We start from the raw sequence: 144,179 nt of genomic DNA on the forward strand, positions 1-144,179 counted from the left end.
TCAAAATGTTTAAAACCATGGGTAGAGAGAGACTGTCAACGAATACAGCAAAGAGCTGCTGTTTTTATGAGTGACTTCATGTTTAAGTTCTTACTCAGCACTGTCAACACTTTGTATTCAATACTTTTAGAAGTCATAAAATGCGCGTTGTTCCTATTTCCACTCAGCGCTACAACAAGCAGTAATGAATTGGGAAAGTGTATATATAGGCTTTCGTTGTCATTATTAGCAGATTTGGTATTTTTTAATATCAAGGAATATTTCACTCTCTCTATTCGTAGGAGTAACAACGTGAATTTGTGCATGAGGCAGAAATAATGCGGTGCGACTTGAGTTTCGCCATCAGCTGGAAGACGGTGTCCCTTTTTGGTCAGTGTCAGTGGAGGAAAGGGAGAGCGGAGGGATGTTGAGAGATGGACCCTCAGTCTGCTGCTCTCTCCCTCCGCTGAGACTGACCATCAGATGCAAGCACCATCAGCACAGTAAAATAAAAAGCAAATGAGTTAAATGTGTGCTCACTCAGCTGTTCATCACAAGTATTTTTTTTAAACTAAGCAAGTCAGTTAAGAACAAATTCTTATTTACAATGATGGCGGCTACCGGCCGCATAGTGGATCTGTTACCGGTGTGATCATATAGCCTACCTCAAATGTTGTAATATCGTTTAAAAAACAGTACCGAACAACAATGCATTGGCAGGTAAATTCAAGCAAAGCCAGTATGGGGTGAAAATGTATTGGGCCTATAGCTTACTGCACAAACCTCATTGCTACAGTACTGATTTTAATTGGTTAATTTTGCATAGGCTTACATTTTTTAAGTTGGGTTAATAAAAAAATCAGAGTGGTAGATCTCGGCATGCATTTTGACTCAGAAAGTGATCTTGACTCACAAAAGGTTGGTGACTAATGTTCTAGTGAGTCTGTCGAGATAATTCAAGTTAAAAGGTACACCAAATTTAAGTGGATGGCTTTTGATAAATGTACTGAAAACCCTATTGAATGAAACTCCACAAGAAAATTGGTCGCCACCGAGGGTTTTCAGCAGTTTAATATCATTTATTCAGTGAGCGTGGTTACGCATAAGGTCATTCTGAATACCAACTACTGAGAAGTAGGTAGGAAAGGTGTGTGTAGGAAAGCCATACATTTCCTAAGTCTGAATCAGGCCCTAAATTACTGGCTATTAGTTTTTTTTCACCTTTATTTAACCAGGTAGGCTAGTTAAGAACAAGTTCTCATTTGCAACTGCAACCTGGCCAAGATAAAGCAAAGCATGTCGACACAATCAATAATAGAGTAGAAAAATGTATATACAGCATGTGTAAATGAGGTAGGATAAGAGAGGTAAGGCAATAAATAGGCTATGATGGCAAATTAACTACAATATAGCAATTAAACACTGGAATGGTAGGATGTGCAGAAGATGAAACTGCAAGTTGAGATACTGGGATGCAAAGGAGTAAGATAAATAAATAAATACAGTATGGGGATGAGGTAGATTGGATGGGCTATTTACAGATGAGCTATGTACAGGTGCAGTGATCTGTGAGCTGCTCTGACAGCTGGTGCTTAAAGCTTGTGACGGAGGTAAGAGTCTCCAGCTTCAGTTATAACCTAACATATTAGGTTATAAGTTATATAACTTGTAAACTTGAGTGCTGACAAAAAAAACATTTTGGGACTACGTCAACAATGAACTATTGAAACAAATCCCAAAATATCGTTTTCAGGTGGAATTGTAAAACTACTCAAATGCATGTATTCATTGCCTCCTACTGCCCTGAGGAGGTATAACATTCTGGTCTCATGAGGTACTCAATACATTTACATTTCAGCAGTGGAGTAAAAGTAAAGACACCTAAATAGAAAATGACTCAAGTAAAAGCAAAAGTTACCCAGTAAAATACTACTTGGGTAAAAGTCTGAAAGTATCGGTGGTACAGTGGTGGATAAAGTATTCAATTGTCATATTTGAGTAAAAGTAAATGCTATACATCAAATTCCTTATCTTAAGAAGACCAGACTGCACAAGTGTTATTATTATTTACTGACGATTATTATTAGTTGTTTATTTTATTTTTACGGACAGCCAGGGGCACTATTTACAATTTCAGTATTTGTGTTTAGTGATTCCGCCAGATCAGAGGCAGTAGGGATGATGCGTTATTATTGATAAGTGCTTGAATTGGACCATAATTCCGTCCTGCCTGAGCATTCGAAATGTAACAAGTACTTTTTGGTGTCAGGAGAAATGTATGGGTGTAAAATGTACATATTTTCTTTAGGAATGTAGTGGAGTAAAGTTGTTAAAAAATATAAATAGTAAAGTACAGATACCCCAAAAAACGCCTTAAGTAGTACTTTTACTTAAGCACTTTACACCACTGAATTTCAGTCTTTAGGCAGGATCCACAGTTGGATGTCACTCACTGTAAAGACAGACTTGGAAATAACATACTGAAGTTAATACTGTGTGTGTGTGTGTGTGTGTTCAGGTGGGGGTTGGAGAGAGAGACATTGTCCTGTATTTGGGAGCGTTGCTTGAGATCCTTCAGTAAAGCTCATATCACCAGAACAAAACACACAAAGAGCAGGAAACAAGGCCCAGGGATATCCAGTGTCGCCGTTCCTCTATTGTTCGGGAGCATAGAAACCCAAACCCAAACCCCACCCTCCCCACCTCCCTCCAAAGTGTGATCTATATAATAAGATCCTGTTTACGCCTCGTCATCCCAGAACTCAGGCTATCAGAGAGAAGGAAGAAGACCACCAGTGGTCAGTCTGAAGGAATAAGAGGCAGACGAAGAAGAAGGAGAGGAGAGCCTCCATTGCAACCTTTCCGTGTTCGAGACTGTGCAGCATTGTCTAGACAGAAGCAGTTTGACTTGATCGAATCATTGACAAATAACCGTGTAGAGGCTAAATGTGTGCAGGGGTGTAAGTCGATCATCTGTACAACAGCAGCAGTAGATTCAGCGTACCAGCCGTAGTAACCAGCGGCACTAGTATACCTTGAACTTCGAACTTTGTATACTTCAGCCATGGCTTCCCAGGGCCTCCAGATTATGGGAGTAATGCTGGCCATGATTGGCTGGCTGGGGACCATCCTCACTTGTGCCATGCCCATGTGGAGGGTCACTGCCTTTGTCGGAGCCAACATCGTCACCGCTCAGGTCATCTGGGAAGGGTTATGGATGAACTGCGTGGTTCAGAGCACGGGCCAGATGCAGTGTAAGGTCTATGACTCCATGCTGGCCTTACCCCAGGACCTCCAGGCCGCCAGAGCTATGGTCATCGTGGCAGTGATCGTGGGCGTCTGCGGCGTCATGATGGCCATCGTCGGGGGGAAATGCACCAACTGCATGGAGGACGAGGCTGCCAAAGCAAAAGCCTGCATCATCGCCGGGATCGTCTTCATCATCTGTGGCCTCCTCATCTTCATCCCTGTGTCATGGTCAGCCAATACCCTGATCAGAGACTTCTATAACCCCTTGGTGATAGAGGCCCAGAGGAGGGAGCTGGGGGCGTCTCTGTACATCGGCTGGGGCTCCGCAGGGCTGCTGCTGTTGGGAGGGGGTCTGCTCTGCTGCAACTGCCCCCCCAAGGAGGGCAACATGGGCAGGCCATATGTGGCGGCTAAGTTCGCCCCCGTCCGGACCACATCCCCATCTATGAACTATGTGTGAGTGAGGAGTAGAGTCTCTGGTGGATATGGGGACATTCTACATTTTTTACATTTGACATTTTAGTCATTTAGCAGACGCTCTTATCCAGAGTGACTTACAGTTAATGCATTCATCTTAAGACCGCTTGGTGGTACAACCACATATCACAGGCATAGTATGTACACTTTTCCTCAATAAAGTAGCTATCAGCAAAGTCAGAGCTAGTAAGGGGAGGCGTTCAGGTGCTTTTGGAAGATGGGACTGGGGATATAGGAGCAGGATGGGGTGTTCAGTGTTACAGATGACATGTTGATGCTCTTATTGAGTTGTCCGATGCTCTTTTGCAGATGACACTAAGTTTTGTCTATTCTACATATTGCCAGCTCTATGTTCTAAGTATATATTATATCTTATGACATGATATGATGTTGGGTCTGCTCCGCTTGATATATTTCTATATTCTGAATGTTGCTAGGTGACTTTGAAGTTGTAATGTTTTTACATTGATGTCCTCCTGTGACAACATTTTTTTTTTTGCTCAAATTGAATGTTACATTCTGTCTGTATCCTATTATAAGAGTGCTTTCTTTTGTATGATTTTCAGTATGTGCATTTTTCCCCCTTCATTTCATAAATATTCACATTTTAAATAAAAGTAGATTTTAAAACGAAAATAAATGTGTTTGAATATAAATATTTAGTAGTTGTTGTTCTCTGTTCATTCGAGTTGCGCAAAGTAGACGCATAGACCTAGATTGATTGATTAAGAGGAATTTCTATTGGCAAGTGCATTTTTCGCCGTTAGGCTGTTCGACATTTTTAAATGGACTGTCCTCGTGGGGTGACAGTATTTTACAGAAAAAAAACCTGAATACAACAGATTTCGGCGACACCTCGAGACAATCCGTTTGAGCGCGCCTGGAAACACAATGACGAGGAATCCAGCTTTTTGTCAAATTGACGTCTGATTTGAATTTTCGCAGCAGGTTAGGAGAACTTACGCAGCAGGTTAGGAGAACTAACTTAGGTTAGGAAAATGAGGTTGTTAGGAAAAGGGTTAGGGTTAGCTCAAATGCAACAACAACAAACATCCACTGAAAAAAGATGGATCCTTTCTAGCCATGTCTGTTTAATGGCAACAGAGAGCGCGCCTCTTTTCACATAGAGTAGGCAACAGACCGCACATCTACCAGTTCCTTTTCAGGTGAAAATAAATGTCAAAATATATATATAAATATTCCCCCGCCCAGTTTACCTCAAGACGGGTTTCTGAAAAGGAATATTAACATAATTTCTGTGCTGAGCATCACTAATGATTCAGTTTTCAAAATTCGTTGAGAAAAATATATATTTAAAAATATATATTAAATAACAACTCTCTAAGAGCAAATAGTAAGAGCCTTTAGTTTTCTGAAGTGCTTCTGTTTTGCAATGTCCTTGCAGATTTTACGGAAAAGTAGGCTAATGTCCCAAAAGGGATAGAAATCTGGGAAAATCCCCCCCAAAACACGATGTTGTCTGTTTACAGTTCGAGCAAAACTCAGTCAAAATTCAAAACAGTATGAAATGATTATTCAATTATTATTCTGATGTAATCGATAACCATTCTAAATGCGCAAGCTAAACAAAAGACAAAATATAGTATATAAAGTAAACTAGGCTATAGGCTATAACAATACATAGGCAGAGGTTCCTACACTTTTTCACTCAGTCCCCCCTTCCAGCATTGGGGAACATCCCGCGCCCCCTGCGCGCTCGCCACGTGTATTTCTATGGGCACAAGCACAGTTCATGACACAAACTGTTCACACCCCTCTTGTTGGTGGATATAATTTTGCCGGTTTAAAGCTTATTACCTGCAGTTCTACACATTTTTTCATAGGGTGCAAAGAAAATGTTGCCATTTTAAAGCTAATATATATTTTGCCATGTCTAATGTGTATTCATTTGATATTTGAGTTACAAAAAATTACAACAATATCTATGGGCTTAAAACAGCCAAATTAAAAACGTTAGCTGAGATGAGCTGGTTGATGTGGACATTTCTGAAAAGCTATAAATAACTCTAAGCCAGGGCTGTCCAACCCTGTTCATGGAGAGCTACCGTCCTGTAGGTTTTCAATCCATCCTCCATCTAGCGCACCTTTTTTAAAGTTTTTTTTTAAACCTTTATTTAACTAGGCAAGTCAGTTAAGAACAAATTCTTATTTTCAATGACGGCCTAGGAACAGTGGGTTTAAAAGACATGTGACCAGATGCCTATCAGTATTCCCAGCCTGTTCAGGGGCATAACGACAGATTTGTACCTTGCAACCTTCCGGTTACTAGTCCAACACTCTAACCACTAGGCTACCCTGCCGCCCCGATTCTAATAGTTAGCTGGTTGAAAAGCTGAATCAGGTTAGTTACAACTGCGGTTGGAGGGAAAACCTACAGGAGGGTAATTCTCCAGGAACAGGGTTGGAGAGCCCTGCTCAAAGGTATGAATTGACTAACATGAGGAGGAACTGATTTCGAAATTGCACCTTGTGCATTCTACTAGTACGACTTTCACCCACAGTTTGAGAACTTATGGGCTAAAACACACATCTATTTTGAAACGCACGTTCCAAAAAAGAGTAGTCAAAGAAATTAGTAGCACAAACAATTCACAAAACGAAAAAAAAAATCCATATATATATATTTAATTTACAAACTCATAAATATTATATCCCCGACGCAGAGGACTTGGGCGCGATGTACTTCGCTCCATTATAGAAGGTCTCCCCTCGACCAGCACTGACAGCAAAGGAGCGCGCCCCCGATCAGGAGCGGTCCTGAGGCGCCCCATCCGAAGTACAGGGACGCGCCCAGCTCTCTCCTCTGTGAGTCGGGTACCAGGGAGTTGTAGAGCGCCCCAGCCACAAGGAAGAACACCCCGGCAGTGATGGCCACCCGGGCCTTGGCCGAGTGGTCCCCGACGCAGGTGGTGCATTTCCCCCTGACAACCGAGAGCAGGAGCCCGAACAGGGCCAAGAGGATGGCAGAGGGGTGAGTCGTAGACCTTACACTGCATATGGCCTGTGCTCTGCACCAAGCACGTCATCCACAGAGCCTCCCAGATGGTCTGCACCACCACAATGTTGTTTCCGATGAAGGCCGAGACTTTCCACATGGGGAGGATGCAGATGATGTTCCCCACCCAGCCCAGCACCGGGAAATCTGTAGCCCCAAAGATACCATCGTTGCCAGCTACTGCTACTCCTATATGGATCTCCCTCTTCTCCTCCAAAAAGCACACCGAGTGTGTGACCCCTAAAGCAGAATAAGGTTATATAGAGAGCCAACCGAGCCCCCTCCATCCCCGGGTGGGCTTTGGCTCCGTTACTAAGAGATCCACATATCTATCACGCTGTCCTGGAGTTCAGGAATGTTCTTCCCACACAGGAAGCCCCTCAATGTGCCCAGCTCTGTACAAAATCCTGGAAAAATAACCTACATAGGAATGTGTCTTGGGTCGTTGCCAAGAGATATGCACCACATTTAAATTTTATCATTTCACAGCTGAAAAATAGACCGCTCCAATCTGCAAAAGTAGGCTACTCAATTATGAAATAAACTTGTCGCAACGATTCTTGTGCAAAAGTTTATTTGTGCGGGTTTTGGCATCTAATGGCCTCTCCAGTTTTGCATTGGCTGTCCTACCCAATGCCACAGGTGGAGATGTGTGTGTGAAACAGAAGATAAGCGCTTCGTGGCTGCTTACAGGCCAATACACAGACTGGGTGTCATCTATGGCTGATTAGTTAACCAGCCACTATCTGAGCTTTTTTTTAAATTATTCAGCGAGCAGGGGAGAAGAAGAATTACACATTATAACTCAAATAATAAAATGTTACACAATATATTTTTATATTTGCACTATTGCAAATATATTTTTTTACATCCAAAACCATGAACGTGATTTTTTAAAACATTAAATAATTAGGACACTGTTATCACAAATGATGTTTTTTACTACCATGCACTATGATGGACACTAACTTTGGAGCCAGACCAGATGGTCGAAACTCAGCAAAGGCCTTTAACAGGATGCAGTAAAGCATGCTGTTGTTATCGAATAAAATATACCTTCCCAATTAAATGTGAAGTCAACTAAATAAAAACACAAAATAGGAAACAACCAAGAGCTCAAAAAAGTTAAATAGGCTGCTCACATTTAATTTGAGATCTAAAACAGCATTGCTTTGTAGGCTTATATATTACTTTTGAAAAGCTTTTCACCAGTCGCGTTAAATAGAAAATGAAGAAAGTAGGGAAGGAATGACAGAAAGAATGACGGTGTGAAGGAGACGTATTATATCAGGGACTTTTGCTGCGTTCAAATACTAGTCGGAACTAGGAAACTCGGAACTACAACCAAGTAAGCAAGTGGGACATTTTTGTTTACTCGTTCGAGTATCACTCGAACGCGACAATAGCCCACGTGCGAATTTGATTTCCGTTGTTGGATGTTAAAATTATAATTTATCACAGAAACGAACAGCTCACTTATGAGCATCCATTAGAATCCAACAGCCCATGCGTGGCGAACTTTCAATACTCTCCAAACTGACGCACAGGTTTTACGCACAGAAAGCTTAGCCATTCGGGTTATTTGGAGATCAGTGGATACAACTGCGTATAGTTAACATGCTGCACATGAACGGACTGGGACTAATAGACTGACAGCTGGTATCAATGACAGTAAATTGCGTAGTCTATGTTCAGCACTTTGTGGCGGAGAGGGGAACGATGCCTCATTCACGTGCTAGTCGGAACTAGGAAACTCGGACATTTCCGACTTGCTAGCTCAGGGGTGTCAAACTCATTCCACAGTGGGCCGAGTGACTGCAGGTTTTTGTTTTTTAACTTTCAATTACCAGGTGAGGGGAGTTACTTACTCATCAGTTACCTTAAGTCATCAATTAAGTGCAAGGGTGAAGGGAAAACCCGCAGACAGTCGGCCATCCGTGGAATGAGTTTGACACGTGTGCTAACTGGTTGAGCGCGGCACGTGTATAACTACAACCATTTCGGACATTTCTGAGTTTCCTAGACCGACTAGCGTGTGAACGCAGCATAACATATGGGTAGTTTGGGCACGCTTATTAGTTTGGTGTGTGTGTGTCGGCCAACAAACAGGTGCTTTCAATCGTCCCAATTAGTAACCATACCCTGGTAGGTGGGTATAAAGGTTGGAGTCTGTATCCTAACCAAAATAGCTAGCATTCCCACTGCTAAACACTAGTCCTGCCTGGTTTACGCGTGTTTGAGTAGATAGAACGCAATGGCCTCTGCTGGTCTCCAGATTCTGGGCATTGCCCTGGCTATCATTGGTTGGATCGGTGACATCATAATCTGCGCGCTCCCCATGTGGAAGGTGACTGCTTTCATCGGCAATAACATCGTAACCGCGCAGATCTTCTGGGAGGGCCTGTGGATGAACTGTGTGCTCCAGAGCACGGGCCAGATGCAGTGTAAGGTCTATGACTCCATGTTGGCATTACCTCAGGACCTCCAGGCCGCCAGGGCTCTGGTCGTCATCTCCATCCTCGTGGCCGTGATCGGCATTCTGCTCTCCATTGCTGGTGGGAAGTGCACAAACTGCATCAACGACGAGGCGGCCAAGTCCAAGGTGGCCATCGCATCCGGTGTGTTCTTCCAGGTCGCCGGCATCCTCTGTCTGATCCCGGTGTCTTGGTCCGCCAACACCGTCATCAGGGACTTCTACAACCCGCTTCTCACTGACTCGCAGAGGAGAGAGCTGGGCGCGTCGCTGTTCATCGGATGGGGCTCTGCTGGCCTGATGCTCATCGGGGGCGCACTTCTCTGCTACCAGTGCCCCCAACGCAAGGAGGGTGGGTACTCTGCCAAATATTCCGCCCCGCGCTCTGCCGCCAGTGGTGCGGCCTACGTCTGACAAGACGGAACCCTGAAGTTGTCTTAAATTGAGACTGTAGTAGAAATTATGCATGACTGTGAATCTCTTTGCTTAACTGCAGTGCACCATGGAAATTCGAGTGGGGATTAGAATTGTTTTTTTCATGACATGTTTTAACGATTTAATGCTTTAATAAATCATTGTACTTTATTCTCGTTGAATTCATGTTTTGGTTCAAGCAGGCTATGGTGTAGACTGGGGTTTAACTGTGTTCACGATCTCTTGCAGGTCAGTTCCAATATTGGGCTAAACTACTCATCTGCCCATGAGCAAGGCAATTAACCATAATTGCTCCAGGGTTTCCTTTAATGGCTTTTTCAATTCCATGTCCTACTTGTACATATAGTGAGCAGGACTCTCTAACCCCTCTTTACACTTCTGCTACTCTGCTCATCACATATGCAGTCACTTTAATGCACAGTCACTTTAACAATACATGTACATACTACCTCAATAACCCTGACTAACAGGTGTCTGTATATAGCCTTGCTATTCTTTTTTTGGTCTTTCTACTGTTTATCTATACTTACCTACACACATGCACCATTGGTTAGTGCCTGTAAGCATTTCACTAAGGTTTATACCTGGTGTCTTCGGCGCACTTGACAGACTCTGATTTGACCCCTGCATATTGAAGCATAAATATAAAACCATAGCGGTTCTCCATGGGGAGTCATTTGTCCAGAACCAACGGCTGACAATTATTAATTGAAATGAACTTCAATAGCCTAGAACACAAAATAAAGATTTTACTGAGTTACAAGGACAGTCAATTGGCACAATGACTTGGGCCCTAGTCTATGGATTTCACAACTGGGAATACTGATAGGCATCTGGTCACATGCCTTTTAAAGAGGGGCGTGGATCAGAACCAGTCAGTATTTGGTGTGACCATTTGTCTCGTGTGGCATTTCCTTCACGTGAAGTTGCTGGATATTGCAGAGAACTGGACCGCTGTCCGTACACGTCAATTAAGAGCATCTCAAACATGTTCAATGTGTGAGTATTGATGAATTGGGACATTTTCAGCTTCCAGGAACTGTGTACAGGTCCTTGCGACATGGGGCTGTGCATTATGCTGAAACATGAGGTGATGGCGGCCGATGAATGGCACGACAATGGGCCTCAGGATCCAGTCACAATATTTCTGCATTCAAATTGCCATCGATATGAAATTGTGTTCGTTGTCTAGCTTATACCTGCCCATTCCACCACCACCATGGGGCACTCTGTTCTAGTTAACATCTGTAAACCGCTCACCTACACAACACCATATGTGGTCGGCAGTTGTGAGGCCAGATGGATGTACTGAGTGGCCTTTTGTCTCAAGCACAAGGTGCACCTGTGTAATACTGTTTAATCAGATCCTTGATATGTCACACCTGTCAGGTGGATGGATTATCTTGGCAAAGTTGAAAGGCTCACTAACAGGGATGTAAACTAATTTCTGCACATTTTAGAGAAATAAGCTTTTCGTGCGTATGGAACATTTCTGGGTTCACCTCGTGAAATATGGGACCAACACTTTACATGTTGCATTTATATTTTTGTTCCGTGTATTTCCATGGTAACCACTGTCTACCCTCACACATTCCCATACTGGGGAATCAGGATAAGCCGGTAACCTGAGACACAAACTAGCTCAATCCCCTCCCTGTTCTATTTCCTTTCACAATGCCTCCAGTGTTACTGACACAAGGAAATGTGCTCTCATTCGACAAACACAGCAACCCTCTCACCGGCTGCCTTGGCTTAGATGCAACTTGTGGACTTGTAATCATTGTTAGTTTCAAAGAGGACAAAGGGGATACAATGGTCTGCTCTGCTCTGCTCTCACAGCTGCCTTGGATTAGCTGCAACGTTTGGATTCATGGACTTTTATAGATAGAATGGAGAATTTGACTTGTCCGCATCTGAACTATCAGGCCTTTTTCCAAGACCAGTCTCATTTTGTAGTGTAGGAAATACAAACTATGCGAAGTCAACCCCACATCAGATCCAACAAGCTAACGACAACGTGGCCATTACAATACTTCCAGAACCTCCTATTGGACACTTTCAACTATTCCGGGGAAGAACAATGAGCCGACAGATCCTTGCCTTTGTCCTGGCCTTCATTGGGTTCATGGGGACCATCGTGATCTGTGCCCTGCCCATGTGGAAGGTAACAGCCTTTGTCGGAGCCAACATTGTCACTGCCCAGGTGTTCTGGGAAGGGTTATGGATGAACTGTGTGATCCAGAGCACGGGCCACATGCAGTGTAAAGCCTACGACTCCCTCCTGGCCTTGCCCCAGAACCTGCAGGCTGCACCAACTTCCTCCATGACGACTGGCTGGCCAAGTCGAAGGTTGGCATTGCGGCAGGCGCGGTGTTCATTGCAGCGGGGGTGTTGTGTGTTATCCCCGTAAGCTGGTCCGCTCACACCATCATCCAGGGCTTCTACAACCCTCTGGCCACACAGGAGAGGAGAGGGGAGCTGGGGGCGTCCATCTACGTGGGGTGGGTGTCTGGAGCTCTGCTCATGATCGGAGGGGGGATGCTCTGCAGCACGTACAGGTGCTGAGGAGGGAGAGGATATCAAATGCTGGCCTTGTCCTGGATGGATGAGGGAAGGAATGGATAAGGGGAGGAAGGGAGGAGAGAGAGGGCTTAAAACATTGTATGTTTGAGGAAGAGAGAGGATAACACATTCTCTCCTCACTACCTTAAAGACATGCCTAAGTCTGGGATGATTTAGTCCACATTGCTCCCACCTAGATGATTTTCTTGTGTGGAGATGTATTAGGTGAGGCCTGTAGATTAACTGTGTAGTAACTGTATGGTGAAATTTACAGGACAGGTGCAGTGACTGCATCCCAAATGGGACCCTATACCCAAAATAGTGCACTACTTTTGAACTGAGCCCTATGGGCCCTGGTCAAAGGTAGCGCACTATATAGGACATAGGATTCCATTTTGGATGCAACCTCCTCCATCACCCCAGACAGGGGTTTGCAGCATCAGAGAGGCAGAATGTTCCATCATGGCTGTTTGTGGAGGACAGATAGAGGAGTAGTTCTGAGTGATGTTTTAACATGTTTCTTAATTGATTGTAAAAAAAATTTAAAAAGAAGGAAAAAAAGAATGCTTGACAATGAGAGACTGGTATCTGCTGGACAGCTCTTTTTTTCACCAGCATATTCTTTATCCCCTTACACTGTGTATAAGACAGTAGTTTTGGAATTGTTAGTTAGATTACTTGTTGGTTATTACTGCATTGTCGGAACTAGAAGCACAAGCATTTCGCTACACTCGCATTAACATCTGCTAACCATGTGTATGTGACAAATAACATTTGATTTGATTAGATTAGATTTAATCAGAGAGTTTTAAACAGAGTACACAGATACACTGTTATATGACTGAATCCCTGCAAAATCATGCAGGGTAAGGTGAGACGGTACCCCTGAGATACAGTATATTACTGTACAGTATATGTGACGGAGATCAGACTAGGTCAGGTTAGATCAGACTCAGGTTAGATCAGAATAGGTCAAATTAGATCAGACTAGGTCAGGATAGATCAGAATCAGGGTAGATCAGACTAGGTCCGACTCATGTTAGATTAGACTCATGTTAGGTTAGATCAGACTCAGGTTAGATCAGACTAGGTCAGACTCATGTTAGATTAGACTCATGTTAGGTTAGATCAGACTCAGGTTAGATCAGACTAGGCCAGGTTACATCCGAATCAGGTTAGATCAGACTAGGTCAGACTCAGGTTAGATCAGAATAGAACAGACGGGTTCAGGTTAGATCAGACTAGGTCAGGTTAGATCAGACTAGGTCAGGATAGATCAGGCTAGGTCAGGTTAGAACAGACTAGGTCAGGTTAGATCAGAAGTAATAAAATGCACTTTGTCTTTGATCAAAACCTAAATCTGATATAGATTATGTTAAGGAAACGAATGATTGTAATGATGAGTCGTGATGAACAACATTATCAATAAACTGCTTTCCTACATGACTGAGCATTTGTCTGATTGTATGAAGTGTAGACACAAAATGACACATTTAAGAAGGTACAATTTTAGTTTTTATTTATTTTGCGTAAATATTATGATATTTATATAAATTAAGGGCAGTGTTGACATTCAATGTCATAATTATACAGCACCAGTCAAGTTTGGACACACCTACTCATTCAAGGGTTTTTCTTTATTTATTTATTTTTTTACACTGTAGAATACTATTGAAGACAACTACTAAATAACACATATGGAATCATGTAGTAACCAAAAAAGTGTCAAACAAGTAAAATATATTTAATATTTGAGATTCTTCAAAATAGCCACCAAATAGTTGCCTTGATGACAGAAGCTAGCTTACTTTGGCTAACGTTAGCTACTAGCTGTGTAAAAGGCCAGGGGATTGTTTGAAAGAGAAACTCACATATACTACGAGAGATAGTCCTCCCTTATTTCTGCTTACCATCACCTGTTATAAAATGACAACAATGCCTTGCTAGCTGTCTTACTTTTCCACTGTTTCCAGAAGCACTGTTTCCTGAAGCACTGTTTCCTGAAGCATTCTGCCCTGTTCTGAAAGAACTCCCTGGGTTTACCGTTATGCTGTAGATGTTTGGTCAGGACGTGTCGTTATATTAATTTGTTCATTTGGATTGAATCATTACCTAGCAGTTCCCCGCACAAAACACATTGTGAGCGCACCTCGTTATTTCTCAAAGTTAGTATGAAAGAGAGACAAACTGATCGGTGTATTTGCGTTTCATGACAATAGAGCTTAGACAGAACTTGTTGCTAGCATGAGTCCATTTGATGACAGCGGTGAGTGATGGCGAGTGGGAATAACAAGTCAGTGGCTCACAGCACATTATCTGCTGCTGAACGACAGCGCTGCAGCGTGTGTCTTAGAGTGATTTTCAAGAAAACTGCATAAAAAAGATGCGGTTAACCCGCAAAGTACACAGGCATCTCCCTCTCGCATAGCTGCCAAACTGAGCAGAGACCGCTGCTAAGCAGAGAGCACCCTGAACAGAGACCGCTGCTAAGCAGAGAGCACCCTGAACAGAGACCGCAGTTGCACTTGGCCAAATCAATTCCAGTAATTAATGAAATAATTCTACATTTACACTGACACGTCGTGACCCACCATTAGCAGGTCAGCGACCCACCATTAGCAGGTCCGCGACCCACCATTAGCAGATCCGTGACCCACCATTAGCAGATCCGTGACCCACCATTAGCAGGTCCGCGACCCACCATTAGCAGGTCCGCGACCCACCATTAGCAGGTCAGCGACCCACCATTAGCAGGTCCGCGACCCACCATTAGCAGGTCCGCGACCCACCATTAGCAGGTCCGCGACCCACCATTAGCGGGTCCGTGACCCACCATTAGCAGGTCCGTGACCCACCATTAGCGGGTCCGCGAAGCACCATTAGCAGATCCGTGACCCACCATTAGCAGGTCCGCGACCCACCATTAGCAGATCCGTGACCCACCATTAGCAGGTCCGTGACCCACCATTAGCAGATCCGCGACCCACCATTAGCAGATCCGTGACCCACCATTAGCAGATCCGTGACCCACCATTAGCAGATCCGCGACCCACCATTAGCAGATCCGTGACCCACCATTAGCAGGTCCGCGACCCACCATTAGCAGATCCGTGACCCACCATTAGCAGGTCCGTGACCCACCATTAGCAGGTCCGTGACCCACCATTAGCAGATCCGTGACCCACCATTAGCAGATCCGCGACCCACCATTAGCAGGTCCGTGACCCACCATTAGCAGGTCCGTGACCCACCATTAGCAGATCCGTGACCCACCATTAGCAGATCCGCGACCCACCATTAGCAGGTACGTGACCCACCATTAGCAGATCCGTGACCCACCATTAGCAGATCCGCGACCCACCATTAGCAGATCCGTGACCCACCATTAGCAGATCCGTGACCCACCATTAGCAGATCCGCGACCCACCATTAGCAGATCCGTGACCCACCATTAGCAGATCCGTGACCCACCATTAGCAGATCCGTGACCCACCATTAGCAGGTCCGCGACCCACTTTAGAGTATTGAATGTCAAGCTGGATTCAACCACAAAGACCAGGTAGGTTTTTCAATGCCTCGCAAAGACGGACACTGATGCAAAAAATCTACACTAGAGTTGCTTACCAAGATTACTTTGTATTTTTCTGAGTAGCCTAGTTACAGTTTTGACTTAAATCGGCTTGAACATCTATGGCAAGACTTGGCAATGATCAACAACCAACTTGACAGAGCTTGAAGAATTAAAAAAATAATAATGGGCAAATATTGTACAATTCAGCTGTGCAAAGATCTTATAGACTCACCTCCAAAAATCTCACAGCTGTAATCACTGCCAAAGGGGTTTCTAAGATGTATTGCCTCAGGGGGGTCAATACTTATCTAATCAAGATATATATTAAGTGTTTTATTTTTCATTAATTTGTTATAAATGTTGGAATTGTTCTACCACTTTGACATGAGAGCACTTTGTGTAGATCATTGAGCAAAAATGACAAGTATCTCACTTTGTAATACAACAAAATATAGACAAATCTGTATGTATGTTCATATGTACATTAAGAACACCTCCTCTTTCCATGACAGACTTACAAGGTGAATCCAGGTGAAAGCTATGATCCGTTATTGATGTCACTTGTTAAATCCACTTAAATCTTAGTCCAGGGTTCCCTAACTGGCGGCCCATGTATATATATATATACTATATATAGTAAAACATTTAAATTTCATCTATTTCTGTAAGTCTTCACAAGGCTTTCACACACTGTTGCTGGTATTTTGGCCTATTCCTCCATGCAGATCTCCTCTAGAGCAGTGATGTTTTGGGGCTGTTGCTGGGCAACACGGACTTTCAACTCTCTCCAAAGATTTTCTATGGGGTTGAGATCTGGAGACTGGCCAGGCCACTCCAGGACCTTGAAATGCTTCTTACGAAGCCACTTCTTCGTTGCTGATGGAAGGAGGTTTTCACTCAAAATCTCACGATACATGGCCCCATTCATTCTTTCCTTTACACAGATCAGTCGTTCTGGTCCCTTTGCAGAAAAACAGCCCCCATGCTTCACAGTAGGTATGGTGGATGCAACTTTGGATGCAACTCAGCATTCTTTGTCCTCCAAACACGACAAGTTGAGTTTTTACCAAAAAGTTCTATTTTGGTTTCATCTGACCATATGACATCCCCCCCCACACACACACACACACACATAGGTGCGGACTCCCGGCCGCAAACCTGAACCTATAGGGGAGGGTCCGGGTGGGCATCTACTTCGGTGGCGGCCCACTTGACATATTTATTGATATATTACCTGTACGGTAGTGACACTTCTTAGATGAAGATTTACCAACTTCCTCTTTAATTTTATAGACCTTGGCACATACATGTCATCCTGCTAACTCCTCTGAAAGGGACACCCCTGTTCTGGAAAAGACCCAAGAGGTTTAACCAAAGCAACAGTACATAGTTGGCCATAACAGTTACAGGAATAACCAGCCGTGCATGTCTAATGGTGTCAAATGACCCAAAGCACATAACTAGTTTTGCCGAATCCTTCTGGAATAAATATTTGCCACATATGTACTGAAAAATTCACAATATAATCTCGTCACCTGGTGATATGTGTAGGGGTGTGGTTTAAGGCACATTAATTCTAAAGTATTTTAATGTGTTGGTGTGCAAATTCAATCTGGAGTGCCAGAGTACACCGAGATTGCCCTCGGGGCATTCGTAAATCGAGAGCGCTGTCAGATTGAGCGCTACTGCGAACGGAGAGGGCACACTGAACGGTCTGGCTGAAGAGTAGGTTTGATCCCAGCGTTCTGGCCTCACAGCGGTAGTCAAGCACCCAAGCTAACTGGCTAACTATTTCCAGACACAAATGAGAGAACACATCACTCTGACCATTTTACTCGCCCTAGCAGAGCTGATCAGGCTGTTTTTATGTTATCCAGAGCGTTGGTGACTAACTGCTGCTGGCAACAATTTAATTACACTTTTTTGCCAACATTTACTGGAACCGGCCATATTCAACAGGTGTTGAGCGTTAGTAAATTCATCAGTTGTTCTGTGCGCTGGCACGAGTGTGCCTGTGTGTTTCGGTAGTGATATCACAAGGTGGGACTGCCTTCTTTTGAGGGAAGATGCTTCAAAACAAACAAAACTACTAATTAGATCAGTGTCTTTCAATGTAAAACAACTCATTATGTTCTATAGAAATAATAGTGTTAATTACAAAAATCTGAAATTGTTTAATTTTCAAACATGAAGTTTCGGAATCAGTGATTGGGACAGAAATAGATGTATAAACAATAGGAGAGTTTCGGGTCAGGTGACATACCTTAGGAAACCAGTTTCACTTGGTTGACGAGAGAGAAAAACTCCACCCTATTCCGTCACTTTTCATGGTAAACCCTATAAGTCAGAGACGTAGAGTAGGTGAGTTCTTCATTGTCAACATCTACCCTGTTCAGACTATACTCTCCTGTCTCTCTCTCTCTCCCTCCGTCAACTCAATCCATCCATTCTACCAGGGCTCCATCAGGATGGTGTCAGCTGGGTTACAGATGCTGGGCACGGCCCTGGCGATCATCGGCTGGCTGGGAAGCATCATCATCTGTGCTCTGCCCTTGTGGAAGGTGACAGCTTTCATCGGAGCCAACATCATTACAGCCCAGACCATCTGGGAAGGGTTATGGATGAACTGTGTGACCCAGAGCACGGGACAGATGCAGTGTAAGGTATACGACTCCCTCCTGGCCTTACCTCAGGACCTGCAGGCCGCCAGGGCTCTGATCATAATCGCCATAATTGCCGGCGTGTTTGCCATCCTGCTTGGCATCGCCGGCGGGAAGTGCACCAACTTCGTGGATAACGAGAGGTCCAAGGCCAAGGTAGCCATCGCTAGCGGAGTCGTCTTCCTCATTGCTGCCCTTCTGGTTCTGGTCCCTGTCTGCTGGTCGGCCAACACCATCATCCGAGACTTCTACAACCCCCTTTTGGTCGAGGCCCAGAGGAGGGAGCTGGGAGCCTCACTCTACATCGGCTGGGGCTCCGCAGGGCTGATGATCCTGGGCGGGGCGCTCCTCTGCTGCTCCTGCCCCCCCAAAGATGAGAACCTCAATGTCAAGTACTCCAAGGCTGCTAGTTCCGTGGCTGGCAGCAGCAGGGCCTACGTCTAGAGGGTTAGACACACCACAGACCAGACCACCACAGACCAGCACCAAGGGATGAGGGGATGGATAGCCTGCCTGGGTGAGAGGACTGGGAGGTGGTGGTGTTGAAAACGGGACTCTCCAGGTTGTTCACTGTGCTGTTGTTACTGATGCTTTTCCCACAATCTTTGCATGAATGATGTTTCTCTCTCGTGTGAATTTTGCTGATGGAGTTTTTTGCTTTTACTGTCATGTTCGACTGTGGTACCAAAGTGAAATATAAGATGTATGAGTGGGTTGACAGTGTGTTGGCTAAAGTATGTATTTTTCTAGTTAGTGTAAAATGTGATGTCAGTTACTGTGCAACCCATTTAGTCAAGTGTAGAGGAATCCTTTTCTAAGGCCTCAAGTCTACAATCAAACATCGTAAAAACAGAATTCCACTCACTTTTGAACACACTGTTATTATTAATTTGAAAGCATGTTTTTGGACTCTTTCTAGAATTATATTTGTAAAACAACTGGCACGTTCATGAATCAGGGAAGGTTGGATTTAACTGTTTGGTTAACATTGTTTTCTGTTTTTGTATGTTTGTCTCATGGATTTGTTTTGTTTTTATCACTCAATACTACCATATATTATTATTATTATTCATATTATCCTATATTATCCACATCCTAAGACATATTTAAAACCGATATATTAAGTATTCTATTATTCCAAGTAAATGTTTTAATAAACAATTATATTTCAAAGTCAGACTATTATTGTTGGATCCTTTTTTAAACTTGACCTCATAAAGACTGTTTGTTTTCCTGAGGGGAACAGCACAATGTGCATGTATGTGTGTCACACACCGAAAGTGTGTGTAGTGTGACGCACCGAAAACAACTTGTTGGGCAGTGCTGCACTCAAATATTTGTGCATGAAGGAATCTGTGCAAACAGGTATGTTACTAAGAGATGTGACAATGTGTCCTACTTCAGAGGAAATGCTACAAATCAACACACAGAGAGAGGGGGAGATGAAGAAGAGGAAGAGGTAGAAACAGAGAGGGAGATGAAGAAGTAGAAACAGAGGGGGAGATGAAGAAGTAGAAACAGAGAGGGGGAGACTACTCAGTCAAGTAGGCATGCTAGTGATAGTGGTGGAGATGTATCCACTCAGTCAAGTAGGCCTACTAGTGATAGTGGTGGAACCAGCACCTCCACACGTGGAGATGTATCCACTCAGTCAAGTAGGCCTGCTAGTGGTAGTGGTGGAGATGTATCCACTCAGTCAAGTAGGCCTGCTAGTGGTAGTGGTGGAGATGTATCCACTCAGTCAAGTAGACCTACTCCGCGACCCACAGCAACACAGTCTTCTATGGACCAGTTTATGCAAAAGTCTATGTCTGTAGCAAAACAAGGCCAAATTGATATTGCATTGGCTAAAATGATTGCCACCAATTTCCAGCCATTTTCGATTGTGGAGGACAGACATTTTAGAAATTATAGCAATAAGTCTAAATCCAATGTACACAATTCCAAGCAGGAAAACCCTTTCAAAATCACTTATTCCACAACTGTACGAGAGCACACAGGCTTCAGTGGGGGAAAGAGTCCAAAAAGCTACTGCAGTTTGCCGTACCACTGACTGCTGGACATCAAGAATAACCACTTCTTACATGTCGGTTACATGTCACTTCATTGAAGATGGTTTGATGTCTAGCTGTCTTCTGGACTGCTTTGAGTTCAGCAACAGACACACCTCAGAGAACTTGGCAGAGGAACTGTTGAGAGTGGCCAGAGAATGGCAAGTAGATGGAAAAGTTGTCTGTTGTGTTACCGACAATGCAGCTAACATAACCAAAGCCATGAACATTTTAAAATGGACCCATCATCCATGTCCTGCCCACACAATCAACCTGATTGTAAGAGATGCTCTGAAGGTGATGAACCCGACTGTGGACAAAGTGAAAGCAGCTGTGGAATACTTCCACAGGAGCACAGTAGGTGCTGTAAAAAGTCTACACAAAACTAGATGGGGATGCCATCATCTCTACCCTGGCCGTTGTCAATGCACCTGTTGATGCTCTGACCCAAGAGGAATGGGAGGTGGTGGAGGAGGTGTGCAGAGTCCTGTTGATGCTCTGACCCTAGAGGAATGGGAGGTGGTGGAGGAGGTGTGCAGAGTCCTGGAACCCTTTGAGCAGGTCACTGTGGAGATCAGTGGAGAGCTGTACAGTAAGCAGTTATTGCTACATCATTATTTAATCCAGTATTATATATGTATATGAGCAGTGATGAGAATGTTGTATCAACAGATAAAACATGAACCTGAACTAATAAGTTACTGTTCTCTCTTTTCAGCTACAGTGGGGCAAAAAAGTATTTAATCAGCCACCAATTGTGCAAGTTCTCCCACTTAAAAAGATGAGAGAGGCCTGTAATTTTCATCATAGGTACACTTCAACAATGACAGACAAAATGAGAAGGAAAAAAATCTGAAAATCACATTGTAGGATTTTTAATGAATTTATTTTCAAATTATGGTGTAAAATAAGTATTTGGTCAATAACAAAAGTTTATCTCAATACTTTGTTATATACCCTTTGTTGAAAGTACAACGGTCATCTGTACAAACAATAGTACGCAAGTATAAACACCATGGGATCACACAGCCGTCATACCGCTCAGGAAGGAGACGCGTTCTGTCTCCTAGAGATGGACGTACTTTGGTGTGAAAAATGCAAATCAATCCCAGAACAACAGCAAAGGATCTTGTGAAGATGTTGGAGGAAACAGGTAGAAAAGTATCTTCACCCACAGTAAAACGAGTCCTATGTCGACATAACCTGAAAAGGCCGCTCAGCAAGAAGAAGCCACTGCTCCAAAACTGCCATAAAAAAGCCAGACTACGGTTTGCAACTGCTCATGGGGACAAAGATCGTACTTTTTGGAGAAATGCCCTCTGGTCTGATGATACAAAAATAGAACTGTTTGACCATAAGGACCATCGTTATGTTTGGAGGAAAAAGGGGGAGGCTTGCAATCCGAAGAACACCATCCCAACCGTGAAGCACGGGGGTTGCAGCATCATGTTGTGGGGGTGCTTTGCTGCAGGAGGGACTGGTGCACTTCACAAAATAGATGGCATCATGAAGAGGTAAATTATGTGGATATATTGAAGCAACATCTCAAGACATCAGTCAGGAAGTTAAAGCTTGGTTGCAAATGGGTCTTCCAAATGGACAATGACCCCAAGCATACTTCCAAAGTTGTTGCAAAATAGCTTAAGGAAAACAAAGTCAAGGTATTGGAGTGGCTATCACAAAGCCCTGATCTCAATCCTGTAGAAAATTGGTGGGCCGAACTGAAAAAGTGTGTGCAAGCAAGGAGGCCTACAAACCCGACTCAGTTACACCAGCTCTGTCAGGAGGAATGGGCCAAAATTCACCCAACTTATTGTGGGAAGCTTGTGAAATGCTACCCAAAACGTTTGACCCAAGTTAAACAATTTAAAGGCAATGCTACCAAACACTAATTGAGTGTATGTAAACTTCTGACCCACTGGGAATGTGATGAAAGAAAAAAAAGCTGAAATAAATCACTCTTAACTATTGTTCTGACATTTCACATTCTTAAAATAAAGTGGTGATCCTAACTGATTTAGGACAGGGAATTCTTACTAGGATTAAATGTCAGTAATTCTGAAATACTGAGTTTAAATGTATTTGGCTAAGGTGTATGTAAACTTCCAACTTCAACTGTAGATGGTAAATCGGAGAAGGCGCGCCCTGCTGGGCCCTCATAACCAAGAGGACTGATGGAATGGCCACTACCAAGTTTTCTGATGCGTATGACTGTCTAAAGGGTCTGGGAAATAAAGCCTCAGACAAAGACTGGTGCATTTTCTATGCTTTTAAAACAGCAAAATATCATCGCCATGTTAAATCAGAGGCTTCGTCAATAATTAAATTAAATTAAATTAACCAGCCACAATAGGGACGCCCCTCAGGGGAGACAATATCTTTAATACAGCAATACCCACAGATAAAAAGTAGATCAATCTTTTTGAAGGCCCTATTGTATTTGTTAAACAACAGGTTTTGTATTTTGACTAGTTGATGTCCCAGGGACAGTTGGTTCAGAACAGGTCAATGCAACCTGATTGTGGTAAGAACTATGGAAACAATGGATACACATTGAGAGATGTATATACCTCAGAGTCTACAGATCCCTTGTGTATGTGTGTGTATTTTAGATTGTACAATGCAGAGTGAAGGGTTTGAACGGATAAAGTGTCTGGTTTTATTTGTTGATTTAGCTTACTTTAATAGAAGTATAGGACATCCTTTGATAGTTTAAGCCATAATCTAATGCTTACCTTAACATTTTACAATAATTATAACTGAGTGATAAAAGGAGAGAATATGAGGGAAAATGTTGTTGTCTGAAGAGATAGCCTTGAATTGTACACAGCATCTCCTCTCACTCCATCTTGGTTCATGCAGGTGACTGTGACGACCTCCTCAGACCAATTGGCAGTACACCCAGAACATTGCTCTGGTAACCAATGGGAGTATCTCAGTTCCAAGGTCTCAGCTTTGAGAGAAGAAGCCTCTTCAGTCACATGAAAAGACCTCGGAAGATTGCAGCACATGCCATCAATGATCCAATTAGGACATTGTAGGGGCCATATCTTCAATGCAAACCAGCCCAAAGACTGCAGCAAGTGTGGTTCCCTAGGTTGTGTTGCAGCCGAAAACACACTCACCTTCTGCAGGAGCTCTGAACATACCCAAGAGAGACCAAGGAATTAAGTGCAACGTGGATAGAGCCACCAACTACTCCTTCAGAACCTGCCCAACTACTCCTTTAGAACCTGCCCAACCACTCCTTTAGAACCTGCCCAACCACTCCTTTAGAACCTGCCCAACCACTCCTTCAGAACCTGCCCAACCACTCCTTTAGAACCTTCCCAACTACTCATTTAGAACCTGCCCAACCACTCCTTTAGAACCTGCCCAACTACTCAGTCAGAACCTGCCCAACCACTCCTTTAGAACCTGCCCAACCACTCCTTTAGAACCTGCCCAACCACTCCTTTAGAACCTGCCCAACCACTCCTTTAGAACATGCCCAACCACTCCTTCAGAACCTGCCCAACCACTCCTTTAGAACCTGCCCAACCACTCCTTTAGAACCTGCCCAACCACTCCTTTAGAACATGCCCAACCACTCCTTCAGAACCTGCCCAACCACTCCTTTAGAACCTGCCCAACCACTCCTTCAGAACCTGCCCAACCACCCCTTCAGAACCTGCCCTACCACTCCTTTAGAACCTGCCCAACCACTCCTTTAGAACCTGCCCAACCACTCCTTTAGAACCTGCCCAACCACTCCTTTAGAACCTGCCCAACCACTCCTTTAGAACCTGCCCAACCACTCCTTTAGAACCTGCCAAACCACTCCCTCAGAACCTGCCCAACCACTCCTTCAGAACCTGCCCAACCACTCCTTTAGAACCTACCCAACCACTCCTTTAGATCCTGCCCAACCACTCCTTTAGGACCTGCCCAACCACTCCTTTAGAACCTGCCCAACCACTCCTTTAGAACCCACCCAACTACTCCTTTAGAACCTGCCCAACCACTCCTTTAGAACCTGCCCAACCAATCCTTTAGAACCTGCCCAACCACTCCTTTAGAACCTGCCCAACCACTCCTTCAGAACCTGCCCAACTACTCCTTTAGAACCTGCCCAACCACTCCTTTAGAACCTGCCCAACCACTCCTTTAGAACCCACCCAACTACTCCTTTAGAACTTGCCCAACCACTCCTTTAGAACCTGCCCAACTACTCCTTTAGAACCTGCCCAACCACTCCTTTAGAACCTGCCCAACCACTCCTTTAGAACCTGCCCAACCACTCCTTCAGAACCTGCCCAACTACTCCTTTAGAACCTGCCCAACCACTCCTTTAGAATTGCCCATCCACTCCTTTAGAACCTGCCCAACCACTCCTTTAGAACCTGCCCAACCACTCCTTTAGAACCTGCCCAACCACTCCTTCAGAACCTGCCCAACTACTCCTTTAGAACCTGCCCAACCACTCCTTTAGAACCTGCCCAACTACTCCTTTAGAACTTGCCCAATCACTCCTTTAGAACCTGCCCAACCACTCCTTCAGAACCTGCCCAACCACACCTTTAGAACCTGCCCAACCACTCCTTCAGAACCTGCCCAACCACTCCTTTAGAACCTGCCCAACTACTCCAAGCCAGCTAGCCCCGAATAGCAGCACAGTAGAAACTATTACACTCAACGGAACGACTTGATTAGTGTAGTGTCAACAACGCAGCCAATGCCAACTAGCCTACTTAGTCAACAACGCAGCCTCTGCCAGCTAGCCTACTTCAGCAGTACTGTATCATTTTAATCATTTTAGTCAATAAGATTCTTGCTACGTAAGCTTAACTCTCTGAACACTCGTGACGTGTAGTCCACTTGTCATTCCAATCTCCTTTGCATTAGCGTAGCCTCTTGTGTAGCCTGTCAACTATGTGTCTGTCTATCCCTGTTCTCTCCTCTCTGCACAGACCATACAAACGCTCCACACCGCGTGGCCGCGGCCACCCTAATCTGGTGGTCCCAGCGCGCACGACCCACGTGGAGTTCCAGGTCTCCGGTAGCCTCTGGAACTGCCGATCTGCGGCCAACAAGGCAGAGTTCATCTCCGCCTATGTCTCCCTCCAGTCCCTCGACTTCTTGGCACTGACGGAAACATGGATCACCACAGACAACACTGCTACTCCTACTGCTCTCTCTTCGTCTGCCCACGTGTTCTCGCACACCCCGAGAGCTTCTGGTCAGCGGGGTGGTGGCACCGGGATCCTCATCTCTCCCAAGTGGTCATTCTCTCTTTCTCCCCTTACCCATCTGTCTATCGCCTCCTTTGAATTCCATGCTGTCACAGTTACCAGCCCTTTCAAGCTTAACATCCTTATCATTTATCGCCCTCCAGGTTCCTCGGAGAGTTCATCAATGAGCTTGATGCCTTGATAAGCTCCTTTCCTGAGGACGGCTCACCTCTCACAGTTCTGGGCGACTTTAACCTCCCCACGCCTACCTTTGACTCATTCCTCTCTGCCTCCTTCTTTCCACTCCTCTCCTCTTTTGACCTCACCCTCTCACCTTCCCCCTACTCACAAGGCAGGAAATACGCTCGACCTCATCTTTACTAGATGCTGTTCTTCCACTAACCTCGTTGCAACTACCCTCCAAGTCTCCGACCACTACCTTGTATCCTTTTCCCTCTCGCTCTCATCCAACACTTCCCACACTGCCCCTACTCGGATGGTATCGCGCCGTCCCAACCTTCGCTCTCTCTCCCCCGCTACTCTCTCCTCTTCCATCCTATCATCTCTTCCCTCTGCTCAAACCTTCTCCAACCTATCTCCTGATTCTGCCTCCTCAACCCTCCTCTCCTCCCTTTCTGCATCCTTTGACTCTCTATGTCCCCTATCCTCCAGGCCGGCTCGGTCCTCCCCTCCCGCTCCGTGGCTCGACGACTCATTGCGAGCTCACAGAACAGGGCTCCGGGCAGCCGAGCGGAAATGGAGGAAAACTCGCCTCCCTGCGGACCTGACATCCTTTCACTCCCTCCTCTCTACATTTTCCTCTTCTCTCTCTGCTGCTAAAGCCACTTTCTACCACTCTAAATTCCAAGCATCTGCCTCTAACCCTAGGAAGCTCTTTGCAACCTTCTCCTCCCTCCTGAATCCTCCTCCCCCTCCCCTCCCCTCCTCCCTCTCTGCAGATGACTTCGTCAACCATTTTGAAAAGAAGGTCGACGACATCCGATCCTCGTTTGCTAAGTCAAACGACACCGCTGGTTCTGCTCACACTGCCCTACCCTGTGCTCTGACCTCTTTCTCCCCTCTCTCTCCAGATGAAATCTCGCGTCTTGTGACGGCCGGCCGCCCTACAACCTGCCCGCTTGACCCTATCCCCTCCTCTCTTCTCCAGACCATTTCCGGAGACCTCCTCCCTTACCTCACCTCGCTCATCAACTCATCCCTGACCGCTGGCTACGTCCCTTCCGTCTTCAAGAGAGCGAGAGTTGCACCCCTTCTGAAAAAACCTACACTCGATCCCTCCGATGTCAACAACTACAGACCAGTATCCCTTCTTTCTTTTCTCTCCAAAACTCTTGAACGTGCCGTCCTTGGTCAGCTCTCCCGCTATCTCTCTCAGAATGACCTTCTTGATCCAAATCAGTCAGGTTTCAAGACTAGTCATTCAACTGAGACTGCTCTTCTCTGTATCACGGAGGCGCTCCGCACTGCTAAAGCTAACTCTCTCTCCTCTGCTCTCATCCTTCTAGACCTATCGGCTGCCTTCGATACTGTGAACCATCAGATCCTCCTCTCCACCCTCTCCGAGTTGGGCATCTCCGGCGCGGCCCACGCTTGGATTGCGTCCTACCTGACAGGTCGCTCCTACCAGGTGGCGTGGCGAGAATCCGTCTCCACACCACGTGCTCTCACCACTGGTGTCCCCCAGGGCTCTGTTCTAGGCCCTCTCCTATTCTCGCTATACACCAAGTCACTTGGCTCTGTCATAACCTCACATGGTCTCTCCTATCATTGCTATGCAGACGACACACAATTAATCTTCTCCTTTCCCCCTTCTGATGACCAGGTGGCGAATCTCATCTCTGCATGTCTGGCAGACATATCCGTGTGGATGACGGATCACCACCTCAAGCTGAACCTCGGCAAGACGGAGCTGCTCTTCCTCCCGGGAAGGACTGCCCGTTCCATGATCTCGCCATCACGGTTGACAACTCCATTGTGTCCTCCTCCCAGAGCGCTAAGAACCTTGGCGTGATCCTGGACAACACCCTGTCGTTCTCAACTAACATCAAGGCGGTGGCCCGTTCCTGTAGGTTCATGCTCTACAACATCCGCAGAGTACGACCCTGCCTCACACAGGAAGCGGCGCAGGTCCTAATCCAGGCACTTGTCATCTCCCGTCTGGATTACTGCAACTCGCTGTTGGCTGGGCTCCCTGCCTGTGCCATTAAACCCCTACAACTCATCCAGAACGCCGCAGCCCGTCTGGTGTTCAACCTTCCCAAGTTCTCTCACGTCACCCCGCTCCTCCGCTCCCTCCACTGGCTTCCAGTTGAAGCTCGCATCCGCTACAAGACCATGGTGCTTGCCTACGGAGCTGTGAGGGGAACGGCACCTCAGTACCTCCAGGCTCTGATCAGGCCCTACACCCAAACAAGGGCACTGCGTTCATCCACCTCTGGCCTGCTCGCCTCCCTACCACTGAGGAAGTACAGTTCCCGCTCAGCCCAGTCAAAACTGTTCGCTGCTCTGGCCCCCCAATGGTGGAACAAACTCCCTCACGACGCCAGGACAGCGGAGTCAATCACCACCTTCCGGAGACACCTGAAACCCCACCTCTTTAAGGAATACCTAGGATAGGATAAAGTAATCCCTCTCACCCCCTCCCCTGAAAAGATTTAGATGCACTACTGTTCCACTGGAGGTCATAAGGTGAATGCACCAATTTGTAAGTCGCTCTGGATAAGAGCGTCTGCTAAATGACTTAAATGTAAATGTAAATGTACTCCTTCAGAACCTGCCCAACCACTCCTTTAGAACCTGCCCAACCACTCCTTCAGAACCTGCCCAATCACTTCTTTAGAACCTGCCCTACCACTCCTTTAGAACCTGCCCAACCACTCCTTCAGAACCTGCCCAACCACTCCTTTAGAACCTGCCCAACCACTCCTTTAGAACCTGCCCAACCACTCCGTTAGAACCTGCCCAACCACTCCTTTAGAACCTGCCCAACCACTCCTTTAGAACCTGCCCAACCACTCCTTCAGAACCTGCCCAACTACTCATTTAGAACCTGCCCAACCACTCCTTTAGAACCTGCCCAACTACTCCTTCAGAACCTGCCCAACCACTCCTTTAGAACCTGCCCAACCACTCCTTTAGAACCTGCCCAACCACTCCTTCAGAACCTGCCCAACCACTCCTTTAGAACCTGCCCAACCACTCCTTTAGAACCTGCCCAACCACTCCTTTAGAACCTGCCCAACCACTCCTTTAGAAACTGCCCAACCACTCCTTTAAAACCTGCCCAACTACTCCTTTAGAACCTGCCCAACCACTCCTTTAGAACCTGCCCAACCACTCCTTTCGAACCTGCCCAACCGCTCCTTTAGAACCTGCCCAACCCCTCCTTTCGAACCTGCCCAACTACTCCTTTAGAACCTGCCCAACCACTCCTTCAGAACCTGCCCAACCACTCCTTTAGAACCTGCCCACACACAGGACGCACTGGGAACCCTCTTAGGCCTTACTCCCCCCTATCTGAGATACTTACTGCAGCCCTCATCTTCCAAAACAACACCCGTTCCGCCACTCACATTCTGTTGAAGGTCCCCAAAGCACACACATCCCTGGGTCACTCCTCTTTTCAGTTCGCTGTAGCAAGCGACTGGAACGAGCTAGAAAAAAACACTCAAACTGGACCGTTTAATCTCCATCTCTTCATTCAAAGACTCAATCATGGACACTTTTACTGACAGTTGTGGCTGCTTCGCATGATGTATTGTTCTCTCTACCTTCTTGCCCTTTGTGTTGTTGTCTGTGCCCAATAATGTTTGTACCATGTTTTATGTTGCTACCATGCTGTGTTTTCATGTGTTGCTGCCATCCTATGCTGTCTTAGGTCTCTCTTTATGTAGTATTGTGGTGTCTCTCTTGTCTTGACGTATGTTTTGTCCTATATCTATATATATTATATATATATCCCAGCCCCTGTCCATGCCGGGTAGACTGTCATTGTAAGTAAGAATTTGTTCTTAACTGACTTGCCTAGTTAAATTAAATAAATCTAAAATATGCCAACAGAACAAGACAGCATGACCCCTACAGGCCAGACGCTCCACCTGAAAGCAACCAACCTCCTCCCCCACAACCACCAAGCCCCTCACCAGGATGAACCAGACCAACAGAGTGCGCCCGGAACTTCTGCTAACGACATACAGCCCAGACCCGCCAGCCTTGCAACAACCAGCGAAGGTCAAGCAGATTGGAGAGCTCACCCAACCCTCATCAGGAGACCTGCATGACTTTAACCATCCAGCCCAGCCACCTGAGATGGACCAGAGATAATCAACCCGCTAACAGCAGTCAGATGGTACTGAGACAAGACCACCTGCGACCTCTGCCCAGGAGCTTCTGGAAACTCTGATGTCAGACCTTCCTCCGACATCCTCTGATCTCTTTGATCAGGTGACAACTAAAACAAGCCCTCAGGGGTAGCTATTCTCTTCAGAGGTCGGTCCTTCACATTACAATGTTATTATATTTCTGACCGTTTGGAACATGTTTACCGGAATTTCGGGAAAACCAAGCAATTTATTGAAAGTAATTTTATAACCATAGTTGCACCATTGTTCTTACATAATATAACCATATACAATTCCAGCAGCACATCTTAGAGTGATTTACTGTGCCACAGTAATGGTGCGTAGGTGAAATCATTGGGGAAGCCAAGACAGGTGTAGGTCATGACAGGGTTAAAAAAAAAGCCATATTACAACCTCTGTGTTGTGATAATTGCATTGTTTGCTCTATAACCTGTTAGTTCATATGCCTTGACACCGTGATATATAGGTCTGAGGCCGAGACAATAAGAAGATACAGTGATATATAGGTCTGAGGCCGAGACAATAAGAAGATACAGTGATATATAGGTCTGAGGCCGAGACAATAAGAAGATACAGTGATATATAGGTCTTAGGCCGAGAAAATAAGAAGATACAGTGATATATAGGTCTGAGGCCGAGACAATAAGAAGATACAGTGATATATAGGTCTGAGGCAGAGACAATAAGAAGATACAGTGATATATAGGTCTGAGGCCGAGACAATAAGAAGATACAGTGATATATAGGCCTGAGGCCGAGACAATAAGAAGACACAGTGATATATAGGTCTGAGGCTGAGACAATAAGAAGACACAGTGATATATAGGTCTGAGGCCGAGACAATAAGAAGACACAGTGATATATAGGTCTGAGGCCGAGACAATAAGAAGACACAGTGATATATAGGTCTGAGGCCGAGACAATAAGAAGATACAGTGATATATAGGTCTGAGGCCGAGACAATAAGAAGACACAGTGATATATAGGCCTGAGGCCGAGACAATAAGAAGATACAGTGATATATAGGTCTGAGGCCGAGACAATAAGAAGACACAGTGATATATAGGTCTGAGGCCGAGACAATAAGAAGACACAGTGATATATAGGTCTGAGGCCGAGACAATAAGAAGATACAGTGATATATAGGTCTGAGGCAGAGACAATAAGAAGACACAGTGATATATAGGTCTGAGGCCGAGACAATAAGAAGATACAGTGATATATAGGTCTGAGGCCGAGACAATAAGAAGATACAGTGATATATAGGTCTGAGGCCGAGACAATAAGAAGACACAGTGATATATAGGTCTGAGGCCGAGACAATAAGAAGACACAGTGATATATAGGTCTGAGGCCGAGACAATAAGAAGACACAGTGATATATAGGTCTGAGGCCGAGACAATAAGAAGATACAGTGATATATAGGTCTGAGGCCGAGACAATAAGAAGATACAGTGATATATAGGTCTGAGGCAGAGACAATAAGAAGACACAGTGATATATAGGTCTGAGGCCGAGACAATAAGAAGACACAGTGATATATAGGTCTGAGGCAGAGACAATAAGAAGACACAGTGATATATAGGTCTGAGGCCGAGACAATAAGAAGATACAGTGATATATAGGTCTGAGGCAGAGACAATAAGAAGACACAGTGATATATAGGTCTGAGGCCGAGACAATAAGAAGATACAGTGATATATAGGTCTGAGGCCGAGACAATAAGAAGATACAGTGATATATAGGTCTGAGGCCGAGACAATAAGAAGACACAGTGATATATAGGTCTGAGGCCGAGACAATAAGAAGACACAGTGATATATAGGTCTGAGGCCGAGACAATAAGAAGACACAGTGATATATAGGTCTGAGGCCGAGACAATAAGAAGACACAGTGATATATGGGTCTGTGGCCGAGACAATAAGAAGACACAGTGATATATAGGTCTGAGGCCGAGACAATAAGAAGACACAGTGATATATAGGTCTGAGGCCGAGACAATAAGAAGATACAGTGATATATGGGTCTGAGGCCGAGACAATAAGAAGACACAGTGATATATAGGTCTGAGGCCGAGACAATAAGAAGATACAGTGATATATGGGTCTGAGGCCGAGACAATAAGAAGACACAGTGATATATAGGTCTGAGGCCGAGACAATAAGAAGACACAGTGATATATAGGTCTGAGGCCGAGACAATAAGAAGATACAGTGATATATAGGCCTGAGGCCGAGACCTTAAGAAGACACAGTGATATATAGGTCTGAGGCCGAGACAATAAGAAGACACAGTGATATATAGGTCTGAGGCCGAGACAATAAGAAGACACAGTGATATATAGGTCTGAGGCCGAGACAATAAGAAGACACAGTGATATATAGGTCTGAGGCCGAGACAATAAGAAGATACAGTGATATATAGGTCTGAGGCCGAGACAATAAGAAGACACAGTGATATATAGGCCTGAGGCCGAGACAATAAGAAGACACAGTGATATATAGGTCTGAGGCCGAGACAATAAGAAGACACAGTGATATATAGGTCTGAGGCCGAGACAATAAGAAGACACAGTGATATATAGGTCTGAGGCCGAGACAATAAGAAGATACAGTGATATATAGGTCTGAGGCAGAGACAATAAGAAGACACAGTGATATATAGGTCTGAGGCCGAGACAATAAGAAGACACAGTGATATATAGGTCTGAGGCCGAGACAATAAGAAGACACAGTGATATATAGGTCTGAGGCCGAGACAATAAGAATATACAGTGGCAGAATAAATTCAACCACACCTTTGTTTCATCACAAAACTGGAGAGCAACATCTGCCTGGTGAAGTCCACAAAGCATATTGCAGGTAACAAACAGTTAGATGGGCAATCAAGTTAAAGTAAAACTCTACCCAAAATACAGAAATCATCTACTATGCATTTAGCCTCAGATGATCCTAATGATTAAATACACATTATTTCTGTATTTTGAAAGTTACATATCATGAAAACTTGATTCTGACAAGCACAACATTTTGGTACTGTCAAACAATGGACTAATGAAACAAATACCAAAATATCGGTTTTGGGTGCAGTCCGCAAGTCGCAAAGAAAACAGGAGCTGCGTTAACATTTCAACATCATCAAATCACCTCTGTCTAATACAGTGACGACTAAAAGATTCCAAAAACAATTAGTACAATCAACGTCAGCTAAATATCATGTGGCTGTCCATGGAACTGATTTCTGTATGCGTTTGTGTGTGTGTGTGTGTGTGTGCGTAAGTAGAAAAAAAACGTGTGTCCCCCTACTTGTAGAGAAACGCCAATGCCATCCTTCTCTCATGTTGCTGAAACGGTCTATGACTCTGTCATACAGTACACACTTTGAGTTTTAGTTGTCCTAGGCTACCTGGCTAATTGATCGTAGTGTAATGAAAGAGGCGGGAAGAGTCAGCTCGTCTGTGGTGGTCGGCAAACCCTCATCCTTCTGGCCCGTAGCCTTCTGGCCCGTAGCCCAGCGTGGCATCGATTGTGCCACAAAAGTAGGCTGAAGTGGCAAAGTCAATATCAACTTTTATAAACACAATGTCGCATTTGATATTTGTGCTCATAAACATTATTTTGTGTTAATTCTATGAGGGGGAGGGTGTTCAATTTAATCGTTGCCCCCTTTTACATTTAGATCGTTCCATTGCATAACACTGGCAACTTCCTTTCAACTTCATTTCATGGGCAACAATTAGCCAGCTAGTTAACATTAGCCTACTACATCTAGCTACATATTGAACTTCCATCCTCTCAGGCCAGGGGCACAATGTATGGTTGGTTATAATCATTGGCCAGTACAGAGAATTAAGTAAAAAACCATTCAGGCCAATTTAGGAAAGGACCAATTTTTATCCCTGTCAATGATGTTTAGCTTGATGTGATTATGTGAAGTCAAATCTAAACTCTCTGTGCCACCCCCACAGCATCTGCAATGGATTAGTCCACTGAGACAGGCACTAATCAGACTGGTGTCTTGTGTACCATGAAAAATATATATATATTTGTGACTGCTTGACTAAATAAATCTCAGTTGGCCAAAATGGGGCCATCCCTGTAGAAGGGAGGGATGGATTTTCTGTTTGTCGACATTGGCAGTTTATTATTGTGGTGTTGAAAACACAAACCATGATATTGAAGTGCTCAAAGTCAGTATAATTTGTTTATTGGTTGTGTGGTGTATTGGCACAGAAACTCAAGAAACTGCCAAGATGGTGCCGACAGATAGGCAGCTCTGCTTCTTGCTCCAAAGCAACTTTGTCCTACAAGCATTTCGCCACACCGGCAATAACATCTACTAAACATGTGTATGTGACAAATAACATTTGGTTTGATTTGAAAAGCATGCTTTAGTGGCAAAGCCAATATCAACGTTTATAAACACAGGGTCACTACCGTTGTCATTTGTGCTCATTAACTTTATTTTGTGTTCAATGTATTTTACAGTAAACGGGGAGGGGCGTGTGATCATGTTTTACTTTGGGGGGGGGGGAGCATTTTTTTATTATGACACCTTGAGTTGGACCAGCCCCTCCCCCCTTACATTACACTCTACACAGCCTGCATTTCCATCTGTCCCTTGCACTGGCAACAAGCAGGATACTGTTTTCAGTGTCAACAACATAGATTTACCAGATAAGAGCACGCATGCACACACACACACACACGCACGCACGCACGCACGCCACACACACACACACACACACACGCACACACACACACGCATGCACACACGCACGCCACACACACGCACGCACACTTAAAGGTGCAATTTCCAGTTATGTGACAAAACAAGCAGCACATAGTGTAGAGAATAGTTGTACCATCTAAACATTGTATTTTCAGCTGTTTGAAGCTGGTGTGCAAAACTGAAAGTAAAAGATGCAAAAAATAAACTTAAGGGAAGCATAGAAATAGCGCACATAGAAACAGATCTATATAGCGCTTCTTAGACTTGCTTTCAATGAGAAAGAAATGTGAGTTAAAGATATGTCAATGTGAATTTGGTCAGGTCACCCAAAACGTTCCACAGTGCAGCTTTAAAAACAAGACATACTGTCTGAATCACCATCAGCAGCAGTCAGATTATTTGCACCATAACACTTTAAATTATAGTAATTCACAGCACCAGTCCCCATGGTCCTTTCTAATCTCATAACTGACAGCATGGAATCTGAAACACCCCTTGGCCACACAAAGCCTCCTTCACAACTCCACAAGAAAAGGGAAGGGTTTCTGAAGTCTGGGAGTGGGGGAGTATGGTTACAAACAGTTTTTTCTAGATGACGTTTTTTTGTTTGAACAAAAAGCTTTTTCTTTCAGACGATCCTGTTACACTAATCCCTCCGCCCCGTCACATCCCTCCTCTGCCTGTCACACTCTGCTCAATGTGTCCCTTCAAACACACATACATGTACACCACACATACACACACGCAACTGACACACATTCTGTCTGTCCCTCACATATTGTAATAATTGTTGTATCAAATTAAACCCAAACCAAAATCAGACCAAGATATTCATGAGGGCATCAACTAAGGAACATTGCCTGAATAAAGTACTATCTTAGTCTAAAGCATTTGTTAAACATCCATCAATGTCCACGACCCATAATGCTTTGCATCATGCCCCACCCTAATTGCCCAGAGAAGAACCTGGGGCGAGTTCAGCAGGATGCAACTTTTTGGAACGTTCAGATAGAAATTGGCTATGTAGAACAAACATGCCTCTCTGATATGTTGAATAACGTCGGCTCTATTCATGGAATTTCTATCTGCAACATTCGAGAAGGTGTTTCAACTGAACGTGGCCCTGCTGGGCTAGAAGATGATGTCACAGGCATATATCCCCCCCCCCCGAGGGAGGTGTGGTATATACACCTGCTCACTGTCACCCAGGTGGATACTCAGGAGAGAGCGAAGACAATACTGACGCCACCATTCACAGAGAGAGAGTTTGAGAAGAGGGAGGGGGGAGGGAGGAAGAGAGGACAGAAAGACTGATAGAGGAGGAGGGAGAAAAAGAGAAAAAATAGAGAGGTAGAGAGAGAGAGGTAAAGAGAGTCAGGTGTAGCAGAACAGGTATAGAGACACAGATACACCCAGAGGTAGGCAGGTAGGAACTGTACGCAGGAACATAGGCCTGTAACAGGTGGGCAAGGCAGCAATCTGGGATCTCTGTCATCTCTGGTGACCCACTATACATAAAAGAAGCTTACCGGAGGGAGAGAAGAGGCTGAAACTGAAGAAGGGTCAGCTGAAAAAAAAGACACTGCCAACCATTAAAGGACTGAAAGACTGGAGGAAACGGGAAGTGACTAAAGAGTGTTTCAGCTCAGGACTCACAGACCCTGAACAATCCAAAGGGATTGCCAATAGAGTAGATAGGGACTGTGAAAGACAGAGGCGTGCGAACGTCAGACTTTCTAAGGACTCTGACTGACAACAACCAGCAAGCAGCTAGAGAGACAGTGTGTTCTCTCCTCTGCCCCCTCTAACATGGTCTCTCTGGGGATCCAGATGCTGGGCAGCGCCCTGAGCCTGCTGGGCTGGGTGGGGGTCATCCTGACCTGCATCCTGCCCATGTGGAGGGTCACGGCCTTCATTGGAGCCACCATCATCACGTCTCAGACCATCTGGGAGGGGATCTGGATGAGCTGCGTGGTCGAGAGTACGGGCCAGATGCAGTGTAAACCATACGACTCCCTCCTGGCCCTGTCCTCCGACCTCCAAGCCGCCAGAGCGCTCACCGTCCTCGCCATCGCCACGGGCACCGCCGGGCTCCTACTGGCCTTCGTCGGGGGGAAGTGCACTCGGTTTCTGGATGAGCAAGGTGGCGGGGTCAAAGAACGGGTTGCCGTGACAGCGGGCGCGGTGTTGATCGCCACGGGGGTGCTGTGCCTGATCCCCACTTCGTGGGCTGCTGGGGCGGTGGTGCAGGGGTTCTACAGCTCCGCCACCGATGCTCAGCGGAGGGAGATCGGGGCGTGTCTATACATCGGCTGGGGGGCATCCATCCTTCTCATCCTGGGAGGGGGGCTGTTCATCAGCTCCTCCTGCCCCCTCAGGGCCCACGATGAGGATAAGAGCCCCTCTGTTCGCTACCTGGTGGTTCGCTCTTCCAACGGAGCCGCCTCCAGCCAGGCAGCAGCCTCCCAGCACAGCAGGGGACCGTCCACAAAGTCCCAGGCCAACGGCAAAATGGCCTTTACCAGGTCTCACAGCAGCCAGGCAGCATCTGCCAAGTCTCAGCCCTGGGGAGTGGTGAAACCCAGGCCTCCCTGGGAGGAGTACGGGCTAGGTATGGTAGAGCAGGACTACATGTCGGGGTCTGGGGGGAGTAAGGCACCGTCTACAAAGTCTCAGTTGAAAAGACTGGAGTCTCGGGAGAGTTTAGCAGACAAGTCTCAACCCAGTGAGGATGAATCCTTAAACCCAACTAAGACCTATCTCTGAGACCACACACACACACGCGTACACACACACACATACACACATACACACACACACACACACACACACAGAGAGCATGGTTTATGGAAAATATGGACATTACCTATGTTTACTTGTTTATTTGTTTTGTGTGTAAAAAGTGATATTAGACATGTGAATATTTGCTGAAGGATATAACTGGCACTGAAAGGTTTTCTTTTTATTAGTTGGGTTTGATATAACTGGCACTGAAAGGTTTTCTCTTTATTAGTTGGGTTTGTTTATGACATGTAAAAGCTGTTCCATGTGTTGTTGCTGTAATAATGTAAAGAAAAGTCTACTTCCCCTGATGTGAATATGTTTTCAGTCCCTTTAACAATGACCAGACATATACAGTAAGACTATTGATTAGTGTTTATATGCAGCTTCTTGGTTCTGCCGTTTGTTTTCGTAGCATCATTTTGACACATTTAAAAATACCATTTCCTTTTCATGTAGCTCTTTTAGGTGACAAAACTCTGAATGAGTTCAATATGAATTAGTATGTGACCAGCTACGCTATGGAAAGCCCCATCCAGGACAAACCAGTTTGACAGAGAGTGAGTTGAGGCTGAGCTCACACCAATGGTTTGCATTGTGTTACGGAGTGATAAAATGGGGTGTTCCGAATGGCACCCTATTGCCTATACAGTGCACTACTTTTGACCAGGGCTCATGGGGAATAGGTTGCAATTTTGGGATACACACCGTGATGTTCGTGAAGGATTCAAATGTGAGTTTCACCAGATCATGGACATGTGACGTCTGGGTTTTGTTTATTAAAATACGGATGGTTTCCTGTTTACCTTGAACAAGTATATCTCTACCATGAGGTGAGGATCAAATGTACTGTCAACCTACATGCTTCTAGCCTACTAAACCCAATGTAACAAACACAAGCTCTGTTTTGCCAAATTAGGATGACAATGCAGGTTTGAGCTCCCTCTGGTGTCTGGATGGGTTTGTACATGAACACAGTAAACACAGTAACTCTCATTGACTAAAGGGTATATATTAATGAGCAGGAGAAAACCCTCAGGCCCCAAGGACTGAATGTACAATATTAATAAATGTTTGGAACCACTTGTGGTGTCACCTTGTCCATTTCATGGTAAGGAAACAAGTAATTTAGTAATTTGGGTGAGCTACCCCTTCATTGACAAACATGAATTTGAGATAAGGCAAAACAGAAGGTTGTTTTTCACATAGAGTTTGGATTTCAGTGTCAAAAAGGTAGTGTTGCAAAATTCACTTTCTCAAAATTCCCAGGTTTTCCAGAGATCCTGGCTTTTTATTTATTAAATTTTTATTTCACCTTTATTTAACCAGGTAGGAAAGTTGAGAACAAGTTCTCATTTACAATTGCGACCTGGCTAGTGGATTCCTGGACTCAAGAGGGAATAAGCAGGAAACCGGGAACCCTCCAACCAGGATTTTTGGAAAACCTGGGCGTTTTAGGAAAGTTACCGGATTTTTGCAACCCTAGTCAGAAGGGGTAAAAAAAAACACTATATATTTTAAACCACCCCTACCCCTTTCAAATTGAACCTGTAAGAAGAAGGTATGATATGATATGTCCTCTATACAGTATCAAATGTATTCACTTATCTGATGTCGACTTTAAAGAATGTTGTTGTTGTGGTCTTTTGAGAGATGAGATAAATTTTTAGACATTAACAACGTAAAATTGGAAAGACACTAAACTACAAATTAATTCAAACGTAGTGCACCAGAGTAATGTTATGACATTCAGCTACTTTTTTATATTTTAACGAGAAATAAAGGACAGAAGAGATGACTTAAAGCAACACCATATGATTTAAATCTAATAACATCGATGATGTTGTTACATTTATGGATAAGAACCATCTGACAGATTGGGTAGATTTTAAACTGACAAAAAGTAGCAGCCACAAAATATTGGAATTGATGTAAGGAAATTTTAAAAAAGTACTCCATATTTGATAAATTATATATCAATATAAGAGACTAAAACACATAAAGCAGTCTAACTAATTGAAACTCAGAGAAAAGTAAATAGGGTTTTGGTGAAGTATTTTCAACTGACTTGCTGGTTAGTACATTAACTGGTTTACAAAGTAGTACAAATCTAATCTTTCTCAAAAACACATTCTGTACAAAGTTCTCCGGAGTTGTCTATTCCACAGGTCTTCCAAAAGCTCTGTGCTTTGACAATGTTGCCATCAACACGTGTGACTTCCCAGGTATGGTGGTCTTTGATGTCCGAAAACCAGACCAAAAAACAATCAGGTTCAGCCTCTGTACTCCACAGGCCATGGAGTGATCACGCTACATGACTTGGCAGGAAAGAGACGGAAGTGACACAGAATATACAGTATATAGTGAGTTTTACAATCCGTCCCCTTGGCGTGACATACTAAATAAGATAGTACGCCCATTCTGACGCAGCCCAGCTTAGGTAGTAATCAGGCCATGAGACAAGAATGTCAGATCTTCTGATGGTTTTCATCTGGACATTCAGAAGATCTTGATGTCTGCACGGTATATCTCTGTTGTACATCTCATCTAGACTCTTGGTAATTCTGTAATAACAATTGGTGATCAGGTGAACGAGCCATACTTGCAATGCCAAGAGTGTGCAAAGCTGTCATTAAGCCAAAGTGTGGCTACTTTGAAGAATCTCAAATATATTTTGATTTGTTTAACACTGTTTTGGTTACTACATGATTCCACATGTGTTATTTCATAGTTGTGAAGTCTTCACTATTTGTCTACAATGTAGAAAATAGTACATTTACATTTAAGTCATTTAGCAGACGCTCTTATCCAGAGCGACTTACAAATTGGTGCATTCACCTTATGACATCCAGTGGAGCAGCCACTTTACAATAGTGCATCTAAATCTTTTAAGGGGGGTGAGAAAGATTACTTTATCCTATCCTAGGTATTCCTTAAAGAGGTGGGGTTTCAGGTGTCTCCGGAAGGTGGTGATTGACTCCGCTGTCCTGGCGTCGTGAGGGAGTTTGTTCCACCATTGGGGGGCCAGAGCAGCGAACAGTTTTGACTGGGCTGAGCGGGAACTGTACTTCCTCAGTGGTAGGGAGGCGAGCAGGCCAGAGGTGGATGAACGCAGTGCCCTTGTTTGGGTGTAGGGCCTGATCAGAGCCTGGAGGTACTGAGGTGCCGTTCCCCTCACAGCTCCGTAGGCAAGCACCATGGTCTTGTAGCGGATGCGAGCTTCAACTGGAAGCCAGTGGAGAGAGCGGAGGAGCGGGGTGACGTGAGAGAACTTGGGAAGGTTGAACACCAGACGGGCTGCGGCGTTCTGGATGAGTTGTAGGGTTTAATGGCACAGACAGGGAGCCCAGCCAACAGCGAGTTGCAGTAATCCAGACGGGAGATGACAAGTGCCTGGATTAGGACCTGCGCCGCTTCCTGTGTGAGGCAGGGTCGTACTCTGCGGATGTTGTAGAGCATGAACCTACAGGAACGGGCCACCGCCTTGATGTTAGTTGAGAACGACAGGGTGTTGTCCAGGATCACGCCAAGGTTTTTAGCGCTCTGGGAGGAGGACACAGTGGAGTTGTCAACCGTGATGGCGAGATCATGGAACGGGCAGTCCTTCCCGGGAGGAAGAGCAGCTCCGTCTTGCCGAGGTTCAGCTTGAGGTGGTGATCCGTCATCCACACTGATATGTCTGCCAGACATGCAGAGATGCGATTCGCCACCTGGTCATCAGAAGGGGGAAAGGAGAAGATTAATTGTGTGTCGTCTGCATAGCAATGATAGGAGAGACCATGTGAGGTTATGACAGAGCCAAGTGACTTGGTGTATAGCGAGAATAGGAGAGGGCCTAGAACAGAGCCCTGGGGGACACCAGTGGTGAGAGCACGTGGTGAGGAGACGGATTCTCGCCACGCCACCTGGTAGGAGCGACCTGTCAGGTAGGACGCAATCCAAGCGTGGGCCGCGCCGGAGATGCCCAACTCGGAGAGGAGGATCTGATGGAGAGGAGGATCTGATGGTTCACAGTATCGAAGGCAGCCGATAGGTCTAGAAGGATGAGAGCAGAGGAGAGAGAGTTAGCTTTAGCAGTGCGGAGCGCCTCCGTGATACAGAGAAGAGCAGTCTCAGTTGAATGACTAGTCTTGAAACCTGACTGATTTGGATCAAGAAGGTCATTCTGAGAGAGATAGCGGGAGAGCTGGCCAAGGACGGCACGTTCAAGGGTTTTGGAGAGAAAAGAAAGAAGGGATACTGGTCTGTAGTTGTTGACATCGGAGGGATCGAGTGTAGGTTTTTTCAGAAGGGGTGCAACTCTCGCTCTCTTGAAGACGGAAGGGACGTAGCCAGCGGTCAGGGATGAGTTGATGAGCGAGGTGAGGTAAGGGAGAAGGTCTCCGGAAATGGTCTGGAGAAGAGAGGAGGGGATAGGGTCAAGCGGGCAGGTTGTTGGACGGCCGGCCGTCACAAGACGCGAGATTTTTAAAAATAAAGAAAAACCCTGGAATGAGTAGGTGTGTCCAAACTTTTGACTGGTACTGTATGTAAATACGGTATTTCTGAATTTTGTTTTTAATAAATAACCATCATTTTTAGAAAAAAAAAAAAAAGTTTAATATGTGTTGTGCTGTATTTTATTTGTTTCATATTGTATCTTAAAAGTGACTTTGGTCTCCATGGTGACTGAGAGTATCCTGCTATTGACACACTTGTTGAATTGTGCAACAGAAACTAACAACAGTAATTAAAGAGGCAGTCTAGACAGAACAGGAAGGCCGACAAAAGAGCATGTTTTTCAGTGGTTACAGCCTTGTTCCCCCTTTATTTTAACTTACACCTAGTGTATTTATGCAAATTAAGCAACATTTTCTTTATTTAAAAAAATAAAATAAAAAATACCTGATACCATTAGACAATACTGTACATGAGTGCATTCTAAGAAACATTTGTATTTGACAATACATTGAAAACCTGAATTCTCCGCTAAATCACTGAACTCAATTCATTATCTGTCCTAGCCCTTGATCGTGACTCTGAGGTCATTGGACGAAGGCGTCTTCTGTACGGGGGGAGTTCTGTTTAGATCACCGACACTCGGCCTGAACATTAACACGCATCGCTTGCGGTACGGTTGTGGAAGCATTAAGGACCTTATCTTTCATATCAGCGAGAAAAACATTTGAAAAAATCAAAAGGTTCAATTGATACACACCTTTATAGGGTTAGGGTTTAGTGTTCCCACACGGCCATATCTCCATGTTATAGCGAGTATTTATGGAAGGCAGAGGGATCACGTGTTTTATGTGCTATAATTTACTCAATGTCTGATGGATTTAAACAATTCTTCATACATTGTCCAACCGTTGTATTTCCTATAATTGTTTTTAAAACCTTTTAACAATTTTGATGACCGTTGCCAACGCAATGTTAACGAGAGAGAGAGACGTGAGTTTTCTTTTGATTTCTACCGCCATTTTCTTCAGCTGCATATCAGACAGACACAAAATCACAGACGTCATCACTCACTTCAAAGCTGCAATACAAGTTACTCAGCTAGTGGGAAGAAGATATGTTTGAATTGAGGTGTTGTCAATCACCCTCCTCCTGTCCTAACACAGTGAGTGTGGTTTTGCGTTTTACCAGTGATGCGACCATTCCGGGACCACAGGCCAAGTCCAGAACCATAGCTGTCTCCCCGTCACCATGGAAACAGGACAGGCATTTTGCAGACACTACTTGGCCGGTAAAAGTCCAGAAGTGCATGATCCTGTTATTGAATATACAGTCAACAGCCCACATGTAGTGTGTTTCGGTTATACACACAATTTCTTGTTTACAATTGACCTCGTCAGTCCAAGAGGTTCATTTTAAAAGCCATAGTGATCACAGTAAGCAGTCATCTATAAGAAGTCTGTACAATAAGAGTACATGAATTAGAATCATTTCACTACCTGATCATAGTTGTCTGCCCAGGTGTTGTAGAAGTTGACTGTATCCCCGACCTTAGCAATATTGCTAGCTGACAGAAGGGAGTCCGTCACATCTTCAAATGTTGTAGTTGGAGCTGCCATTCTACATCCTTCTCGGTCCTCTGACTGTCTGATTCGTCAGGAAGGATACGAACACGGTAGAAAGCTATTCAGTGGTTGTGCTTGGTCCAGAAGGAGAGGGATCGTTCCGGAAGTCTAGATGTTGAGGTGCAGCAGCTGCACAAAGGGTTTATGGGAGGCTGTTCACACTGCTTCCAGAAACCTTCAAGGGGTGTGGCCCCTTTGAATACTTCACCCACAATAGCCCACAGGGTTTGATCATGCCACAGGTTTCAACATGTTTGTTCAGGGAACTTCTGCCAATGTGTAGGTGGACTATTTTTGCGGTGGCACCTCGAATAGAGTTGCAATACACATTGAGTTCGAAGGATTGAGCTGGTAACAGGCAAGTTGAATTTAAACAACAATGAAGACACCACAATTAACATTCATGATATGAAAGTAGTCAATTGGGTGGGGATTGCTATGGGTTGGGAGTGATCAGCTAAGGATCAGAGCATTGTCTTGGTTTGTTATGGCTTTAAGCTATATCACTGCGATCTAGTGGCCACAATAAATGAATGACAAGATTTGGTTCAGGACTCCAGCACTGCAGGTGGTGGTAGATCATCAATATTAGCTTTATGCTTTTCTTCAAACACAAAATAAGAAGAAAATTAACTTATTTGAAATAGAGATGAGTCGTCTTTCTATCTATGTATGTGCTGTGGACCATTAGCTTCAAATAGCTGCATTAGCACCATTGGCTCCATTTCCTCCTGTCAACCAACATCCTTAGTGGCGTTGGCAGAAAGCAGATGTTACCTGTTTTCAGGGATATGGTATTTTCAAACTAACTTCCTTTTCCCCAGAAAAATACAGGTGACTTACTACGCCTGCTACATTAGGTTAGTCAACCTATGACAGAACCACATGCAGTTGTTGAGGTGCAGCACAGAGGTTTATGTGAGGTTCTCTGTAACTCCATTCTAACTCTTCACTTAATTTTATGTGCCTTGCACATCAGTGACATCCTGATATCCTGAGGCCAATTCATCTGCCGCCATCACCTCATGTTTCAGCAAGATAATGCACGGCCCCATTACGGAAGGATCTGCACACAATTCTTCCATGGCCTGCACACTCATCAGACACGTCACCCATTGAGCATGTTTGGGATGCTCTGGATTGACGTGTACGACAGCTTATTCCAGTTCCCGCCAATGTCCAGCAACTTCGCACAGCCATTGAAGAGGAGTGGGACAACATTCCACAGGCCACAAATCAACAGCCTGATCAACTCTATGTGAAGGAGATGTGTCATGCTGCATGAGGCAAATGGTGGTCACACCAGATACTGACTGGATTCCTGATCCACACCCCTACTTTTCTTTTTTAAAGGTATCTGTGACCAACAGATGCATATCTGTATTCCCAGTCATGTGAAATCCATAGATTAGGACCTAATGAATGTATTTCAATTGACTGATTTCCTTATTTCAAATGTAGCTCAGTGAGATCTTTGAAATTGTTGCATGTTGCGTTTTTTATATATTTTTTGTATACATTTACATTTGAGTTGTTTAGCAGACGCTCTTATCCAGAGCGACTAACAGGAGCAATTAGGGTTAAGTGCCTTGCTCAAGGGCACATCGACTTGGTTTATCACCAAGTTGGCTCTGGGATTCTAACCAGCGACATTTCGGTTACTGGCCCAACACTCTTCACCGCTAGGCTACCTGCTGCCCAGAATCCCACCCAGTTAACTAATTTAAAAATTGGCGGAAGCCCTCAATGGCAATGTCCATGCTAAAATGTGTTATATCCATGATCAGTCCTCTATTTATCTCTATGACAACAGGAACAACTCCGATAAAAAAAATGTATGGGAAAGTTGCGTAACAACCTAACCACTACAAAACGTATATTTGATCAAATAAGCCTCACGCAGCAAAATAGCAATTCCATTTTTTTGTAGACCAAATTTGAAACTCATTGACCTCATTTAGTGGGCTTATTGTCGTGGACAGACTTTAGCCGGAGTAAAACCTCTTGCTTCGCCAATTTCTCTCTGCCAACGGGAACTTATTCCAGTGTGTGGGTGGACTATTTCCACTTTGGCATCTCCAATTGCGTTACCAACAGTGAGGTGCAACACACATTGAGTGCTCCCTGTAATTCTCTCTCTCCCTCTCCCTCCCGGAGGACCTGAACACTAGGACCATGCGTCAAGAATACCTGGCCTGATTACTCCTGGCTGCCCCCGGTCCACCTGGTAGTGCTGCTGCTCCAGTTCCAACCCTGACCTGTTCACCGGACGTGCTACCTTGTCCCGGACCTGTTGTTTTCAACTCTCTCTACCGCACCTGCTGTCTCTAACTCTGAATGATCGGCTATGAAAGCCAACTGACATTTACACCTGAGGTGCTGACCTGTTGAACCCTCTACAACCACTGTGATTATTATTATTTGACCCTGCTGGTCATCTATGAACGTTTGAACATCTTGGCCATGTGCTGTTATAATCTCCACCCGGCACAGCCAGAAGAGGACTGGCCACCCCTCAGAGCCTGGTTCCTCTCTAAGTTTCTTCCTAGGTTCCTGCCTTTCTAGGGAGTTTTTCCTAGCCACCATTCTTCTACATTGCTTGCTGTTTGGGGTTTTAGGCTGGGTTTCTGTACAAGCACTTTGTGACATCAGCTGATGTAAAAAGGGCTTTATAAAAACATTTGATTTTATTTGGTTGAGTTTAAACACCAATAAAGACAATTGACATACATGATGATTACAACAGCTCAAGGCTCATAAATTACTACCTTATGAAAAAAAAAAATGGAAAAAAACAGACAGTATACGATTACCAATAGTTCAAGAAACATTATCAACAACGATACAAAAGAAATGCTCTTACCCCGATTCCATTGATCACCAACTTTCAATGTATGTTGCATTTTGGGGATACAAAATTGTCTGACTTGCATCTACATGTCACCGTGTCCACCTCCAGAATTACTCTGCATTACTCATGCAATTTTACTTGAGCAACTTCTGAAGCTACAGCTGGCTTGTCTGACGAAGACTCTACTACAACTCCTGAAGCTACAGCTGGCTTGTCTGACGAAGACTCTACTACAACTTCTGAAGCTACAGCTGGCTTGTCTGACGAAGACTCTACTACAACTCCTGAAGCTACAGCTGGCTTGTCTGACGAAGACTCTACTACAACTTCTGAAGCTACAGCTGGCTTGTCTGACGAAGACTCTACTACAACTTCTGAAGCTACAGCTGGCTTGTCTGACGAAGACTACTACAACTTCTGAAGCTACAGCTGGCTTGTCTGACGAAGACTCTACTACAACTTCTGAAGCTACAGCTGGCTTGTCTGACGAAGACTCTACTACAACTTCTGAAGCTACAGCTGGCTTGTCTGACGAAGACTACTACAACTTCTGAAGCTACAGCTGGCTTGTCTGACGAAGACTCTACTACAACTTCTGAAGCTACAGCTGGCTTGTCTGACGAAGACTACTACAACTTCTGAAGCTACAGCTGGCTTGTCTGACGAAGACTCTACTACAACTTCTGAAGCTACAACTGGCTTGTCTGATGAAGACTCTACTACAAATTCTGAAGCTACAACTGGCTTGTCTGACGACAACTTCTCACAAACCTTGATGCCTATAAATCCAGGCTATTTTGCTATATCAGTCAAACTATCAAATACAACTCGTACATGATTGATCATAATTAAATAAGTTTGTTGTTGATATCTCCAAAGACAACACAGGTCGTTGAAGTTTGACAAAAAAGGGCTAGCACAAAGCTAATGCTAAATTACTTTAAAATTCTTCTTCTCATGAACCGCAACTCAGATTCATTCAATATTTGGTATATAGACATTCTGTAATGGCCACTAGCTAAAATGGCGCAGTTCGGAGCAACACGAACATTAGACCTGATTTCATTTTTCTGTGGATGATCTTCACTAGCTAACGTCGCCATAACATTGTCTACAAGCGTGTTTGAGGGGATTTCTATTGGATAAGCATTTTCTAGGCATCTTTATCTTTGGAATAGTAGCTGCCTTCAAAGATGGCCGCTCAATGCCAATGTAGGGCGCCACTGTCACAGACTGTACAGGTGTGTTACTATACAGGGGTGTTACTGTGATGTCACTGTTATGGCCTGTACAGGTGTGTTACTGTACAGGTGTTACTGTACAGGGTTGTTACAGGTCTGTTACTGTGATGAGGTCAATGTGATACGATACAATATGCTTTATTGATAATGTCACTGTGATGACTTCCTGTAAACATACACCACTCCAGGTATGTACCCCTTCTCCGGCTCCGCTACGGCTTTCTCCCAGTCCTCCACCTCTGTGATCGCCACGTGACCCCAGAGCCCCGCCCCCTCCATCAGCTCCAGCTCATGCTCCAGCGCTGCCTTGTACTCCAGGTTGTCATGGTTACCTCTGGTTGTCATGCAGACGTAACCACCTGGAAGGGGTAAAAATGAGGCATGGTGGGGAGTTTGTTTCTGTCTCTTTCTGTTTATAAATACACTATCTGGCTGGTCACTTAGAAATGTCTTTGTTTTTGAAAGAAAAGCACATTTTTTGTCCATTAAAATAACAGGAATTGATCAGAAATACAGTGTAGACATTGTTAATGTTGTAAATGACTATTGTAGCTGGATACGTCTGATTTTTAATGGAATATCTACATAGGCGTACAGAGGTCCATTATCAGCAACCGTCACTCATGTGTTCCAATGGTGTTAGCTAATCCAAGTATATCATTTTAAAAGACTAATTTCTCATTAGAAAACCCTTTTGCAATTATGTTAGCACAGCTGAAAACAGTTGTTCTGATTAAAGAAGCAATAAAACTGTCCTTTAGACTAATTGAGTATCTGGAGCATCAGTATTTGTGGGTTCGATTACAGGCTCAAAATGGCCAGAAACTGAGAAATTAAGGCTATTCCATGCGAGAAATTGCCAAGAAACTGAAGATCTCGTACGGCACTGTGAGCAAGAGGACAACTGAGCAAGAGGACAAGAACATTAGAGTGTTTAGTTTGAGAAACAGACGCCTCACAAGTCCTCAACTGGCAGCTTCATTAAACAGTACCCACAAAACACAGTCTCAAAAATGTTTGCTTTTCAATCAAAAACAAGGAAATTTCTAAGTGACCCCAAACTTTTGAACTGTAGTGTATATACACTGCTCAAAAAAATAAAGGGAACACTTAAACAACACAATGTAACTCCAAGTCAATCACACTTCTGTGAAATCAAACTGTCCACTTTGGAAGCAACACTGATTGACAATAAATGTCACATGCTGTTGTGCAAATGGAATAGACAACAGGTGGAAATTATAGGCAATTAGCAAGACACCCTCAATAAAGGAGTGGTTCTGCAGGTGGGGACCACAGACCACTTCTCAGTTCCTATGCTTCCTGGCTGATGTTTTGGTCACTTTTGAATGCTGGCGGTGCTTTCACTCTAGTGGTAGCATGAGACGGAGTCTACAACCCACACAAGTGGCTCAGGTAGTGCAGCTCATCCAGGATGGCACATTAATGCGAGCTGTGGCAAGAAGGTTTGCTGTGTCTGTCAGCGTAGTGTCCAGAGCATGGAGGCGCTACCAGGAGACAGGCCAGTACATCAGGAGACGTGGAGGAGGCCGTAGGAGGGCAACAACCCAGCAGCAGGACCGCTACCTCCGCCTGCCAGAGCCCTGCAAAATGACCTCCAGCAGGCCACAAATGTGCATGTGTCTGCTCAAACGGTCAGAAACAGACTCCATGAGGGTGGTATGAGGGCCCGACGTCCACAGGTGGGGGTTGTGCTTACAGCCCAACATTTGGCATTTGCCAGAGAACACCAAGATTGGCAAATTCGCCACTGGCGCCCTGTGCTCTTCACAGATGAAAGCAGGTTCACACTGAGCACATGTGACAGACGTGACAGAGTCTGGAGACGCAGTGGAGAACGATCTGCTGCCTGCAACATCCTCCAGCATGGTTTGGCGGTGGGTCAGTCATGGTGTGGGCTGGCATTTCTTTGGGGGGCCGCACAGCCCTCCATGTGCTCGCCAGAGGTAGCCTGACTGCCATTAGGTACCGAGATGAGATCCTCAGACCCCTTGTGAGACCATATGCTGGTGCGGTTGGCCCTGGGTTCCTCCTAATGCAAGACAATGCTAGACCTCATGTGGCTGGAGTGTGTCAGCAGTTCCAGCAAGAGGAAGGCATTGATGCTATGGACTGGCCCGCCCGTTCTCCAGACCTGAATCCAATTGAGCACATCTGGGACATCATGTCTCGCTTCATCCACCAATGCCACGTTGCACCAGACTGTCCAGGAGTTGGCGGATGCTTTAGTCCAGGTCTGGGAGGAGATCCCTCAGAAGACCATCCGCCGCCTCATCAGGAGCATGCCCAGGCGTTGTAGGGAGGTCATAGAGGCACGTGGAGGCCACACACACTACTGAGCCTCATTTTGACTTGTTTTAAGGACATTACATCAAAGTTGGATCAGCCTGTAGGGTGGTTTTCCACTTTAATTTTGAGTGTGACTCCAAATACAGACCTCCATGGGTTGATGAATTTGATTTCCATTGATACTTTTTGCGTCCTACCTGACAGGTCGCTCCTACCAGGTGGCGTGGCGAGAATCTGTCTCCTCACCACGCGCTCTCACCACTGGCGTCCCCCAGGGCTCTGTTCTAGGCCCTCTCCTATTCTCGCTATACACCAAGTCACTTGGCTCTGTCATAACCTCACATGGTCTCTCCTATCATTGCTATGCAGACGACACACAATTAATCTTCTCCTTTCCCCCTTCTGATGACCAGGTGGCGAATCGCATCTCTGCATGTCTGGCAGACATATCAGTGTGGATGACGGATCACCACCTCAAGCTGAACCTCGGCAAGACGGAGCTGCTCTTCCTCCCGGGGAAGGACTGCCCGTTCCATGATCTCGCCATCACGGTTGACAACTCCATTGTGTCCTCCTCCCAGAGCGCTAAGAACCTTGGCGTGATCCTGGACAACACCCTGTCGTTCTCAACTAACATCAAGGCGGTGGCCCGTTCTTGTAGGTTCATGCTCTACAACATCCGCAGAGTACGACCCTGCCTCACACAGGAAGCAGCGCAGGTCCTAATCCAGGCACTTGTCATCTCCCGTCTGGATTACTGCAACTCGCTGTTGGCTGGGCTCCCTGCCTGTGCCATTAAACCCCTACAACTCATCCAGAATGCCGCAGCCCGTCTGGTGTTCAACCTTCCCAAGTTCTCTCACGTCACCCCGCTCCTCCGCTCTCTCCACTGGCTTCCAGTTGAAGCTCGCATCCGCTACAAGACCATGGTGCTTGCCTACGGAGCTGTGAGGGGAATGGCACCTCAGTACCTCCAGGCTCTGATCAGGCCCTACACCCAAACAAGGGCACTGCGTTCATCCACCTCTGGCCTGCTCGCCTCCCTACCACTGAGGAAGTACAGTTCCCGCGCAGCCCAGTCAAAACTGTTCGCTGCTCTGGCCCCCCAATGGTGGAACAAACTCCCTCACGACGCCAGGACAGCGGAGTCAATCACCACCTTCCGGAGACACCTGAAGCCCCACCTCTTTAAGGAATACCTAGGATAGGATAAAGTAATCCTTCTCACCCCCCCTTAAAAGATTTAGATGCACTATTGTAAAGTGGCTGTTCCACTGGATGTCTTAAGGTGAACGCACCAATTTGTAAGTCGCTCTGGATAAGAGCGTCTGCTAAATGACTTAAATGTAAATGTAATACTTTTTGCGTGATTTTGTTGTCAGCACATTCAACTATGTAAAGAAAAATAAGAATATTTCATTCATTCAGATCTAGGATGTGTTATTTTAGTGTTCCCTTTATTTTTTTGAGCAGTGTAGAACAAGTGTATGTATTTCAGTATTATTACTGAATAGTATACTTAAGCAATAATGCTTGAGGAAGTGTGGAATATTCTTATACAGCCCTTAGTCGTGTTATATTGGCCATATACCACAAACCTGGTTACCAACGCAACTAGAAGAGTAAACAAGTAATTTTGCATCATACCAGTGGTATATTGTCTGACATACCACGGCTTTCAGAACCCAAACTACCCGCTTTATAAAATTATTATGTACAGTATGTTTTGTCCAATTAAAAACAGTCATGTGACCTGGTTTGGTGGCCTGGCACAGCTCTCTGATGACTCTCACTGGCACCTGGCCGGCACTTAGCGCCCCAACAATCACTACCACATCAAACTGCCCTGCAGGAGGGTAGAGGAGGAGGACGAGTTACAGGGGATGAGGAAGCAGAGGGAGAATAGAGAGGGGGGAAAGGGATTAGAGAGGGGGAGAAGGAATATAGAGGGGGAATAGAGAGGGGGATAGGGATTAGAGAGGGGGAAAAGATATAGAGAGGGGGAAAAGATATAGAGAGGGGATATAGAGAGGGGGAAAAGGATTAGAGAGGGGGAGAAGATATAGAGAGGGGGAGAAGATATAGAGAGGTGGGAGAAGATATAGAGAGGGGGAAAGGGATTAGAGAGGGGAGAAAGAGATTAGAGAGGGGGAGAAGATATAAGAGAGGGGGAAAAGATATAAGAGAGGGGGAGAAGATATAAGAGAGGGGGGAAAGGGATTAGAGAGGGGGAAAGGGATTAGAGAGGGGGAAAGGGATTAGAGAGGGGGAGAAGATATAGAGAGGGGGAAAGGGATTAGAGAGGGGAGAAAGAGATTAGAGAGGGGGAGAAGATATAGAGAGGGGGAAAGATATAAGAGAGGGGGAGAAGATATAAGAGAGGGGGAAAGGGATTAGAGAGGGGGAAAGGGATTAGAGAGGGGGAAAGGGATTAGAGAGGGGGAAAGAGATTAGAGAGGGGGAGAAGATAGAGAGGGAGGGAAAGATATAAGAGAGGGGGAAAGATATAAGAGAGGGGGAAAGGGATTAGAGAGGGGGACGGGATTAGAGAGGGGGAAAGGGGTTAGAGAGGGGGAAAGGGATTAGAGGGGGGATTAGAGAGGGGGAGAAGATATAGAGAGGGGGGATTAGAGAGGGGGAGAAGATATAGAGAGGGGGAGAAGGAATATAGAGGGGGAATGGAGAGAGGGGGAATAGAGGGTGAGGAAGAGGATGAGGAGGGGGAAAGAGACCGAGGGTGAAGAGGAGACAGTGAGAAACTGTAGTAAACTCTTTTTCACCAAATTGCTTTTCTTTCCGTGCATTTGTTTGTATTGTAATCTCCCAGGGTAAAGCATGTCTAATCTAATCTCCCTGCATGTTTGTAATGTAATCTCCCAGGATAAAGCATGTCTAATCTAATCTCCCTGCATGTTTATAATGTAATCTCCCAGGGTAAAGCATGTCTAATCTAATCTCCCTGCATGTTTATAATGTCATCTCCCAGGGTAAAGCATGTCTAATCTAATCTCCCTGCATGTTTGTAATGTAATCTCCCAGGGTAAAGCATGTCTAATCTAATCTCCCTGCATGTTTGTAATGTAATCTCCCAGGGTAAAGCATGTCTAATCTAATCTCCCTGCATGTTTATAATGTAATCTCCCAGGGTAAAGCATGTATAATCTAATCTCCCTGCATGTTTGTAATGTAATATCCTAGGATAAAGCATGAAAATCTGCCAGTATTCAAGTCAGAATAAATCTAATGGTCTAGTAATGTCTGATTGCTTCAGACAGACTGATATTTGCAGACTTTTATGAACATGATCAGTTATGCAAAGTTCAAAGTTTAGTGGTACCAGCTTGGACAGGAAGTGGTTCGTCTCCCAGCATGCATTGCTTGAGGTCCTGGTAGAGGCCCGTCTTATTGGCCAGTTCCAACATGCCTTTGCTCCCATCAACGCCCACAAAATGCCTGAAGCCCATCCTCTTCAGCTGCATATCAGACAGACAAAATCACAGATGTCATCACTCACCCCAAAGCTACACTCCATCCTGTGTACTGTGCAAAACTGTGTTAAAGCTACCTGATATTTTACCATCGGTGTCGGGGGTGTGATTTAGTGACGCTCACCTGTGCTGCAACCAATCCAGTGCCACAGGCCACGTCCAGAATCACTGCTGTCACCCGGTCGCCATGGAAACAGGGGGACAGGCAGTTTGCCGCCAGACTCGGCGCACGATAGTCCAGAAGACCCACGTCCTGCGGTGGAGTTAACATACACACAGTTATACACAGTAGACACTGGAGTAGGCCAGTCTCTCTGGACCCCTCCTCTCCCTAAAAACAAAATACATACATCTAATGCGCCAGCCACTCAAAGTGTTGACTATCCGATTGCTGTCCAGAGTTCTGAAATTGCGACGTCTACGCGGCTATCCATCAGACTACGTGGTCTTACGTGTTAACCTATAGCCTTGCTTTAACGGATACATGTTAGCCTATAGCCTTGCTTTAACGGATACATGTTAGCCTATAGCCTTGCTTTAACGGATACATGTTAGCCTATAGCCTTGCTTTAACGGATACATGTTAGCCTATAGCCTTGCTTTAATGGATACATGTTAGCCTATAGCCTTGCTTTAATGGATACATGTTAGCCTATAGCCTTGCTTTAATGGATACATGTTAGCCTATAGCCTTGCTTTAATGGATACATGTTAGCCTATAGCCTTGCTTTAATGGATACATGTTAGCCTATAGCCTTGCTTTAATGGATACATGTTAGCCTATAGCCTTGCTTTAATGGATACATGTTAGCCTATAGCCTTGCTTTAATGGATACATGTTAGCCTATAGCCTTGCTTTAATGGATACATGTTAGCCTATAGCCTTGCTTTAATGGATACATGTTAGCCTATAGCCTTGCTTTAATGGATACATGTTAGCCTATAGCCTTGCTTTAACGGATACATGTTAGCCTATAGCCTTGCTTTAACGGATACATGTTAGCCTATAGCCTTGCTTTAACGGATACATGTTAGCCTATAGCCTTGCTTTAACGGATACATGTTAGCCTATAGCCTTGCTTTAATGGATACATGTTAGCCTATAGCCTTGCTTTAACGGATACATGTTAGCCTATAGCCTTGCTTTAATGGATGCCTATAGCCTTGCTTTAACGGATACATGTTAGCCTATAGCCTTGCTTTAACGGATACATGTTAGCCTATAGCCTTGCTTTAACGGATACATAGCCTATAGCCTTGCTTTAATGGATACATGCATGTTAGCCTATAGCCTTGCTTTAACGGATACATGTTAGCCTATAGCCTTGCTTTAACGGATACATGTTAGCCTATAGCCTTGCTTTAACGGATACATGTTAGCCTATAGCCTTGCTTTAACGGATACATGTTAGCCTAAGCAGCCTTGCTTTAGCCTATAGCCTTGCTTTAACGGATACATGTTAGCCTATAGCCTTGCTTTAACGGATACATGTTAGCCTATAGCCTTGCTTTAACGGATACATGTTAGCCTATAGCCTTGCTTTAACGGATACATGTTAGCCTATAGCCTTGCTTTAATGGATACATGTTAGCCTATAGCCTTGCTTTAATGGATACATGTTAGCCTATAGCCTTGCTTTAATGGATACATGTTAGCCTATAGCCTTGCTTTAATGGATACATGTTAGCCTATAGCCTTGCTTTAATGGATACATGTTAGCCTATAGCCTTGCTTTAATGGATACATGTTAGCCTATAGCCTTGCTTTAACGGATACATGTTAGCCTATAGCCTTGCTTTAATGGATACATGTTAGCCTATAGCCTTGCTTTAACGGATACATGTTAGCCTATAGCCTTGCTTTAATGGATACATGTTAGCCTATAGCCTTGCTTTAATGGATACATGTTAGCCTATAGCCTTGCTTTAATGGATACATGTTAGCCTATAGCCTTGCTTTAATGGATACATGTTAGCCTATAGCCTTGCTTTAACGGATACATGTTAGCCTATAGCCTTGCTTTAACGGATACATGTTAGCCTATAGCCTTGCTTTAACGGATACATGTTAGCCTATAGCCTTGCTTTAATGGATACATGTTAGCCTATAGCCTTGCTTTAACGGATACATGTTAGCCTATAGCCTTGCTTTAATGGATGCCTATAGCCTTGGATACATGTTAGCCTATAGCCTTGCTTAGCCTTGCTTTAACGGATACATGTTAGCCTATAGCCTTGCTTTAATGGATACATGTTAGCCTATAGCCTTGCTTTAATGGATACATGTTAGCCTATAGCCTTGCTTTAATGGATACATGTTAGCCTATAGCCTTGCTTTAACGGATACATGTTAGCCTATAGCCTTGCTTTAATGGATACATGTTAGCCTATAGCCTTGCTTTAACGGATACATGTTAGCCTATAGCCTTGCTTTAATGGATACATGTTAGCCTATAGCCTTGCTTTAATGGATACATGTTAGCCTATAGCCTTGCTTTAATGGATACATGTTAGCCTATAGCCTTGCTTTAATGGATACATGTTAGCCTATAGCCTTGCTTTAATGGATACATGTTAGCCTATAGCCTTGCTTTAATGGATACATGTTAGCCTATAGCCTTGCTTTAATGGATACATGTTAGCCTATAGCCTTGCTTTAATGGATACATGTTAGCCTATAGCCTTGCTTTAATGGATACATGTTAGCCTATAGCCTTGCTTTCATGGATACATGTTAGCCTATAGCCTTGCTTTCATGGATACATGTTAGCCTATAGCCTTGCTTTCATGGATACATGTTAGCCTATAGCTTTGCTCTAATTTATACATGCTTATTTTTATTTGTCATTTTCGTTGATGTTTCATGAAGCTATAGGCCTACGGTGTCGCGATGCTGCTATGTTGAATGCTGTCTGGCGGAAATAATGTATTTAGCTACACTACTTGTTTAGTCATTAAAAGTGGGAAATTCAAACATTGCAGATTGTAAAATGAATGTTCAATGCCAGAGCATACTAAATCAGTAACCAATAGATTCTGAAGAATACACAACTGTCCTACAGCCTAACTTAGCCATCCTCGCGCTCTCTCGCAACTTGGATAGAAAGTTTGTGCTGCATAAAACCAATCTATTAATGCCAAGTAATACAAATCAGTCCACTGTCAAAACAATAGCTAACTAGGGGATGTTCCATTATGCAGACAACGCAGTCTAGCCGATTAGCCTATCTATAGCTATATATAGTATTTAGCTGGTAGCCTATTAAATTACACGACGCGGTCGGGGCCATCTGTCTCATCACTTGTAGGTCACTCATGAGTGCCACTGGGTACCTTGCAGTCATTATCCTGGTTTTCTGGGAGAGGAGGATGGCCGGCACTCTCACTAGAGGCACTGAAGCTGAGGCACTATTTGACCTAGATAGTTTGTGTGTATGCATTGATATGTAGGCCACGTGTGCCTTTTAAAAATATATATGTAATTCTGTCCTTGAGCTGTTCTTGTTTAATGATGTTCTGTATTATGTCATTCTGTATTATGGTTCATGTTTTGTGTGGACCCCAGGAAGAGTAGCTGCTGCTTTTGCAACAGCTAAATGGGGATCCTAATAAAATACCAAATACCAAACTATTCTTGATGGGAGGAATTAGAGGAGGCCACTGTCATTGCCGGGCCAGAGCAGTGAGGTCAGTCTGGACTGGGAGGATGCATCAGTAGGTCTACTAGCTTCCACCTGTGATGGTGTTTCGTCAGTGGAGAACGAGTTGGTAGCTTCGGTGATGTGCTAAACTTTTTCTCCATCGGAGTCCGACCTGATTCCCCTAACTTTTTTGAAATTGATAGCCAAATTAGGTGAGGATGCCAAGGTGGGCTGCCGCCAGTGCCACTGAGAAATGGCTAATTAGATGCATGACCAATATATATAGTCTGTTTTCCTCACCTGCTACGATGTAGATTGGACAACAAAACACTTGGCTTGCAACATGTGGATAGTAAAAAAAGCCATACTGTCAAAATTATTTATTTAATTTTTTTATTTAGAAAAACATACACAAAAGTATGTGGAGACCCCTTCAAATTAGTGGATTCAGCTATTTCAGCGACACCAGTGTATAAAATCGAGCACATGGCCATGCAATCTTCATAGACAAACATTGGCAGTAGAATGGCCTTACTGCAGAGCTCAGTGACTTTCAATGTGGCACCGTCATAGGAGGCCACCTTTCCAACAAGTCAGCGTGTATAATTTCTGCCCTGCTAGAGCTTCCCCAGTCAACTGTAAGTGCTGTTATTGTAAAGTGGATATGTCTAGGAGCAACAACGGCTCAGCCTCAAAGGGGTAGGTCACACAAGCTCACTATGGGAAACAGGATGCATTTTGAGATGTAGACAACAGTAATGATCCTACCTGGTCATAGTTCTCTGCCCAGGTGTTGTAGAAGCCGACTTTGTCCCCGGCCTCTGTGTTTTTGTGGGCTGATAGAATGACGTCCTTCACGTCCTCAAATGTTCTATGTGACATTCTAGATTCTTGTCAATCCTTTCTGTGGGAGAAAATTCTGGAATCAATGTCATGCATTCAGAATACTAACCTTGGCCCAAGACACCAAAGGTAACGATTGGATTGACCTTATTATGTCAGGGCTATCAAAATAGGTCGTTGTCAATAAAACCCTCACAATAAGGTTCAGCTGGTCCAACTCGAGGTGTCGAAAAAAAGAATTCAACCCCATCCCCAAAGTTACATATATTTTCATTTGACCCTCCCCCTATTAAAAATAACTCAAAAATAATTATTACCAGCATAAATAACAATAACTGTAGTAACCCTGTGTTTATAAATGGGGATATTGTCCTTACCACTTTAGCATGGTTTTGTGGCACAGTCGATGACACGCAAGGCTAAAAGGCCAGAAGATGTAGTGTTCGCCAACCACCATGGACGAGCTCACTATCTCTGCCATCTCTGCTATCACTATCTCTGCCATCTCTGCTATCACTATCTCTGCCATCACTATCTCTGCTATCACCATCTCTGCTATCACCATCTCTGCTATCACCATCTCTGCTATCACCATCTCTGCTATCACCATCTCTGCCATCTCTGCTATCACTATCTCTGCCCTCACTATCTCTGCTATCACTATCTCTGCCATCTCTGCTATCACTATCTCTGCCTGTCTCATTACACTACGATCAGAGAAGGCTGCAGACAATGATCAGCTAGGGGGAAATCACATTGTCTACATTTTGATGCTATATCTATAATTAAATTACATTTGCAGTGCCTTCGGAAAGTATTTAGACCCCTTGACTTTATCCACATTTTGTTACGTTACAGCCTTATTCTAAAATGTACTAAATATATATTTTATCTCAGCAATTTACACACAATACCCCATAATGACAAAGCGAAAACTGTTTTTAGATAAAAAATAAAAGTATTCAGACCTTTTGCTAAGAGATGTGAAATTGATCTCAGGCACATCCTGTTTCCATTGATCATCCTTGAGATGTTCCTACAACTTGATTGGAGTCCACCTGTGGTAAATTCCATTGATTGGACATGATTTTGGAAAGGCACACACCTGTATATATATATATATATATATAAGGTCCCACAATTGACAGTGCATGTCAGAGCAAAAACCAAACCACGAGGTCGAAGGAATTGTCCGTAGAGCTCCGACACAGGCACAGATCTGGGGAAGGGTACCGAAACAATTCTGCAGCATTGAAGGTCCCCAAGAACACAGCGGCATAGGCCTATGTGACGACTTGGGAGAATGATGATCGGCAACAGACAGCGCATCAGTATCAGAAGTAAAAATACAGCCAGACTTGCCTGCTACTGTGCCTTTCTGTAATCAGAGTAGACCCACAACTGACCAAAATGGAATGAAACATTCAAAATACAGGGCTTTTGCGCCATTACTCAACAAACATTTTCACTGCAGTTTACGGCCTACAGTAGAACTGTACTTATTTGAAAACAATAATGCAATTATTCATTGATTATGGCGTTGTAGGATAGTCTAGGTAGGATCATTTTATTATCCATCAACAAGATCAATAGGGCAGATTTGAGCTGCATGTCTTCACTGCTCTTTTATGCGCCATGACGCACCTGGCCTCCCTGCTGCCTATCAGCTACTCCTTTATCTTGTGGATTTATATAGAAAATTGGTGCAGATTTGAACTGTTTTATGTGTGGTATGATTGTCAGTTAACCTATTGCAGATCTGGACAAATGATCCAAGTACCACTATTGTCACTATGGATAGAGGGCAGGATAGACAGTTTGACGGGTAGACTAAGATCGAATCGTACCACGCATGCTCTGACGCTCGTCGGATGTGGCAAGGCTTGCAAAGGATTACAGACTACAAAGAGAAGCACAGCCGAGAACTGCCCAGTGACACAAGCCTACCAGACGAGCTAAACTACTTCTATGCTCGCTTCGAGGCAAATAACACTGAAACATGCATGAGAGCACCAGCTGTGCCGGAAGATTGTGTGATCACACTCTCCGCAGCCAATGTAATACCTTTAAAGAGGTCAAAATTCACAAGGCCGCGGGGCCAGACGGATTACCAGGACGTGTATTGCTAGCATGCGCTGACCAACTAGCAAGTGTCTTCACTGACATTTTCAACCTCTCCCTGTCCGTGTCTGTAATACCAACATGTTTTAAGCAGACCACCATGGTGCCTGTGCCCAAGAACACTAAGGTAACCTGCCCAAATGACTACCAACCCGTAGCACTCACGTCTGTAGCCATGAAGTGCTTTGAAAGGATGGTAATGGCTCAAATCAACACCATTATCCCAGAAACCCTAGACTAGAGGTCGACCGATTAATCGGAATGGCCGATTAATTAGGGCTGATTTCAAGTTTTCATAACAATCGGAAATCAGTAATTTTGGACGCCAATTTTTTTTTTTTACACCTTTATTTAATCTTTATTTAACTAGGCAAGTCAGTTAAGAACACATTCTTATTTTCAATGATGGCCTAGGAACAGTGGGTTAACTGCCTTGTTCAGGGGCAGAACGACAGATTTTTATCTTGTCAGCTCAGGGATTCAATCTTGCAACCTTATGGTTAACTAGTCCAACGCTCTAACCACCTGCCTCACGAGGAGCCCGCCTGTTACGCGAATGCAGTAAGAAGCCAAGGTAAGTTGCTAGCTAGCATTAAACTTAATCAATCATAATCACTAGTTATAACTACACATGGTTGATGATATTACTAGTTTATCTAGCGTGTCCTGCGTTGCATATAATCGATGCCGTGTGCATTCACGAAAAAGGACTGTCGTTGCTCCAACGTGTACCTAACCATAAACACCAATGCCTTTCCTAAAATCAATACACAGAAGTATATATATTTTTAAACCTGCATATTTAGCTAAAAGAAATCCAGGTTAGCAGGCAATATTAACCAGGTGAAATTGTGTCACTTCTCTTGCGTTCATTGCACGCAGAGTCAGGGTATATGCAACAGTTTGGGCCGACTGGCTCATTGCGAACTAATTTGCCAGAAGTTTACGTAATTATGACATAACATTGAAGGTTGTGCAATGTAACAGGAATATTTAGACTGATGGATGCCACCCGTTAGATAAAATATGGAACGGTTCCGTATTTCACTGAAAGAATAAACGTCTTGTTTTCGAGATGAGTTTCCGGATTCGACCATATTAATGACCTTAGGCTCGCATTTCTGTGTGTTATTATGTTATAATTAAGTCTATGATTTGATAGAGCAGTCTGACTGAGCGATGGTAGGCACCAGCAGGATCATAATCATTCATTCAAACAACACTTTCATGTGTTTTACCAGCAGCTCTGCGGTTTATGACTTCAAGCCTATCAACTCCTGAGATTAGGCTGGTGTAACAATGTGATGTGAAATGGCTAGCTAGTTAGCGGGGTGCGCGCTAATAGCGTTTCAAACGTCACTTGCTTTGAGACTTGGAGTAGTTGTTCCCCTTGCTCTGCTTGGGTAACGCTGCTTCGAGGGTTGCTGTTGTTTTGTTCCTGGTTCGAGCCCAGGTAGGAGCGAGGAGAGGTACGGAAGCTATACTGTTACACTGGCAATACTAAAGTGCCTATAAGAACATCCAATAGTCAAAGGTATATGAAATACAAATGTTATAGAGGGAAATAGTCCTATAATAACTACAACCTAAAACTTCTTACCTGGGAATATTGAAGACTCATGTTAAAAGGAACCACCAGCTTTCATTTGTTCTCGTGTTCTGAGCAAGGAACTGAAACGTTAGCTTTCTTACATAGCACATATTGCACTTTTACTATCTTGTCCAACTCTTTGTTTTTGTATTATTTAAACCAAATTGAACATGTTTCATTATTTGAGGCTACATTTATTTTAGTGATGTATTATATTAAGTTAAAATAAGTGTTCATTCAGTATTGTTGTAATTGTCATTATTACAAATACATTTTAAAAATTGGCCGATTAATCGGTATCGGCTTTTTTTGTCCTCCAAAAATCGGTATCGGCGTTGAAAAATCATAATCGGTCGACCTCTACCCTAAGACCCATTACAATTTACATACCTCCCCAACAGATGATGCTCTCTCTATTGCACTCCACACTGCCCTTTCCCACCTGGACAAAATGAATACCTATGTGAGAATGCTGTTCATTGACTACAGCTCAGCATTCAACACCATAGTGCCCACATAGCTAAGCTAAGGACCCTGGGACTAAACGCCTCCCTCTGCAACTGGATCCTGGACTTCCTGATGGGCCGCCCCCAGAGGACAGAGCACAATCCCATTCTCATCGACAGGGCTGCAGTGGAGTAGGTTGAGAGCTTCAAGTTCCTTGGTGTCCACATCACCAACAAACTAACATGGTCCAAACACACCAAGACAGTCGTGAAGAGGGCACAACAAAACCTATTCAACCTCAGGAGACTGAAAAGATTTTGCATGGATCCTCAAAAGGTTCTACAGCTGCACCATCGAGAGCATGGTCGCATCCAACCCACTTCCGGGTTGGAGCGAGCGGTCGCATCTGCACTCGGTCCGCAGGTAGTATTACATTTCATTACATTACATTATAGTACAACGGTTTGATTTGTCTAATCTTAGCAATTTCTTCTTAGCTAGCTACATAGCCGTCTTTGTATCATAGATAATTGCGTAATTATCGTATTTCGTCGTCCTAACGCAGTCTACACTGCCCTGCAGCTAGCCAGCTAGCTAACGTCCACCGTTAGCTAGTCCACCGTCTACCGATTAGCAGCACAACTATTACACTCAACTGAACGACTTGATTAGTGTAGTGTTAGCTAGCTACATAGTTGTCTTTGCTGTCTTCGTATCCAAGATAATTGTGTAGTTTAGAGTGTGTAGTTTTAGAGTGATTATCTTAATTTACCGAGGTTAGCTAGCCAGCTATTTGTCGTCCTTAACGTAGGAGACACTGCTAGCTAGCCAACAGCTAGCCAACGTCTACCAAACAGAACTTCCGCACTCAACAATCCGGTCGCATTTCGCTTCGCTCCACAGGTAGTATCACATTTTTCATTTCATTTCATTACAGTACAACGGCTTGATTTGTTTGATCGTAGCTAGCTACATAGCTAGCTACATAGCAGTCTTTGTATCAAAGATAATTGTGTAGTCTAGAGCGATTTCCTAGGTTAGCTAGCCAGCTATTGTCGTTCTTTTAACGCAACGTAACGTAATCAACACTGCTAGCTAGCCAGCTAGCCCCGAATAGCAGCACAGTAGAAACTATTACACTCAACGGAACGACTTGATTAGTGTAGTGTCAACAACGCAGCCAATGCCAGCTAGCCTACATAGTCAACAACGCAGCCTCTGCCAGCTAGCCTACTTCAGCAGTACTGTATCATTTTAATCATTTTAGTCAATAAGATTCTTGCTACGTAAGCTTAACTTTCTGAACATTCGAGACGTGTAGTCCACTTGTCATTCCAATCTCCTTTGCATTAGCGTAGCCTCTTGTGTAGCCTGTCAACTATGTGTCTGTCTATCCCTGTTCTCTCCTCTCTGCACAGACCATACAAACGCTCCACACCGCGTGGCCGCGGCCACCCTAATCTGGTGGTCCCAGCGCGCACGACCCACGTGGAGTTCCAGGTCTCCGGTAGCCTCTGGAACTGCCGATCTGCGGCCAACAAGGCAGAGTTCATCTCAGCCTATGCCTCCCTCCAGTCCCTCGACTTCTTGGCACTGACGGAAACATGGATCACCACAGACAACACTGCTACTCCTACTGCTCTCTCTTCGTCTGCCCACGTGTTCTCGCACACCCCGAGAGCTTCTGGTCAGCGGGGTGGTGGCACCGGGATCCTCATCTCTCCCAAGTGGTCATTCTCTCTTTCTCCCCTTACCCATCTGTCTATCGCCTCCTTTGAATTCCATGCTGTCACAGTTACCAGCCCTTTCAAGCTTAACATCCTTATCATTTATCGCCCTCCAGGTTCCCTCGGAGAGTTCATCAATGAGCTTGATGCCTTGATAAGCTCCTTTCCTGAGGACGGCTCACCTCTCACAGTTCTGGACGACTTTAACCTCCCCACGTCTACCTTTGACTCATTCCTCTCTGCCTCCTTCTTTCCACTCCTCTCCTCTTTTGACCTCACCCTCTCACCTTCCCCCTACTCACAAGGCAGGAAATACGCTCGACCTCATCTTTACTAGATGCTGTTCTTCCACTAACCTCATTGCAACTCCCCTCCAAGTCTCCGACCACTACCTTGTATCCTTTTCCCTCTCGCTCTCATCCAACACTTCCCACACTGCCCCTACTCGGATGGTATCGCGCCGTCCCAACCTTCGCTCTCTCTCCCCCGCTACTCTCTCCTCTTCCATCCTATCATCTCTTCCCTCTGCTCAAACCTTCTCCAACCTATCTCCTGATTCTGCCTCCTCAACCCTCCTCTCCTCCCTTTCTGCATCCTTTGACTCTCTATGTCCCCTATCCTCCAGGCCGGCTCGGTCCTCCCCTCCCGCTCTGTGGCTCGACGACTCATTGCGAGCTCACAGAACAGGGCTCCGGGCAGCCGAGCGGAAATGGAGGAAAACTCGCCTCCCTGCGGACCGGACATCCTTTCACTCCCTCCTCTCTACATTTTCCTCTTCTCTCTCTGCTGCTAAAGCCACTTTCTACCACTCTAAATTCCAAGCATCTGCCTCTAACCCTAGGAAGCTCTTTGCAACCTTCTCCTCCCTCCCCCTCCTCCCTCTCTGCAGATGACTTCGTCAACCATTTTGAAAAGAAGGTCGACGACATCCGATCCTCGTTTGCTAAGTCAAACGACACCGCTGGTTCTGCTCACACTGCCCTACCCTGTGCTCTGACCTCTTTCTCCCCTCTCTCTCCAGATGAAATCTCGCGTCTTGTGACGGCCGGCCGCCCAACAACCTGCCCGCTTGACCCTATCCCCTCCTCTCTTCTCCAGACCATTTCCGGAGACCTTCTCCCTTACCTCACCTCACTCATCAACTCATCCCTGACCGCTGGCTACGTCCCTTCCGTCTTCAAGAGAGCGAGAGTTGCACCCCTTCTGAAAAAACCTACACTCGATCCCTCCGATGTCAACAACTACAGACCAGTATCCCTTCTTTCTTTTCTCTCCAAAAACTCTTGAACGTGCCGTCCTTGGCCAGCTCTCCCGCTATCTCTCTCAGAATGACCTTCTTGATCCAAATCAGTCAGGTTTCAAGACTAGTCATTCAACTGAGACTGCTCTTCTCTGTATCACGGAGGCGCTCCGCACTGCTAAAGCTAACTCTCTCTCCTCTGCTCTCATCCTTCTAGACCTATCGGCTGCCTTCGATACTGTGAACCATCAGATCCTCCTCTCCACCCTCTCCGAGTTGGGCATCTCCGGCGCGGCCCACGCTTGGATTGCGTCCTACCTGACAGGTCGCTCCTACCAGGTGGCGTGGCGAGAATCCGTCTCCACACCACGTGCTCTCACCACTGGTGTCCCCCAGGGCTCTGTTCTAGGCCCTCTCCTATTCTCGCTATACACCAAGTCACTTGGCTCTGTCATAACCTCACATGGTCTCTCCTATCATTGCTATGCAGACGACACACAATTAATCTTCTCCTTTCCCCCTTCTGATGACCAGGTGGCGAATCGCATCTCTGCATGTCTGGCAGACATATCAGTGTGGATGACGGATCACCACCTCAAGCTGAACCTCGGCAAGACGGAGCTGCTCTTCCTCCCGGGGAAGGACTGCCCGTTCCATGATCTCGCCATCACGGTTGACAACTCCATTGTGTCCTCCTCCCAGAGCGCTAAGAACCTTGGCGTGATCCTGGACAACACCCTGTCGTTCTCAACTAACATCAAGACGGTGGCCCGTTCCTGTAGGTTCATGCTCTACAACATCCGCAGAGTACGACCCTGCCTCACACAGGAAGCGGCGCAGGTCCTAATCCAGGCACTTGTCATCTCCCGTCTGGATTACTGCAACTCGCTGTTGGCTGGGCTCCCTGCCTGTGCCATTAAACCCCTACAACTCATCCAGAACGCCGCAGCCCGTCTGGTGTTCAACCTTCCCAAGTTCTCTCACGTCACCCCGCTCCTCCGCTCTCTCCACTGGCTTCCAGTTGAAGCTCGCATCCGCTACAAGACCATGGTGCTTGCCTACGGAGCTGTGAGGGGAACGGCACCTCAGTACCTCCAGGCTCTGATCAGGCCCTACACCCAAACAAGGGCACTGCGTTCATCCACCTCTGGCCTGCTCGCCTCCCTACCACTGAGGAAGTACAGTTCCCGCTCAGCCCAGTCAAAACTGTTCGCTGCTCTGGCCCCCCAATGGTGGAACAAACTCCCTCACGACGCCAGGACAGCGGAGTCAATCACCACCTTCCGGAGACACCTGAAACCCCACCTCTTTAAGGAATACCTAGGATAGGATAAAGTAATCCCTCTCACCCCCCCCCCTTAAAAGATTTAGATGCACTACTGTTCCACTGGATGTCATAAGGTGAATGCACCAATTTGTAAGTCGCTCTGGATAAGAGCGTCTGCTAAATGACTTAAATGTAAATGTAAATCACTGCCTGGTATGGCAACAGCTCAGCCTCCGACCGCAAGGCACTACAGAGGGTAGTGCGAACGGCCCAGTACATGACTGGGGCCAAGCTTCCTGTCATCCAGGACCTCTATACCAGGCGGTGTCAGAGGAAGGCCCTAAAAACTGTCAAAGACTCCAGCCACCCTAGTCATAGACTGTTCTCTCTGCTACCGCATAGCAAGCGGTACCGGAACGCCAAGTCTAGGTCCAAGAGGCTTCTAAACAGCTTCTACACCCAAGCCATAAGACTCCTGAACATCTAATCAAATTGCTACCTAGACTATTTGCATTGCCCCCTCCCCCTCTTTTACACAGTTGCTACTCTGTTATCATCTATGCAGTCACTTTAATAACTCTACCTACATGTACATATTACCTCAACTAACCAGTGCCCCCGCACATTGACTCAGTACCAGTACTCCCCTGTATATAATCTCACTATTGTTATTTTACTGCTGCTCTTTAATTAAGTTACTTTTATTGATTATTCTGATCCATATTTTTTTTTAAACTGCATTGTTGGTAAGTAGACCTAATGTACTTTTTTCTCTAACCAACGTAGGCCTGCCTACCTAGAGAAGTTAGCTAATGTAACCACCTTTATAACGTTGTTTTTAATAGTGTTTAATCACGATTGCTGCTGACAGACAGGATAGACAACATTGATTGATGGACCACGTCAGTCAAATTGGCTAGATAGGTAATAGACGACTACGTCAATGTCGCTAGTTAAACAGGTTCATTTTCAGTGGTAAAAGTAGATGGCCAAATATTGTTTGATTTGCTTGCCATCAAATAGTGGTGATCGCAGTAGTTAGACTGACAACTTTACCAGGAGGTTGAGGACTTTCCAAAAGCCAAATCTGAAAAAGCAAGCTACAGTAAATTATGCGTTTGCATAGATAGCTAGCTAACGTTACAGTACATGCCAAATGGATGATATCACACGTATCTGATAAATTGTTTTTTACTCGTCATGAAAAGCATGCACTTAGCTATTTGCTGTATAACTCTGATGATAGAGCCAAATGTGGAATAATCGAAAATGTGTATTTCTGACTATGCTCTTCAAGAGTTGACGGTATTAAAACCAAAACACCACGTATTTGCCAAAGGTTTTAGCGGAACTGGGGGGTCTCCTTGCCCCCCAGCAGCCAAACCGAACGCTCTGAAACGTTTTATTGTTAATTTCAAAACAACTGTTTCAATTTGAGGCTTAAAAACGGTCTGTTCTATAGATTAGTGAAGTCGTTGATTGATTCCCACAATGCATGATCAGCACATACAACATCAAAGGCTACAACTAAGCATGTCAAAGGCATGAGGAAATATGAGGAAACAGCCCGCATCTGTACTGGTGTAGGCTATCTGAGGTCATTAAATGGCGCAAGACTAACCATGCATCTAATTGTATTTACTGTTATCACTCATGTTTTTTACTTACCAGATTACTTAGCTAGCTAGCTACACTAGAAAACTGGAATGACTTTGGGGTGGCACAGCTGTGACGCACACACGCAATGCAAACCGGAGTCCAACACGTGTTTCAACTATATAGTAAAATATATAAAAACAAAAAAATGTGATTTGGGGTGTTAATTAAGAGTTATTGTTTGGCATACGGTTAACCGTCTGGATAAGGTTAGGTCTAAAATCCAAAATTTTAAGAAGAACATTTTAGAAATGGGCGAGGTTTGTGGCTGTGGTAACTAGTGACCACCAAGTTCAAATACTAGAGACATTAGAGAAAGGGAGGAGATAGGAATCGCCTTCTAAGTACTAGAGACATTAGTGAAAGGAGATTGGGCATTGAATCGACAAAACGTTTACCACAAACCCAACAGACTGTTGGGCCAATCGCGTTCACGTTGTCATGGTGCGTCACGCAGTTGCTAACATAACCCCTTCTCAGTCAGGGTATAAGTCGATAAACCTATAAGTCGATAAACCTGCCTATTTTCCTCGAAAGTACGTATTTTCGCGATTCTAACACGATACGATATTACAGAAAACAAGTTAGTTATCTCACATCTCGAAAAAAATATTTGTAATGTTGTACTTCTTTGTTCACGAAATTCATGCTAATGTTGGGTTATCGCGCTAGCACGCAATTGACTCCCATTGTCTCCTTGAAGGAAAACTCAAGCTTGCCCCCCAGAGTGCACCGCGTAGCCCATTGAGGATGCAGGGGAACGCGCACACAGTGTGGCGTTGATAGGATTCCCATCTCCTCTAACGGATCTCTGCTAGTGGACGCGTATTCGGGAATTCATCGGTAGCTGCGTTGTAAATTCACGTCCCTATATTATGAGCGTTTAGCTAGCTAGTAATCTGTATTTACCGTTCGCTTTTAAAAGCTCCTTCTGTGAATAAAAAAATATATATTTTGTCATTATGGATGTTTGGAGAACGTTTCGTCCGTCCCACAGCCTGTTTTGGTCCGCTTTCGTGGCGTAAAAGTTGTTCGTGTTATTGTAGCCAGCTCCGAAAGGTTCGGTGGCTTTCCCAGACAAATCTCAGCCTTTCCTTTTGACTCTTGGACGGCAGGAGGGGAGCAGTTTATTCCTGGGACTCGGCCTATAGTCTAGTAACGTGAGTTACTTCTCCCCCCTAAGATAAAGGCTTGGCTACATTTTAATGCACTTTTTCTAAAGCTAGCAGATATGACACCCAAAAATGGTTTAGACGTTTTTAATCGTTTCTTCTGACTACAGTTACAAAGCCATTTTGCTAATTTACTAGCTAGTTTAGCTAGACCAAACACAGGCTACCTTACTTTGCGCATGTGTAAACAAATAGCTAAAACACATACATGTTGTGAATAACTATATTTGAATATCAATGTTGACACCCTGTAGTTAATGAACTCTATAAAGCTGGGACAAACTGTGAGTGAGAAATAATGTTTGCTAACTAACGTTAGCTAGCTAACAGTAGCTACGTTAGATGCTGATGGAGGATGGTCACAACAAGAGGGTAACGTTGAATCTAACATCTCATTTAACTAGCTACGCTAGACCATTTTCTATACTTTGTTTGAGAGCGGGTATCTTTTGCTCATTATATATTTATATAAAATATTCACAACACAATAAATTAGTTATTGTAGCGATCAAGACAGGATAATCTTGGAAACCAGAACCTAATTCTGGGGATCTGGGCCTAAATCTGGGCTAGCAAAACCATGAAGTTGTCAATCATTATTCCATCAACATGTATTTGGTGGTGTTTTCCCCTTCTACAGGTATCTCACCAATCTCCAAGGCCTCCAAAATGTCGATTTTAGGATTAAAAAAGAAACAACCAAAGACTTTTAAGGTCAAAGTCATCACTATGGATGCTGAAATGGAGTTTAGCTGTGAGGTAATGTACTTTTGCCTTATTGTAATGGCATTACATGTTTGTGTGTACAACAAACAGAAACAGTAGCTGAAATAGTCGTCTTGAATGCTCTCGCTCCCTCCTTCCTCCCTCATCATGGTCATGTTAGAAAACAAAAACAAATAATTATTAATGCAAATATTTACTGTCTCTGCCCCCCCTCCCCCTATCTCTCAGGTGAAATGGAAAGGGAAGGATCTGTTTGATCTGGTGTGTCGGACAGTGGGTCTGAGGGAAACCTGGTTCTTTGGGCTCCGGTACACAGTGAAGGACACCTATGCATGGCTGAAGACAGAGAAACGGGTGAGTGAGAGAAGAGGGGAGTAGGGCAAGAGGAGGAGGGGCAGGGTCTTGATAGGAGATGGGGGGGGGCAAGGGAGATAGGGAAGGAAAGATGGAGAGAAAGCAAGATAATGGAAAAAAATAAGATGTGTCATTACCTAACAGTATTGATTTTTTTGTTTGTGTGTATACAGGTCTTGGATCAAGAGGTCCCTAAAGACTCACCGATAACATTTCACTTCCTGGCCAAGTTCTTCCCAGAGAAGGTAGAAGAGGAGCTGGTGCAGGAAATCACACAACACCTCTTCTTTCTGCAGGTAAAACAACTGTATTTAAACTCTTGTTAGGGAATCCAGGAATATAACAATGCTTTGATGTCGATTATTTGTGTATATTTTAGAGGTAGACCGATTTATGATTTTTCAACGCCGATACCGATTATTGGAGGACCAAAAAAATGCTGATCCCGATTAATCGGATGATTTTTATATATATATATATATATGTGTGTGTGTGTGTGTATGTGTGTATGTATGTGTGTATATATATATATATACACACACACACACATATGGTGTGTGTATATATATATATTTGTGTATGTAATAATGACAATTACAACAATACTGAATGAACATTATTTTAACTAAAATCTATTTAGTCTCAAATAAATAATGAAACATGTTCAATTTGGTTTAAGTAATGCAAAAACAGTGTTAAAGGAAGTAAAAGTGCAATATACAGTGGGGCAAAAAAGTATTTAGTCAGCCACCAATTGTGCAAGTTCTCCCACTTAAAAAGATGAGAGAGGCCTATAATTTTCATCCTAGGTACACTTCAACTATGACAGACAAAATGAGAGAGAAAAAAATCCAGAAAATCACATTAGGATTTTGAATGAATTTATTTGCAAATTATGGTGGAAAATAAGTATTTGGTCGATAACAAGACCATGGTGCTTGCCTACGGAGCTGTGAGGGGAACGGCACCTCAGTACCTCCAGGCTCTGATCAGGCCCTACACCCAAACAAGGGCACTGCGTTCATCCACCTCTGGCCTGCTCGCCTCCCTACCACTGAGGAAGTACAGTTCCCGCTCAGCCCAGTCAAAACTGTTCGCTGCTCTGGCCCCCCAATGGTGGAACAAACTCCCTCACGACGCCAGGACAGCGGAGTCAATCACCACCTTCCGGAGACACCTGAAACCCCACCTCTTTAAGGAATACCTAGGATAGGATAAAGTAATCCTTCTCACCCCCCTTAAAAGACTTAGATGCACTATTGTAAAGTGGCTGTTCCACTGGATGTCATAAGGTGAAAGCACCAATTTGTAAGTCGCTCTGGATAAGAGCGTCTGCTAAATGACTTAAATGTAAATGTAAATAACAAACGTTTATCTCAATACTTTGTTATATACCCTTTGTTTGCAATGACAGAGGTCAAACGTTTTCTGTAAGTCTTCACAAGGTTTTCACACACTGTTGCTGGTATTTTGGCCCATTCCTCCATGCAGATTTCCTCTAGCGCAGTGATGTTTTGGGGCTGTTGCTGGGCAACATGGACTTTTAACTCCCTCCAAAGATTTTCTATGGGGTTGAGATCTGGAGACTGGCTAGGCCACTCCAGGACCTTGAAATGCTTCTTACGAAGCCACTCCTTCGTTGCCCTGGCGGTGTATTTGGGATCATTGTCATGCTGAAAGACCCAGCCACGTTTCATCTTCAATGCCCTTGCTGATGGAAGGAGGTTTTCACTCAAAATCTCACGATACATGGCCCCATTCATTCTTTCCTTTACACGGATCAGTCGTTCTGGTCCCTTTGCAGAAAAACAGACCCAAAGCATGATGTTTCCACCCCCATGCTTCACAGTAGGTATGGTGGTCTTTGGATGCAACTCAGCATTCTTTGTCCTCCAAACACGACGAGTTGAGTTTTTGACAAAAAGTTATATTTTGGTTTCATCTGACCATATGACATTCTCCCAATCTTCTTCTGGATCATCCAAATGCTCTCTAGCAAACTTCAGACGGGCCTGGACATGTACTGGCTTAACCAGGGGGACATGTCTGGCACTGCAGGATTTGAGTCCCTGGCGGCATAGTGTGTTACTGATGGTAGGCTTTGTTACTTTGGTCCCAGCTCTCTGCAGGTCAGTCACTAGATCCCCCTGTGTGGTTTTGGGATTTTTGCTCACCGTTCTTGTGATCATTTTGACATAAGTCTAAATATTGCTGTTACATTGCACAACCTTCAATGTTATGTCATAATTATGTAAAATTCTGGCAAATTAGTTCACAACGAGCCAGGCGGCCCAAGCTGTTACATATACCCTGACTCTGTTTGCACTGAACGCAAGAGAAGTGACACAATTTCCCTATTTAATATTGTATGCTAACATGAATTTCTTTTAACTAAATTTGCAGGTTTAAAAAATATATACTTCTGTGTATTGATTTTAAGAAAGGGATTGATGTTTATGGTTGGGTACATTTTGTGCAATGATTGTGCTTTTTTTCGGCAATGCGCTTTTGCTACAGTTGAAGTAGGCTGTGATTCGATGATAAATTAACAGGCACCGCATTGATTATATGCGACGCAGAACAAGCTAGTTAACCCAGTAATATCATCAACCATGTGTATTTAACTAGTGATTATGTGAAGATTAATAGTTTTTTTATGAGATAGGTTTAATGCTAGCTAGCAACTTACCTTGGCTCCTTGCAGCCACAAGGTCCTTTTGACGCTGCACTCGCGTGGCAGGTTCACACGCGTAACAGGTGGTCAGCCTACCACGCAGTTTCCTCGTGGATTGCAATGTAATCGGCATCCAAAAAGGCAGATTACCGATTTAATCGGTGATGCCGATTAATCGGTCAACCTCTAGTGTATATATATCAAGTTGTGATTCAGCTCTTTTATGTTCTGGCTTGACTACTGTAGCTTAATTGTCCTGAGGAGTCTTGTCGTGCCAACTGTTCTCAGACTACCCAGTGTCTTTGCTGAGAACGGGTTGGGTTAATGTCTAATTCACCCTCCAGGTGAAAAAGCAAATATTAGACGAGGAAATTTTCTGTTCTCCTGAAGCCTCTGTCCTGTTGGCGTCGTACGCTGTTCAAGCCAAGGTAAGAAAATGCCTTTTCAGTGTGAATATCTTGTGTTGATATTAATATATGGGGCTGTGTTTTCAAGGCTTCTCCAGATGTAAATTTCGAAAGCTGTCATTTACATGAATGTCTTTTTCTCTCTCATACAGTATGGGGACTATGAACCAAACTTTCACAAGCCGGGGTTCTTAGCCCAGGATGAGCTCCTACCTAAAAGAGTAAGTAGTACCGCTATGGAAAAATAAGTGTGTGTGTGTGTGATCGTGTTATTTGTGTATGTGTGGTCGTCTTTTGATGTGAGTGAGATCATGTTGTTATTTGTTTGTTTCCACAGGTTCTGATGCAGTACCAGATGACTGCAGACATGTGGGAGGAGAAGATCACAGCCTGGTACGCAGAGCACAGAGGCATCGCCAGGTAACACAAGCTGACGCATCTACTACTAAACTTATAGAGAAGCAGAGAGTTTCTCAACTCTGGACCTGATGTTCTCCCAGCGGTTCACATTCTTGTTGTAGCCCCGGACAAATGCACCTGGGGAGCATTCAGCAGCACACCACATTTTGGAACGTTCAGATAGAAATGTTATGTAGAACATAACATGTATCTCTGACGTATAGAGTAAGGACTCATGTCTGCTCCATTCATGGCATTTCTATCTGCAAAGTTCGACAATGTTTGGCTGCTGAACGTCGCCCTAATTCAACTTGTCAAGGGCTTTATGATTAGTTGATTGATAGCATCTGGTTTGCTTGTGTGTCGTTCTATGGCAAAAATGTGTACTGATGGGGTTACTGGAGCACCGGAGTTGAGAAACACAGCTATAGAGCAATATCTACCAGTACCAGACGAGTCAGATGTAGTTCTGTATCTATGGGAGAAACATGACCCATTGACTTGTGTTGCTGGGCCCGAGACAGTGTTGTCTAATGATTGATGTGTTTGGTATGTGTGCTGTTCACAGGGATGAGGCTGAGATGGACTACTTGAAGATAGCTCAGGACCTGGACATGTATGGAGTCAGCTACTTTGCCATCACTGTGAGTCACTCCTTTAGTCAAACACTTCTCTCTTACTTTGGTTGCGTCCCAATAATATCTCCTTTCTCCTGAAGTGTACACAGGGTCAGCCATGCGACAAATTAGTGTCAAGTGCATTGCTCAAGGGCACATCGTCAGTGTACTATGCAAACACAAACTAATTTAGACCTTTATTTATCTTCGTAGGAACTTTGTCAATAAAGCCAAACACATAGCCTGTATTACATTTAAGGACATAAGAACGCAGCCTTCAGCAGCCCGATTACAACCTTCGGCAGCCCGATTACAAGCCGATTACAACCTTCGGCAGCCCAATTACAACCTTCGGCAGCCCGATTACAACCTTCGGCAGCCCGATTACAACCTTCGGCAGCCCGATTACAACCTTCGGCAGCCCGATTACAACCTTCGGCAGCCCGATTACAACCTTCGGCAGCCCAATACAGTTGAAGGTATTTTACAGTCATATGTTTTTTTGCTGTTTGACCCCCAATTATTGGATAAAGACGCCGTTTAGGGTCGAAGCCTTGTCTGATTAAACTACACTTTGGGAGCATTATACCAGTTATCTCTTCTACATTATCCTCGCTCACCCATCCCCTCGAACAAAGGTTTGTATTGATGTACGCACTCCGTCAGACCTGGGTTCGAATACTATCTATGGTATTACAATTACTTTGACACATTTGGAAATAACTATTAAGATGTGTTTGTAGTCAACAAGTAGTTGACTATTGTTATTGTAGTTGACTATTGTAATGTATTTGGAAATACACTTGGAAAGTATTTGCAAATACTCATACACTGACTGTAATAGACTCCCGTGTATTTAACCCAGGTATTTTGAAAATACTTTCACATGAACACGTACTTCCAAATGAATGGAAGTCAACTGTCTATACAAAGGTATGTGGACACGCCTTCAAATTAGTGGATTTAGCTATTTCAGCCGCTTCCTTTGCTGACAGGTTTATAAAACCGAGCACACCGCCATGCAATCTCCATAGACAAACATTGGCAATATAATGGCCTTACTGAAGAGCTCAGTGACTTTCAACATAGCACTGTCATAGTATGCCACCTAGTATGCCACCTTTCCAACAGGTCATTTTGTCACATTTCTACCCTACTAGAGCTCTACCCTCACAGGGCAGCTCTACCCTACTAGAGCTGCCCTGTTACTGTGAAGTGGAAACGTCTAGGAGCAACAACGGCTCAGCCGCGAAGTGGTAGACCACACAACTCACAGAGCAAGACCGCCGAGTGCTGAAGCGAGTACCGAGTAAATGTCATCTGTCCTCGGTTGCAACCCTCACTACAGAGTTCCAAACTGCCTCTGGAGGCAGTTGTTCTTTGGGAGCTTCATGAAATGGTTTTCCATGTCCGAGCAGCCGCACAGAAGCCTAAGATCACCATACACAATGCCAAGCGTCTGCTGGAGTGGTGTAAAGCTCGCCGCCATTGGACTCTGGGAGCAGTGGAAATGCATTCTCTGAAGTGATGAATCACGCTTCACCATCTGGCAGTCCAACGTACGAATCTGGGTTTTTTCGGGGACTATCTGTTGTTTTATGAAGTGAATCTGATATTCAATGCGTTTCTGTGGGCTAGTAGCAATAAGGCCAAATTCAATGTTTCATCAAAAAATGTTTTCATATTTGTTTTTTATACCTTAAGGGGTCCTAAAATTCTAAATCAAATAGCTAAACAATCCTTGGTATGACCTACTTTTAAAAATCCAACTCCAACAAAGCATCCTTCACTCATGCCGCTAAACACACCCTCGTAAAACTGACCATCCTACCGATCCTCGACTTCGGCGATGTCATTTACAAAATAGCCTCCAACACTGTACTCAATAAATTGGATGCAGTCTATCACAGTGCCATCCGTTTTATTACCAAAGCCCCATATACTACCCACCATGTACGCTCTCGTTGGCTGGCCCTCGCTTCATGTCCATTGCCAAACCCACTGGCTCCAGGTCATCTACAAGACCCTGCTAGGTAAAGTCCCCCCTTATCTCAGCTCGCTGATCACCATAGCAGCACCCACCTGTAGCACGCGCTCCAGCAGGTATATCTCTGGTCACCCCCAAAACCAATTCTACCTTTGGCCGCCTCTCCTTCCAGTTCTCTGCTACCAATGACTGGAACGAACTACAAACATCTCTGAAACTGGAAACACTTATCTCCCTCACTAGCTTTAAGCACCAGCTGTCAGAGCAGGTCACAGATTGCTGCACCTGTACATAGTTCGTCTATAATTTAGCCCAAACAACTACCTCTTCCCCTACTGTATTTATTTATTTATTTATTTTTGCTCCTTTGCACCCCATTATTTTTATTTCTACTTTGCACATTCTTCCACTGCAAATCTACCATTCCAGGGTTTTACTTGCTATTTTGTATTTACTTTGCCACCATAGCCTTTTTTTTTTTTGCCTTTACCTCCCTTATCTCACCTCATTTGCTCACATCGTATATAGACTTATTTTTCTACTGTTGACTGTATGTTTGTTTTTCTCCATGTGTAACTCTGTGTTGTTGTATGTGTCGAACTGCTTTGCTTTATCTTGGCCAGGTCGCAATTGTAAATGAGTACTTGTTCTCAACTCAACTTTAACCTGTTTAAATAAAGGTGAAATAAAAAATAAATAAAAAATCTTAAAACAATTCCATATGTTAGCTATATTATTATGGGACCAGCAGGTACATGTAGCGTTTATATTTTTTTCAGTGTCTTAATATGTATGTATGAATGCTATATATATGCTATAATATCTCCACAGGTAATGAATTATGGCACAGACATGCATTAGTTTATATATGAATAGTACATGTGTAAATGTTTTATATTGTGATTTCTCCACAGCAAAATAAACGAGACACAGACCTGCTACTGGGTGTCGATGCCCAGGGCCTTCATATTTACAGCCCCAACAGCAAACTGAACCCCAACAAGTCTTTCCCCTGGAGCGGCATCCGCAACATCTCCTACAGCGAGAAGGAGGTAACCACGGTGAATCTGCTATTATTTATTTATTTAATTTTCATCCAATTAAAAATGTATCTCTTGTGTTATGGCTACCTAGCCACATTAAACCGGCCTGCTCTCACAAGCTCACTTTTATGTTTTACGTGAAGTAAACCTGATCTCAGCGGTTTGGTTTCCCGACGCTAATGGCTACCATCTACTACACAGATGATAACGTGTTATTAACTTTGTCCTCTCCCCTGGTACAGTTCACAATAAAACCTCTGGACAAGAAGAAGGATGTTTTCAAATTCTACTCCTCCCAACTGAGAGTCAACAAACTGGTAGGTTGTTGTTAGTAGGAAGTCAGAGTTGGTGCCAGTTTTAGCCTCTTATCTGGTAAAGTCCATTTTAACCCATGTGTGTGTGTGTGTTCAGATCCTGCAGCTGTGCATTGGGAACCATGACCTGTTCATGAGGAGGAGGAAGGTAGACTCCATCGAGGTTCAGCAGATGAAGTCTCAGGCCAAGGAGGAGAAGGCTCGCAAGAAGGTCCGCTCTCAACACATCCACAGACACTCAAATACAGGGGTGTGGTAGTGTCGTTTTTAAAGATATACAGTGTTTCTATATAGACTTAGATGCCAGTATTTTTCAATGAGAAGATAGCACACAGTCCATGTCAGTTGCTACCCAGTCTGGTCTCCGATTGGCTGTCCTGCCTATCAAGGGCAGGCAGAGCGTTCTGATTGGTTGCGAGTGATATTTTCTGTTCTCTGATTGGCTGAACTGCCTGTTCATCTTCAGGTGGAGCGTCAGATCCTTGCACGGGAGAAGCAAATGAGGGAGGAGGCAGAGCGAGCGAAGGAGGAGATGGAGAGACGGCTGTTCCAGCTGCAGGACGAGGCACGGCTGGCCAATGAGGCGCTGGTAAGGGTGGCGTCTGCTCCATGAGAGCGGGTTCTCCTTAGGAATGTATATGAACCGTTTATAAGTGTTATGTCTGCTTATGGAGGTGTTGTGTCTGTTTGTAGCTGCGTTCAGAGGAGACCGCAGATCTGCTGGCGGAGAAGGCCCAGATCGCCGAGGAGGAAGCCAAGCTGTTGGCCCACAAGGCTGCCGAGGCGGAGCAGGAGAGACAGAGGATAGAGGCTACCGCCCTCAAGACCAAGGAGGAGAAGAGACTGATGGAGCAGAAGATGAGAGAGGCAGAGCAGCTGGCCGTCAAACTGGTGGAGCAGTCAGAGAGGAGGTACAGATATTACTGTCAGTGTTCATGTTATTATTATTATTAGTGTTTTAGTTTAGAGGATAAGTAGTTGTAAAGGTCAAATGTAGCCACGAGTAGCAGGAGGAATGGCAGGGATTGCAGATGAGCTTAAAATGGCCGCGGGAGGAATGGTAGAGATTGCAGATGATCTTAAGCAGGAGGAATGGTAGAGATTGCAGATGACCTTAAAATAGCCGCGAGAGGAATGGTAGATATTGCAGATGATCTTAAGCAGGAGGAATGGTAGAGATTGCAGATGAGCTTAACCTAAGACAATGCACTCAGTGTCTGCTCAGGGTGCGCTTCATTATGCACCAATGTGATAGCTGCAGGACCGAAACAGTGGAGAAGTTTAAACACCCACTTTCCGCTCTTGGTTATAAAGGTCAGCCCAGCTCTGCTGTATATTTTGTGCATCGCTGACTAGTCAATGCACAGTAAGTAGCAGTTCCTCTCTGCAGGTCGAAGGAGGCAGACCATCTGAAGCAGGACCTTACGGAGGCCAAGGATGCTGAGAGGAGAGCCAAGCAGAAACTCCTGGAGATCACCAAGACATCTTTTCCGGTACAGAAAACTATAACCTTAACCAAGACATCTTACCCGGTACCTGAACCATAATTTTAGAGCTCACCACTACTACAATCACAGCTAATACAACATACCCAATACACACCACACCACAGAGGTTATCAAAACCACATCCTCCCTTTTTCCTGGCCCCTATAACTGGCTCCTCTTGTTCTTTCTCTGTGTGTGTTCCAGCTCATAGCGGCCTACTCCACCCCCCCTCCTCCCCCAGAGGGAGGAGACCTAGCTCTGGGATCCGGATCAATGCGCATCGACTTTAAAGACTCTGATATGAAGAGACTGTCAATGGAGATAGAAAGGGAGAGGTGAGCTGGGGTCCCTCCAAATGGCATCATATTCCCTCAATAGTGCACTAATTTTGACCAGGGTCTGTCGTCTGAAGTAGTGCACTACATAGGAAATAGGGTGCCATTTGGGACATTTCATTCCAAAAAGTTGTTCCCTTTTCTCATGACCTTGCGAAGCTGAGTAAACAAAACTGATAGGTGAAGGCTCTCACCCCCAGACTAGAGTACGTGGAGAAGAGTAAACACCTGCAGGACCAGCTGAAGGAGCTGAAGTCTGAGATTGAGTCTCTGAAGTTGGAGGAGCAGCAACAGCAGGCTGGGGTCTACAGCCTCCGCAACGAGGCCCGCGGCTACCCCCCTGAACCACCCTACATGCCCCATAGTAATGTAAGAACCACCCTACATGCCCCATAGTAATATTACAACCACCCTACATGCCCCATAGTAATATTACAACCACCCTACATGCCCCATAGTAATATTACAACCACCCTACATGCCCCATAGTAATATTACAACCACCCTACATGCCCCATAGTAATATTACAACCACCCTACATGCCCCATAGTAATATTAGAACCACCCTACACGCCCCATAGTAATATTAGAACCACCCCCCCAGAACCACCCTACATGCCCCATAGTAATATTAGAACCACCCTACATGCCCCATAGTAATATTAGAACCACCCTACACGCCCCATAGTAATATTAGAACCACCCTACACGCCCCATAGTAATATTAGAACCACCCTACATGCCCCATAGTAATATTACAACCACCCTACATGCCCCATAGTAATATTACAACCACCCTACATGCCCCATAGTAATATTACAACCACCCCCCCAGAACCACCCTACATGCCCCATAGTAATATTAGAACCACCCTACATGCCCCATAGTAATATTACAACCACCCTACATGCCCCATAGTAATATTACAACCACCCCCCCAGAACCACCCTACATGCCCCATGGTAATATTAGAACCACCCTACACGCCCCATAGTAATATTAGAACCACCCTACATGCCCCATAGTAATGTAAGAACCACCCTACATGCCCCATAGTAATATTAGAACCACCCTACATGCCCCATAGTAATAATAGAACCACCCTACATGCCCCATAGTAATATTAGAACCACCCTACATGCCCCATAGTAATATTAGAACCACCCTACATGCCCCATAGGAATATTAGAACCACCCTACATGCCCCATAGTAATATTAGAACCACCCTACACGCCCCATAGGAATATTAGAACCACCCTACACGCCCCATAGGAATATTAGAACCACCCTACACGCCCCATAGGAATATTAGAACCACCCTACACGCCCCATAGTAATATTAGAACCACCCTACATGCCCCATAGGAATATTAGAACCACCCTACACGCCCCATAGTAATATTAGAACCACCCTACACGCCCCATAGTAATATTAGAACCACCCTACACGCCCCATAGTAATATTAGAACCACCCTACATGCCCCATAGTAATGTAAGAACCACCCTACATGCCCCATAGTAATATTAGAACCACCCTACATGCCCCATAGTAATATTAGAACCACCCTACATGCCCCATAGTAATGTAAGAACCACCCTACATGCCCCATAGTAATATTACAACCACCCTACATGCCCCATAGTAATATTACAACCACCCCCCCAGAACCACCCTACATGCCCCATAGTAATATTAGAACCACCCTACATGCCCCATAGTAATATTACAACCACCCTACATGCCCCATAGTAATATTACAACCACCCCCCCAGAACCACCCTACATGCCCCATAGTAATATTACAACCACCCCCCAGAACCACCCTACATGCCCCATAGTAATATTAGAACCACCCTACATGCCCCATAGTAATATTAGAACCACCCTACACGCCCCATAGTAATATTAGAACCACCCTACATGCCCCATAGTAATATTACAACCACCCTACACGCCCCATAGTAATATTACAACCACCCTACATGCCCCATAGTAATATTACAACCACCCTACACGCCCATAGTAATATTACAACCACCCTACATGCCCCATAGTAATATTACAACCACCCTACATGCCCCATAGTAATATTACAACCACCCTACATGCCCCATAGTAATATTACAACCACCCTACATGCCCCATAGTAATATTAGAACCACCCTACACGCCCCATAGTAATATTAGAACCACCCCCCCAGAACCACCCTACATGCCCCATAGTAATATTAGAACCACCCTACATGCCCCATAGTAATATTAGAACCACCCTACACGCCCCATAGTAATATTAGAACCACCCTACACGCCCCATAGTAATATTAGAACCACCCTACATGCCCCATAGTAATATTACAACCACCCTACATGCCCCATAGTAATATTACAACCACCCTACATGCCCCATAGTAATATTACAACCACCCCCCAGAACCACCCTACATGCCCCATAGTAATATTAGAACCACCCTACATGCCCCATAGTAATATTACAACCACCCTACATGCCCCATAGTAATATTACAACCACCCCCCCAGAACCACCCTACATGCCCCATAGTAATATTAGAACCACCCTACACGCCCCATAGTAATATTAGAACCACCCTACATGCCCCATAGTAATGTAAGAACCACCCTACATGCCCCATAGTAATATTAGAACCACCCTACATGCCCCATAGTAATATTAGAACCACCCTACATGCCCCATAGTAATATTAGAACCACCCTACATGCCCCATAGTAATATTAGAACCACCCTACATGCCCCATAGGAATATTAGAACCACCCTACATGCCCCATAGTAATATTAGAACCACCCTACATGCCCCATAGGAATATTAGAACCACCCTACACGCCCCATAGGAATATTAGAACCACCCTACACGCCCCATAGTAATATTAGAACCACCCTACATGCCCCATAGGAATATTAGAACCACCCTACACGCCCCATAGGAATATTAGAACCACCCTACACGCCCCATAGTAATATTAGAACCACCCTACACGCCCCATAGTAATATTAGAACCACCCTACATGCCCCATAGTAATGTAAGAACCACCCTACATGCCCCATAGTAATATTAGAACCACCCTACATGCCCCATAGTAATATTAGAACCACCCTACATGCCCCATAGTAATGTAAGAACCACCCTACATGCCCCATAGTAATATTAGAACCACCCTACATGCCCCATAGTAATATTACAACCACCCTACATGCCCCATAGTAATATTACAACCACCCCCCCAGAACCACCCTACATGCCCCATAGTAATATTACAACCACCCCCCAGAACCACCCTACATGCCCCATAGTAATATTAGAACCACCCTACACGCCCCATAGTAATATTAGAACCACCCTACATGCCCCATAGTAATATTACAACCACCCTACACGCCCCATAGTAATATTACAACCACCCTACATGCCCCATAGTAATATTACAACCACCCTACACGCCCCATAGTAATATTACAACCACCCTACATGCCCCATAGTAATATTACAACCACCCTACACGCCCCATAGTAATATTACAACCACCACCCTACATGCCCCATAGTAATATTACAACCACCCTACATGCCCCATAGTAATATTACAACCACCCTACATGCCCCATAGTAATATTACAACCACCCTACACGCCCCATAGTAATATTACAACCACCCTACATGCCCCATAGTAATATTAGAACCACCCTACACGCCCCATAGTAATATTACAACCACCCTACATGCCCCATAGTAATATTACAACCACCACCCTACACGCCCCATAGTAATATTAGAACCACCCCCCAGAACCACCCTACACGCCCCATAGTAATATTACAACCCCCCTACTTGCCCCATAGTAATATTACAACCCCCCTACTTGCCCCATAGTAATATTACAACCCCCCTACTTGCCCCATAGTAATATTACAACCACCCCCTACACGCCCCATAGTAATATTACAACCCCCTACACGCCCCATAGTAATATTACAACCACCCCCTACACGCCCCATAGTAATATTACAACCACCCCCTACACGCCCCATAGTAAAATTAGAACCACCCCCTACACGCCCCCATAGTAAAATTAGAACCACCCCCTACACGCCCCATAGTAATATTACAACCACCCCCTACACGCCCCATAGTAATATTACAACCACCCCCTACACGCCCCATAGTAATATTACAACCACCCCTACACGCCCCATAGTAATATTAGAACCACCCTACACGCCCCATAGTAATATTACAACCACCCTACATGCCCCATAGTAATATTAGAACCACCCTACACGCCCCATAGTAATATTAGAACCACCCTACACGCCCCATAGTAATATTAGAACCACCCTACACGCCCCATAGTAATATTAGAACCACCCTACACGCCCCATAGTAATGTAAGAACCACCCTACACGCCCCATAGTGATGTAAGAACCACCCTACATGCCCCATAGTAATATTAGAACCACCCTACACGCCCCATAGTAATATTAGAACCACCCTACACGCCCCATAGTGATGTAAGAACCACCCTACATGCCCCATAGTAATATTAGAACCACCCTACATGCCCCATAGTAATATTAGAACCACCCTACACGCCCCATAGTAATATTAGAACCACCCTACATGCCCCATAGTAATATTAGAACCACCCTACACGCCCCATAGTAATGTAAGAACCACCCTACTTGCCCCATAGTAATATTAGAACCACCCTACATGCCCCATAGTAATATTAGAACCACCCTACATGCCCCATAGTAATATTACAACCACCCCCCCAGAACCACCCTACATGCCCCATAGTAATATTAGAACCACCCTACACGCCCCATAGTAATATTAGAACCACCCTACATGCCCCATAGTAATGTAAGAACCACCCTACATGCCCCATAGTAATATTAGAACCACCCTACATGCCCCATAGTAATATTAGAACCACCCTACATGCCCCATAGTAATATTAGAACCACCCTACATGCCCCATAGTAATATTAGAACCACCCTACATGCCCCATAGGAATATTAGAACCACCCTACATGCCCCATAGTAATATTAGAACCACCCTACATGCCCCATAGGAATATTAGAACCACCCTACACGCCCCATAGGAATATTAGAACCACCCTACACGCCCCATAGGAATATTAGAACCACCCTACACGCCCCATAGGAATATTAGAACCACCCTACATGCCCCATAGGAATATTAGAACCACCCTACACGCCCCATAGGAATATTAGAACCACCCTACACGCCCCATAGTAATATTAGAACCACCCTACACGCCCCATAGTAATATTAGAACCACCCTACACGCCCCATAGTAATGTAAGAACCACCCTACATGCCCCATAGTAATGTAAGAACCACCCTACATGCCCCATAGTAATATTACAACCACCCTACATGCCCCATAGTAATATTACAACCACCCTACATGCCCCATAGTAATATTACAACCACCCTACATGCCCCATAGTAATATTACAACCACCCTACATGCCCCATAGTAATATTACAACCACCCTACATGCCCCATAGTAATATTAGAACCACCCTACACGCCCCATAGTAATATTAGAACCACCCCCCCAGAACCACCCTACATGCCCCATAGTAATATTAGAACCACCCTACATGCCCCATAGTAATATTAGAACCACCCTACACGCCCCATAGTAATATTAGAACCACCCTACACGCCCCATAGTAATATTAGAACCACCCTACATGCCCCATAGTAATATTACAACCACCCTACATGCCCCATAGTAATATTACAACCACCCTACATGCCCCATAGTAATATTACAACCACCCCCCCAGAACCACCCTACATGCCCCATAGTAATATTAGAACCACCCTACATGCCCCATAGTAATATTACAACCACCCTACATGCCCCATAGTAATATTACAACCACCCCCCCAGAACCACCCTACATGCCCCATAGTAATATTACAACCCCCTACACGCCCCATAGTAATATTACAACCCCCTACATGCCCCATAGTAATATTAGAACCACCCCCATAGTAATATTAGAACCACCCTACATGCCCCATAGTAATATTAGAACCACCCTACATGCCCCATAGTAATATTAGAACCACCACCCTGAACCACCCTACATGCCCCATAGTAATATTAGAACCACCCTACATGCCCCATAGTAATATTAGAACCACCCTACATGCCCCATAGTAATATTAGAACCACCCTACATGCTCCATAGTAATATTAGAACCACCACCCTGAACCACCCTACATGCTCCATAGTAATATTAGAACCACCACCCTGAACCACCCTACATGCCCCATAGTAATATTAGAACCACCCTACATGCCCCATAGTAATATTAGAACCACCCTACATGCCCCATAGTAATATTAGAACCACCCTACATGCCCCATAGTAATATTAGAACCACCCTACATGCTCCATAGTAATATTAGAACCACCACCCTGAACCACCCTACATGCCCCATAGTAATATTAGAACCACCCTACATGCTCCATAGTAATATTAGAACCACCACCCTGAACCACCCTACATGCCCCATAGTAATATTACAACCACCCTACATGCCCCATAGTAATATTACAACCACCCTACACGCCCCATAGTAATATTACAACCACCCTACATGCCCCATAGTAATATTAGAACCACCCTACATGCCCCATAGTAATATTACAACCACCCTACATGCCCCATAGTAATATTACAACCCCCCTACACGCCCCATAGTAATATTACAACCACCACCCTACATGCCCCATAGTAATATTACAACCACCCTACATGCCCCATAGTAATATTACAACCACCCTACACGCCCCATAGTAATATTAGAACCACCCCCCAGAACCACCCTACATGCCCCATAGTAATATTACAACCACCCTACATGCCCCATAGTAATATTAGAACCACCACCCTACACGCCCCATAGTAATATTACAACCCCCCTACACGCCCCATAGTAATATTAGAACCACCCCCCTACTTGCCCCATAGTAATATTACAACCCCCCTACTTGCCCCATAGTAATATTACAACCCCCTACACGCCCCATAGTAATATTACAACCACCCCCTACTTGCCCCATAGTAATATTACAACCACCCCCCTACTTGCCCCATAGTAATATTACAACCCCCCCCTACTTGCCCCATAGTAATATTACAACCCCCCTACACGCCCCATAGTAATATTACAACCACCCCCTACTTGCCCCATAGTAATATTACAACCCCCCTACACGCCCCATAGTAATATTAGAACCACCCCCTACTTGCCCCATAGTAATATTAGAACCACCCTACATGCCCCACAGTCATATTAGAACCACCCTACATGCCCCACAGTCATATTAGAACCACCCTACATGCCCCATAGTAATATTAGAACCACCCTACCTGCCCCACAGTTATATTAGAACCACCCTACATGCCCCATAGTAATATTAGAACCACCCTACATGCCCCATAGTAATATTAGAACCACCCTACATGCCCCATAGTAATGTAAGAACCACCCTACATGCCCCATAGTAATATTAGAACCACCCTACATGCCCCATAGTAATATTAGAACCACCCTACATGCCCCATAGTAATATTAGAACCATCCCTGAACCACCCTACATGCCCCATAGTAATGTAAGAACCACCCTACACGCCCCATAGTAATATTACAACCACCCCCCTGAACCACCCTACATGCCCCATAGTAATATTAGAACCACCCTACACGCCCCATAGTAATATTAGAACCACCCTACACGCCCCATAGTAATATTAGAACCACCCTACATGCCCCATAGTAATATTAGAACCACCCTACATGCTCCATAGTAATATTAGAACCACCACCCTGAACCACCCTACATGCTCCATAGTAATATTAGAACCACCACCCTGAACCACCCTACATGCCCCATAGTAATATTAGAACCACCCTACATGCCCCATAGTAATATTAGAACCACCCTACTTGCCCCATAGTAATATTACAACCCCCCTACACGCCCCATAGTAATATTAGAACCACCCTACATGCCCCACAGTCATATTAGAACCACCCTACATGCCCCACAGTCATATTAGAACCACCCTACATGCCCCATAGTAATATTAGAACCACCCTACATGCCCCATAGTAATATTACAACCACCCCCCAGAACCACCCTACATGCCCCATAGTAATATTACAACCCCCCTACACGCCCCATAGTAATATTACAACCACCCCCTACACGCCCCATAGTAAAATTAGAACCACCCCCCTACACGCCCCATAGTAATATTACAACCACCCCCTACACGCCCCATAGTAATATTACAACCACCCTACACGCCCCATAGTAATATTACAACCACCCTACATGCCCCATAGTAATATTAGAACCACCCTACACGCCCCATAGTGATGTAAGAACCACCCTACACGTCCCATAGTAATATTAGAACCACCCTACACGCCCCATAGTAATATTACAACCCCCTACACGCCCCATAGTAATATTACAACCCCCTACATGCCCCATAGTAATATTAGAACCACCCTACACGCCCCATAGTGATGTAAGAACCACCCTACATGCCCCATAGTAATATTAGAACCACCCTACACGCCCCATAGTAATATTACAACCCCCCTACACGCCCCATAGTAATATTACAACCCCCCTACATGCCCCATAGTAATATTAGAACCACCCTACATGCCCCATAGTAATATTAGAACCACCCTACATGCCCCATAGTAATATTAGAACCACCCTACATGCCCCATAGTAATATTAGAACCACCACCCTGAACCACCCTACATGCCCCATAGTAATATTAGAACCACCCTACATGCCCCATAGTAATATTAGAACCACCCTACATGCTCCATAGTAATATTAGAACCACCACCCTGAACCACCCTACATGCTCCATAGTAATATTAGAACCACCACCCTGAACCACCCTACATGCCCCATAGTAATATTAGAACCACCCTACATGCCCCATAGTAATATTAGAACCACCCTACTTGCCCCATAGTAATATTACAACCCCCCTACACGCCCCATAGTAATATTAGAACCACCCTACATGCCCCACAGTCATATTAGAACCACCCTACATGCCCCACAGTCATATTAGAACCACCCTACATGCCCCATAGTAATATTAGAACCACCCTACATGCCCCACAGTTATATTAGAACCACCCTACATGCCCCATAGTAATATTAGAACCACCCTACATGCCCCATAGTAATATTAGAACCACCCTACATGCCCCATAGTAATGTAAGAACCACCCTACATGCCCCATAGTAATATTAGAACCACCCTACATGCCCCATAGTAATATTAGAACCACCCCCCTGAACCACCCTACATGCCCCATAGTAATGTAAGAACCACCCTACACGCCCCATAGTAATATTACAACCATCCCCCCAGAACCACCCTACATGCCCCATAGTAATATTACAACCACCCCCCAGAACCACCCTACATGCCCCATAGTAATATTAGAACCACCCTACATGCCCCATAGTAATATTAGAACCACCCTACACGCCCCATAGTAATATTAGAACCACCCTACATGCCCCATAGTAATATTACAACCACCCTACACGCCCCATAGTAATATTACAACCACCCTACACGCCCCATAGTAATATTACAACCACCCTACACGCCCCATAGTAATATTACAACCACCCTACACGCCCCATAGTAATATTACAACCACCCTACATGCCCCATAGTAATATTACAACCACCACCCTACATGCCCCATAGTAATATTACAACCACCCTACACGCCCCATAGTAATATTACAACCACCCTACATGCCCCATAGTAATATTACAACCCCCCTACACGCCCCATAGTAATATTACAACCACCACCCTACATGCCCCATAGTAATATTACAACCACCCTACATGCCCCATAGTAATATTACAACCACCCTACATGCCCCATAGTAATATTACAACCACCCTACATGCCCCATAGTAATATTAGAACCACCACCCTACACGCCCCATAGTAATATTAGAACCACCCTACATGCCCCATAGTAATATTAGAACCACCCCCCTACATGCCCCATAGTAATATTAGAACCACCGCCCTACATGCCCCATAGTAATATTACAACCCCCCTACACACCCCATAGTAATATTACAACCCCCTACACACCCCATAGTAATATTAGAACCACCCCCTACTTGCCCCATAGTAATATTACAACCCCCCTACACGCCCCATAGTAATATTAGAACCACCCCCTACTTGCCCCATAGTAATATTACAACCCCCTACTTGCCCCATAGTAATATTACAACCCCCTACATGCCCCATAGTAATATTACAACCACCCCCTACTTGCCCCATAGTAATATTACAACCCCCTACTTGCCCCATAGTAATATTACAACCCCCTACTTGCCCCATAGTAATATTACAACCCCCTACTTGCCCCATAGTAATATTACAACCACCCCTACTTGCCCCATAGTAATATTACAACCACCCCCTACTTGCCCCATAGTAATATTACAACCACCCTACACGCCCCATAGTAATATTAGAACCACCCCCTACATGCCCCATAGTAATATTAGAACCACCCCCTACTTGCCCCATAGTAATATTACAACCCCCTACTTGCCCCATAGTAATATTACAACCACCCCCTACTTGCCCCATAGTAATATTACAACCCCCTACACGCCCCATAGTAATATTAGAACCACCCTACATGCCCCACAGTCATATTAGAACCACCCTACATGCCCCACAGTCATATTAGAACCACCCTACATGCCCCATAGTAATATTAGAACCACCCTACATGCCCCACAGTTATATTAGAACCACCCTACATGCCCCATAGTAATATTAGAACCACCCTACATGCCCCATAGTAATATTAGAACCACCCTACATGCCCCATAGTAATGTAAGAACCACCCTACATGCCCCATAGTAATATTAGAACCACCCTACATGCCCCATAGTAATATTAGAACCACCCTACATGCCCCATAGTAATATTAGAACCACCCCCCTGAACCACCCTACATGCCCCATAGTAATGTAAGAACCACCCTACACGCCCCATAGTAATATTACAACCACCCCCCCAGAACCACCCTACATGCCCCATAGTAATATTAGAACCACCCTACATGCCCCATAGTAATATTACAACCACCCTACATGCCCCATAGTAATATTACAACCACCCCCAGAACCACCCTACATGCCCCATAGTAATATTAGAACCACCCTACATGCCCCATAGTAATATTAGAACCCCCTACACGCCCCATAGTAATATTACAACCCCCTACTTGCCCCATAGTAATATTACAACCCCCTACTTGCCCCATAGTAATATTACAACCCCCTACTTGCCCCATAGTAATATTACAACCCCCCTACTTGCCCCATAGTAATATTACAACCACCCCCTACTTGCCCCATAGTAATATTACAACCACCCCCTACTGCCCCATAGTAATATTACAACCACCCTACACGCCCCATAGTAATATTAGAACCACCCCCTACATGCCCCATAGTAATATTAGAACCACCCCCTACTTGCCCCATAGTAATATTACAACCCCCTACTTGCCCCATAGTAATATTACAACCACCCCCTACTTGCCCCATAGTAATATTACAACCCCCCTACACGCCCCATAGTAATATTAGAACCACCCTACATGCCCCACAGTCATATTAGAACCACCCTACATGCCCCACAGTCATATTAGAACCACCCTACATGCCCCATAGTAATATTAGAACCACCCTACATGCCCCACAGTTATATTAGAACCACCCTACATGCCCCATAGTAATATTAGAACCACCCTACATGCCCCATAGTAATATTAGAACCACCCTACATGCCCCATAGTAATGTAAGAACCACCCTACATGCCCCATAGTAATATTAGAACCACCCTACATGCCCCATAGTAATATTAGAACCACCCTACATGCCCCATAGTAATATTAGAACCACCCCCTGAACCACCCTACATGCCCCATAGTAATGTAAGAACCACCCTACACGCCCCATAGTAATATTACAACCACCCCCCAGAACCACCCTACATGCCCCATAGTAATATTAGAACCACCCTACATGCCCCATAGTAATATTACAACCACCCTACATGCCCCATAGTAATATTACAACCACCCCCCAGAACCACCCTACATGCCCCATAGTAATATTAGAACCACCCTACATGCCCCATAGTAATATTAGAACCACCCTACACGCCCCATAGTAATATTAGAACCACCCTACATGCCCCATAGTAATATTACAACCACCCTACACGCCCCATAGTAATATTACAACCACCCTACACGCCCCATAGTAATATTACAACCACCCTACACGCCCCATAGTAATATTACAACCACCCTACACGCCCCATAGTAATATTACAACCACCCTACATGCCCCATAGTAATATTACAACCACCCTACACGCCCCATAGTAATATTACAACCACCCTACATGCCCCATAGTAATATTACAACCACCCTACATGCCCCATAGTAATATTACAACCACCCTACATGCCCCATAGTAATATTACAACCACCACCCTACATGCCCCATAGTAATATTACAACCACCACCCTACATGCCCCATAGTAATATTACAACCACCCTACACGCCCCATAGTAATATTACAACCACCCTACATGCCCCATAGTAATATTAGAACCACCCTACACGCCCCATAGTGATGTAAGAACCACCCTACACGCCCCATAGTGATGTAAGAACCACCCTACATGCCCCATAGTAATATTAGAACCACCCTACACGCCCCATAGTAATATTACAACCCCCCTACACGCCCCATAGTAATATTACATCCCCCCTACATGCCCCATAGTAATATTAGAACCACCCCCCATAGTAATATTAGAACCACCCTACATGCCCCATAGTAATATTAGAACCACCCTACATGCCCCATAGTAATATTAGAACCACCCTACATGCTCCATAGTAATATTAGAACCACCACCCTGAACCACCCTACATGCCCCATAGTAATATTAGAACCACCCTACATGCCCCATAGTAATATTATAACCACCCTACATGCCCCATAGTAATATTAGAACCACCCTACATGCTCCATAGTAATATTAGAACCACCACCCTGAACCACCCTACATGCCCCATAGTAATATTAGAACCACCCTACATGCCCCATAGTAATATTAGAACCACCCTACATGCCCCATAGTAATATTAGAACCACTCTACATGCTCCATAGTAATATTAGAACCACCACCCTGAACCACCCTACATGCCCCATAGTAATATTAGAACCACCCTACATGCTCCATAGTAATATTAGAACCACCACCCTGAACCACCCTACATGCCCCATAGTAATATTACAACCCCCCTACACGCCCCATAGTAATATTACAACCACCCCCCTACACGCCCCATAGTAAAATTAGAACCACCCCCCCCTACACGCCCCATAGTAATATTACAACCACCCCCCTACACGCCCCATAGTAATATTACAACCACCCTACACGCCCCATAGTAATATTACAACCACCCTACATGCCCCATAGTAATATTAGAACCACCCTACACGCCCCATAGTGATGTAAGAACCACCCTACACGTCCCATAGTAATATTAGAACCACCCTACACGCCCCATAGTAATATTACAACCCCCTACACGCCCCATAGTAATATTACAACCCCCTACATGCCCCATAGTAATATTAGAACCACCCTACACGCCCCATAGTGATGTAAGAACCACCCTACATGCCCCATAGTAATATTAGAACCACCCTACACGCCCCATAGTAATATTACAACCCCCTACACGCCCCATAGTAATATTACAACCCCCTACATGCCCCATAGTAATATTAGAACCACCCCCATAGTAATATTAGAACCACCCTACATGCCCCATAGTAATATTAGAACCACCCTACATGCCCCATAGTAATATTAGAACCACCCTACATGCCCCATAGTAATATTAGAACCACCACCCTGAACCACCCTACATGCCCCATAGTAATATTAGAACCACCCTACATGCCCCATAGTAATATTAGAACCACCCTACATGCCCCATAGTAATATTAGAACCACCCTACATGCTCCATAGTAATATTAGAACCACCACCCTGAACCACCCTACATGCTCCATAGTAATATTAGAACCACCACCTGAACCACCCTACATGCCCCATAGTAATATTAGAACCACCCTACATGCCCCATAGTAATATTAGAACCACCCTACATGCCCCATAGTAATATTAGAACCACCCTACATGCCCCATAGTAATATTAGAACCACCCTACATGCTCCATAGTAATATTAGAACCACCACCCTGAACCACCCTACATGCCCCATAGTAATATTAGAACCACCCTACATGCTCCATAGTAATATTAGAACCACCACCCTGAACCACCCTACATGCCCCATAGTAATATTACAATCACCCTACATGCCCCATAGTAATATTACAACCACCCTACACGCCCCATAGTAATATTACAACCACCCTACACGCCCCATAGTAATATTACAACCACCCTACATGCCCCATAGTAATATTAGAACCACCCTACATGCCCCATAGTAATATTACAACCACCCTACATGCCCCATAGTAATATTACAACCCCCTACACGCCCCATAGTAATATTACAACCACCACCCTACATGCCCCATAGTAATATTACAACCACCCTACATGCCCCATAGTAATATTACAACCACCCTACACGCCCCATAGTAATATTAGAACCACCCCCCAGAACCACCCTACATGCCCCATAGTAATATTACAACCACCCTACATGCCCCATAGTAATATTAGAACCACCACCCTACACGCCCCATAGTAATATTACAACCCCCTACACGCCCCATAGTAATATTAGAACCACCCCCTACTTGCCCCATAGTAATATTACAACCCCCTACTTGCCCCATAGTAATATTACAACCCCCTACACGCCCCATAGTAATATTACAACCACCCCCTACTTGCCCCATAGTAATATTACAACCACCCCCTACTTGCCCCATAGTAATATTACAACCCCCTACTTGCCCCATAGTAATATTACAACCCCCTACTTGCCCCATAGTAATATTACAACCCCCTACACGCCCCATAGTAATATTACAACCACCCCCTACTTGCCCCATAGTAATATTACAACCCCCCTACACGCCCCATAGTAATATTAGAACCACCCCCTACTTGCCCCATAGTAATATTAGAACCACCCTACATGCCCCACAGTCATATTAGAACCACCCTACATGCCCCACAGTCATATTAGAACCACCCTACATGCCCCATAGTAATATTAGAACCACCCTACCTGCCCCACAGTTATATTAGAACCACCCTACATGCCCCATAGTAATATTAGAACCACCCTACATGCCCCATAGTAATATTAGAACCACCCTACATGCCCCATAGTAATGTAAGAACCACCCTACATGCCCCATAGTAATATTAGAACCACCCTACATGCCCCATAGTAATATTAGAACCACCCTACATGCCCCATAGTAATATTAGAACCATCCCCCTGAACCACCCTACATGCCCCATAGTAATGTAAGAACCACCCTACACGCCCCATAGTAATATTACAACCACCCCCTGAACCACCCTACATGCCCCATAGTAATATTAGAACCACCCTACACGCCCCATAGTAATATTAGAACCACCCTACACGCCCCCATAGTAATATTAGAACCACCCTACACGCCCCATAGTAATATTAGAACCACCCTACATGCCCCATAGTAATATTAGAACCACCCTACATGCCCCATAGTAATATTACAACCACCCCCCAGAACCACCCTACATGCCCCATAGTAATATTACAACCCCCTACACGCCCCATAGTAATATTACAACCACCCCCTACACGCCCCATAGTAAAATTAGAACCACCCCCCCTACACGCCCCATAGTAATATTACAACCACCCCCTACACGCCCCATAGTAATATTACAACCACCCTACACGCCCCATAGTAATATTACAACCACCCTACATGCCCCATAGTAATATTAGAACCACCCTACACGCCCCATAGTGATGTAAGAACCACCCTACACGTCCCATAGTAATATTAGAACCACCCTACACGCCCCATAGTAATATTACAACCCCCTACACGCCCCATAGTAATATTACAACCCCCCTACATGCCCCATAGTAATATTAGAACCACCCTACATGCCCCATAGTAATATTAGAACCACCCCATAGTAATATTACAACCCCCTACATGCCCCATAGTAATATTAGAACCACCCTACATGCCCCATAGTAATATTAGAACCACCACCCTGAACCACCCTACATGCCCCATAGTAATATTAGAACCAACCACCCCCTACATGCCCCATAGTAATATTAGAACCACCCTACATGCCCCATAGTAATATTAGAACCACCCTACATGCCCCATAGTAATATTAGAACCACCCTACATGCTCCATAGTAATATTAGAACCACCACCCTGAACCACCCTACATGCTCCATAGTAATATTAGAACCACCACCCTGAACCACCCTACATGCCCCATAGTAATATTAGAACCACCCTACATGCCCCATAGTAATATTAGAACCACCCTACATGCCCCATAGTAATATTAGAACCACCCTACATGCCCCATAGTAATATTAGAACCACCCTACATGCTCCATAGTAATATTAGAACCACCACCCTGAACCACCCTACATGCCCCATAGTAATATTAGAACCACCCTACATGCTCCATAGTAATATTAGAACCACCACCCTGAACCACCCTACATGCCCCATAGTAATATTACAACCACCCTACATGCCCCATAGTAATATTACAACCACCCTACACGCCCATAGTAATATTACAACCACCCTACACGCCCCATAGTAATATTACAACCACCCTACATGCCCCATAGTAATATTAGAACCACCCTACATGCCCCATAGTAATATTACAACCACCCTACATGCCCCATAGTAATATTACAACCCCCTACACGCCCCATAGTAATATTACAACCACCACCCTACATGCCCCATAGTAATATTACAACCACCCTACATGCCCCATAGTAATATTACAACCACCCTACACGCCCCCATAGTAATATTAGAACCACCCCCAGAACCACCCTACATGCCCCATAGTAATATTACAACCACCCTACATGCCCCATAGTAATATTAGAACCACCACCCTACACGCCCCATAGTAATATTACAACCCCCTACACGCCCCATAGTAATATTAGAACCACCCCCTACTTGCCCCATAGTAATATTACAACCCCCTACTTGCCCCATAGTAATATTACAACCCCCTACACGCCCCATAGTAATATTACAACCACCCCCTACTTGCCCCATAGTAATATTACAACCACCCCCTACTTGCCCCATAGTAATATTACAACCCCCCTACTTGCCCCATAGTAATATTACAACCCCCTACACGCCCCATAGTAATATTACAACCACCCCCTACTTGCCCCATAGTAATATTACAACCCCCTACACGCCCCATAGTAATATTAGAACCACCCCCTACTTGCCCCATAGTAATATTACAACCCCCTACTTGCCCCATAGTAATATTACAACCCCCTACATGCCCCATAGTAATATTAGAACCACCCTACATGCCCCACAGTCATATTAGAACCACCCTACATGCCCCACAGTCATATTAGAACCACCCTACATGCCCCATAGTAATATTAGAACCACCCTACCTGCCCCACAGTTATATTAGAACCACCCTACATGCCCCATAGTAATATTAGAACCACCCTACATGCCCCATAGTAATATTAGAACCACCCTACATGCCCCATAGTAATGTAAGAACCACCCTACATGCCCCATAGTAATATTAGAACCACCCTACATGCCCCATAGTAATATTAGAACCATCCCCCTGAACCACCCTACATGCCCCATAGTAATGTAAGAACCACCCTACACGCCCCATAGTAATATTACAACCACCCCCCTGAACCACCCTACATGCCCCATAGTAATATTAGAACCACCCTACACGCCCCATAGTAATATTAGAACCACCCTACACGCCCCATAGTAATATTAGAACCACCCTACACGCCCCATAGTAATATTAGAACCACCCTACATGCCCCATAGTAATATTAGAACCACCCTACATGCCCCATAGTAATATTACAACCACCCCCCCAGAACCACCCTACATGCCCCATAGTAATATTACAACCACCCTACACGCCCAATAGTAATATTAGAACCACCCTACATGCCCCATAGTAATATTAGAACCACCCTACATGCCCCATAGTAATATTACAACCACCCCCCCAGAACCACCCTACATGCCCCATAGTAATATTAGAACCACCCTACATTCCCCATAGTAATATTACAACCACCCCCCCAGAACCACCCTACATGCCCCATAGTAATATTAGAACCACCCTACATGCCCCACAGTAATATTAGAACCACCCTACACGCCCCATAGTAATATTAGAACCACCCTACACGCCCCATAGTAATGTAAGAACCACCCTACATGCCCCATAGTAATATTAGAACCCCAGAACCTCCCTACATGCCCCAATAGTAATGTTCGAGTTGCCCTCCTTCCCCCTAAACAAAATGGCGTGGTGTTTTTGTTTGTTATTAATGTGAACATGCAGTATCTCTGTCAGCTGTTCCCCCTGACCAGTTAGAATGTTGTTTTTAGTCCCGTTGATAAGAGACCTCTGTTTCGGTCTCCTAGCGACCAGGAACATATCTTAACCCGGGGACAGTTGAACCCTTGATATGACGAGGACAGTACTAGATGGTGTTACTTACCACAAAACTACTGAATTGAGTGTTAAACACTGCAGATTTTTACCCTTTTGATTGTTAAGACACTAATTTCATCTTTACAGTTTAGTGTAACCGAGGCAACAGAAAACAAACTCCATACCTTTCAAATGCTATTTTGACCACATGACCTAACCAGGAAAAACTCAGGGCCCTCTTTATGAGGAGTATTTTTCCCTTTCTCAAAACATTTTTGTTCTTTGTTCTTTCAGAGAAACTCTGCCTACATGGCTCAGATGGCTTTTTTTGAGGAAGTGTGATCCAACTGCCATTGGATGAAACGGGGGGTAGGCTAAATGCCATTGGAAGACACGCAGGGAGGCGGGACATTGGTTGTGACTCTTGTTCCTTAATACCAAGATATGCCTACTTCATCTATCTATGTTTTGTGCCTGACAAAAGGAGCACACTGACACACACACACACTCCCAGTGACACTCCAGAAAGGACTGTGCTTTGGAAAGATTTGTATTCCTCAGATGACACACACCACAACACTACAAGTTCTCCGTTCTGTTTTATTTGATGCAGCCCTAGCTAGTCACACTGCCTGTGGGCGTATATTATCACAGACGGTGCTGTGTGCATGTTCTGCGGATGTATTTTACTTCAATGTTTGGTTTTTAAAGGGATGCCTGGTAGAGTGTGATAGAGATTTGACTGAGGTAGTTTATCCTATATGACTGACTCTACACTACAGTGTGCCTTTAGGAGAATATACTCTTGCAGCGACCAGGATCATGTCTGTCAAGCTACCAGGCTTCAGGTGTGATACCTTGCCTTCGCTGAATAATGTCTTACTTTACTCGTCGTTTTGTTGTAGCATGGTCGAACTGATCGTCTCCAGAGCAACATGTGTCCTGCATCACATTATGCCTCCTAACCATTGTCAATTCAAACTGTCATTTCAACAGTTTTATGTTTTTAGTATTTTAGACTGTTGACGTGCCTTTAACTTTGCTTTTGAAAACGTTTTCTTCACGTTACGAACATTAAATATGCAATCCCTCGTTCACTAGTTCCTGTTATGGAGCATCCCAAAAGGCACCCTACTCCCTATTTAGTGCACTGCCTTTGACCAGTGCCCTATTTAGTTCATTTATGGTGACATTTGGGACAATGACCTGCCTGGATTGTCAAACTCCTCTGGGGTGGGTTTAGCTCCAACACCTCTGGGGTGGGTTTAGCTCCAACACCTCTGGGGTGGGTTTAGCTCCAACACCTCTGGGGTGGGTTTAGCTCCAACACCTCTGGGGTGGGTTTAGCAGGCAGACAAGCCCACTTCTCTTCTGATTTCTACGACATCTTGTTAGTGCTTAGCTCAGAGGAAGGTTCCATCTAGAAAAGTAGGGAAGACATTCTGTATATGGAGGAGGAGAAGAGGGAGACAGAAGGTGGTTTGTGCTTGTGAAGGAAGTAGATTTGAGATGTAATAACTCATGGTTAAGGGTTGGGGTCAATTCCATTTCACAGAAATGATCTGAAAATAACAGACTATAATAAGATTATAATGCCTATTTGCTGAGTTGAAATGGTCTGGACCCAACCTTTGTTGTGTTTTTAGAATGGGAACCATGTCTGAAATGGTCAGATATCCTAACTAACAGAACACTGCTTGGCAGATTATGCAACATTTTCAAGGTTGGGGGTTGGTTTGGCAATTTTGTGGGTGCAGACACCTGCACGTACAGAGACACACAGCCATGTATTCAAACCATGTGTCAATATCACATTTAAACCCTACATTTTATTAGTCATTTTTATTGTAACATAAATAAATTATTGTTAGATCTGTTTTACAGAAGTTTCCTCTAACCGATGTCAGGTTTGAATCGAAACGGAGTTGTTTTGGATGGCAGGATATCACACACGCACTCTCAGCATAACTGTTGTGTACATGTGTTTTTCATTTCTGATGGTTATACCTATGTATGTGTGTAGAATAGTGTTGTTGGGTTTTATAATGTTAACTCCTTTTGTTGTTTATCTTACTGTTGTTGGCTTTTTCCATCCTCTCCCCCATATCCTCCTTTCCCTCTCTCGCACTCCTCCTCTTTCATGTGTTCATCGGCTTTAAAGGGCTTAAGTGTCACGTCAGTTTGTTTTTAACTGTTTGTTTTAATAGATGACCTCAACTGTTTCATATCTATAGGTTTACTGTAATCACCCAAATCTGTCCCAAGTGGCACCCTATTCCCTATATAGGCCACTACGTTTGACCCGGGCCAGCATCAGGCTCGGGTCAAAAGTAGTGTTCTATACAAGGGGGAATAGAGTGCCATTTGGGACACAGACACTATATGGCTGTCTCTCAACACTCTGTCGTTGCCTCCTTTCCTTTTTAGAGTGCGGCAAGTAACTTTGCGGTTAGTTAGGCCAGTAAACGGCCGAAGAGGTCGCTGATTCGAGTACCTGAGCCGACAAGGTGAAACATTTGTCGATGTGCCCTTGAGCTCCAGGGGCGCCGTACTACTATGGCTGACCTTGTAAAACACTACACTGGACTGTGTTTTTCTTCTTCACAACCTTGATTCCGTTCCTTCATTGCCGCTAGTCAATTTATAGAGGTGTAGAGGTTTCCCTCCGTGTAGAGGTTTCCCTCCGTGTAGAGGTTTCCCTCCGTGTAGAGGTTTCCCTCCGTGTAGAGGTTTCCCTCCGTGTAGAGGCGTGTAGCGGTTCCCTCCGTGTAGCCCTCCGTGTAGCGGTCACCTATCATGCCCTGCCAGATCAGTGGCCATAGAGGAAAGGACACAAGGGAAGGAAGCTAGTTAACACTATTAAGACACAGCCAGGTAGAGACATGCCAAACAAAAGCGAGTCACAATGTCTGATTTCCGAGATGAAGTGTTTTGAGTGCTGTTTTTTTTTTTTGTCATAAGAGAATCAATGCTGTCAAAGGGCTATGGCTGTTGCTTATTAAAACAAATATACATTAGCATTGCTTGTTTTGTCATAGTTCTTGATGGTTACAGTCTTGAAGTTGTACAACTCTTGTGTTGATGTTTGGAATACATTTGAGAAGACCGATTTTTAGATCCAACTGGCATTTTACTTCTGTCTTTATCAACCCCTCTTAAAGACCCATACCTACAGGTTTTAGAAGGGGGTGTGCGGAGCTGTTATTGTGGGGGGTGGGTAAGTGCCTTGACTCAATGGCAGAACGGCAGGCAGCTCACTTTCCGCCAGATTATTTCCCCGGCAGACCCGGGATTCAAACTAGCAACCCTCCACCTCTAACTGCAAGGATACCTGCTGCACCCTTGGCAGCCACACCAAAGACAGATTGATTGTTGGGGATGAAGTGTTGTCACCAATGATAAAAGTGAAAGGAAGTGCGAGTCCAAATGAAGCAGGAGAGGACCGCATCCATCAATCAAATATTTGTGAAGTACTTTAAACATTTTTGTGCTTAAACTGTACAACTCTAATCTAACAAGTTAGATTCATGATACATGTGTTTTGCTGATATTTGGTATTTCACACTCAAATTGAGTGTGAAACACTTCAATGTTTGCAGATCTGTAAAGTGAAAAAAAAGAACTTGTGCAAATCACCACCACTACTACACTGCTTATATCAAAGGGTTAGGGCCAAGAGGTAGAGAGCGATTTGGGATGGTCTGACTGCACTGTGCCAATCTGATGTGCCACTAGATGGGAGAAGAGATCCAGCTATTCTTGCTAGATGAGAAGAAAGACATGATTCTTACCAATAGAAACAGGGAGGAGCGGGAGAATGCAGGTAGAGTATGGATATGAATGTACATGTTTGTTTGAATGTACCTGCTTGTCAAATGTCTCATTCCAAAATCATGGGAAATAATGTGGAGTTGGTCCCCACCCTTTGCTGCTATAACAGCCTCTCCTCTTCTGGGAAGGCTTTCCACTAGATGTTGGAACATTGCTGCGGGTACTTGCTTCCATTCAGCCACAAGAGCATTCGTGAGGTCGGGCACTGCTGTTTGGCGATTAGGCCTGGCTCCCTGTTGGCATTCCAATTCATCCCAAAGGTGTTTGAGGTTGAGGTTCTGTGCAGGCCAGTCAAGTTCTTCCTCAACGATCTCAACAAACCATTTCTGAAACAGGAAAGAGCCTTCCCCAAACTTTTGCCACAAAGTTGGAAGCACACAATCGTCTAGAATGCTATTGTATGCTGTAGCGTTAAGATTTCCCTTCACTGGAACCAAGGGACCTAGTCCGAACCATGAAAAACAGCCCCAGACCATTATTCCTCCTCCACCAAACTTTACAGTTTGCACTATGCATTGGGGTGGGTATTGTCCTCCTGGCATCCGCCAAACCCAGATTCATCCGTCGGACTGCCAGATGGTGAAGCGTGATTCATCACTCCAGAGAAGGCGTTTCCACTGCTCCAGAGTCCAATGGCGGCGAGCTTTACACCATTCCAGCCGACGCTTCACATTGCACATGGTGATCTTAGGCTTGTGTGCGGCTGCCCGGCCATGGAAACCCATTCCATGAATCTCCCGACGAACAGTTCTTGTGCTGACTTTGCTTCCAGAGGCAGTTTGGAACTCTGTAGTGAGTGTTGCAACATAGCTGACCCAAGTTGTAAATACAGAGACAAAAGGAGTTGCCTGGTAATGTGTACGTGTCTTTCAAATCTTGGAATGTTCTCAAACCATTAGTGTGCATGATATCGGCAAGGTTACGGATTCCACATTTGGACCATTGGGGGGATGCAAAAGGCTGCCCTACAGATTAGAAAGCACTATTGTGAAAAATTGGAGTATGTGCATGCCATTTTGATTCCCAGCTACATTGTTTTTCAATTTTGCGCCAAATAGAAATTGTGTGAGCAATAATAGGACCAAAGCGTAGTTCACATTAAGAGATATATCAGTGGAGACCACCTCTTCCCGGGCAATAGGAGACACCATATTACATAGTTCAAGAGATATATCAGTGGAGACCACCTCTTCCAGGGCAATAGGAGACACCATATTACATAGTTCAAGAGATATATCAGTGGAGACCACCTCTTCCAGGGCAATAGGAGACACCATATTGCATAGATTCAGAGATATATCAGTGGAGACCACCTCTTCCAGGGCAATAGGAGACACCATATTGCATAGATTCAGAGATTTATCAGTGAAGACCACCTCTTCCAGGGCAATAGGAGACACCATATTACATATATTCAGAGATATATCAGTGGAGACCACCTCTTCCAGGGCAATAGGAGACACCATATTACATAGATTCAGAGATATATCAGTGGAGACCACCTCTTCCAGGGCAATAGGAGACACCATATTGCATAGATTCAGAGATATATCAGTGGAGACCACCTCTTCCAGGGCAATAGGAGACACCATATTACATAGTTTAAGAGATATATCAGTGGAGACCACCTCTTCCAGGGCAATAGGAGACACCATATTACATAGATTCAGAGATATATCAGTGGAGACCACCTCTTCCAGGGCAATAGGAGACACCATATTACATAGATTCAGAGATATATCAGTGGAGACCACCTCTTCCAGGGCAATAGGAGACACCATAGTACATAGATTCAGAGATATATCAGTGGAGACCACCTCTTCCAGGGCAATAGGAGACACCATATTGCATAGATTCAGAGATATATCAGTGGAGACCACCTCTTCCAGGGCAATAAGGAGACACCATATTACATAGATTCAGAGATATATCAGTGGAGACCACCTCTTCCAGGGCAATAGGAGACACCATATTGCATAGATTCAGAGATATATCAGTGGAGAACAAATCTTCCAGGGCAATAGGAGACACCAAATTTCTCTATATATTCATTCAGGGGTGGAAGAATCATTAATTCCATTGGAGCCAAGTCCAATATGTTTCAAAACTGACCAAAGATATGACTGTTCTAGTTTATCAAAAGCTTTTTCTGCTTCCAGAGAGAGAGCTGCCTATGGAGCGTTGGTTTCTGATGAAGCATGTCAGATATGTAAAAGACGACGCAGGTTATCTGAAGATAATAGTTTTTTAACAAACCACCTCTGGTCCAGAAGTACCAATTTGGGTAAGTTTCGAGACGGGACGACATACATTTTTTGAAAACAGTTCATCTGTGTTTATCAAAGATTGAGGACGATTGTGAGAGCAATGGGTGTCATCCCTTTTTTTAATGAAAGATAAATTCATGCTGTATTCACATCCCTTCCAAATGAACCTTTTTGAACGGCTGTGTTAGTTGAAATGATTAACAGTGGATTTAATAAGTAATACTGTCACAACCAGGTGATTTGCCGTTCTTCATGTTATCCATGGGCTCCCAGCAAGCCGGCTTTCTAAGTTGAGAGAAGAGGAGTTCTTATATAATTTCAAAAGTACTCTATCTGGCTTGGTGTGGATTTACAATCAGAGGTATACAGTTCTTTATAGACACAGGAGACTCTTTGGTTGATTTAATTTGGGTTCCAAATTCCAGTTTAAAATTGTTCACAGAAAGTATGATTTTACAGTAAGGTAACATTAAAGCTCCATCTTGTGGCTCTTTTAGGATTGTTTCCCAACCCTGGTCCTCCAGTACCCCCAACAGTGCACAGTTGTATTGTAACTAATCATCAGGCCCTCAATGAGTTGAATGAGGTGTGTTTGTCAAGGGCTACAACGAAACTTGTGTACTATTGGGGATACTGGAGGACCAGGGTTGGGAAACTGTGTAGTGTTGGGGTTACTGGAGGACCAGGGTTGGGAAACTGTGTATTGTTGGGGGTACTGAAGGACCAGGGTTGGGAAACTGTGTAGTGTTGGGGATACTGGAGGACCAGGGTTGGGAAACTGTGTAGTGTTGGGGGTACTGGAGGACTAGGGATGGGAAACTGTGTATTGTTGGGGTTACTGGAAGACCAGGGTTGGGAAACTGTAGTGTTGGGGATACTGGAGGACCAGGGTTGGGAAACTGTGTTGTGTTGGGGGTACTGGAAGACCAGGGTTGGGAAAGTGTGTAGTGTTGGGGGTACTGGAGGACCAGGGTTGGCAAACTGTGTATTGTTGGGGTTACTGGAGGACCAGGGTTGGGAACCTGTGTATTGTTGGGGGTACTGGAGGACCAGGGTTGGGAAACTGTGTATTGTTGGGGGTACTGGAGGACCAGGGTTGGGAAACTGTGTAGTGTTGGGGGTACTGGAGGACCAGGGTTGGGAAACTGTGTAGTGTTGGGGTTACTGGAGGACCAGGGTTGGGAAACTGTGTATTGTTGGGGGTACTGGAGGACCAGGGTTGGGAAACGGTGTATTGATGGGGGTACTGGAGGACCAGGGTTGGGAAACTGTGTATTGTTGGGGTTACTGGAGGACCAGGGTTGGGAAACTGTGTATTGTTGGGGGTACTGGAGGACCAGGGTTGGGAAACTGTGTATTGTTGGGGGTACTGGAGGACCAGGGTTGGGAAACTGTGTAGTGTTGGGGGTACTGGAGGACCAGGGTTGGGAAACTGTGTAGTGTTGGGGTTACTGGAGGACCAGGGTTGGGAAACTGTGTATTGTTGGGGGTACTGGAGGACCAGGGTTGGGAAACGGTGTATTGATGGGGGTACTGGAGGACCAGGGTTGGGAAACTGTGTATTGTTGGGGGTACTGGAGGACCAGGGTTGGGAAACTGTGTAGTGTTGGGGGTACTGGAGGACCAGGGTTGGGAAACTGTGTATTGTTGGGGGTACTGGAGGACCAGGGTTGGGAAACTGTGTAGTGTTGGGGGTACTGGAGGACCAGGGTTTGATATCTGGCAGTAATAAGTATGATGACCAGAGGCTCATATGGGGAGTAGATGGTACGAAATCGATTGGGGGTAATGTCTGGTGCCTGTTTGAAGAGAACGTGTCCCCTTTTGCTTTGGGGTTATGAGCTCGCCAGGCATCAATGAGGTTTTAATCAGAGAGTATAGTGCTGTATATGTTGGAGAGCCTTAGATTCTAATTGGTCTTATTAGATCTGTCCCGCATGTCCAGAATGGCATTCATGTCTGTCCTATAACCAGTTGAAATTCAGTTAATTATAACAATATGTTGTCCACAGAATAAACATAGGATCAGATTCATTTGGAGTATACACATAAATAAAGGCCATTTTATTTCCATTATGGATACATTTAAAGAAAGGAATTCTGCCTTCTTGGTCTTCATCTTTACCAAGGATGGTGATTTTGAGTTTCTTATGTATCGTTATACACTTCGTTTTTTTAAAAGGCTGATGAAAAACAGCCCGTTTGTACAACTTGTTCTCTATTCTATGTGTGTCTTTTTGGAGCAGGTGTTTGTCCTTGGAGCATTTCTACATCCATATGGTTTCTTGCTAGAATTTCAAGATGGCTGGAAGACGTGATAGAAATATTAAGGCCTTTCCAATTCAATGAGAGAATAGCTAGTGTTGCCGTTGTTTTTCAAAAATGTAATTGTTATCTTTAGTGTTGATAAGCCTATGGATGTTAAATAAAAAGGACACACAGGGAAGCCCACCCTTTGGTCTCTCCCCACCCAGAAGACCCTCTCTCCCCACCCAGAAGACCCTCTCTATAAATTGTTCCCCCTTCCCTGCCCCCCCTTAGCCCCCAACCCTCTCTCCCCAGTTCCCCCTGCACTATAATTACATGCTTGTAGCACAACGATGGCTGGCAGCCATATACATGAAATCTGTTGAGCAGCATATTTTTGATCTTAAGGTATTACAAAAATATATTTACAGTACCAGTCAAAAGTTTGGACACTCCTACTCATTCCAGGGTTTTTCTTTATTTTGACTATTTTCTACAAAACTATGAAGTAGAAATATGGAATCATGTAGTAACCAAAAAAGTGTTAAACAAATCAAAATATATTTTCAATTTAAGATTCTTCAAAGTAGCTACCCTTTGCCTTGATGACAGCTTTGCACAGTCTTGGCATTCTCCCAACCAGCTTCATGAGGTAGTCACCTGGAATGCATTCCAGTTACCAGGTGTGCCTTGTTAGAAGTTCATTTGTGGAATTTCTTTCCTTCTTAATGCATTTGAGCCAATCAGTTGTGTTGTGACAAGGTAGGGGTGGTATACAGAAGATAGCCCTATTTGGTAAATTACCAAGTCCATATTATGGCAAAAACAGCTCAAATAAGCAGAGAGACGACAGTCGATCATTACTATAAGACATGAAGGTCAGTCAATACGGAAGATGTCAAGAACTTTGAAAGTTTCTTCAAGTGCAGTCGCAAAAACCATCAAGCGCTATGATGAAACTGGTTCTCGTGAGGACCCCCACAGGAAAGGAAGTCCCAGAGTTACCTCAGCTGCAGGGGATAAGTTCATTAGAGTTACCAGCCTCAGAAATTGCAGCCCAAATAAATGCCTCACAGAGTTTAAGTAACAGACACATCTCAACATCAACTGTTCAGAGGAGACTGCATGAATCAGGCCTTCATGGTCGAATTGACCAGCAAGGGGACCCTCAGCATTACGCAGACATGCCCTCGCTGTGGGCATTCCTAGAAATGGAACAGGAATGACACTTGAATCAGGTTGGTGACATTTGACCTGGTCAAAGGTTGAAACAGTTTTCAGTTTGGTCCCAATTCACTTTCATGACCTAGCCTGGTGGACCTAGCTTAATCGCTGGGTTTAGCATTTCCATTTCACTAGAATGGTAAACGCAGCGATCAAGCTGGGTCCACCAGGCTCTGTGTGTGTGTGTGTGTGTGTGTGTGTGACCAGTATCTTTGATGAGGGGCCAGGAGCTGATGTATGCTGCTATGCCCATCAATGGGGTGCTGGCAAAGACCTTACCTCCAGTCTCACCTCTTTCCTGCTCACCAACGGTTGTCGATGGGGTGACCCAGAATTAGGTAGGTTTCGTCTGACCTGTTCAAACTTTAAACATGGTATATGTTTGTTTGTCAGATATCACCTACCCTCACTGCCATTGGTAATAGAACAGTGACTGTGTATGTGTCTACAGATGCTTCGATGGTGCCAGCACTTGCAAGACGATGTGATGAAGTCACATTTTGTCATAAATGCCTCCTCTCAGATACAATGGCAATATAGTTCACAAACCTCACATTGTCTGCCACCTGTTAAACAATCTACTACAAGCCCGAGGTCTCTCCCCTCCCTGGGTAGGGACAGAATGTCCTGTAAGGAACACAGTATTCCAGCCGGTCTGACGATACCTCCATTCGTTTCTAACAAGGAACAGAAAGTCCTTGTTCTAATTCTTGACTAAAACGACACACCTTATATTCAGTATTATGATTATAATAAGATTCATACATTCATACAGTAACAGACTAGTATTCTGTTTAGTTATATTGCTAAGTTAAATGTATACATAATTTAGTCATTATTCATAAGAATCCCATAACAGTATTCTGCATCATTCTCCCAACCAATTACCACCACGCAGGAAATTATGACCACTCTGACATGTTTTCCAAAGTTACTCTGTCGGCTACTAACCAATTCAAAGCTTCCTCCGGCATCTCGCGCTACATCTTCCTGTAGTTATTGGACTCAACCTGCACGAGTTTTTGTTGTTGTTGTGATTGATTGTGGGGAAACAGCTGCAGGCAATGTTCTGACAGATGGAATACCCACATCAAACCACACCCACAAGTCAACTCACCTTTGGCTTCTGTCATGCATTTCTTGAGGAACAAGCCAAAAAACTAGGCTAAATCACTGGCTCCCAAGGTAACTCCTGTTGTACATAGTACACCACACAGGAATATATGAACACTCTGACATATTACCATGGTTACCCCATAACCACCACAGAGGAAGGTATGACCACTCTGACATGTTACCATGGTAACCCCATTACCACCACAGAGGAAGGTATGACCACTCTGACATGTTACCATGGTAACCCCATTACCACCACAGAGGAAGGTATGACCACTCTGACATGTTACCATGATAACCCCATTACACCACAGAGGAAGGTATGACCACTCTGACATGTTACCATGGTAACCCCATTACCACCACAGAGGAAGGTATGACCACTCTGACATGTTACCATGGTAACCCCATTACCACCACAGAGGAAGGTATGACCACTGACATGTTACCATGGTAACCCCATTACCACCACAGAGGAAGGTATGACCACTCTGACATGTTACCATGGTAACCCCATTACCACCACAGAGGAAGGTATGACCACTCTGACATGTTACCATGGTAACCCCATTACCACCACAGAGGAAGGTATGACCACTCTGACATGTTACCATGGTAACCCCATTACCACCACAGAGGAAGGTATGACCACTCTGACATGTTACCATGGTAACCCCATTACCACCACAGAGGAAGGTATGACCACTCTGACATGTTACCATGGTAACCCAATTACCACCACGCAGGAAATTATGACCACTCTGACATGTTTTCCAAAGTTACTCTGTCGGCTACTAACCAATTCAAAGCTTCCTCCGGCATCTCGCGCTACATCTTCCTGTAGTTATTGGACTCAACCTGCACGAGTTTTTGTTGTTGTTGTGATTGATTGTGGGGAAACAGCTGCAGGCAATGTTCTGACAGATGGAATACCCACATCAAACCACACCCACAAGTCAACTCACCTTTGGCTTCTGTCATGCATTTCTTGAGGAACAAGCCAAAAAACTAGGCTAAATCACTGGCTCCAGTTCCCCTTTATCCTCAATGTAAAAAAAAAAATTACTTCACATTGTGGCCTTAAGTTGTATTGATTATGTATTTTGGATGTTTTCAGTGTATTTCCAATGCATTCAGACAACACGATTAAAAAACGACTGCACTAAAATTACAAAAAGTGAATGTGATTCATTCTAAAAGCCCTAAAATGAATTTACAAAAATTATTCGCATTATTCCACCCCGAGCAGCAGAGCTGTCAGTCCTGGACAACCGACTGAATGCTAATGAGAGCCAGGGGGATGAGCTGAAGAGTGTGAATGCAGGTAATATATACATGCACTCAACACAACACCATCCTTCACCATATTGCTGTTTTCTCTCAGAATAGGCCTTGAGTCCTTCCTCATGTGCTTACTATGTCAATTGAACTATTTACTTTAGTATATGGTGCAGGTTGCGTGCTTCATGCTAACATAGTTGCCAGTACAAATCAAAAGAAGTTTACTATTTTGTGTTCACAGAGAGACCAAAGGTGGCATTCTATACTGATTTGACTGATACGGGCCCTTCAACACTGACACTACTCTGAAGTACAGTAACTTCTTCAGCAACATCACTACACTAAACTGGCCACATGCTGGGAGAATATCTAGGGGTCAAGCATCAACGCTGAGAGAAACCCAATTGTATTTGTTGCCGTTAGCTATTATTTAGCCTAGTTTTTTGGCTTGTCATTTAAGAATGATGAAGGTTTTTCTTTATTTTTTACTATTTTCTACAAAACTATGAAATAGAAATATGGAATCATGTAATAACCAAAAAAGTGTTAAACAAATCAAAATATATTTTAGATTTGAGATTCTTTAATGTGTTCTTGGGAACACAATCATGTCTCAGAGCTCTACAGACTATTCCTTCGAACTCATGGCTTGGTTTTTGCTCTGACATGCTCTGTCTACTGTGGGACCTTATATATACAGGTGTGTGCCTTTCCAAATCATGTCCAATCAATTGAATTTATCACAGGTGGACTCCAATCCAGTTGTAGAAACATCTCAAAGATGATCAATGGAAACAGTTTTGAGTCTCATAGCAAAGGTTCTGAATACTTATGTAAATAAGGTATTTCTGTTTGTTTTGTCATCATGGGGTTTTGTGTGTAGATTGAGGGAAAAAACAACAATTTAATCAATTTTAGAACAAGGCTGTAATGTAACAAAATGTGGAAAAAGTCGAAGGGTCTGAATACTTTCCGAATGCACTGTATAACATCTATGGACCAAGGTCTCTAAACGCAATATTCTCCAAGCTAGTACCTCAAATAACATGGCAGCTATGGTCAAAAGAATATTAAAGTGGGTGTGACCTGGCACATAAATGAATTTAAATCAGACATGGTTATTCATATTAGAACAAAATGTATTCCAAACACTGTCAAGACTCAACATATTCAAGAACAATCAGGTCCACCACATATTTAGACATCTTAATCTGTTTGACTCAGTCATAGACTTTGGCACACGTGCTCCGGGATATGAGTCTAGTGAACCTGTAGAGTATGATTGTGTTTGACCCCATGGTGGCGCTGTTGGACAGGAAAAACCATGCATGCAAGCTCAATGGCTTACAGCTGCCATGTTGTTTGAACAATAGTCTGGGAAAATAATGTGCTTTAAAGACGTGGGTCCATAGATGCTATAAACCAAATGTGGTGCCAATCGATCCAGTGGTTCTGGAGAAGATCCCGTTTAAAGTAGTCAACAGAAGAAAAATATCCATCAAAGTGTATTTCATGATCTGTTTTATTTTGAGTTGTGATATTTGGCAGGCATGTTTTTTAAAAACATTTTGTTTAAACTTCTACCCCCTTTTCTCTGTATCCAATTGTAACAGTTATAGTATAGTTATAGTCTCATCACTGCAACTCCCGTACGGAGAGGCATGCGTCCTCCAAAACACAACCCAACCAAGCCGCTGCTTCTTGACACAATGCCCGCTTAACCCGGAAGCCATGTGTCGGAGGAAACACCATACACCTGGAGACCGTGTCAGCGTGCATGCGCCCAGCCCACCACAGGAGTCGCTAGAGCGCAATGGGACAAGGACATCCCTGCCAAACCCTCCCCTAAACCCATAGAGCTGTGCACCGCCCCATGGGTCTCCCGGTCGCGGCCGACTGCGACAGAGCCTGGACTCGAACCAGGATCTAGTGGCAGACCTAGCAACTGTGATGCAGTGCCTTAGACCACTCGGGAGGCCCCTGTTTGGCAGGCATGTTAAGGAGTACAGAAGTAGCTCATCCAAGGGAAACAAGTCCATTTTGTCCAAACGGTGGTGCTGTGGTGCCATAGGGTTTGAACCCTGCCTATGGCTGGTTGTTGCTGCAGTATATTACTAGGTTACTTCAGTGTCTGTAAGAGACTGACGGTGGAGATTTCTTTACTTTTCTCTACGTTGCAGGTTTCTTGACAGCACCAGTGAGAGGAGACTACCACATCAGATTTACCTTGTGCAGTCTCCATGGTGATGCTAACATGTCCAAGAATAATCAGAAAATAATGTTTAATGTAGAACGGAAGGAAAACGCTGGTTTTGAGTATCCATCTAATGCAGTTGCTCTATAGCTGGAGACAGGGGATCAGGTGCACGTGAGCCTTCCCTCATGCATGGCAATCTATGATAATGACTTTAACCAAAGCACCTTTGGTGGATTCCTGCTCTTCTCTGTTTAGGGAGGAGAGAACTATGAATGATGTTCTAAACCAGGGGTGTCAAACAACCCAAAACAAAGGGGTCCAATCTGGCCCGTGGGTGGTTTGAGTTTTTTTTTAAATGCAGTATTGTCCAACTCGCTAATATGCACTGTGCACAGTCAATGAACCTACACTATATACAAAAGTATGTGGACTTCCCTTCAAATGAGTGGATTTGGCTATTTAAAATCGAACACACAGCCATGCAATCTCCATAGACAAACCTTGGTAATAGAATGGCCTTACTGAAGAGCTCAGTGACTTTCAACGTGGCACCGTCATAGGAGGCCACTTTTCCAACAAGTCAGTTGTCAAATTTCTGCCCTGCTAGAGTTGCCCCAGTCAACTGTAAGTGCTGTTAGTGTGAAGTAGAAATGTCTAGGAGCTACAATGGCTCAGCCGCAAAGTGGTAGGCCACACAAGCTCACAGAACGGGTCCACCGAGTGCTGAAGTGTGTAGCCCAAAACAATCTTCTGTCCTTGGTTGTAACACTCACTACCGAGTTCCAAACTACCTCTGGAAGCAACGACAACACAATAACAGTTTGTCAGGAGCTTCATGAAATAAGTTTCCATGGCTGAGCAGCCGCACACAAGCCTAAGATCACCATGCTCAATGCCAAGCATCCGCTGGACTGGTGTAAAGCTTGCTACCATTGGACTCTGGAGCAGTGGAAACTTGTTTTCTGGAGTGATGAATCACGCTTCACCATCTGGCAGTCCGTCGGACTAATCTGGGCTTGGCAGATGCCAAGAGAACGCTACCTGCCAACTGTAAAGTTTGGTGGAGTAGGAATAATGGTCTGGGGATGTTTTTCATGGTTCGGGCCTCTTAGTTCCAGTTAATGTAAATCTTAACTCAACGGCATACAATGACGTTCTAGACGATTCTGTGCTTCCAACTTTGTGGCAACAGTTTGGGGAAGAATCTTTCCTGTTTCAGCATGACAATGTCCCTATGCACAAAGCAAGGTCCATACAGAAATAGTTTGTCCAGATCGGTGTGGAAGAACTTGACTTGTCTGCACAGAGCCCTGACCTCAACCCCATCACCTTCGGGAAGAATTGAAACGCTGACTGTGAGCCAGATCTGATCGCCAAACATCAGTGCCCAACCTCACTAATGCTCTCTGTGGCTGAATGGAAGCAAGTCCCTAGAGCAATGTTCCAACATCTAGTGGAAACCCTTCCTAGAAGAGTGGAGGCTGTTATAGCTTCAAAGGGGTGACCAACACCATATTAATGCCCATGATTTTGGAATGAGATGTTCGACGAGCAGGTGTACAGTTTCTTGACTGTCCATCTCGCTAATAATAGACAGTCAGGGTGCATTGACAATTCCAAAAACAATGGATTGAGGACTATTTTTGCAAATTGACTGCAATGAAATAGAACCAATTTCCTTTGCGGCCCTTCAGACCTAGTTGAAGACCGAATGTGGCCCCCCTGGGCAAAATTATTTTAACACCCCTGTTCTAAACTGTAATGAGGAGTCTGGAGGTTATGGGATGTTAGAAAACAACAACTAATAAATCACAACTAAGCTCAACTAATCCAACTGGCATTTGAGGGGGATCTTCAGGGCGAATGGAATGATTGATTTACTCAGGAAGTTCAAGGAAGCTGCAACTCTTTTTAAAAGGCAAGATTAAAAACAATTTAGCTGAATGTTGTTGTTGTTGTTTTTTTCAAAATCTTGCTTTAGTGTGTAGGGTGCTGTTCATGGTGCTGATAGGCCTATTTGTTTGTCAAGGCAGCTGTGCATGGCCGTATCTCACTGTAGTAGGCTGTAGGCTGTATCTCACTGTATGAGGCTGTAGGCTGTATCTCACTGTAGTAGGCTGTTTCTCAATGTAGTATGTGGTGTCCTGTGTGAATTTAAGTGTGCTCTCTCTAATTCTCTCTTTCTCTCTTTCTTTCTCTCTCTCGGAGGACCTGAGCCCTAGGACCATGCCCCAGGACTACCTGACATGATGACTCCTTGCTGTCCCCAGTCCACCTGGCCGTGCTGCTGCTCCAGTTTCAACTGTTCTGCCTTATTATTATTGGACCATGCTGGTCATTTATGAACATTTGAACATCTTGGCCATGTTCTGTTATAATCTCCACCCGGCACAGCCAGAAGAGGCCTGGCCACCCCACATAGCCTGGTTTCTCTCTAGGTTTCTTCCTAGGTTTTGGCCTTTCTAGGGAGTTTTTCCTAGCCACCGTGCTTCTACACCTGCATTGCTTGCTGTTTGGGGTTTTAGGCTGGGTTTCTGTACAGCACTTTGAGATATCAGCTGATGTACGAAGGGCTATATAAATCAATTTGATTTGATTAGTATGCTGTATCTCACTGTAGTTGGCTGTATCTCACTGTAGTAGGCTGTAGGATGCATCTCACTGTAGTAGGCTGTATCTCACTGTAGTAGGCTGTGTCTCACTGTAGTAGACTGTATCTCACGGTATTAGGCTGTATCTCACTGTAGTAGGCTGTAACTCACTGTAGTAGGCTGTATCTCACTGTAGTAGGCTGTATCTCACTGTTGTAGGCTGTATCTCACTGTAGTAGGCTGTATCTCACTGTAGTAGGCTGTATCTCACTTTAGTAGGCTGTAGGCTGTATCTCAGTATATTAGGCTGTGTCTCACTGTAGTAGGCTGTAGGCTGTATCTCACTATAGGAGGCTGTTGGCTGTATCTCACTGCAGTTGGCTGTAGACTATTTCACTGTAGTAGGCTGTAGGATGTATCTCACTGTAGTAGGCTGTATCTCAATGTAGTAGGCTGTTTCTCACCTTAGTAGGCTGTATCTCACTGTAGTAGGCTGTAACACACTGTAGTAGGCTGCAGGCTGTATCTCAGTGTAGTAGGCTGTAGGATGTATCTCACTGTAGTAGGAAATAGGCTGCATCTCACTGTAGTAGGCTGTATCTCATTGTAGTAGACTGTATCTCACTGTAGTAGGCTGTATCTCTCTGTAGTAGGCTGTATCTCTCTGTAGTAGGCTGTAGACTGTATCTCACTGTAGTAGGCTGTATCCCACTGTATTAGGCTGTATCTCACTGTAGTAGACTGTATCTAACTGTAGTAGACTGTAGGCAGCATCTCACTGTAACATATTGTATCTCACTGGAGTAGGCTTTATCTCACTGTAGTAGACTGTATTCCACTGTAGGAGGCTGTATCTCACTGTAGTAGACTATAGGCAGCATCTCACTGTAACATATTGTATCTCACTGGAGTAGGCTGTATCTCACTGTATTAGGCTGTATATCACTCTAGTTGAATGTATCTCACTGTAGTATGCTGTATCTCACTGTAGTAGGCCATATATCACTGTAGTAGACTGTATCTCACTGTGGTAGGTTGTAACTCACTGTATTAGACTGTATCTCACTGTAGTAGGCTTTATCTCACTGTAGTATACTTTATGATGTATCTCACTGTAGTAGGCTGTAACTCACTGTATTAGACTGTATCTCACTGTAGTATACTGTATCTCAATGTAGAAGGCTGTAGGGTTTATCTCACTGTAGTAGGCTGTATCTCACTGTAGTAGGCTTTAGGCTGTATCTCACTGTAGTAGACTATAGGCTGTATCTCACTGTAGTAGGCTGTATCTCACTGTAGTAGGCTGTATCTCAGTATATTAGGCTGTGTCTCACTGTAGTAGGCTGTTGGCTGTATCTCACTGCAGTTGGCTGTAGACTATTTCACTGTAGTAGGCTGTAGGATGTATCTCACTGTAGTAGGATGTATCTCACTGTAGTAGGCTGGATCTCAATGTAGTAGGCTGTTTCTCACCTTAGTAGGCTTAATCTCACTGTAGTAGGCTGCAGGTTGTATCTCACTGTAGTAGGCTGTATCTCACTGTAGTAGGCTGCAGGCTGTATCTCAGTGTAGTAGGCTATAGGATGTATTTCACTGTAGTAGGAAATAGGCTGCATCTCACTGTAGTGGGCTGTATCTCATTGTAGTAGACTGTATCTCACTTTAGTAGGCTGTATCTCACTGTAGTAGGCTGTACCTCTCTGTAGTAGACTGTAGACTGTATCTCACTGTAGTAGGCTGTATCCCACTCTATTAGGCTGCATCTCACTGTAGTAGGCTGTATCTCACTGTAGTAGGCTGTATCTCTCTGTAGTAGGCTGTAGACTGTATCTCACTGTAGTAGACTGTATCTAACTGTAGTTGAATGTATCTCACTGTATTTGGCTGTATGATATTGCAGTAGGCTGTAGGCTGTATCTAACTGTAGTAGGCTTTATCTCACTGTAGTAGACTGTAGGCTGTATCTCACTGTAGTAGGCTGTATCTAACTGTAGTAGGCTTTATCTCACTGTAGGAGACTGTACTTCACTGTAGGAGGCTGTATCTCACTGTAGTAGGCTGCAGGCTGTATCTCACTGTAGTAGACTATAGGCAGCATCTCACTGTAACATATTGTATCTCACTGTATTAGGCTGTATATCACTGTAGTATGCTTTATCTCACTGTATTAGACTGTATCTCACTGTGGTAGGTTGTAACTCACTGTATTAGACTGTATCTCACTGTAGTATGCTTTATCTCACTGTATTAGACTGTATCTCACTGTCGTAGGCAGTAACTCACTGTATTAGACTGTATCTCACTGTAGTAGGCTGTATCTCACTTTAGTAGGCTGTAGACTGTATCTCATTATATTAGGCTGTGTCTCACTGTAGTAGGCTGTTGGCTGTATCTCACTGCAGTTGGCTGTAGACTATTTCACTGTAGTAGGCTGTAGGATGTATCTCACTGTAGTAGGCTGTATCTCAATGTAGTAGGCTGTCTCACCTTAGTAGGCTGTATCTCACTGTAGTAGGCTGTATCTCTCTGTAGTAGGCTGTAGACTGTATCTCACTGTAGTGGGCTGTATCCCACTGTATTAGGCTGTATCTCACTTTAGTAGACTGTATCTAACTGTAGTTGACTGTATCTCACTATATTTGGCTGTATGATATTGCAGTAGGCTGTAGGCTGTATCTAACTGTAGTAGGCTTTATCTCACTGTAGTAGACTGTAGGCTGTATCTAACTGTAGTAGGCTGTATCTCACTGTAGTAGGCTGTATCTAACTGTAGTAGGCTTTATCTCACTTTAGTAGACTGTATTTCACTGTAGGAGGCTGTATCTCACTGTAGTAGGCTGCAGGCTGTATCTCACTGTAGTAGACTATAGGCGGCATCTCACTGTAACATATTGTATCTCACTGGAGTAGGCTGTATCTCACTGTATTAGGCTGTGTATGACTCTAGTTGAATGTATCTCACTGTAGTAGGCTGTACCCCACTGTATTAGGCTGTATCTCACTGTAGTAGACTGTATCTCACTGTGGTAGGTTTTAACTCACTGTATTAGACTGTATCTCACTGTAGCATGCTTTATCTCACTGTAGTAGGCTGTATCTCAATGTAGTAGGCTGTATCTCACTGTGGTAGGCTGTATCTCACTGTAGTAGGCTGTATCTCACTGTAGTAGGCTGTATCTCACTTTAGTAGGCTGTAGGCTGTATCTCAGTATATTAGGCTGTGTCTCACTGTAGTAGGCTGTAGGCTGTATCTCACTATAGGAGGCTGTTGGCTGTATCTCACTGCAGTTGGCTGTAGACTATTTCACTGTAGTAGGCTGTAGGATGTATCTCACTGTAGTAGGCTGTATCTCAATGTAGTAGGCTGTTTCTCACCTTAGTAGGCTGTATCTCACTGTAGTAGGTTGTAACACACTGTAGTAGGCTGCAGGCTGTATCTCAGTGTAGTAGGCTGTAGGATGTATCTCACTGTAGTAGGAAATAGGCTGCATCTCACTGTAGTAGGCTGTATCTCATTGTAGTAGACTGTATCTCACTGTAGTAGGCTGTATCTCTCTGTAGTAGGCTGTAGACTGTATCTCACTGTAGTAGGCTGTATCCCACTGTATTAGGCTGTATCTCACTGTAGTAGACTGTATCTAACTGTAGTAGACTGTAGGCAGCATCTCACTGTAACATATTGTATCTCACTGGAGTAGGCTTTATCTCACTGTAGTAGACTGCATTACACTGTAGGAGGCTGTATCTCACTGTAGTAGACTATAGGCAGCATCTCACTGTAACATATTGTATCTCACTGGAGTAGGCTGTATCTCACTGTATTAGGCTGTATATCACTCTAGTTGAATGTATCTCACTGTAGTAGGCTGTATCTCACTGTAGTAGGCCATATATCACTGTAGTAGACTGTATCTCACTGTAGTAGGCTGTAACTCACTGTATTAGACTGTATCTCACTGTAGTATACTGTATCTCAATGTAGAAGGCTGTAGGGTTTATCTCACTGTAGTAGGCTGTATCTCACTGTAGTAGGCTTTAGGCTGTATCTCACTGTAGTAGACTATAGGCTGTATCTCACTGTAGTAGGCTGTATCTCACTGTAGTAGGCTTTAGGCTGTATCTCACTGTAGTAGACTATAGGCTGTATCTCACTGTAGTAGGCTGTATCTCACTGTAGTAGGCTGTAGGCTGTATCTCAGTATATTAGGCTGTCTCACTGTAGTAGGCTGTTGGCTGTATCTCACTGCAGTTGGCTGTAGACTATTTCACTGTAGTAGGCTGTAGGATGTATCTCACTGTAGTAGGATGTATCTCACTGTAGTAGGCTGGATCTCAATGTAGTAGGCTGTTTCTCACCTCAGTAGGCTTAATCTCACTGTAGTAGGCTGCAGGCTGTATCTCACTGTAGTAGGCTGTATCTCACTGTAGTAGGCTGCAGGCTGTATCTCAGTGTAGTAGGCTATAGGATGTATTTCACTGTAGTAGGAAATAGGCTGCATCTCACTGTAGTGGGCTGTATCTCATTGTAGTAGACTGTATCTCACTTTAGTAGGCTGTATCTCACTGTAGTAGGCTGTATCTCTCTGTAGTAGACTGTAGACTGTATCTCACTGTAGTAGGCTGTATCCCACTGTATTAGGCTGTATCTCACTGTAGTAGACTGTATATAACTGTAGTTGACTGTATCTCACTATATTTGGCTGTATGATATTGCAGTAGGCTGTAGGCTTTATCTCACTGTAGTAGGCTTTATCTCACTGTAATAGACTGTATCTCACTGTAGTAGACTATAGGCTGTATCTCACTGTAGTAGGCTGTAGGCTGTATCTCAGTATATTAGGCTGTGTCTCACTGTAGTAGGCTGTTGGCTGTATCAATGTATCAATGCAATTGAAGAATCCATAGACTCTAACCACTTCTGGGAAAATTGGAAAACACTAAACAAACAACAACACGAAGAATTATCTATCCAAAATGGAGATGTATGGGTAAACCACTTCTCCAATCTTTTTGGTTCTATAACAAAGAACAAAGAGCAAAAACATATACATGATCAAATACAGATCTTAGAATCAACTATTAAAGACTACCAGAACCCACTGGATTCTCCAATTACATTGAATGAGTTACAGGACAAAATAAAAACCCTTCAACCCAAAAAGGCCTGTGGTGTCGATGGTATCCTCAATGAAATGATCAAATATACAGACAACAAATTCCAATTGGCTATACTAAAACTCTTTAACATCATACTTAGCTCTGGCATCTTCCCCAATATTTGGAACCAAGGACTGATCACCCCAATCCACAAAAGTGGAGACAAATTTGACCCCAATAACTACCGTGGAATATGTGTCAACAGTAACCTTGGGAAAATCCTCTGCATTATTATTAACAGCAGACTCGTACATTTCCTCAATGAAAACAATGTACTGAGCAAATGTCAAATTGGCTTTTTACCAAATTACCGTACAACAGACCATGTATTCACCCTGCACACCCTAATTGACAACCAAACAAACCAAAACAAAGGCAAAGTCTTCTCATGCTTTGTTGATTTCAAAAAGCCTTCGACTCAATCTGGCATGAGGGTCTGCTATACAAACTGATGGAAAGTGGTGTTGGGGGTAAAACATACGACATTATAAAATCCATGTACACAAACAACAAGTGTGCGGTTAAAATTGGCAAAAACACACACATTTCTTCACACAGGGTCGTGGGGTTAGACAGGGATGCAGCTTAAGCCCCACCCTCTTCAACATATATATCAACGAATTGGCGCGGGCACTAGAAAAGTCTGCAGCACCCGGCCTCCCCTGCTAGAATCCGAAGTCAAATGTCTGCTGTTTGCTGATGATCTGGTGCTTCTGTCACCAACCAAGGAGGGCCTACAGCAGCACCTAGATCTTATGCACAGATTCTGTCAGACCTGGGCCCTGACAGTAAATCTCAGTAAGACCAAAATAATGGTGTTCCAAAAAAGGTCCAGTCACCAGGACCACAAATACAAATTCCATCTAGACACTGTTGCCCTAGAGCACACAAAAAACTATACATACCTTGGCCGAAACATCAGTGCCACAGGTAACTTCCACAAAGCTGTGAACGATCTGAGAGACAAGGCAAGAAGGGCATTCTATGCCATCAAAAGAAACATAAATTTCAACATACCAATTAGGATTTGGCTAAAAATACTTGAATTAGTCATAGAGCCCATTACCCTTAATGGTTGTGAGGTCTGGGGTCCGCTCACCAACCAAGACTTCACAAAATGGGACAAACACCAAATTGAGACTCTGCACGCAGAATTCTGCAAAAATATCCCCCGTGTACAATGTAAAACACCAAATAATGCATGCAGAGCAGAATTAGGCCGATACCCACTAATTATCAAAATCCAGAAAAGAGCCATTAAATTCTACAACCACCTAAAAGGAAGCGATTCACAAACCTTCCATAACAAAGCCATCACCTACAGAGAGATGAACCTGGAGAAGAGTCCCCTAAGCAAGCTGGTCCTGGGGCTCTGTTCACAAACACAAACACACCCTACAGAGCCCCAGGACAACAGCACAATTAGACCCAACCAAATCATGAGAAAACAAAAAGATAATTACTTAACACATTGGAAAGAATTAACAAAAAAACAGAGCAAACTAGAATGCTATTTGGCCCTAAACAGAGAGTACACAGCGGCAGAATACCTGACCACTGTGACTGACCCAAAATTAAGGAAAGCTTTGACTATGTACAGACTCAGTGAGCATAGCCTTGCTATTGAGAAAGGCCGCCGTAGGCAGACATGGCTCTCAAGAGAAGACAGGCTATGTGCTCACTGCCCACAAAATGAGGTGGAACCTGAGCTGCACTTCCTAACCTCCTGCCCAATGTATGACCATATTAGAGATACATATTTCCCCCAGATCACACAGATCCACAAAGAATTCGAAAACAAATCCAATTTTGAAAAACTCCCATATCTACTGGGTGAAATTCCACAGTGTGCCATCACAGCAGCAAGATTTGTGACCTGTTGCCACGAGAAAAGGGCAACCAGTGAAGAACAAACACCATTGTAAATACAACCCATATTTATGCTTATTCATTTTATCTTGTGTCCTTTAACTATTTGTACATTATATATATATATATATATATATATATATATATATATATATATATATATATGACATTTGTAATGTCTTTACTGTTTTGAAACTTCTGTATGTGTAATGTTTACTGTTAATTTTAGTTGTTTTTCACTTTATATATATTCACTTTGTATGTTGTCTACCTCACTTGCTTTGGCAATGTTAACACATGTTTCCCATGCCAATAAAGCCCTTGAATTGAATTGAATTGAATTGTATCTCACTGCAGTTGGCTGTAGACTATTTCACTGTAGTAGGCTGTAGGATGTATCTCACTGTAGTAGGATGTATCTCACTGTAGTAGGCTGGATCTCAATGTAGTAGGCTGTTTCTCACCTTAGTAGGCTTAATCTCACTGTAGTAGGCTGCAGGTTGTATCTCACTGTAGTAGGCTGTATCTCACTGTAGTAGGATGTATCTCACTGTAGTAGGCTGGATCTCAATGTAGTAGGCTGTTTCTCACCTTAGTAGGCTTAATCTCACTGTAGTAGGCTGCAGGTTGTATCTCACTGTAGTAGGCTGCAGGTTGTATCTCACTGTAGTAGGCTGTATCTCACTGTAGTAGGCTATAGGATGTATTTCACTGTAGTAGGAAATAGGCTGCATCTCACTGTAGTGGGCTGTATCTCATTGTAGTAGACTGTATCTCACTTTAGTAGGCTGTATCTCACTGTAGTAGGCTGTATCTCTCTGTAGTAGACTGTAGACTGTATCTCACTGTAGTAGGCTGTATCCCACTCTATTAGGCTGTATCTCACTGTAGTAGACTGTATCTAACTGTAGTTGACTGTATCTCACTATATTTGGCTGTATGATATTGCAGTAGGCTGTAGGCTTTATCTCACTGTAGTAGGCTTTATCTGACTGTAGTAGGCTGTATCTCACTGTAGTAGGCTGTATCTCACTGTAGTAGGCTGCAGGCTGTATTAACAATCCTACATCACTCCAGTATTTCTTTACAACATCCATGTGCTAATCTTCTTTATAGTGGGCTGTATATCACTATAGTAGACTGTATTTCACTGTAGGAGGCTGTATCTCACTGTAGTAGAGTGTTTCTCACTGTAGAGGCTGTATCTCACTGTGGGAGGCCGTATCTCACTGTAGAGGCTGTATCTCACTGTAGGAGGCTGTATCTCACTGTAGTAGACTGTATCTCACTGTAGTAGGCAGTAACTCACTGTATTAGACTGTATCTTACTGTAGTAGGCTGTATCTCACTGTCGTAGGCAGTAACTCACTGTATTAGGCTATATCTCACTGTAGTAGGCTGTATCTCACTGTAGTAGGCTTTATCTCACTGTAGTAGGCTTTATCTCACTGTAGTAGGCTGTATCTCACTGTAGTAGGCTGCAGGCTGTATTAACAATCCTACATCACTCCAGTATTTCTTTACAACATCCAAGTGCTAATCTTCTTTATAGTGGGCTGTATACCACTATAGTAGACTGTATTTCACTGTAGGAGGCTGTATCTCACTGTAGAGGCTGTATCTCAATGTAGGAGGCTGTATCTCACTGTAGTAGACTACAGGCGGCATCTCCCTGTAACATATTGTATCTCACTGTCGTAGGCAGTAACTCACTGTATTAGACTGTATCTCACTGTAGTATGCTTTATCTCACTGTAGTAGACTGTATCTCACTGTCGTAGGCAGTAACTTACTGTATTAGACTGTATCTCACTGTAGTAGGCTGTATCTCACTGTAGTAGACTTTATGCTGTATCTCACTGTAGTAGACTATAGGCTGTATCTCACTGTAGTAGGCTGTAACTCACTGTATTAGACTGTATCTCACTGTAGTATACTGTATCTCAATGTAGAAGGCTGTAGGGTTTATCTCACTGTAGTAGGCTGTATCTCACTGTAGTAGGCTTTAGTCTGTATCTCACTGTAGTAGGCTGTATCTCACTGCAGTTGGCTGTAGACTATTTCACTGTAGTAGGCTGTATGATGCATCTCACTGAAGTAGGCTGTATCTCAATGTAGTAGGCTGTTTCTCACCTTAGTAGGCTGTATCTCACTGTAGTAGGCTGCAGGCTGTATCTCACTGTAGTAGGCTGTATCTCACTGTAGTAGGTTGTAGGATGTATCTCACTGTAGTAGGAAATAGGCTGCATCTCACTGTAGTAGGCTGTATCTCATTGTAGTAGACTGTATCTCACTTTAGTAGGCTGTATCTCACTGTAGTAGGCTGTATCTCACTGTAGTAGGCTGTATCTCTCTGTAGTAGGCTGTAGACTGTATCTCACTGTAGTAGGCTGTATCCCACTGTATTAGGCTGTATCTCACTGTAGTAGACTGTATCTAACTGTAGTTGACTGTAGGCTGTATCTAACTGTAGTAGGCTTTATCTCACTGTAGAAGACTGTAGGCTGTATCTCACTGCAGTAGGCTGTATCTAACTGTAGTAGGCTGTATCTCACTGTAGTAGGCTGTATCTAACTGTAGTAGGCTTTATCTCACTGTAGTAGACTGTATTTCACTGTAGGAGGCTGTATCTCACTGTAGTAGGCTTTAGGCTGTATCTCACTGTAGTAGACTATAGGCTGTATCTCACTGTAGTAGGCTTTATCTCACTATTGTAGGCTGTATCTCACTGTAGTAGGCTGCAGGCTGTATTAACAATCCTACATCACTCCAGTATTTCTTTACAACATCCAAGTGCTAATCTTCTTTATAGTGGGCTGTATCTCCCTGTAGTAGACTGTATTTCACTGTAGGAGGCTGTATCTCACTGTAGTAGACTGTATTTCACTGTAGGAGGCTGTATCTCACTGTAGTAGACTACAGGCGGCATCTCCCTGTAACATATTGTATCTCACTGATGTAGGCTGTATCTCACTGTATTAGGCTGTATATCACTCTAGTTGAATGTATCTCACTGTATTAGGCTGTATCTCAGTGTAGTAGGCTGTAGGATGTATCTCACTGTAGTAGGAAATAGGCTGCATCTCACTGTAGTAGGCTGTATCTCACTGTAGTAGGCTGCAGGCTGTATCTCACTGTAGTAGACTATAGGCAGCATCTCACTGTAACATATTGTATCTCACTGTATTAGGCTGTATATCACTGTAGGCTGTATCTAACTGTAGTAGGCTTTATCTCACTGTATTAGACTGTATCTCACTGTGGTAGGTTGTAACTCACTGTATTAGACTGTATCTCACTGTAGTATGCTTTATCTCACTGTATTAGACTGTATCTCACTGTCGTAGGCAGTAACTCACTGTATTAGACTGTATCTCACTGCAGTTGGCTGTAGACTATTTCACTGTAGTAGGCTGTAGGATGTATCTCACTGTAGTAGGCTGTATCTCCATGTAGTAGGCTGTCTCACTGTAGTAGGCTGTATCTCACTGTAGTAGGCTGTAGACTGTATCTCACTGTAGTGGGCTGTATCCCACTGTATTAGGCTGTATCTCACTGTATTAGGCTGTATATCACTCTAGTTGAATGTATCTCACTGTATTAGGCTGTATCTCAGTGTAGTAGGCTGTAGGATGTATCTCACTGTAGTAGGAAATAGGCTGCATCTCACTGTAGGCTGTATCTCAGTGTAGTAGGCTGTAGGATGTATCTCACTGTAGTAGGAAATAGGCTGTATCTCTCTGTAGTAGGCTGTAGACTGTATCTCACTGTAGTAGGCTGTATCCCACTGTATTAGGCTGTATCTCACTGTAGTAGACTGTATATCAATGTAGAAGGCTGTAGGGTTTATCTCACTGTAGTAGGCTGTATCTCACTGTAGTAGGCTTTAGGCTGTATCTCACTGTAGTAGGCTGTATCTTACTTTAGTAGGCTGTAGGCTGTATCTCAGTATATTAGGCTGTGTCTCACTGTAGTAGGCTGTTGGCTGTATCTCAATGCAGTTGGCTGTAGACTATTTCACTGTAGGAGGCTGTATCTCACTGTAGTAAGCTGTTGGCTGTATCTCACTGCAGTTGGCTGTAGACTATTTCACTGTAGTAGGCTGTAGGATGTATCTCACTGTAGTAGGCTGTATCTCAATGTAGTAGGCTGTTTCTCACCTTAGTAGGCTGTATCTCACTGTAATAGGCTGCAGGCTGTATCTCACTGTAGTAGGCTGTATCTCACTGTAGTAGGCTGCAGGCTGTATCTCACTGTAGTAGGCTGTAGGATGTATCTCACTGTTGTAGGAAATAGGCTGCATCTCACTTTAGTAGGCTGTATCTCATTGTAGTAGGCTGTATCTCACTTTAGTAGGCTGTATCTCACTGTAGTAGGCTGTATCTCACTGTAGTAGGCTGTATCTCACTGTAGTAGGCTGTATCTGTAGACTGTATCTCACTGTAGTAGGCTGTAGTAGCTGTATCTCACTGTATCTCACTGTAGTAGGCTGTATCTCACTGTAGTAGGCTGTATCTCACTGTAGTAGGCTGTATCTCTCTGTAGTAGGCTGTATCTCACTGTATTAGGCTGTATCTAACTGTAGTAGGCTGTATCTCACTGTAGTAGGCTGTATCTCACTGTAGTAGGCTGTATCTAACTGTAGTAGGCTGTATCCCACTGTATTAGGCTGTATCTCACTGTAGTAGACTGTTTCTCACTATATTTGGCTGTATGATATTGCAGTAGGCTGTAGGCTGTATCTAACTGTAGTAGGCTTTATCTCACTGTAGTAGACTGTAGGCTGTATCTCACTGTATTAGGCTGTATCTAACTGTAGTAGGCTGTATCTCACTGTAGTAGGCTTTATCTCACTGTAGTAGACTGTAGGCTGTATCTCACTGTAGTAGGCTGTATCTAACTGTAGTAGGCTGTATCTCACTGTAGTAGACTATAGGCTGTATCTCACTGTAGTAGACTATAGGCTGTATCTCACTGTAGTAGGCTTTATCTCACTGTAGTAGACTGTAGGCTGTATCTCACTGTAGTAGGCTGTATCTAACTGTAGTAGGCTGTATCTCACTGTAGTAGACTATAGGCTGTATCTCACTGTAGTAGACTATAGGCGGCATCTCCCTGTAACATATTGTATCTCACTGAAGTAGGCTGTATCTCACTGTATTAGGCTGTATATCACTCTAGTTGAATGTATCTCACTGTAGTAGGCTGTATCTCACTGTAGTAAGCTGTATCTCACTGTAGTAGGCTGTATCTCACTGTAGTAAGCTGTATCTCACTGTAGTAGGCCATATCTCACTGTAGTAGGCTGTATCTCACTGTAGTAGACTATAGGCTGTATCTCACTGTAGTAGACTGTATATCAATGTAGAAGGCTGTAGGGTTTATCTCACGGTAGTAGGCTGTATCTCACTGTAGTAGGCTTTAGGCTGTATCTCACTGTAGTAGGCTTTAGGCTGTATCTCACTGTAGTAGACTATAGGCTGTATCTAACTGTAGTAGGCTTTATCTCACTGTAGTAGGCTTTATCTCACTATTGTAGGCTGTATCTCACTGTAGTAGGCTGCAGGCTGTATTAACAATCCTACATCACTCCAGTATTTCTTTACAACATCCAAGTGCTAATCGTCTTTATAGTGGGCTGTATCTCCCTGTAGTAGACTGTATTTCACTGTAGGAGGCTGTATCTCACTGTAGAGGCTGTATCTCAATGTAGTAGGCTGTATCTCACTGTAGGAGGCTGTATCGCACTGTAGGAGGCTGTATCTCACTGTAGAGGCTGCATCTCACTGTAGGAGGCTGTATCTCACTGTAGTATGCTGTATCTTACAGGCTGTATCTCACTGTAGTAGGCTGTATCTCACTGTAGGGGCTGTATCTCAATGTAGTATGCTGTATCTTACAGGCTGTATCTCACTGTAGTAGGCTATAGGCTGTATCTCACTGTAGTATGCTTTATCTCACTGTCGTTGGCTTTATCTCACTGTAGCAGGCTCTATCTCACGGTAGTAGGCTGCAGGCTGTATATCACTGTAGTAGGCTGTATCTCACTGTATCTCACTGTAGTAGGCTGTAGGCTGTATCTCACTGTAGTATGCTGTATCTCACTGTAGTATGCTGCATCTCACTGTAGTATGCTGCATCTCACTGTAGTATGCTGCATCTCACTGTAGTATGCTGCATCTCACTGTAGTAGGCTACATCTCACTGTAGTATGCTGTATCTCACTGTAGTATGCTGTATCTCACTGTAGTATGCTGCATCTCACTGTAGTATGCTGCATCTCACTGTAGTATGCTGCATCTCACTGTAGTAGGCTGTATCTCACTGTAGTAGGCTGTATCTCACTGTAGTAGGCTGTATCTCACTGTAGTATGCTGTATCTCACTGTAGTAGGCTACATCTCACTGTTGTAGGTTGCATCTCACTGTAGTATGCTGCATCTCACTGTAGTATGCTGTATCTCACTGTAGTATGCTGCATCTCACTGTAGTAGGCTGTATCTCACTGTAGTATGCTGTATCTCACTGTAGTATGCTGTATCTCACTGTAGTATGCTGCATCTCACTGTAGTAGGCTGTATCTCACTGTAGTAGGCTGTATCTCACTGTAGTAGGCTGTATCTCACTGTAGTATGCTGTATCTCACTCTAGTAGGCTGTATCTCACTGTAGTATGCTGCATCTCACTGTAGTAGGCTACATCTCACTGTTGTAGGTTGCATCTCACTGTTGTAGGTTGCATCTCACTGTAGTAGGCTGCATCTAACTGTAGTAGGCTGCATCTAACTGTAGTAGGCTGTAGGATATATTTTGGTTGTCTGGATTTCCATTCACTTCTTGTTTACTGCATTTGTTTACTGTTAATGAAAACAGCCTAAATATAAATTTTGTAATGCCTTTATCAATCTGGTATTTTGTTTTAGGTCTTCTACTTTGTTCGCATTCGCAGTTGTCCGCATTTCCTACCAAACTGCTATTCAGTATTTTTGTTTGCATGCATGAATAACTAGGCTACTACTTTTAGCATTTACTCAATTAGTATTAGGTAGCATTGCCTTTAAATCGTTTCACTTGGGTCAAATGTTTCAGGTCGCCTTCCACAAGCTTCCCACAATAAGTTGGGTGAATTTTGGCCCATTCTTCCTGACAGAGCTGGTGTAACAGAGTCAGGTTTGTAGGCCTCCTTGCTTGCACACACTTTTTCAGTTCTGCCCACCAATTTTCTATAGGATTGAGTTTAGGGATTTGTGATGACCACTCCAATACCTTGACTTTGTTTTCCTTAAGCCATTTTGCCACAACTTTGGAAGTATGCTTGGGGTCATTGTACATTTGGAAGACCCATTTGCGACCAAGCTTTAATTTCCTGACTGATGTCTTGAGATGTTGCTTCAATATATCCACATCATTTTCCTACCTCATTATGCCATCTATTTTGTGAAGTGCACCAGACCCTCCTGCAGCAAAGCACCCCCACAACATGATGCTGCCACCCCACAACATGATGCTGCCACCCCCGTGCTTCACGGTTGGGATGGTGTTCTTCGGCTTGCAAGCCTCCCCCTTTTTCCTCCAAGCATTACCATGGTCATTATGGCCAAACAGTTCTATTTTTGTTTCATCAGACCAGAGGACGATCTTTGTCCCCATGTTCAGTTGCAAACCGTAGTATGGCTTTTTATGGCGGTTTTGGAGCAATGGCTTCTTCCTTGCTGAGCGGCCTTTCAGGTTATGTCGGTATAGGACTCGTTTTACTGTGGATATAGATACTTTTGTACCTGTTTCCTCCAGCATCTTCACAAGGTCCTTTGCTGTTGTTCTGGGATTGATTTACACTTCTCGCACCAAAGTACGTTCCATTCTAGGAGACAGAACGTGTCTCCTTCCTGAGCGGTATGACAGCTGCGTGGTCCAATGGTGTTTATACTTGCATACTATTGTTTGTACAGATGAATGTGGTACCTTCAGTCATTTTTTTATTTTTCCCAAGGATGAACCAGACTTGTGGAGGTCTACAATTTTTGTCTGATTTATTTTGATTTTCCCATGATGTCAAGCAAAGAGGCACTGAGTTTGAAGGTAGGCCTTGAAATACATCCACAGGTACACCTCCAATTGACTCAAATTATGTCAATTAGCCTATCAGAAGCTTCTAAAGCCATGACATCATTTTCTGGAATTTTCTAAGCTGTTTAACTTAGTGTATGTAAACTTCTGACCGAATGGAATTGTGATACAGTGAGTTATGAGTGAAATAATCTGTCTGTAAACAATTGTTGGAAAAATTCCTTGTATCATGCCCAAAGTAGATGTCCCAACTGACTTGCCAAAACTATAGTTTGTTAACAAGAAATGTGTGGAGTGGTTGAAAAACAAGTTTTAATGACTCCAACATAAGTGTATGTAAACTTCCGACTGCAACTGTAGCTGCAAATGAAATGCTGAAAGTGGTTGCCTGGTTATTCATACATCCAAACAAAATTGCTGAGAATACTGACACGACCCCCCCTGGTGCCCTGTGCCCCCACTGGCCCTCTCTGAAACAGTGAGCGAGTGAGTGAGTGAGTGAGAGAGTGAGAGAGAGATAAAGTACATTGCTGCCTGCCATAAGATGAGGGACAGTGTCTGACAGACCAATCAACCGGCACATGTCCTCTACTCTACTGTTGAATGTATGGTTATTTTGACACTTGGTTATTGTTGTTACTGTTGTCCCGTTGACCATTTGATTCTCATTTTTATTTATTTTTATATTGTAAATATCCAAAAGAAGCTTTGGCAATATGTACATTGTTACGTCATGCCAATAAAGCGAATTGAATTGAATTTAAAAAATTGAGAGAGAGAGAACAGTGAGAGAGAGAACAGTGTGTGAGAGAAAGAACAATAAGAGAGAGAGAACAGTGAGAGAGAGAGAGAACAGTGAGAGAGAACAGTAAGGGAGAGAGAGAAGTGTGTGAGAGAGACAACAGTATGAGAGAGAGAACAGTGAGAGAGAGAGACAACAGTGAGAGAGAGAACAGTGAGAGAGAGAGAGAGAGAGAGAGAGAGAGAACAGTGAGAGAGAGAGAGAGAGAGAGAGAGAGAACAGTGAGAGAGAGGGAGAACAGTGAGAGAGAGAGAGAGAGAGAGAACAGTGAGAGAGAGGGAGAACAGTGAGAGAGAGAGAGAACAGTGTGTGTGAGAGAGAACAGTGAGAGAGAGAACACAGAGAGAGAACAGTGAGAGTGAGAGAGAGAGATAGCACGGTGAGAGAGAGAGAACAGAGAGAGGGAACAGAGAGAGAACAGTGTGTCTGACAGTGTATTTCTATTTGTACCTGGACTTAAGCATGCGTTACAGCACCTGTGTGTGTGTGTGTGTGTGTGTGTGTGTGTGTGTGTGTGTGTGTGTGTGTGTGTGTGTGTGTGTGTGTGTGTGTGTGTGTGTGTGTGTGTGTTATACACAGCCTATATTGAGAGACGTGAGTGAGTGACAGGGTCAATGGGCCGGATCAGTCTAGTTGTCCAATGGGAGTTCTCTACACTATCTGTCATATTCTCTACTGGTTGGCTGGACTGAGAGATTGACAGCACATGGTATTAAGTATCTACAGGGCTTTGTGTGTGTGTGTGCGTGTCTGTGTACGTGTGCGCATGCGTGCGTTCGTCCAGAGACATCCTGTGTTGCCATCTCTTAGCAAAACATTATTTTCACGTATTGGCAGATGGCAGCTTTCTATTGGACTGAACAGCCCAGTGACTGGGAGATTCCAGGGCGGATTTAAAAACAGTTACATTTAATATTGGAATCAAACCACATTATCTTCAGTGTGTATCAGGCAGGTTGTGTGAGCAGTGAAGCATGAAGGATAGATCACACTTTTCAAGGTGAAAGCCACATACACACGCACAAGCACGCACACACACACACACGCACGCACGCACACAAACAGAAAGAGTACCTGTGTGACTCCAGAAAGAGACCTGCAACACAGAGAGAAGATGTGGCACTTTAACTGAGGTGTGTGTGTGGTGGTGGTGATGGTGGTGGTGGGGGGGGATTTCTACCGGTATGCGACCTCATCATATGAGGAGTGTGTGTGGTGTTAGTTTAAAGGAAGCTTTAGAGGAGGAGTATAGAGGGGGTATCTGGGAGTGGATGAGGATGGTTGTTGTTGCAGAGTGCAGCAGACTCTCTGGCAGAAACACTTTGTTATTGAGATGCAAATCCAGCACAGAGGGAGTAACACACCGAACTGAGACACACACACACACACACATACTGATTGGAGTTGGAGGTCACACACTTTGTCACTTGGCAGACCTGATGAAGGTGGTGGCGGTGTGAAATTAGATATTGATCTCACTGTGTGTGTGTATATGTGTGTGTGTGTGTGTGTGTGTGTGTGTGTGTGTGTGTGTGTGTGTGTGTGTGTGTGTGTGTGTGTGTGTGTGTGTGTGTGTAAGTAAAAAAATAAAACAGTAAAAAGATATTTGAAAAGAAATAACCGCCCGTTATTAATATTAAACACAAGGTCACCCCAGTTGATATGAAGGCTACGTGTGCCTTTTTTAAAATATATTTTTTTGTTCTGTTCTTGTTCGTTATTGTTCTGTATTATGTTTCATGTTTTGTGTTGACCCCAGGAAGAGTAGCTCCTGCTTTCACAACAGCTAATGGTGATCCTAATAAAATTCCAAAAACTAAGTGGAGACATATTGTTCATCTGCGGTTCTGTTAGCTGAAGACACACACACACATTGTATCAGACTGCTGGATCTTATTGAGCTGCAGGTCAGATAAAACAGACCACTGTATGCGTCACCACACGCTTGTAAACACACACTTGAACCTGTATCTGTCACCATGCTCTTGCAGCTTTGAATAGATCAATAGCCCTTGAGATGGATGGATACTGTACAACCTCAAATCTTCATTCTTCTCTGAACAGGTTGCAGTTACTGGTGTTGGTCAATAATGTGGGACAGGAAGTGGTGTCTTGACAGCCTATAAGGTGGTATTGATGTGGACTAGAAGTTGTGTTGTGTGGACTAGAAGTTGTGGTATGTGGACTAGAGGTTGTGTTGTGTGGACTAGAGGTTGTGTTGTGTGGGCTAGAGCTTGTGTTGTGTGGACTAGAGCTTGTGTTGTGTGGACTAGAGGTTGTGGTATGTGGACTAGAGGTTGTGGTATGTGGACTAGAGGTTGTGGTATGTGGACTAGAGGTTATGCTATGTGGACTAGAGGTTGTGTTGTGTGGACTAGAGGTTGTGTTGTGTAGACTAGAGGTTGTGGTATGTGGACTAGAGGTTGTGGTATGTGGACTAGAGGTTGTGGTATGTGGACTAGAGGTTGTGGTATGTGGACTAGAGGTTGTGGTATGTGGACTAGAGGTTGTGTTGTGTGGACTAGAGGTTGTGGTATGTGGACTAGAGGTTGTGGTATGTGGACTAGAGGTTGTGGTATGTGGACTAGAGGTTGTGGTATGTGGACTAGAGGTTGTGTTGTGTGGACTAGAGGTTGTGGTATGTGGACTAGAGGTTGTGGTATGTGGACTAGAGGTTGTGGTATGTGGACTAGAGGTTGTGTTGTGTGGACTAGAGGTTGTGTTGTGTGGACTAGAGGTTGTGTTGTGTGGACTAGAGGTTGTGTTGTGTAGACTAGAGGTTGGGGTATGTGGACTAGAGGTTGTGGTATGTGGACTAGAGGTTGTGGTATGTGGACTAGAGGTTGTCTTGTGTGGAATAGAGGTTGTCTTGTGTAGACTAGAGGTTGTGGTATGTGGACTAGAGGTTGTGTTGTGTGGACTAGAGGTTGTGGTATGTGGACTAGAGGTTGTGTTGTGTAGACTAGAGGTTGTGTTGTGTAGACTAGAGGTTGTGGTATGTGGACTAGAGGTTGTGGTATGTGGACTAGAGGTTGTCTTGTGTGGAATAGAGGTTGTCTTGTGCTACAGGTATCCTGGAGAGTAGAAGGACATATGTAGTGTTTCATCTTACACATCTGTACAGTAAATGTTGATCATGAAAATATTATGAATGCAGTGTCTCACTCTACGATTCCTGGGAGGATACAAAGACTAATATATACAGTGGGGAGAACGAGTATTTGACACACTGCCGATTTTGCAGGTTTTCCAACTTACAAAGCATGTAGAGGTCTGTAATTTTTTATCATAGGTACACTTCAACTGTGAGAGACGGAATCGAAAACAAAAATCCAGAAAATCACATTGTATGACTTTTAAGTAATTCATTTGCATTGTCATCTAAACAATTATAGAAATGTTTATAGGAGATCCAACTCGGTGATCTTGTGATTAAAGTGTCTGAGATTGGAAGGTTGGATCCCTGGCTGAGTCATACCAAATCACACTACTGAACAAATGGGACCCCTCTGTGTCTCTGCTTGGCACTCAGAGATAGGGAGATAGATTGGGGCTATAAGGCCCTGCGATAGACTATTATCCTGTCCAGGGTGTGTACGTCAAGCTGCCTCATGCTACAGAAACAGTTGTTCCAGCTTGGCTACTTGCTTTACTACTTAGAGGAGAAAGCGTGCACACATCTCTCTCTCTCTCTCTCTCTCTCTCTCTCGGCTCTCTCTCGGCTCTCTCTCTCTCTCTCTCTCTCTCTCTCTCTCTCTCGGCACTCTCTCATTTCACTGAGTGACATAAACACATTGTTAATTGGTGTGAATGGTTCGGGGCTGAAGCCTGGCTGACACTCTGATTACCTTGTTATGTAGTCAATACCAAACACATCCTGACCTGTCATTTAAATGATCTAATCCCTGTTTCATTCTCTCCACAGACAGACAGACAGACAGACAGACAAAACAAAAAAAGTGGGATGCATGCCAGCAAAGCCACTCACAACACTAAACTTAACAGTACATGAATTGCACTATAGCGGTGACAAATGGTGGCCACAAACTGTTAGGGCCTACATAAAGCTGTCCCAACAGCAGAGTCCCAACACCTTACCACTGCTACACCTGGTTATCAGCGGAGCCTTTAACAAAGGGTGTTTCCACTGACAACTGAGATGTACAAACTATGGCATAAGGGGACGACGAGCGGATGGATAACAGGCCATCTATAATTTCTATTAAGACATTAATGAGTGAGCTAAGACGGACTTGGTCGATATAACTATTTGTTCAGAATGGAACAGCGACAGAATTCAGAACATGGGCCGTTCTTACAGGGTTCTCCCTGTACACCAAGTCAGAACCGTAGGATAAATAAAGGGGGCATATTGTCACGGATCCCCCCGGTACTGCTGCTCATTCCGTTCACCAGCTCCAGAGGTCTACGTCATCGGCCTTCTAGGCGTCACTGAATTGGGTTCATTACCACCAACCCCGGACTGTCCAGTCTCATTACGCACACCTGGTTGCCATTCCCCCATATTACTATGTGTATATATGTGCCCTCTGTTCCCCATTGTCCTTGTCAATTATTGTCCCATGTCCGTTGGTCTTGTGAGTACCTGTACACTGTTGTATTGGCTTTCATGCTACGTGTTTTTGTGCACTTGTTATTAGACACCTCACTCTTTTGTTTGGGTTACATCCCTGTGTTATTTATATATGTATATATATGTGTATATATACGTGTTTGTTTTGGGCTTCGTGCCCATCGTTTTCTTGGCATACTTAAATAAATAAAAATATGATATATTCCTGCGCCTGTCTCCTATCATTATACAGAGTGACACATATAAGCAGTCAACGAAAGCTCTTACAATATTCGATGACTACATTTCCCACCTAGTCAGAACAGTAGGCAAAATTAAGAGGTGAAAAAGTACCAAAGTATTAGGGTGAGGCACATGAGCGACTAACAGTGTACTACACAACATAAACGTAGTATTACTTTCTTAGCTACAGTACACATCTCCCTGGCATATTACATCATTTGGGGCGGCAGGGTAGCCTAGTGGTTAGAGCATTGGACTAGTAACCGAAAGGTTGCAAGTTCAAATCCCTGAGCTGACAAGGTACAAAATCTGTCGTTCTGCCCTTGAACAGGCAGTTAACCCACTGTTCCTAGGCCGTCATTGAAAATAAGAATTTGTTCTTAACTGACTTGCCTAGTAAAATAAAGGTAAAAAAAAAATCAATTATGCAGCAGCATTACCAGCCAGTTTTGAACTCACCTTGTTGTGCTGTGCTCACTTGTACAGGAAGGTGGCGCAACGGTCATTCGTGGGCAAACTTTGTCATGAAAGTCTGTCATTCTCTGGATTTATGGTGCTTTTAACTGGAAACTCTGGAAAAACAAGATCGAATCATGATGACGTCAGTGATCTTCAGGTCGTAGCTCGAAAGAGTTCCCGATTTTGAGTTGGATGAAATGTATAAAATGTATTTTCCAAGCCTGAGATTGTTTTTCTCCAGTTCCCAGTTGTCTTGAACTCACAAAAAAAGTCTAATTTTGCAGTTCAGAGTTAACAGTTGTTTTGAGCGCGGCACAAATGATGCTTCATTGACAACATCACCAATGTTGAATGTTTATCATTTTAAACTAGGAAAATAGACCCTAATCTTAGACTTGGAACCACACACCCACTACACTGAATAGCAGGCTTTGCAATGCTTTAATGTGATTTGATGTCATCTTATCCGTGTCCAATGACCTTGAGCCTTCTTGGATGGGCACTTCTAATGTAACTCTTTTGGAAGAACCCAAGCTCTACCCTTAGACTTTGCAGTGATGTAGTGTCCCCATGACTGACAGAACAATGAGCCAATCACGACGCAACACTCTGTATTTTCTGCTGGCTTGCCCCACCACCACAGAAAGCACTGAGCTGAAACACCTGCATTTTGGAAAAAAAGAGACCATGTTTGTATGCGGCTTTATTAACTCAATGATATATATTTTTACATTGTTTGCAAACTGCTATGTGACACGTATTAATGCCAAAATAACATGCAAAACAGGCATTTTCTTTGGTTGCTAAAATATGGGGCTCAAAACAGGTGGACCCCACCTGCCCTGAATGACTGGTCACCACTGGGCTAAGTGTCAGATCAAGTCACATGCTAATCAAGGCACATCTTAACAGAATGTATTGGAACTAAACTCATAGTATAGCTCACTATGACGTAGAGCTTATCCAAATGAATGGTTGTATGATAACGTGTACAAATAACATTATACTCTTGAGTTCATCTAGGGGGGGTGGCATGCCCTGATAGAGGAGGGAGAGTGGACGGAGGATTGAGAGGGATTGAGATGGGGAGGGAAAGAGAGAAGGAGAGAGGGCAGGGGTTGATGTAGAGAGAGAGAGTGAGGTGGTGGTGTCACAGAGCTGGGTCAGTACCCTGCCTTGTTCCTGACTTTAATTACCAGACACTGGAATTGGTTTATTGGTTTATGAGAAAGTACATTTATTTATTGCATAATATGTGTCTATCCACATCCTTAGGTACTGCTGATGTTTGCCTGTAAAGAGAGAAAACGTGTTAAGGGTTGTTTTCAGACTCCGACATTCCAAAAGGTTTGGGAGCGCCAAACCATTGATGAGGCTCCGCAAGCTTACTCTTTCTTATCAGTGTTACCATTTGGTAATGTTATCTCTATGTAAAAAAACACCAATTGTTTAATTAAAAAATGTACCCGTTTAATCCTCGTTTATTGAAGAGCCAAACTATTTCTTCCTGGTGTCCAACCATGGACTCAGGGGTAGATGTAACATAGTAAACGTAAACACGGGACACTCCAAATAGTGTGATATGTTGCGTTTAATTTCCTAATAGTATGTATTCATTTATGGATGTCCATCATGTTTACGAATTACAATTTGTATGATATGTTAGGAATTGCAATTCATACAGTGTTACGAATTTTCAAAGTGTATAAGTTATGAATTCAAATTTGTTGTGGATAACGTTAGCTAGGTTTGGTGGCAAACGTTCCCTAGGCTCAGGGTTAGGATTAGAGGTTAAGGTTAGGGGAAGGGTTAACTAGCATGCTAAATTGTTGCTAAAAAAGTAGGTACTAGTTGCAAATGAGCTAAAATGCTAAAGTTCTCCATGATGAGATTCAAACACACAACCCCTCGGGTTTGCTAGACGTTCACATTACATGCCGACCCATCCACCCCAACCAACCACCCTACTTTCCTTTTTACCTTAAGTAACCTTCTGTCTTAGGTAACCATACCAAACGTAACATATCATACTAATTTGAGTTTCCCAGATTTACATTTATTATGATACGTCTAGTCTATGAGACCAGGCTGGGGTGTCAAACCAAGTCTGAAGTGTGATTTATCCTGGGTAATTGTGTAGTGTCAAGGTGGCCAAGACCCAAGTGTGAGATAAATAGTAACCCGGTATATTTCTGCTTAATGCAGGGTCTTACTCTATTAGTTGAAACGTAAATATTGATGGTGATGTTGGGTTGTTTCCTGGATATGTTTATTGTGCAAGAGAAAGAGGGGACAAGTTGCTATATTTTTTTGTTTATTGAGCTCAACCTTAATTAGATTTATCTTCAGTTATTGTGTAATTTATGTTCCCTGTCCAGTTATCGTCTGGTTTGTTATTTTGTCTGTACATAGTAGATGTACATAGCTGTTGAAACTATACACAGTTTGGCGCCATGCTTTCACCAATAAAAAGTCCTCACCACTAGCACTGAACTGGGTCCATCTGTCTGCCTCCTTACTGAAACAGGTGGGGAAACAGAAGCCCTGTTTATACCTGCCTCTAACATGGGTCCTTCATAATGATCTTGACCTGATCTTGTCTGTTTACACTTATAAAAGATCTGATCACAATCAGATCACAGTGTGTCTATTAGTGGTCTACACTGGTCTGAACAGTATCAGGGAGAGGGAGGGAGAGACAGAGAGGGATTCTTTCACCCACATAATATCCCTGTGTGCGTTGCCTGTGAATGTCAGTGTATATGTTGGCAAGAAAACATTGACCAAGGCTATCATTTTATGTCAAATGACATGTTTTCCATTGATCATGATATTGCCTTGAAAAGTAGCCTAACTGCACAACCGGTGCCATGAGGCAACAAAAATACAACCACATGTTTTAAATATGTATTAAAATACAACTACATGTTTTAAATGTGTTAAAATACAACACATGTTTTAAATATGTATTAAAATACAACTACATGTTTTAAATATGTATTAAAATACAACTACATGTTTTAAATATGTATTAAAATACAACTACATGTTTTAAATATGTATTAAAATACAACTACATGTTTTAAATATGTGTTAAAATACAACTACATGTTTTAAATATGTATTAAAACCAAATATGTTCAAAACGTATTAAATATGTTTCTTTATATGTTCCTACGCAAGTACATATTTTTTTGTGTCACGTAATCTCTTTAAACAAAGTAATGATGATAACAGTGACAGCGATGAATAATGTTTCTGCTCTTTTCCCCTTAATAAATGTTCTGAAAATATGTTTTAGTACGCTTATGGCACAGCGTTGCCCTGATGCATCAAAAACAATTCTGGGTGAGGCAAACGTTTTTTTAAATGATTATTGATACATTATCAGAAAGCCTAAATCTTCCATAAAATGTAAAAACAAAATGTATCTGTGTATGTATATGTAATCTATGTATCTGTGTATGTCTATGTAATCTATGTATCTGTGTATGTCTATGTAATCTATGTATCTGTGTAATCTATGTATCTGTGTATGTCTATGTAATCTATGTATCTGTATCTATGTCTATGTATCTGTCTATGTGATCTATGTATCTGTGTATGTCTATGTGATCTATGTATCTGTGTATGTCTATGTGATCTATGTATCTGTGTATGTCTATGTGATCTATGTATCTGTGTATGTCTATGTGATCTATGTATCTGTGTATGTCTATGTGATCTATGTATCTGTGTATGTCTATGCAATCTATGTATCTGTGCATGTCTATGTGATCTATGTATCTGTGTATGTCTATGTAATCTATGTATCTGTGTATGTCTATGTGATCTATGTATCTATGTATGTCTATGTAATCTATGTATCTGTGCATGTCTATGTGATCTATGTATCTGTGTATCCAAACAGGTACATGTTTGTGCTGTTATAATCCCAAAAACAGTTCATGTATCTCCTCATAAAACGAAAAGGGCACGCATCCAACAGACACTGTCTCACCTCTAACCAACCACTAAACATCCACTATCCAACCACTAACCAACCACCACAAACAGACACTAACCAACCACCACAAACAGACACTAACCAACCACCACAAACAGACACTAACCAACCACCACAAACAGACTCTAACCAACTACTAAACATCCACTATCCAACCACTAACCAACCACCACAAACAGACACTAACCAACCACCACAAACAGACACTAACCAACCACCACAAACAGACACTAACCAACCACCACAAACAGACTCTAACCAACCACCACAAACAGACACTAACCAACCACCACAAACAGACTCTAACCAACCACTAAACATCCACTATCCAACCACTAACCAACCACTACAAACAGACACTAACAAACCACTACAAACAGACACTAACCAACCACCACAAACAGACACTAACCAACCACCACAAACAGACTCTAACCAACCACTAAACATCCACTATCCAACCACTAACCAACCAACCACCACAAACAGACACTAACCAACCACCACAAACAGACACTAACCAACCACCACAAACAGACACTAACCAACCACTAAACATCCACTATCCAACCACTAACCAACCACTACAAACAGACACTAACCAACCACCACAAACAGACTCTAACCAACCACTAAACATCCACTATCCAACCACTAACCAACCACTACAAACAGACACTAACCAACCACCACAAACAAATTCTAACCAACCACTAAACATCCACTATCCAACCACCAACCAACCACTACAAACAGACACTAACCAACCACCACAAACAGACACTAACCAATCACCACAAACAGACACTAACCAACCACTACAAACAGACACTAACCAACCACTACAAACAGACACTAACCAACCACTACAAACAGACACTATCCAACCACTAACAAACCACTAGCAAACCGCTATCCAACCTCGTTCTCTCTCTCTTTCCCTCTCTTTTTCTCTCAGCGATACTGTAGTTATTCTGTGCAGCTCCTCTCTGGGCCAGTAGGAATCCCCGGAACCATCAATCCCATACCTTCACAACTCCATCACCACAGTGATAAGCCCAAACTCAGCAAGGACACAAAACACTGGGGCGTGGGATGATAGAAAGGGGGAAGAAGGGAGAACAGGGAAAGAGGAAGTGGAGGGAAGGAGGGAGAACAGGGAGAGAGGAGGTGGAGGGAAGGGGAGAAAGGGAGGTGGAGGGAAGGAGGGAGAATGGGAGAGAGGAGGTGGAGGGAAGGAGGGAGAATAGGAGAGAGGGAGGTGGAGGGAAGGAGGGAGAATAGGGAGAGAGGAGGTGGAGGGAAGGAGGGAGAATAGGGAGAGAGGAGGTGGAGGGAAGGAGGGAGAATAGGGAGAGAGGAGGTGGAGGGAAGGAGGGAGAATAGGGAGAGAGGAGGTGGAGGGGAGTAGAGGGGGAGGGGAGGGAAGGAGGAGAATAGGGAGAGAGGAGGTGGAGGGAAGGAGGGAGAAAAGGGAGAGAGGAGGTGGAGGGAAGGAGGGAGAATAGGGAGAGAGGAGGAGGAGGAAGGAGGAGAATAGGGAGAGGATGGAAGGAGGGAGAATAGGGAGAGAGGAGGTGGAGGGAGGAGGGAGAATAGGGAGAGAGGAGGTGGAGGGAGGAGGGAGAATAGGGAGAGGAGGTGGAGGGAAGGAGGGAGAACAGGGAGAGAGGAGGTGGAGGGAAGGAGGGAGAAAGGGAGAGAGGGAGGTGGAGGGAAGGAGGGAGAATAGGGAGAGGAGGGGGAGGGAAGGAGGGAGAGAGGAGGTGGAGGGAAGGAGGGAGAATAGGGAGAGAGGAGGTGGAGAGGAGGGGGAGGTGGAGGGAAGGAGGGAGAATAGGGAGAGAGGAGGCGGAGGGAAGGAGGGAGAACAGGGAGAGAGGAGGTGGAGGGAAGGAGGGAGAATAGGGAGAGAGGAGGTGGAGGGAAGGAGGGAGAATAGGGAGAGAGGAGGTGGAGGGGAGTAGAGGGGGAGGTGGAGGGAAGGAGGGAGAATAGGGAGAGAGGAGGTGGAGGGGAGTAGGGGGGGGAGGTGGAGGGAAGGAGGGAGAACAGGGAGAGAGAGGAGGTGGAGGGAAGGAGGGAGAATAGGGAGAGAGGAGGTGGAGGGAAGGAGGGAGAACAGGGAGAGAGGAGGTGGAGGGAAGGAGGGAGAACAGGGAGAGAGGAGGTGGAGGGGAGTAGAGGGGGAGGTGGAGGGAAGGAGGGAGAATAGGGAGAGAGGAGGTGGAGGGGAAAGAGAGATGGTGAGGCAGGGGAGTAGAGGGGGGAGGTGGAGGGGAAAGAGAGATGGTGAGGCAGGGGAGTAGAGGGGGAGGTGGAGGGTAAAGAGAGATGGTGAGGCAGGGGAGTAGAGGGGGGAGGTGGAGGGGAAAGAGAGATGGTGAGGCAGGGGAGTAGAGGGGGAGGTGGAGGGGAAAGAGAGATGGTGAGGCAGGGGAGTAGAGGGGGGAGGTGGAGGGGAAAGAGAGATGGTGAGGCAGGGGAGTAGAGGGGGGAGGTGGACATACAGTTAAAGCTGCATTACTCTCCCAGCTCACGGTCTGCCAGCGCCTCTGTAGTAGGAAGTGATTTAGTGCAGAGAGAGAGAGAGAGAGAGAGAACCCTCATCCTCGTCCCCTCCTGTTATCACCGTGTGCCCCTGCTGTTTACTAGTCTCTCCCCTGCAATACACACAGCTACTGTACTGGGGAGGTTTACTGTGGGGTACGGTGTTAGTCACATTTTTAACAGCCTTTTATCAGCTCTTTCTTTCATATTATCTCTGTATACTGGCTGTATTCTTGTGTTGTGTTTATTTATTCATTTTATATTTAACCTTTATTTAACTGTGTACCTGTCTGTCTTGTGTACCTGTCTGTCTTGTATTGTGTACCTGTCTGTCTTGTGTTGTGCACCTGTTTGTCTTGTGTTGTGTACCTGTCTGTCTTGTGTTGTGTACCTGTCTGTCTTGTGTTGTGTACCTGTCTGTCTTGTGTTGTGTACCTGTCTGTCTTGTGTTGTGTACCTGTCTGTCTTGTGTTGTGTACCTGTCTGTCTTGTGTTGTGTACCTGTCTGTCTTGTGTTGTGTACCTGTCTGTCTTGTGTTGTGTACCTGTCTGTCTTGTGTTGTGTACCTGTCTGTCTTGTGTTGTGTACCTGTCTGTCTTGTGTTGTGTACCTGTCTGTCTTGTGTTGTATACCTGTCTGTCTTGTGTTGTATACTGGGACAATATGCTGCAAAATACACTTATCGGTCTACATGCTACAGTGTCTTGCATGTGTCTTTTAACCTCCTAGACAGAAGACATTATTGAATTTTAGGTAAGGTTAGTATAGTGAAAGTCAAGGTCCTCTCCTCCCACTGCCCATCTTCCATTACACCTGTCACTTCTCCATCTCTCTCCTACTCTATTTCCCTCTTTCCTCTCTCCCATCACTCCACACCCCCTTCAGTCCCCAACCCTCCTCTCACCTCTGTTTCATTCCTCTTTCCCCTCTTCTCTCCCCCTCATCTGTTTCTCTCCTCTCCCCATCTCTCCTCCTCTCATCTGTTTCTCTCCTCTCCCCATCTCTCCTCTCCCCCTCATGTTTCTCTCCTCATCTCCTCTCCCCTCATCTGTTTCTCCCCCCCTCATCTGTTTCTCTCCTCTCCCCATCTCTCCTCTCCCCCTCATCTGTTTCTCTCCTCTCCCCATCTCTCCTCTCCCCCTCATCTGTTTCTCTC

General features: G+C 44.2%; 3 protein-coding genes, 1 long non-coding RNA gene and 3 pseudogenes across 9 annotated transcripts; 4 read left to right on the forward strand and 3 right to left on the reverse strand.

Moving 5' to 3' along the window:
- The first annotated feature begins 2,721 nt into the window (after positions 1-2,721).
- Positions 2,722-9,779, forward strand: LOC115146840 (claudin-like protein ZF-A89; annotated as a pseudogene).
- Positions 6,311-7,049, reverse strand: LOC115147085 (claudin-like protein ZF-A89; annotated as a pseudogene).
- Positions 9,780-11,304: 1,525 nt separating the features above from the next.
- LOC115146842 (claudin-like protein ZF-A89) lies at positions 11,305-13,637 on the forward strand (annotated as a pseudogene).
- A 4,376-nt stretch (positions 13,638-18,013) lies between these two features.
- LOC115146844 (uncharacterized) lies at positions 18,014-38,382 on the forward strand. Its single transcript, XM_029688861.2, has 2 exons — positions 18,014-18,865; positions 36,562-38,382. Exons 1-2 carry the CDS (start codon positions 18,090-18,092, stop codon positions 37,562-37,564), a joined length of 1,779 nt encoding a protein of 592 aa, XP_029544721.2. The 5' UTR covers positions 18,014-18,089; the 3' UTR covers positions 37,565-38,382.
- A 2,809-nt stretch (positions 38,383-41,191) lies between these two features.
- LOC135562491 (uncharacterized) lies at positions 41,192-43,854 on the reverse strand. The gene is made up of 3 exons (XR_010460014.1): positions 43,516-43,854; positions 43,205-43,331; positions 41,192-41,972 (listed from the first exon to the last, which is right to left on the reverse strand). It is a non-coding gene; the product is annotated as an uncharacterized LOC135562491 (long non-coding RNA).
- A 2,455-nt stretch (positions 43,855-46,309) lies between these two features.
- On the reverse strand, positions 46,310-68,351 carry mettl27 (methyltransferase like 27). Of its 5 annotated transcripts, XM_029688863.2 has the most exons (7): positions 68,077-68,349; positions 58,984-59,073; positions 57,941-58,076; positions 53,656-53,784; positions 53,381-53,516; positions 51,797-51,889; positions 46,310-48,092 (listed from the first exon to the last, which is right to left on the reverse strand). In XM_029688863.2, exons 3-7 carry the CDS (start codon positions 58,052-58,054, stop codon positions 47,884-47,886), a joined length of 681 nt encoding a protein of 226 aa, XP_029544723.1. In that variant the 5' UTR covers positions 58,055-58,076; positions 58,984-59,073; positions 68,077-68,349; the 3' UTR covers positions 46,310-47,883. The 5 variants fall into 5 exon arrangements, with proteins under 5 accessions (XP_029544723.1, XP_029544722.1, XP_064860995.1 ...); XM_029688862.2 differs by lacking the exon at positions 58,984-59,073 and having other exon boundaries at positions 68,077-68,348; XM_065004923.1 differs by lacking the exon at positions 68,077-68,349 and having other exon boundaries at positions 58,984-62,758.
- A 229-nt stretch (positions 68,352-68,580) lies between these two features.
- Positions 68,581-101,561, forward strand: nf2b (NF2, moesin-ezrin-radixin like (MERLIN) tumor suppressor b). 2 transcript variants are annotated; one of them, XM_065004925.1, is made up of 17 exons: positions 68,581-69,224; positions 69,877-69,995; positions 70,191-70,316; positions 70,490-70,612; positions 73,335-73,418; positions 73,550-73,618; positions 73,735-73,817; positions 74,365-74,440; positions 77,315-77,461; positions 77,686-77,760; positions 77,855-77,968; positions 78,224-78,346; positions 78,451-78,668; positions 79,148-79,250; positions 79,449-79,579; positions 79,780-79,948; positions 98,839-101,561. In XM_065004925.1, exons 2-17 carry the CDS (start codon positions 69,906-69,908, stop codon positions 98,884-98,886), a joined length of 1,779 nt encoding a protein of 592 aa, XP_064860997.1. In that variant the 5' UTR covers positions 68,581-69,224; positions 69,877-69,905; the 3' UTR covers positions 98,887-101,561. The 2 variants fall into 2 exon arrangements, with proteins under 2 accessions (XP_064860997.1, XP_064860998.1); XM_065004926.1 differs by having other exon boundaries at positions 68,583-69,224; positions 77,315-77,452.
- Positions 101,562-144,179: the final 42,618 nt, after the last annotated feature.

The sequence above is a fragment of the Oncorhynchus nerka genome, linkage group LG19 (genome assembly GCF_034236695.1).
Source record: "Oncorhynchus nerka isolate Pitt River linkage group LG19, Oner_Uvic_2.0, whole genome shotgun sequence".
NCBI lineage: Eukaryota > Metazoa > Chordata > Actinopteri > Salmoniformes > Salmonidae > Oncorhynchus > Oncorhynchus nerka.

Excerpts from the sequence above, each read along its gene's own strand:
- LOC115146844 (XM_029688861.2), top strand. The coding sequence starts at position 18,090 with ATGGTAAACCCTATAAGTCAGAGACGTAGAGTAGGTGAGTTCTTCATT. Across the intron at positions 18,866-36,561 it reads AGCAGCAGGGCCTACGTCTA|CAAGCAGCTAGAGAGACAGT; the intron begins GAGGGTTAGACA and ends GACAACAACCAG.
- mettl27 (XM_029688863.2), bottom strand. The coding sequence starts at position 58,054 with ATGTCACATAGAACATTTGAGGACGTGAAGGACGTCATTCTATCAGCC. Across the intron at positions 53,517-53,655 it reads CTGGATTGGTTGCAGCACAG|CTGAAGAGGATGGGCTTCAG; the intron begins GTGAGCGTCACT and ends TCTGATATGCAG. Across the intron at positions 51,890-53,380 it reads ACCACTTCCTGTCCAAGCTG|GGCAGTTTGATGTGGTAGTG; the intron begins GTACCACTAAAC and ends ACCCTCCTGCAG.
- nf2b (XM_065004925.1), top strand. The coding sequence starts at position 69,906 with ATGTCGATTTTAGGATTAAAAAAGAAACAACCAAAGACTTTTAAGGTC. Across the intron at positions 73,818-74,364 it reads GAGCACAGAGGCATCGCCAG|GGATGAGGCTGAGATGGACT; the intron begins GTAACACAAGCT and ends TGCTGTTCACAG. Across the intron at positions 78,347-78,450 it reads GGCTGGCCAATGAGGCGCTG|CTGCGTTCAGAGGAGACCGC; the intron begins GTAAGGGTGGCG and ends GTCTGTTTGTAG.